The sequence below is a fragment of the Panthera onca genome, chromosome C1, assembly GCF_046562875.1.
Source record: "Panthera onca isolate mPanOnc1 chromosome C1, mPanOnc1 haplotype 2, whole genome shotgun sequence".
Taxonomy (NCBI): domain Eukaryota; kingdom Metazoa; phylum Chordata; class Mammalia; order Carnivora; family Felidae; genus Panthera; species Panthera onca.
The window spans coordinates 21,028,419-21,142,828 of record NC_138346.1 but is presented as its reverse complement, the minus strand read 5'-3'; the positions used below and the strand labels follow the sequence as shown (position 1 = coordinate 21,142,828).

At 45.3% G+C, this 114,410-nt stretch overlaps 2 protein-coding genes and 1 long non-coding RNA gene across 7 annotated transcripts; 2 read left to right on the top strand and 1 right to left on the bottom strand.

Annotated features, from left to right (window-relative positions):
* The first annotated feature begins 20,765 nt into the window (after positions 1 to 20,765).
* SMARCAL1 (SNF2 related chromatin remodeling annealing helicase 1) lies at positions 20,766 to 74,313 on the top strand. Of its 5 annotated transcripts, none has more exons than XM_060623505.3 (18): positions 20,766 to 20,874; positions 22,134 to 22,170; positions 22,605 to 23,480; positions 24,244 to 24,294; positions 28,286 to 28,519; positions 30,654 to 30,704; positions 35,561 to 35,747; positions 39,070 to 39,220; positions 40,813 to 40,971; positions 44,081 to 44,146; positions 51,500 to 51,640; positions 55,772 to 55,990; positions 61,996 to 62,066; positions 65,379 to 65,481; positions 68,518 to 68,700; positions 69,790 to 69,890; positions 71,063 to 71,159; positions 74,032 to 74,313. In XM_060623505.3, the coding sequence occupies exons 3-18, from the start codon at positions 22,664 to 22,666 to the stop codon at positions 74,248 to 74,250; spliced, it is 2,850 nt and encodes a 949-aa protein (XP_060479488.2). In that variant the 5' UTR covers positions 20,766 to 20,874; positions 22,134 to 22,170; positions 22,605 to 22,663; the 3' UTR covers positions 74,251 to 74,313. The 5 variants fall into 5 exon arrangements, with proteins under 5 accessions (XP_060479488.2, XP_060479489.2, XP_060479487.2 ...); XM_060623506.3 differs by having other exon boundaries at positions 20,804 to 20,927; XM_060623504.3 differs by having other exon boundaries at positions 20,804 to 21,009.
* An 8,504-nt stretch (positions 74,314 to 82,817) lies between these two features.
* On the bottom strand, positions 82,818 to 83,930 carry LOC132671975 (uncharacterized). Its single transcript, XR_009607326.2, has 2 exons — positions 83,820 to 83,930; positions 82,818 to 83,005 (listed from the first exon to the last, which is right to left on the bottom strand). It is a non-coding gene; the product is annotated as an uncharacterized LOC132671975 (long non-coding RNA).
* Positions 83,931 to 83,991: 61 nt separating this feature from the next.
* RPL37A (ribosomal protein L37a) lies at positions 83,992 to 86,922 on the top strand. Its single transcript, XM_060623509.2, has 4 exons — positions 83,992 to 84,095; positions 84,473 to 84,601; positions 85,134 to 85,216; positions 86,799 to 86,922. The coding sequence occupies exons 1-4, from the start codon at positions 84,093 to 84,095 to the stop codon at positions 86,860 to 86,862; spliced, it is 279 nt and encodes a 92-aa protein (XP_060479492.1). The 5' UTR covers positions 83,992 to 84,092; the 3' UTR covers positions 86,863 to 86,922.
* Positions 86,923 to 114,410: the final 27,488 nt, after the last annotated feature.

The window sequence follows — 114,410 nt, the reverse complement described above, 5'->3', positions numbered from 1 at the left end:
TCCCCACTTGCAAAGAAGGATGGGAAATATAGTTTCCCATGTATCCAGGAAAGGGAAGATAATCAGAAATATTGGTGACCACGGGTATTAATGACCATATTTACCAGCTGTTTTCTCCTGTTGCTTAACTGTCAGAGCCTCAGTTCTCTCAGCTATAAAACAGGAAAAATAATAGCACCTAACCCAAAAGTTTGGCAAATTAAATTAGGTAAAGCATATAAATTGTTTGGCAAAGTGTCTGGCACCTTATAAGTGTTCAAGAAATAGTATGTAGCATTTTCAAATATAGCATTATTAGCCCACTTTATACTTGCTTAGACAATAGGGTATAAATGTTCCAGGGACTAGAAGTGGAGAGGGATAATAACTCTCAAATCCATAATTTTAACTATTAGGCTTCCCAAGAAGGCTAGGTCCTAAAGAATATGTGTGAGTTCATATGTGGAATTTAAGAAAAAAAAAAACAGAATAGGGGCACCTGGGTGGCTCAGTCATTTAAACATCTGACTCTTGATTCTGGCTCAGGTCATGATCTCATGATTCATAAGATAGCACAGAGCCTGCTTGGGATTCTCTCTATCTCTCTTTCTCCCTCTGCCCCTTCCCTGCTCTCTCCCAATCAATCTCTCTCTCTCTCAAAATAAATAAACATTAAAAAAAAAAGAAAGAAACAAAACAGATGAACATAGATGAAAGAGAGAGAGAGGTAATCCAGGAAACAGAGTCTTAACTACACAGAACAGACTGAGGGTTACTGGAGGGGAGGTGGGTAGGGGTGTGGGTTAAATAGGTGATGGGTATTAAGGAGGGCACTTGTTGTGATGAGCACTGGGTATTGTATGTAAGTGATGAATCACTAAATTCTACACCTGAAACTAATATTAAACTGTATGTTAACTATCTAGAATTTAAATAAAAATTTGGAGATGGGGCACCTGGGTGGGTCAGTTGGTTGAGCATCTGACTTCGGCTCAGGTCATGATCTCACTGTTTGTGAGTTTGAGCCCCATGTCGGGCTCTGTGCTGACAGCTCAGAGCCTGGAGCCTGCTTCAGCTTCTGTGTCTCCCTCTCTCTCTCTGCCCCTCCCCCCCCTTTCAAAAATAAATAAACATTAAAAAAATTTTTTTAATTGGAGAAAGAGAAAAAAAAGAACAGGTTATGGGGGGACTTTTCTTTAGACTTCTAGAATATTAGCTGTGATCAAGGAATTTGATAGCTGGTATGACAGTGTGGCTGAGTGGATCCTGTACCTGTCAAATGCCTGTTATATCAGTTAGGATTCTTAGAGGAACCAGACAACATACTCAGAGACTTTCCATTGAAAGTATTATATACAGATGTGTAGGTAAGAATAAAGGAACCAATAGGAAGTATTGAGTCACTCAAGAAGGTAACCTCAGGGAGTTAAGGCCATCTTTAGACCTGAAGGAGCAAAGGGAGGAAGTGGTATTATGGAGTCTAAATGAAAGAAGCATCATGAAAAGAGTACAACTCGACAGAAGGTGGTAATGGAATGTGGCCACTGTGAGAGCAATGACAGCAGGGAAGAATCAGGAGTAATAAATATCCAAATCTCCTCTCCCTCCCTTTCATCTCCTGGTGATGCCAACCATTGACCAAACCCAACCATAAGGCAGAAGACAAATGGTCCTGGGTGATGCAGTCCCATAGTGTTCAGTTCCAGGGCAGAGAAGTCATTTGAGATTAGGGACACAGCACACCTGTGCCCCAGCTCTCACTTTCTCTGAACACTTCTTAGCTGCCACCTCCTCCACTCCCTCCCCCTTCTCTGCCTCTCCTGCTCTCACTTTTCCAGGCTGACTGAGCATCTCCTTAGGTGAAAAGTGCTGCCTTCATGGAGGTAATTAAAGCCCCAGGACATCTACCTACCGAGTGCAATGAAAAATTCACTGGCGCCAGCCCAGAGTCTTCCTAGACAGTCCCATTGACCTCCCACTGCTGTTGCTGCTATTTTGAGTCCAAATACAAACATAGTTCTTGCCTCTGTAGTCTCTTGATGAGAGGAGTGTGGGTGGTGGGCATCTGTTGTTTTTGCTGCCCAGCATCTATTCACCTCATCTTGATTACCATCCCCAGCTCTCTCTGGGGTATCACGCTTTCTCCCCTTACTCTCAGCTTCAGGTAGGGTTGTCTCATCCCTGCTCAGACACGGAACATGTGACGTAGGGTTAAACCAGTCATAGCTCCTCATTCTGCTGTACATAGTAATTGGTTCAGGGATGGATGTTATAGTTATATTTGCTAGAAATGCTGGGACAAAGACTGTTGTTTTACAGATAGAACATGTAGAAGTCATTATGATTGACTCTACACTAACCATTTCATTCTAGGTAATTGTCTAAACCAAGTTTTTTCAGTTTCAGCACTACTGACATATTGAACCATAGTTCTTTGTTGTGAGGGCTGTCCTGTGCAGTGTAGGATGCTTAGCGTCATCCCTGTTCTTTACCCACTAGATTTCTACTACATTTATGACAATCAAAAGTGTTTTTGGATATTGTCAAATGGCCCCTGTGGAACATCTTCCTTGGTTGAAAACCATTGGTCTAATCTAACATGATAATTGTATCCCACTTGTCCATGGTTGGTTGATAAATGAGCAAGGGGGCAATTCTACCCCATAAGACATGAGAAGTCCTCTAGGACATTCTGGGGACCATTTATTTTTCCTGAAGAAAAAGCTGGAGGAAGAGGTAGTTATCCTTCTTTTCCTGTGCATTGTAATGTCTGGGTACGACACTTGGAATTCCAACAGCCATTTATGTGACCACAAGGGGAGCCATTCTGAGAGAAAAAATTGATACTGAAAATAAAGGAGGAGAAAAACTTGGCTCCTTGATGACATTGTTGAGGCACTTAATTAACCCATCTGGATCTCACAACATCTTTGGATTTCTTGTTGTGTAAGGTGAAAATTTTCCTTATTGATTAAGCTAATTTGAGCCAGGTTTTCTGTGGTTCGTAGTTCAAATTCTCCCAGTCAACAAAAACTTTAATATGGATGTACACGACCCTGGAGATTTCTAAATGTTCTCTTGTGATCACAAAGAGATCCTACATACAACTTGAGAAAATACAGAGGATGTAGAGCTGAGAGGAGAAAAGAAACGTATTTTACTGAGAATGGTTCAGACATGAGACAATACATTTTCCTTGCTTGGTTTAGTCCATTAGAGTTGGGTTTTCTGTCCCTTACAGTAAAACATGGTCTAACTGATGCAGATGCAAGTAGAGCCTCCAGCATCAGAAAGTCACCTCAGAGAAATAAAGAGATGTGAGTACTTAGGATATCAGTCCACCCAAATTAATCTGGATCTTTTGGCTGTGTGTATACAAGCAAGTTAAGTAGAATAAGGTACTTCCCAACCTCCCCAGCCCAATTTCCTGAAGTATAACAAAATACTCCTACGTAAAATATTAATAAAACTAAGGAAAGTTTGGCCCCAGATGTGCACAACTTCTCACAATTTCAAATTCCACTGACTTACTGTAGATTTTGCCTGGATGCTCCATGTAGATATTTGATCAAAGTGAATGATATTGGATCCATAGAAGGAAAAAGTTGACAGTAAACTTAGATACATCCTATCTGACTTTTTCATTTTTGTTCAGGAGGAAACTGAGGCTCTGAGAGGGGAAATGATTACCAAGGTCACACTGTGCCTGAGCAGCAGAGCCAGGACCAGAAGCCATGTCTCTTGACCCCTCCATCCCTATGCATTCTCCCTCACTTCACCTACCAGATACTGGGTCTCATTTTCTGAAACGCTCCCTGCAGAGCCTCAGAGCTTGGCTGGGCTTTCCTGAGTGCTAGAAACCATTCTCCCAACATCCAAATATTCTGTCGGTGGAACCCCTGAGAACACACGCTTTAGTATCTTTTTCCTGGAGCAGCTGTGTCAGCAGCCCTGGGAAGCCCTAGGACCAGCGGGGCCCTCACCCTCAGCTAGGACAGAAGGCCCGTCTGGTGAAGCTGGTCCAACTGCCTGCTCTCCTTCAGGCTGAATCGGAGCCAGCTGGATGCTAGAGGGTTGGATAACTGGAGACAGCAGAGTGGGAGAATGGGCCCTCCCTGTGGCAGGAGGCACAGAATCTTTTGTGCCACCAAAAATTCAATCCAAGTTTAAAGCTGACACAGGTGGAGTGGGCGGGCCTCTGTGATTTGATGGGTTCTCTGAGGTTCTGGCTGCCTAAAAATATCTCCTCTACCCACCTGCCTATGACACCCTCCCTTCTTATCGGGCCTGCAATTCCTGCCATTAGAGTCTCCAAGGTTTAGATGACAAAGGATGGAGGATGTTTCCCAGCAGGTCACCGTTAAAGCAGGTTTCCTGGGAGTGGAAGGGAGGCCCTCGTGTCTGCTCCTTTTAGCACAAAGAGCTAACATTGCCAGGAGCTCAGAGAAGACGAGACTGGCCTACTTTACAATTTTGGCTCCTACTGAGACACCAGTCACTCAATTCATTCACGCCCATATGACCAGGGCTTTGAAGAAATTAGGAAGCAGGCTTTAATAAAAATAAGGTGAAGAAACTGACAAGCAAAGTATCATATTCTGCCTCTCCTTTGGGTTCCTACTTAGGTTTTTTCCTCTGTGGGAATCTGGGTCCAAGTTGGAGAACTTTTCCATGTGCCTGTGGCAGCCAGATATCAGAATGCTTCCAGAGTTATGCAGGGCTCTCCAATTACTGCTGTTCTTGTTTTCCCCTAAATCCTTTCCCATTTCCTCTTGTCATCACTTCCTTTTGGCCAATCCCAGAAGGAAATTTAAAATCCTGGCATGCTCCTGAGAAGCAGAGGGATGAAATGGTGGAGGGCAGGGAGGGGCAGTGGAGGAGATTCATAATCCTGCTGATTGATTTTGCCCACCCCATTTCGACAGGTGTGAGCTTCCACTCTGCTCTGTCAGAAGCTGAGGGGAGGGAGAAAGATCGACAGGAAGGATCAGAGGGAATGGTTGCTGACAGAAAGGGCCTGGCAGGTAGCAAAGTGATTAATGGTCTTGGGCTTGGGGAATAGACAGTGGCCACAGGAGGGGAGGACAGTGTTGACGGGGTTGGGGGTTATGCTAAGAATTTATAAGCTCTGGTGTGAAGGGGAAACTCTCTGAATACTTAAGAAGATGCTTGGTATAGGGCTGATTGGTGGGGCTCAAGGTGGGTACCTTGATTTGGATCAGATAATTCGTGCATTCATTTATAAGGTGCACGTGGGTAAGACTGGAGAACCCAATTGAAGGAATGGCTTAATGCCAGACAATTTTTCTGTCTTATCTGGGCTGGACACACTCTGGTGGCAGGGTGGGGGAGGTGGGGGATGGCTTGCCCTTGAAGCAGATGGATACTCCCATTGTCGATCATCCTGGCAAGAACTTAATCAGTTGTTACCTATAAGAATATAAGGGGGAAGGACCTACGTTGGGAAGAAAAATAGCGTATTTGTTCTCCCCAAAGTAAGATATCTCTTCAACTGCTGCCTCAAGGCCAAGAACAGCCCCAGGATATTTCTGGTGTGAGTACATTTTGGGGCAGGTTGTCAATGGAGGCCAACCAGGAGCCAAGCAAGGAAACTGATTTAAAGGATGAGCCTGATATGGGAGCCAGAGTTTTTGATAATTCTCAGTTTTCATAATTTCCTTTCATTAACCCTGGACTTGAAGAAAATCTCCTTAAGATATATTACCTGGTCTCAGTGATGCTGTCATAGCTGAAGGGAGCAGCTGACACCTGCTTAGGACCCAGCAGCAGAGCAGTGAGCAGCATCCCCTTCCTTGAGGCCAGAGAAGTAGCAACAGTGGCAGTCACGGGCAGTTGTACCCAATAGGAATGTCATGAAAGTCACTGGCTGAGGCAGTGGCTTGCAGATAAGGCAGAATGAAAGAATATTATGGACTTGTTCCTGAACAATGGGTAAGGCAGCACTCTGGGAAGTCCTCAGAATGGTCTGATAGGACTAGGTCTCAGCTCAGGACACTGTAATTTTCTGCACTTTCTTTTATAGTATCAAACATTTCCTGAGGGGTCTGGCATTGTATCAGGCTCTAGGGATACAGGGATGAAATGGACATGATCCCTCCCTGAGGGCCCTTCCTGACTAAGTGACTTTACTGCATCCCTGCAGGTATCTGGAAACAGAGGGCCTTGGATAGAAAAGGCACTCTAAATCCTGGGCTCAGAGGGACCACACCACTTGTTTTCCTTTGCCTTGTCCATGTTTCCAGGCCGGTGGCTTAATTTAGGAACCACAGGTTTGTAAGATCTGGAAAAAAGGTTGGAGGATATCTGGCTCATCTCTCTGATTTTACAGACTTAGGAACATCTATATGGTAGGATATAGGGGGTAGAGAATCTGATAGGATCTGATGTCCAGAACTGTCCCTTCGCAAAGCGTCTCTCTCTGCAAGTTGATATCAGAGCATCACCCTGGAAATGATGTCAGCCCTGTGGCCAAGCGTCCTGACTTAGACACAAGGATTTAAATCCTAGTTCCAGCTCTGTGACCATAGGTATATTACTGAACCTCTAGAAGCCTCATTTCCTTGTCTATAAAATGGGGACAATAACTGGCCGCTACTCACAGGGAGTCCATTGAGGATTAAATGAAAAAAAAAATCTGTGTCAAGAACTTAGCGCTGTGTATAGTACATTAAAAATGTTCCACAGATTTTAATTATTTAAGGAAAGATTTTTCTCAAAATATGCTCAAGTTGGGATTGATTTGCCTTTTTTTCTGCCTCAAAGTACATGGCATCTGTAAACCTTGCTACTTTTAAGATCATCAGTCATTACCAATTGATGAAAATAACCCTTGTTGAAGCTCTTGACTCTCATTTCCCTGCAGCTCTTTCCCTAATGCTTCTTCTTACATATCACACATTTTGTAATAATACTCTAGGTAAGAGGTAATGTTCCAGCTATCTACTTTTGCATAACAAACTGCCCTACAACATACTGGGTTAAAAAACAACTGTATATGTTATATCTCATGAGTTTATAGGTCAAGAACGTGGGCAGGGCTTGGCTGGGTGGTTCCTTTGCTCCATTTAGTGTTGAAAGAGGTTATTCGGTGATATTGAGTTTGCCCTGGTGCAAATGGCTAGAATTCTGGGCTCAGCTGGGATGGTCAAGTGCTTACACATCACGTCTCCAGCAAGGTGGCTTTTAAGGTAGTCAGACTTCTTACTCGGAGACTCGGGATTTTATGAGCCTGTGCAGCAAGGAGATAACCTTGCTTCCAAAATCCCAGGACATCAGTTCTACCATATTCTGTGGTCAATCAAGTCACTAAAGCCTGATTCAAGAGGAAAAGAATTAGACTCCAATTCCTAGAGGTAAGAGCAAAGGATATGCAGCCATATTCAGTCTACCAGAAGTACTGAGAGCATACAGATCAACTTTACTTATTTATTTATTTATTTATTTATTTATTTATTTATTTATTTATTTTAGAGAGAGAGAGCAGGGGAGAGGAATAGAGGGAAAGAGAGAGAATCTCGAGCAGGCTCTACATTCAGTGCAGAGCCTGACATGGGGCTCAATCCCATGACCCTAGGATCATGACCTGAGCTGAATTCAAGAGTCAGATGTTCAACCAACTTAGCCACCCTGGTGTCCCAGATCAACATTTTTAATGTAAACATAGAAACCATTGGGGGAACAAAATAAAAGGAAATATACATGATTGTTTGTCCCCTCTATGGATAGGAAAACCCTAAGCATAAGAGGATAAGAAACCAGAGACACAAATTTTGATAGAGTTCAAACTTTTGTATTTCAGAAGCACTTTAAACAAAACAGAAAATAAAACTCAAGCTGTAAAACAATAGCTACAACATAAAATAGGTTAACGTTTCTAAGGTAGAAAACTAATACAAATAAATAAGAACAAATAAATCTAATAGAAAATTAGGTAAAGTAAATTCATAGACAATTCCCCAAAACAGGAAATGCATATGACCAATAAACATGTGGAAACACTTCAATCTCAGTCAAAAAATAGAAATTAAACCAATTATAAGATATTTTATAATCTCGTTGACTTTGGCTGACCAAAAATATTTGACTGGATACTGGTAAAGATGGTGGGGCAACAGAAATTCTTAACAGACTTCCTGAAAATCAACTTGATAAAATATATCAAAAGCTTTTAACATGTCATATTCTTTGAACCACTAATTCTGCTTCCAGGAATTTACCCTAAGGAAATAATTATCAGTGTGCACAAAGATTTAGCAATAAAGATATTCATTGCAGTATTGTACAAAATAACAAAAAAATTGGAAGAAATCTAACAATAAGAGATCACTTAAATAAATTATGATATGTTTGCACAGTGTAATTCTATGCCACCATTGAAAACAAGGTAAAATATGCTATTGACATGAGAACATTTTCACAATATATTGTTGAAGGGAAAATGTGCAGTATGATTCCACTTTTGCAATAAAAAAATATATTTACATAGAAAACAACATTGGCACCAGACAAATGTTATTGCTTCCACCACAGCCATTTGAAGATGCAAATATACGTTCTCAATATGACTATCATGGGTTGAATTGTGTTTTCTCCAAAGATATTGAAGTCCTAAGCTCCAGTATCTGTGAATATGACCTTATTTGGAAATAGAATCTTTGGAGATGACCAAATTCAGATGAGGTCATTAAGGTGGACCCTAATCCAACAGGACTGTGTTCTCATGGAAGGGGAAATTTGGATACAAACATAAACCCACAAGGAGAGTGCTGTGAGAAAATGAAGGCTGAGATGGGGGTGATACAGCAGAAGTCAAGGAATGCCAAAGATCCCAGCAAACCATGAGAAGTTAGGGAAGAGGCATGGTACAAATCATCCATCAAAGCCCTCAGAAGGAACCAACTTTACTAATATCTTGACCTTGGACTTCTGGCCTGCAGAACCATGAGACAAGGAATTTCTGTTGGTTAGGCCACCCAGTGTATGGTACTTTGTTATGGCAGCCCTAGGAAACTAATAGAGATTTGCGACCCTGTCTACCAGATGAAGCTTCCTGACCTAAGCTGGGAGAGTTTTCTTGGCACATGGAATTGGGACAATGAAAGATTGAGCCAGTGAGATGGAAAAATCATAGAAGCCCCAGAACAGACAGAGGACCACATGTGAACTAATGAGTGGGTGAAGGAGAGTGGTCTTTGGAGACAGAAGATTGAAGCAGGGGGACAGATGAAGCAGAGATGCCCTGGGAAGGAGGTCATAAGGCCCCTTGGAGCCAGAGAGAGCAGCTTTGGTGTCTGTTGGAGTTTAGTTCCCTTGAGGTCCAGAGATACTTTGTGCTCTGTGGGTTTCTCTGGAGTCCACTGCAGACTTTGATAAATACTCCTGTGTTTGGGCCAACCAGAGTGGATTTAACTGCTTACAGCTTAGAAGGCATTGAAGAGAACAATCAGGATGGATCCACAGTGAATGCCAGCACTAGGTATTTCCAGATGGTAGTCCTTATTCATTCTTAAGGCTTATCATAGTTTCTAATTTTTCTACAAGGAACCCATATAATGTGTTTCATTTTAAATTAACTAGATTAAACCATTTATTCGTTCACTTAACACATAGTTATTGAAAACTCCTTGTGGGCTAGGCACTGCTCTAGACCCTAAGGATGCAAGCACACAAGAATCCTTATCCTTGTGGAGCTAAAGATAAGGAAGATGGATCAATAAAACATAAGTGGTGATGAGGGTTATGGAAAAAAATAAAGGGGAGGGAGAAGGTATTGCCAGAGGGAAAGAGTTTTAATTTTAAATACAGTGTCCGGGCTAGGTTTCACTGAGAAGGTAAGTTTTGAACCAAGACTTGAAGGAGGTGGGAGAGCAAGTCACTGAGTGGAAGAAAAGTGACTCCAGCAGAGAAACCCACAAATGCAAAGTGTCTGAGGCTGCAGCCGGCCTGGGGACTGCTCAGCATAGGCACATCTTCATGTGGGGCTGCCTGGGTGTCCTCATGACACAGACACTGGTCATCCCTCCCCACAACCCCAGGGAGTGAGCCCATACAGAGCAGGTGACAGCCGCAAGGTCTTCTATGACCTGGCCTTGGGAGGTACATTCCATACCCAATATTTTGCAACATTTTACTGGTTACAAAGACCAGACCCATTCAATATGAGAATGTGAATACCAAGCAGCTTTTTCGGAGGCTGGCTACCACAGCTATTCTATTTAAATGATCATTTCTAAGGGGCACCTGGGTGGCTCAATTGGTTAAGCCTCTGACTTCGGCTCATGTCTGATCTCAGGGTTTGTGAGTTTCAGCCCTGCATGGGGCTCTTCACCCTCAGTGCAGAGCCTGCCTCGGATCCTCTGTCTCCCTCTCTCTCTGCCCCTTCCCTGCTTGTGTGCGTGCTCTCTCTCTCTCTTTCTCTGTCAAATATAAATAAACATTTAAAATATAAATAAATAAATTGTAATTTCCAATATTTGCAATATTTGTCAAGTTCCACCTAACACCCTCTGTTGGGTTTATCTAATAAAACTAAGTTGTATAACTTGGTAACTGTCTGGTTCTGACTTCCAAGGGACCCGATCTATGGAAGCAGATCTTCAATCTGTTAATCTCCTGATATGTCATTTGTCCCCAGAAAGAAAGAATCTTTAACAGACATCAACTTAAAAAATTTTTTTAATGTTTATTTATTTTTGAGAGAGAGAGAGAGACAGAGACAGAGTGCAAGCAGGGGAGGTGCAGACACACACACACACACACACACACACACACACACACACAGAATCTGAGTTCTCATCACAGAGCCTGATGTGGGGCTCAAACTCGTGAACCGGGAAATCATGACCTGAACTGAAGTTGGACACTTAACCGACTGAGCCACCCAGGTGCCCCTAGAGCAGGAAACTGATCTTTAAAATGCAATGTTGTTTTCCATGTAAACAAAAGGACTTTTTAAAATGGTTTTTCATGTATGCTAAGTATACACTAAGAATGGAACTGGCAGGAAAAGCACAGGAAGATGACACTTTATTTTGCTCAGCGCTTCACCAGGAATTGTCCACTGTTTTTGGAAAGTCTCATCACCGGTGGCAATGCTGTCTGTGGGAACTGAGTCTCCAACATACCTACCTGTACCAGCCTCCATTCGGATCTGTTCCATTTGTCTGTTTCATTGTCTTCTGGGGCTGGGCTCTCTGTAAGTGTTTGTCAGCCCCTTCTGTTATGCCCAAACCAGACACAGTCTCCAGCTGCATTTCCCTGAGGGTGATGTCCTGACATCCAGGGTGGAGGGGGTTGGGACAAGAGTTGAGCAGGGATCTCCTGAGCTTCCTGACATTCAGGGGCCAAGGAGTGCCCCTGTGGATCACAACAGGAGGAGAGCCAGCTGGAGCTCACTGAGGAAGAAACATTTTGTTGCCTCACTCCTGTCCCCATTGCCACCACCACAGCTGCCCCCATCATTACCACCCACCTACCTTTATAACGAAACCCCAAGGCACAGGCTCTAGAGTCAACTTCTACTTCCCAGGTGCCTCCACTGTGCCTCCATTGTGCCAGGCATCTCTTAAGCATTGGCACAGGCATTATTGTCCTCAGTTTTACAGGTGGGGAAACTGAGACCCAGTTTCCACAGTATGGCAAAGACCCTGAGAAGTTCTCCTAGAACCCTCACTGCTTTCAGGAAGGGCTGAGCAGTCGTTTCCAAGTTCAGGCAGAGACAGGCCTTCTCTCTCTCATCATTCTCTCTCTCTCTCTCTCTCTCTCTCTCTCTCTCTCTCTCTGTCTCTCTTTTTAAATGTTTATTTATTTTTGAGAAAGAGAGAGAAGGAGGGTGAGTGAGGGAGGGGCAGAGAGAGGGGGAGACACGGAATCCGAAGCAGGCTCCAGGCTCTGAGCTGTCAGCATAGAGCCCCAGGCGGGGCTTGAACACCTGGACTGTGAGATCATGACCTGAGCCTAAGTTGGATGCTTAATGGACTGAGCCACCCAGGTGCCTGTCTGTTCTTTCTCTTTATCCCTTTTCATTCCTGTGCAGGCTTAGAGGAAAAGAGGGGCCGGGAGTTCTGGCCAGATGGCAGGGTAATAAATGACTCTGATTTAATAATCTGTTGCTCTCCTCTTAATTAAGAGGCTTTTCCCTAAATGACCTGCTGATCACACTAGAGGGCACACTGCTTGGGTGAGGTTTGGGGGGCCAAGGGAAAGCTAGATGTGGAGGAGAAGAAGCTGGATAAAGAGGTGCCAGATGGACAAGAGAAACCCACCGTAAACATGCTGGTGGGCCAGCTTCAAGGGATCCTCTTTAGGTCTCAAATATAGTTGATCTAATCACAGGGCAGTGAGGAACTGCTTCGTCTTTGCTGTGTTGGGCTGGAAGCTGAGGTAGCCACAGGGCTTTTGAACTTCTGGAATAGAGTGTTTTATCTAACACATACTTTGGCACTCAAGTCCCCAAAGCCCTATCGGGCCTTGGGGAGTGGTTAGATGGCCTATGGACCATTCTGCATATGTAGTGTTACTTATACCCTTGATACACAGGGGCAGTGGTGGGAGGAGGGCTAAGGGTGCCCATTGTTCTGGGCATTGTCAAGATCGGTAGTTGCAATCAGATGATACTATTTAATAAACCCCCTATTTCATCCATGCAGTGACACTGTGTAAGTCCTTGTGACTAAAAAAATCATGGCAATTAGCATGCAGCAGCATATTTTCAAAGCCTCGTCTGTAATTAGCATGGTATTGATAAAGTGTTAGCTAAAGATTCAGACTTTGAGTTTGTTCGTGAGGGACTGGTGTAGTTAATATTGGTACTACCCCCCTCCCCTCATCACCACTTAAATTGTAGTTGGGAGTTAGATTGAGATGTCAAATGCAATCAAAGCCTACATTAACACCCCCACTGAGGGACTCCTGTCCCTCCCTTATTGGCTCAGACTTGTTCAAAGGACCCCAAAGGTCATGTCATTCCAGAAAACAACCTGTCACTCAGTAACTCTCTCTTTTAAACATATTTCATTTAATCAACCAAACTTTGCTCAGCCTTTGTGATTTTGTAGGATTGGGTCATCCTTGTAACTACTATTTTTTCCCTTATTTCTGGATGTCAAATCCCTACTACTTCTTCAAAGACCAGTTGAGACAACACTGCTTCCTTAGCCTTCTTGGCTCTGCACTAGGAGCCCACCAGGTAAATGATCTCCTCACTGGTCCCTGCAGCAGTTTGTTCTTTTTGTATTGCATTTTTTGACACCCAGCTTCTCCCTTCCTCTAGACTTTAAGCTCCTTGGGACAAACTTTCCTTTCAGTGCTTGTTTTCCACCCACAGACAACAGGCATCTTGCACACAAATAATAGGAAGTCACAGATCATCTGCCTGTTACTATGTTATCAGTACCACACTGTTTCCATTATTGTAGCTTTATAGTGTATTTTAAATAGTAACAATAGATTCATAACTTGCTCCCATTGACCATTTACTGTGTCCCAGGAAATGGGCTAAGTGCTTTACATTCTCATTTAATCCTGGCTGGAAGTCTCTGGGATGGCTACAATTATTTCCATTTTATAGAGGAGGAAACCAAAATACAAAGAAATTAACTGACTTCAAAACAAATGCAATAAGCAAAGTGTAGAACAGTGTATATAGCATGTTACCATGTATATGAAAGGAAGGGGGGATAAATATGTTTTTAACTTAAATGTGCATAAAGTATAACCAGAAAAATATGCAAGAAACTGCTGATGCCATTAGGAAGGGAATGAGATGGCTAAGAGACAGGAAGGGGGGCAAGTTTTGGAGGCACTGAAGCTCATACACTTTGGGGGACAGGGAAACCTTTAAAGAAAAAATAATACAGGATCATGAATACAGAATTAGCTACAGGACCTTAGAAGAGGCCTATGCAGATGAGGGTCCCTGAAGCTGAAGCTTACATAGTTTCACATTAAATCTGCCTCCCGCCAGAAGAAAAACATTTCTCCGTGGGTACTCTTGCATGTGTATTGAGTTTGAATCATGCAATTGTATTGGATATTCAAAAAGTATATAGTTATTTTGATTAATATTTTAAAATGCCATCTCTCCAACTGGCAGCGTGAAACAGGCCTTTTAATTTTTTTGAAGAGCAAATAACTAAGTTTCATTTATTTACAAGCAGAGAAGGATGTGCTCGTAACAAGCTGGAGGGGGCACAGAGAAGGAATTCTGGAGCTGCCTGTAGAATGGAAGGGGGGTTTACTTTCATCATTTAGAAGCAGAGGTTTGTGCCCAAGGTCTAAAAGTTTTGAGCGTGGAATGCATACTAGACGACACATCATTTGCTATACAAGGAGGGTTAAGAAGAGAGTCCCTGATCTTTCAGAAGCTTACAAGAGAGAAAAAAAAAAAAAAAAAAACAAAAAAAAACCTAGAATAATATTGAACTGATTGCCAAGAGAGAGCTGATTTCCTGGAAACAAGTGCTGGAGGACCAAGGAGGTGAGTGGACTGGATGCTAATGCTCTTTCCCAAATGGATCTGATGGCCAGTGGTTTTCTCTTATTGCATCCAGAAGTAGGAGGTCCTTACTGTAAACTACCTAGAAAGCATTCATTCTCTTAACCACTCAATTAGGGTAATTCACCCCTATGATGAATGGGACTGTTCCTTCTCTTGGATTTGGTCTGTGCGGTGGGGGGAAGGGGGGTCATTGATGCAGATGTAGATGGTTCTGTTTGCAGCAGATGGCCAACCCCTCCCCCACCCCCACCCCCCACACCGCCCCTTCCCCCCCACCCTGTCCTCACTACCCTGATGCCTGAACTTGCAGCTTGCAGCTTGGAAGGGAATGGTCACAAGCCCCTCAGGCCCAAACAGAACATAAGATAGCTAGCAGCTCCCTCCATTTGTCTTTCTCCTGCCAACAGAACAAATCTGAACTTGCGGAGAATTTGGAGAGGATGCTTGAGAGAATCTTCTGACTGTAAAAACTGAAATACTGGATTAAGGGAAGGAAGCCTTCTTGGTTACAATGGATACAGGATGCAGCCCCCAAGGCCACTTAAATTTTCCCCTACTCTTGAACTTCCTTAACAGTTGAATGACCTTTTATTTGTGTGAAGTTTTATTTGGGTCATGATGTGTCCCCTCCTTTTTCCATTGAAGGAGAGGAGGCAATTGATGACCACAAAAGTAAAACTGAAACAAATGAGAGTGGAGGAAGGCTAGGGGAGAGAAGTAGAAAGTGCTTCACTTACATCTTTGAGAGCTGAAAGCCAGGAAGCAATCCAACACATACAACAAATAAAAATAAGCTTTTGTTCCGTGATGTGGGCAGTCTGGATAAGGGGTCAGAGAAGCAGAAATAAAAAAGAGAAGAATTAAAAGTAAATAAATATAATATAAAACGAAAAGGAAAGACATAAGAAGACACATATAAACACGGAGAACTAAGAGGTATAAAGAGGGACCCAGACAGAGGGGACAGGTCATAGTGACATGGCCGGCCAGCTTTCAGACACTATTATTCGCCCCCCTGTGGCCCTCATGGATATTGCACCAAGCCAATGACAATCCGTTGTGAAATTTGCACATCTGTAGAAACAAATGGGGCGTCACCACGTGAGCAATTTCCCACGGGAGAGATGACATTATATCAAGAGTAGAATATTGAACAAAGTCAGGTGGCTGTGCTCTCATTGTAGGGTCCATGGAGGAGCATAGTAAAGGGGGAGTAAGAAGTAGGACATCTGAGATGGAGCTTGGGCTCCCGTGTTACTTCCATCCTTGAGGAAACTACTTAGCTCCTCTTTGCCCCCATTTTCCACGAACAATCATGAAAAAATGTAATTGTTCCAGTTCATACTTCAGCAGGAAGCTGCAGAAAAAAATAACAGTCCATTAGAGAGTTCCACATAGAACCCTGACTTTCTACGCCAATTTCACATCTATTACCGCCAATGGAAGATGAGCCATGGAGCTAGGAGGGTGGGTGTGTGCGGGCCTCAGACATTCAGGCTCCGTGAGAAGGAGCAATGGTGCTGGAGTCTCCCTCCAGGCAGCTTTCCAAAATGAGCATCCAGCCAGGCCTGCATCATCTCTTCTCTGGCCCCCTGCCATGGCTTGCAAAAAGCCCTTCTCGCTGGCTCTCTTGCCTTCCTCCAGGGCACGCTCCACTCTCCTGCAGGGAGCAAGCTTCTTAAGACACACGTCAGATCACACCATTCCAGAGTGAATCCTTCAGTGGCTTCCTACCGGTATCAGAACAAAATCGAAACTCCTCCTCGTGGCCTGCAAGACCCTGAGGCTCTCTCTCCCACTTGCCTCTCCGGCCCTCTACTCCTCTAACACTGCCCTGCAGCCACACAGGCATTCATGCAGCTCTGCAAACACACCCAGCCCTTCCTCCTCTGCCTGCAGTGGCGCTGGCCTTTTCCTCTGCTTCAGAACCCTCCTTGCTCTGACGTCTCAGAGCTGCTCCCCTCCACCTTCAGGTCTCAAGGTTAATGCCTGCCCCCCAACCCTCGGGAGGCCTTCCCTGATCACTCTGAAATAGCTGCTTCTTCAGTCTCTACGTGAACCTTCTGCGTGGGTCCTTCAGGCACTCATTTTATTTTTTTGTTTCCTTTTCTTTTTTTTTCCCCGCTGCCCCAAATAGACCGTAAGCTTTATGGAAAAAGGGTAACATTTTCCGGTTCTTATTCGCTATTGCAATCCCAGTCCCTTTGCACTGTATGTGGCCCACAGGAGGTCCTCGAATGGTTGTTATATGAATATATGAATGGATGGATGGATAAATAAAGTGAAATTTGTGATTTTAGAGGAACACAAAAAGTGAAATTTTACAGGTCTAAAAAAACTGGATGAGGGTGTTGGGGGGGATGCTTTTGGCAAAGGATACACAAAGCTATGCTGGGCAGAGTATGTGCCAGATTTGAGAGAGAAGCTTGTGAAGTAATCACAGGCACTAAGACCAAACAGAGAAATGAAGATGCTTGGAGAATACTCACCAAAGTATGGAACGCACCGTGTGAAAAAAATCCTGGAGTTTCTCTGTCTTTATAATACATTTAGAGTTTGGGGGGAGAGGAGAGCTAGGGAAAGGCAGACCCAGGAGGGAGAAAAACTGAACTGTCAGACTCAGAGCAATTAAGTCCATCAGAACGGAACAACCGCTAAGGAAGGTGAATTTCTTGGCTTATAAACCTTCACACAGCTCCTCCGTGCTTTGGATATGTAAATGCCTTTGCCGACTGTCAGCACCGGAGGAGGGAACAGCCTCCTTTTCCATCCAAAGTTTTTTGCATCTGCTCCAGAATCTTATCACAGCGCTCTAGGTGTAATTAACTTGAGCAATGACATGCCCTTGAGGAGGCTGTCAAAAGCTCTCTCCCCAAAGAACTGTCAAGCCCTCTCTGGGGGATCAGAAACAGAGAGAAGTGGGAAGCCCACCACCTACATCACTAGCATGTAAGCTCCAGGGGGAGGGATCTTAATCTGTTGTAGTTTTCCAGACATACTATCAGGCAAGGGCAAGCATGCAACAACCATTTAATTAGTGTCTAGAAAGAGCCCCACACTGGGACTGAGATTCCCTGTTCCAGCCTGGTCTCTGCCTGGTCTCTGCCTGGTCTGTGACATCAGGCAAGCTGACTTCCCTGGGTGCATTTTTACAACACACCCAGGCTGATCTGGCCTCTATTTCCTCACCTAGGAAACTATATAGGCTCTGAAGTCCCTTCTAGCTTTAAAATCCAACATATCAATATATCTGTAAATCTCGTATATATCACTGTATTTTTGCTTGCAGCTCAGCTAAGCCTAACTAATAACATGAGTGAACTGTCGTTATGGTTGTCTGATAAAGTATAAGACACCCAGTTACATTTGAATTTCGGATAAACCACAAATGCTTTTTTTAGTATAAGTAGTCCTAAGCAACATTTGAGACAAATATTTAGGGCCTTTGACAAATCTGATCATTTTAACTATTTGTTTTCTATCCTCCAGATACAGTAAACTTTTGCAGAGACAGTATAGATCTTACACATCTTTGGCATCCCTTACTGTTGTGTCTGCCAGATTTTTGGATTTCACAGACTAAACATTATTGGATTTTCTTGGAGTGGAAAACAATTTATTTATTCTGGTAAATAAAGGTATTTATAACCATCATTGCTGTACTAAAGAAAACCAGTTAAACATGAAAAACTCTGACACCGGGGCGCCTGGGTGGCTCAGTCGATTAAGCATCCAACTTCCGCTCAGGTCATGGTCTCATGGTTCATGAGATCGAGCCTGGGCCAGGCTGTGTGTGATAGCTCAGAGCCTGGAGCTTGCTTCGGATTCTGTGGCTCCCTCTCTCTCTGCCCTCCCTGGCTCTCACTCTGTCTCTTGCTCTCTCAAAAATAAATAAACATTAAAAAAAAAATTTTTTTTTTAAACTGACATAAACTCTCTTTTTATATAACTAGATTTATAATTTACATTTTATATACATATCCATATATATTTATAATTATACCTATAATTATATGTAATTCTATTAATCATTTAAAAATGTTAACTTTACAGAATACTCACTACACTGTCCTTTCGGTTGCGGGTTTCTAAGGCAACCGGGTGACGCTTCAGATCACTTTGGCAGTGGCTAGTTGTCCTGTGTTTGCAAGCTTCAGCTGTGTGGTCCTGGCACCGCCCCCCCCCTTTTTTTTTTTTTTTTGCTTTAGCTGCCAGAAAGGTCCGAGTTCAACTGGAGCTCAACTGCTGTAAGTATCTTCTCTCCTCCCTCCATTTCTTGGCTTATGTGCTCTCCTTCAGGTCTTTAAACCCTTTAATGAATGAACTTTCACTATAAGATGCCTCAGGAACTTCAGAAGTATGGGGGGGGGGGCGGGGCAGGGGGAAGCCTTGCATATAGCGAAGCCTCAACAAATGATGCTATTGGCAAAACAGATGTGAATATTAAGTGGCATCTGATTATATTACTTGCTGAAGACGATTTTTTTTTTTTTTAGGGAATTCTCATTTTTAATATGGCATTCTTAGAATTTTAGTGAGTGAGAGCTAAAAAGGTAATTGCAAATTCGAATCCAATTCCAGACCCACCAGGTTGGGACTTTTGGGGATAAGATCCACAAATGTACAGGAAATGTAGGATCCAAACTGCACTGGTCCACATGCCCTCTTAGTACATGTCAAAGGGCACTATGTGGTTTTACAGGTTTTATGTGAGCACAACAGAGTAAACTCGCTGTTATATAAATAGGGGGCAGACACGGTGAAAAGCACAGCACCCAACTTTCTTAGCAAATTAACAGACTCTGTTGGAGGACAGGGAGGGCAGGTAAAGGTGTTCACTAATTTCTGTTCATCTGTATAGTAGAAAGTTCTTGCTGGGTGAAGAGAAATGAAAGACCAAGAAGATTTACCTCAAATAATAGCAATATCCATCTGGCATCTGTTCTGGGATTTCACAGTTCACTAAGCACTTCTCTTGTCTTGGTTTGATCCTCACCACAACAAGGAGATTTAGCAAGGTGATATTGTTTTCGATACCAGATGAGAAAATGGAGACACAGTTGCTGTGCTTGTGTGGCCATAAAAGAGGTAGAGTGAGATCTGCACGCTTTCTGGTACTAAATGTCTCTGAAGTTGGCTAAGACAGGCCAATATCTTTGTCAGTTAAAAAAAAAAATGATTTACATGTTTCAAAATTGATTCTGTGCTTCAAAAGTCACACAAGTTCTATAGTATTATTATAAGAAAATCCAAATAATTCAGAAAAATATATAGATTAAAAAGAAAAGTGTGTTCCATCCTATTCTGGTCCTGAGCAGTTTGGTGAGTTTTGGGGTTTCCTTTCTAAACCTTTTTAAATGAGTTTACATGCATTTAGAGGTAAGGCTTTTTCTTTCCCTCTTCTTCCTTTTTTAACGGATCAATCTATACACACTGCTGTGCTTTGTTTTTCTTAACATTATATCTTGGCCATTTTTCCAAATCCTTAAGTAGAGATCTACCTCTTTGTTTTTAAGTGAGCCATGTTTGAAAACAGAATAGAAACCTTTGTGTATACTGAGAGAAATATTACCATCAATATGTAATAACTGAGTTGATCGTGTAAGGAGAGGGGTACTGATGCTCAGAAATGGAGCAAACTGACTCTGAGAGTGTCAGATAGTTTAGAGATTTTCCCTGAAGAACGGGGACTTCGGATTCAGAATCACAAGTAGTCTAACAAAGCCTTGAAAAGCTAATAGCTGTCTCAGTTTTCCCATCTATAGAGTAGAGATACGAATAACACATGTTCCATTAGGTCATCGTGGAGGTTAAATAAGATAATTCACATTAAATGCCCAGCACAACAACCGATGAAGACAATGATGATGACCACGATGCCAATTCTCTTTAGTCTCTGAAGGTCAGGTAGGAGTTGGAACAAAGGGCGGGGGTTAAATTCCGAGGTTATCGACACCTAGAATGGATGCTCCAGGGGATACTTTTTATTAAGAGCTACCAAATCAATCCGCTGTCTGGGATTCCCCTGGAGACAAGCTGAGACCGCGAGACTCTAGTTTTGGGAACTTCTAGTTTCGGAAAGTTCTCGTTTTGGAAACTTTAAGACCTGGTGTTTGGCTAAACCTTTGTGGGAACGGAGGACTACAATTCCCAGGCTGCATCGCTCCAGTCCCGCCCCGCCCACGTCGGTGCGTGTCCTCTAATTCCCGCCAGGCTCGTGGCCCAAACTACAGGTCCCGGAAGACCTTGCGGCACCGGTCCCCATCACCCACTTCATCACTCCCACTTTATGAAGCGTAACTGCGGCCGCGTTGCCTGCTGGGAAGCGAAGTTCTGCGGTGACCCCCTCACCCTCCAGGCCCAAGCGCGGCAGTAAGGTGGGCGAACTGGCGGCGCTGGAATACCCGCTCTTAGCCGCCCACCGGGAAGGGTAATCTAGCTCGAGAGGGATCTGGAGAAACCCCTGGGTTCGGGGAGGCCTCAAACGTGGCTCGTGTCCAGTGCCTCTACGGGTGAGAAGGCGGACGAGACCAAATGCCAGCCTGGAAGAAGGGGTCGGCCACGGGGAAGGGTAGATCCAAGTGGAGATAATAGGGGTGGGAGTGGGGCGTGGCGCTCTGTTATTGCCCGGAGGCGGGAGGCGCGCCCACAGAATGGGGTGGAGCAGGGGGCCCCAGCTGAGGGGCGGCGGGGTGTGAGTGTGGGAGGGTGGGGATGGCTTCAGGACTTGGGGGCTGTTTAGTGGGGTTTCTTCGTCCCCTGGCCTCGCCTCCCGTGGCTAGTGAAGGCAGTCAGCGCACCCGGCTTGGGCCTGGAGATCTTGGGGGTGCAGGAGAGCCCTGGTTGGAAAGTTAGGAGCGTGTTACCCAGGGAGCCTGAGGGCTTCAGCTCTGACCTGGGAACAAAGCCTTTGCCATATCCTTCCTAACTGCTGGTGGTAAGAGGAAGTGAAAGGTCTTGGGGGGTACCATGGAAACTCCATGTGATGCAGAGCTGTGCCCGGGAGAGTCTTAGCAGCAAGGAAAGCTTTAAACCCCTTCAGAGGCGGAACAGCGCTGCTGGATTCCATCCTCAGGTCGTCATTGTAAACACTCGTGGATGGAGGTCTGGTCTGAACCAAGCCAGAGAAATTGGTGTCCAGCTCCTTGGTTCTAGAATACTGTAAAAAATTGTATTGTTCATAGAAAAATGTCCAAGTAAATAAATTGAAAAAGAAAACCAGGACACGAAACAGTGTATGTAATGATCCTTTTCTGTAATACATAAATGTTTCTCCTGAATATGTGGCATGCATCTACGGATAGGAATAGAAAAAAATCACTCTAAGCTACTCTAAACCACTAACAGTGCTTATTGATGGGTGGTGAGATTACAGACTAATTTTACTCTTTTCTGTACATCTTTTTGTAGCATCTGAGTTTGTACAAGGAGCCTGCATTACTTTTTTTTTTTTTTTTTTTTTGCTGATTTTTCCAAGCGTCATGGTTGCTCTAACGAGGGCCAGCTACTTGTGGCTTTCACCTGGCCACCTGCAGATTGGTTTGCCAGGAGGGATGACAGGATTGAATTCAAGGGGGTGAGTTTAGTGTGCAGTCTATATGAGGCTAATCCTGCCTTCCTTCTTTATTTCTTCCAGATTGGCCAGAGTCTGTGTTCACAAGTGACACACCATGGTATGTGGCTGTTTTGGTCTATGTCAGTCTAATCCATGATCACTTCTGGTTTGAAATGTCACCCTTTTCATTATCTGAAAGATCTAGGTTGCACTGCATAACTTCCTTGGGATCTGATAACTCACATTGGCTGGGGGAGATGAGAGGGAGAAAAATATTGCAGCAGAATTACTATTTTAGCTTTGGATTCGATCTTACCTTGCTTTTTGCTTTTTTGTCAGGATCTTTGTTTTAGTGTATGCTACCCACTCTCCCTGTGTGTGTGTGTGTGTGTGTGTGTGTGTGTGTGTGTGTGTTTAATTATAAAAGAAACTTTAACGTATCCCTTGATTGTACTCCTTGTGCATTTCCTGGGACAAAAGCTTGTGAAAATAAAGGTAGGAGCGTGGCCAATATGTTTGATGTTTATTTCAATATTGTTTTTCCTTCCTCAGCTTTTGCCAAGTTTCTGATTGAAGAGTGACAATCCTTGCATAAGCATTTCCCTGTTAAAATGTCCTTGCCTCTCACAGAGGAGCAGAGGAAAAAAATTGAAGAGAATCGACAGAAGGCTCTGGCCCGTAGAGCTGAGAAATTATTAGCAGAACAGCATCAGCGCGCAGGCTCCGGCTCCTCCATTGCCGCCAACTCTTCCCAGTCCAAGCAGGGTCTGCCCCCCAATCTCCCCAGGGAGCCTCCTAAGCCGGTGAGCCATGGTGTCCTTTTCAAACAACAGGATCTCAGCAGTTCATCCACTGGTGACCAAAGACCTCCTAATCCCCACCATTTTCATCTAAGCACTCCACAGCAGGCAAAGGGGAGCGGGAAGATACACGAAGATGTGCCCACAGCCTGCCTGAGCCACAGCCCACCGAGTCAAATGACTGCCACCAGCGTCTCTCCTCCCTTGGCAAAAAGTCCTCCAGGGGCTCCCACTCAACAGCTGTTGTGTAATCAGTCAGGTCAGGCTTCACACGAGACCAAATCCACACCCTTTGCTAACACAGCTCGTGAGCCTTTGGCCAAAGCAAAGAGTTTCCAGAAGACACCGGCTTCTTCCTTTGGACAGCCACACAGGGACCCTGGATTAGACGCCAAGGCAGAGAGGCCCTCCACCTCGGGGCAGAACATTTCTGACAGCCGCTGTGGTTCAGGGAGTGTGACAGCCAGGTCAGAAGGAAGGCTCTCACAGAAATCGGGGGCCTCGTTCCACAAAGCAGTAAGCTCGCAGCAGGGAGCATGCATAAGGAGTGGGGATCGTTTCCAGGTGAAGATTGGGTATAATGCACACCTCATTGCAGTCTTTAAGAGTCTGCCCAGCAGAAGTTACGGTAATGAGCCTTCGGTCTTGTTCTTCTGATGTTTTTTCCTATTTTTAGAGTCTCTTTTAATCTGACAGGTTCTCATAAATACGAAGAGAGCGCATTGGCACATTCTGTCCATCCAGTTGTTAAAAATTTTTGTTTTTGTTCATGTTTCCTTTTGTAATAGACATCCCTCCAAACAGCTGTCAAACTTGGGGGCTGCCACAGGGCCGTATGGAGAATGGATGAATATTCACTGAGAGGCCAGGTCCCCTGCCGGGTACTTTATTTGTGCTGTAGCACTTAAGCATAACAACCATTTTTTGCGATAGATGAATGTTATTTCCATTTTAAAGGCCATAGAACTGGCTCAGTAAGGGGAAGTAACATGCTGGCATTGGTTCTTCTGGAAGGGCAGAGCCGGGATGTGGTTGGTGCTGCAGCAGCCCAGAGAGCATGCTCCTTCTCACTGTGCTCTGCCTGACTCTACTGGGTCTCGGAGAACTTGGCTTCTAGTTCCACCTCTGTCCTTCTCCCTCTTAGGTGAGGCCATAACGTGCCAGGGCCTGACTTGAGTTCCTCTATAGAGAGTAGAAACACTGTCCGCGCTTGTGTTTGCTTTTGGTGCTCTGCAGGGATTTTGTACATCGGTCGGGGCTCTCACTCAACTGTTTTGAACTCAGTACTCATTCATTCGTTAAGCAAACTTTTACTGAATGTCTAAGTACAACTTATAACGACAGTCATCAACGTCCTTGTGAGCAAACCAAGTACTTCTGTTTCCTTTCAGATCCTGCCACCAAGATGTGGAACTTCAGCATGACCGACTACAGTGCCCTAAGTAAGTGGGCGTGTCATTGCCTGGCATGCAGGGAGAGACTGGCACTAAACAGCTCCCAGAACAGCAGATGTGGTCCACCTCATGGTCCAGATGGCATTTAGGACACTCCCGCAGTGTTCTTCTGCCTTCTCACTAACGGCCAGCCTCGGGTGAAGGTCCCCATATGAACAAAAGCTAGCATTTAAAGGAGCTGCTACACAGCAGGTTTTTCTAAGCTTCCTATACAGGCATACCTCAGAGATTTTGCAGGTTTGGTTCCAGACCTCCGCAGTAAAGCAAATGTCACAATAAAGTGACTGAGGCGAAGGTTTTGGTTTCCCAGTGCATATAAAAGTTATGTTTACACCATACTGCAGTCTGTTAAGTATGTAGTGGCATGTCTAAAAACAACAATGTACAAACCTTAATTAAAAAATACTTTATTGCCAGGCACCTGGGTGGCTCAGTCACTTTAGTATCTATCAGACCCTTGATTTTGGCTCAGGTCATGATCTCACAGTTAGGGAGATCGAGCCCCATGTTGGGCTGTATGCTGGCTGCTTGGAGTCTGCTTGGGATTCTCTCGTTCCCTCCCTCTCTTCCCCGGCTTGTGCGCGTGCTCTCCCTCTCTCTCTCAAAATAAATGAGTCAGCGTAAAAAAATACTTTGTTGCTAAAAAATGGTAATTATCATCTGAGCTTTCAGCAAGTTGTAATCACTGGTCACAAATCCCTATAACAAATATAATAATAATGAAAAAGTTTGAAATATTGCAAGAATTCCCAAAACGTGACAAAGAGGGAGTGAGACAAATTACTGTTGGAACGATGGCGCTGACACCTTTGCTCGATGCGGGGTCGCCACAACGCTTCAACTTCTAAAAACGATATTTGCGAAGTACAGTAAAGCAAAGAGCAATAAAACGAGGTATGCCTGTATACGCCGCGTCTTCTGTTTCTCATAACAACCGTTTTACAGATATCTGGGAAAACTGAGACCCAGAGAGGATAAGTAACTAAAATAGGATCACGCAGCCGGTGAGTTGCACAACTGGGATTCAGACCCACACAGTCTGACTTCAGAGTGCACGTTCCCACTGGAGTGCTGGCTCCAGCTTCGACAGGAAGCTGGCTGCCCCGAGAGTAACGGCTCGGCACACAGCACCCATCCTCACAACGCTACGTGGCTCGTTAACCTGAGCGCTCAGGCTCCAGCGGACTCCGTTGACCCAGCCTGGCCCGTTGTCAGAGTCCCCGGATGCCCCACTCTGTCTTCTCACATTTTATTGCCTCTTACACCAAGGTTTTCATCACCTCGGTGCCCGGAGCCTACACCTCTGCCAATGCGTCAGCCCTGGAGGTTCTGGTCTCCCATTTTCATCCTCTCTTTTCTCAGCCATTTCTATGCTCCCTCTTTCCCCACCCGGCTCAAATAGGGAAAAGGTGAGGCCTGTCGAGGTCACTTCTCTGCGGGTTTGGGGCATGAGGTAGAATTGTCTGGAGCCACCAGTCGTTTCTGGGCATGAGGGGTGATGGGACGGCCCCCTGCAGAACTTCCTGTGTCTCTCTTTGGAGTCCCACCTCTTTAAATGTATGGCGTCAGGTGATACCCCTTTCTTTGGTAGCTGCTGGTGATGTTTTTTGGGGGAAGGGCTCACTTCTACTGTTATTTTAATTCATTTGTTAGGTCTTGGGAGGGAGAGAGCCAGTACTCTGGGTTAAGATTGCAGGTTTCAACACCTGGTTTTCTCATTTTTGCTCAGTTTAGATCAGTGAGTTCCACTGTCATGGGTTTGTTTTACTGTCTTTTTACTCCTTTCTCACAACGCATGGTGACTTGGATGACTTCTGCTTTTGCAAATTCATTTCGGTTTTCTGTGTGATATGGTTGCTTTTTGTAACGCCCCACATCTTTTTTAAAAACTGGTTATTGGGTGGCACCTGGGTGGCTCAGTTGATTGAGAATCCCACTTAGGCTCAGGTCATGATCCCGCAGTTCGTGGGATTGAGCCCTGCATCGGGCTCTGTGCTGACAGCTGAGCCTGGAGCCTGTTTGGGATTCTCTCTCTCCCCCTCTCTCGGCCCCTGTCCCGCGCACTGTCTCTCTCAAAATAAATAAATAAGCTTAAAAAAGAAACGGATTATTGGGCACAAAATTCTCCCTATTGCTTTTAGATGACTTTTACTGTTTATGAATAACTTCGCTCCTCTCTACATCCTTACCAGTGTTTTGCCCAATTGACCCGCTGTCTGCTGAGATAGCCCTTGAACACTCGCGCAGTGACCGTGGACTTGTGTGTTCATCCTTGCTCTTTTTCCTGTTGAAGTACAGTTGACACACAGCGTTACGTCAGTTTCAGGTATACAGCATGGTGACTCAGCAGCTCTGTGTTACGTGGTGCTCAGCACGAGGACAGCCACCATCTGCCCTTGGTCTTTATTTTTCGGATAGGTTTATGATGTGTCTTCACAGTGGTTTATGCTTTTTATCAGTGTCGTGTGTAAAGACTGTCGGTCTTGCTGCCGACTTGCTCTAGGCCTACCTGTGGATTTTGTCTTTTTAACCCTACCACATCTGCGTCGTAGAATGCGTAGAAAGTATATTATCGTGCAAGGAACAACTATTCCCCCATAGTCTCCCCACTCAGTTAACCACTATTAACATTTTGGTCCTGTGCCTTCCAGCCTTTTTTCTAGGCGTTAAAATATACACACTTTATTTTTGTATTAACGGTGAATGTTAACCACTAACTCTGAACTATGAAGAGGCAGGTGTCCATTACCGGACCACTCTGACCTCTAAAAAAATGATTTCATTCGGTTAAACTTAATATTGGCTTTTTGTATGTCTGTCTTTTCCAAAATTTCTTACTAAAAACAATTAATGGCCATATAACATTCCGTGGTATAAACGTGTCACCAGTTGTTTAAATCATTTCGTTTTTATTTCATTTATATCCGCTCTGGGTTTTTCCAGTGTTAAAGCTGTAAGGAATACCTGTATCTGTTAATCTCTGTATTTTCAGTTGTCAGGTTGGATAGATTCCTGGAAGTGGAATCATTATCAGTGTTTAGGACTCTTCCTAGATAATACCAAATTGTTTTCCAAAAGGTTTTATTCCCAACTAGCAATGCAGATATCTGTTTGTGTGTTTTTTTAAGTTTATTTATTTTGAGAGAGAGCACGAGAGCCGGGGAGGGGCAGAGAGAGAGAGAGAGAGAGAGAGAATCCCGAACAGTGTGGAGCCGGATGCAGGGCTTAAACCCACAAATTGCAAGATCATGACCTGAGCTGAAATCAAGAGTCAGATGCTCAACCTTCTGAGCCACCCAGGCGCTTTTTTTTTTTTTTTAAATCTTGCAAATTTGATGAGTAAAAATGGCTCTTTATTTCTCTGATTATATGTGACGTCGAACACTTCCCCAGATGTTAGTCATTTCTCCCCTCTTTTGAGTTCGTTAGTAAGCTCTACTCACATTTCTTGCAAAAATCTTTATTTGGTAGTTTTGCCTTTCAATTCCATTTGGTTTTTTCGACAGTTTAGTTTTATATAGTCAAATCTGTTAATCTATAAGATGCATCTGTAACAGATAAAATAAGGTTTGAAACTGTGTTTTTGAACTGATGGTTCTGTGTCTCTTTCCCTGGTTCTCCAAGCGGTAGCAGAGCAGTGACCTGGGGGTCGGGTGAAGGGCGTGATTTCTGGGTGTTGACCTCAGTGGCTTCTGTGACACAGCAACAGAAGTTCTCTAATAAGGTCACACATCTTGGTGAGATCCCTCCTCCCCCTGTTCATTTGTGTGTTTTTTAATTTGAACACTTAAGGAGCAGAGGTTCCATTCAGTAACCCTGCAGTTCCCAACGCCCCAGTGAAAGCACGCTCACAAGCCTTCCTAATCTAACCAAGCTGTTTCTCGAGTCCCGCCCCTGCCCTTCTCCTTTGCCCGTCCGAGCACCCCCAGGGTGCTGTGAAAGTCATGCAGCTTGTCACATATGTCCTTTTCTTCCGCAGTGAAAGCAGCCCAGAGCCTCCCCTCCGTCACCCTGCAGCCTTTGGAAGGGGCCGAGGACAGCAGGGAGTTGCCCTCTGCTGATGGTGTAGCCCAGGCCCGCCTGCCTTCAGCTCCCTCCCTTGCCTTTGTCAAAGGGCGATGCGTGCTCATCTCCCGGGCCCGCTTTGAGGCAGACATCGGCTACTCTGAACATCTGACTGCAGCGTTTAAGCAGATGGATTCCAGAAATTACGGCAAGTACTTGGCTTCCGCCTGATTCCCAGGATGCATGGTGGTCTGTGTTCTCACACAAGTTGTTTTTCTCTGTTTGAATATTCAGAAGTGATTTTTGTCCCTAGGAGAGCTCGAAAAACAGGCATATGCCATAAAAATAAATGCCCTGGGGTAGACGGAGTCAGTGGTCGTCCAACTTGAGCGTGCATCCAAACCACCTGGGGGGCTTGGTGACACAGATTGCCAGGCCCCGCTCCCAGAATAAACACTGATGCCTGGTTCCCAGCTGCAGATACTGATTTAACTGTTGCGAGCTGGGGCCTGGGCATTGGTATTCGTAGAAGTCTAATAATCAGCCGGAATTGAACACTGCTGGCCAAAGCAGAGCATTTGTGCTTCGGTTTTTCTGAAGCTCTTCAAAAGGTGCCCCATGAGAACACGGGGCAGAAGTTAGTTTTAAGAATTCTGCACTACCGGGTTTCATTCTCAGCTTGGGCTTTTATGTGGCTGTTATGGATCAATATTTCCCATCCTTGATATGGTTTTAGTCTTTTCCGTAGGTGAGTAAGAAAGCAAACCTTTGAAACCTCATGCCTTTAAGACATCATGTTTAGGCAATCTTATGGAAGAAGCCTCTATAGAATTACTTGCTCAGTGAGCTTTCATCAGGGTTTGGGGCTCCTTCCGGAGAAGGGTGATGCCAGCTATTACTGTTTTATTCCTTGGGTGGATCGAGTTTTAACTCGCAAGGGCAGCCTGCTGAGTGGGATTTGGGTGAGATGTGCCGGGGCCTGTCCTGAGGCCAGATGAGCCACTGACACGAGGTCCAGGGTTCTTTGCCTTCCAGGCTCCCTTGGATTTTTGACTTCAGTTTGGAGTAGGCTGCCCTTAAAAGGCCAGTACAGAAGGCCTGTGTGTATTCCACAAAGAGTGACCTTTGAAATCACACCAAATAGATACGGTCTGCTCTTTTGGAAATGTGAACAGCTAAAATATTGGCACCCAGTCCTGCCCACGCTCAGACATCTAGAAACCGTGAGTGGATTTTTTTTTTTTTTTTTTTTTTTTTTTTTTGCCGTCACTGCTATTCACAGACTTCCCTGTTTGCTGCTCTGCCAGTGTCCGGGTCAAGCTGTTGTCACGAAGAGTGTCCTGTTCTATTCCCACGGCGGGAGTAGCCTGTCTGCCTTTGGTCTGTCAGATTATACCGGGGCCACCTTGCTTTTTGTTCAGAAACTGACTCCCTATGTTTATGCAGCTTGTTCCCTAACCACCTTGCTTTCTCAGGTTGGTCATATGGAGAGAAGAGTTCATGTCTGCCGTCCAGAAGGCATTTATCTGCAACTATGTAGCTTTCATGATTTTCTCAGAAGGTAGCTCGGTAGGGGAGCCTCTCTAAGAACTTAGCTATGGTTGGGTAGTGAGACACTCCCCTTCTTGGTTAGTACTGTGTGTGGTGTGTACTATGCCAATCAGTGGATGGCATCATACTAATAACAACAATAATAATTTATAGTTACTAGCTTTCTTTTGAGTGCTTATTGTTTGCCAGGCACAGTTTCATAAGCATTTAGTACTTAAATCTCATGTAATCCTCCTGAAAATCCTGTGAGGCAAGAGCTGTAGTGTCCTCACTTTTCAGGTGCGGAAACTGAGGCACAGAGGTGTTACATAATTTTCCCAAGGTCACACAGCTAGGAAGCGGCAGAACTGGGATTTGAACTGGTGTTTGACCGCTCTGACCCCGGTACCCAGCTTATAGGGTAGTGAGGAGCATGTGAACCTCTTGATACTATGCCTGGCTTAAAGTAAGCACCGGATAAGTGTAAGCTACTGTAATTATCCCCATCTTGGAAATTCAGGGCCTTTCTGACCTGTCAGGCCATGCCCGGTCACGTATCACCGTAGGACCCTTTATCACCCCCTTAACAACGCAGTATTATTGCCACATCGGTTTGTCTTTCCTCCCTGAATTCTGTGAAAGCCATGAGGGCAGGTGCTCCTTGCCTCTGTGTCCCCACTGGCGGGCACAGGACCAGCCACCTCATCCTGGCTTCCTGGAGATTTATGAAACCAGGGAATGAACGAATAAGTGCAGTGACGTCGCAGAAGGGCAGGCTGTCACGTTGGCTTGTGTGTTTCTTGTCATTGCAGATGCCAAGACCAGGAGGTGGAGCTTTCTCTTGGAAGAGCACAATAAATTAAGTGAGATGCCTGCCTTGCTTGTTTCATATCATGCTGTTGTTAAGCTTTAATTATCTGCCTTAAATTTAACATATTTTTAAAGAGCACCACCCCCCCCCCCCCCATCCCCTGCCTGTGGTAAGTTCACCTGCTTGTGCCCAGGACATGTGAAGGTGAAGATGGTCCCAGGCAGCCACACCCCGTCTGCTGAGATGGTGGCTTTGGGGCAGCTCGGGCAAACACAGGACCTCTTCTTCCATCTGAGTGTGGCCATGCTAGTCAAGTTCCTGAGGCCCGTGCAACTTCCTACTCATCACAGAAGTGTTAGATGTGGACTTTGGGAATCAGCTGAGCTGGGTTTGCTTTGTGTAGATGGAAGCCACTGTAGATTCCCTCTAAGAAAGGCTCTCGGTTTGCTATGAGAACCAGATGATCAATGAAGGTTGCAGGGTCTAGGTGGCTGTGGGCTTTGTAGCACGCGTAGCATTTAATAAGCCCTTGGAAACTGACTGAGGGAAGGGATGTGTGTACAGGTATCAGTATAAGAAGGAGAAGCCAGTTTGGGCTTACCATTTTTCCTCTCTGTGCTCTGCATGGGTCGGGCAGTAAATTCTAGTGTGCCTGAGAAAGGGGGGACATGGGCATAGCTCAGCCTGTCCTGGAGCGCCCATCTGTCACCCAGCTTCCAAGCTGCACACTCCTGCAGTGGGTCTGTGGCTGGCGCCACTTAGGTTCCTCCTGCTTGGCCCCCTGAGGACTTGGCTGGGCCTCCGAGCCAGTGCTGGTCCCAGTCAGGCCAGGAGAGACATGATCCAGGGGGCAGCTCTGAGTCATTGGCCATCTTGCCCACCAGCCCAGGACTTTCAAGAAGAGGGAGAAGCTGGGTTTCTTCTCTCTGTCTCCTCCTCAAGCGACTGACTAGGTGACATCAGGTAGAGAATTCAACATTCTGGGTCTCCTCTGTCCTTTCAGTGAAAAAAAGGGGTCTTTACTCTGTTTCTATCCTACTGACAGAAGTTAAATAGAAGAGAAGTGTTTCTGATTCCTTGTGGAAGGACTTGCAGCAAACCCAAGGTTAAGTGTGACTGTGATGGGGTCCTTATTTAGCACCAGCAAACACTGGCTGACATGGCGAGGGTGACCGATGTCGAGCTGAGGCCCTGTGGCTGCGGCTTTCTGGAACTTGTGGTTCAGAGTGAACTATTTGGCCAAAGCTAAATTTTTGATAAGCAGTGGGAGTGAGTGTTTCCCTCTTGACCGTTTGTTTTTCAACCGCAGGAAGGCATATAATTATGTTAGCTATAAAGGCTTTGATTTTTACGGACCAACACGAAGCAGGAAATGTACGGCCTTAGCGGAGGAATGTAATGGAAAACCATATCTCGTGACTCCTGTAACATTATGTAATGGTTCCAAATCTTGTGTGTGCTGTAGACTCTTTGAAATACCTGAGGAACACGATGGATTCTTCACCCAGAAAAATGCACATCCTGGCCACACGTGAAATTTTGCATTTCACGTTAATAATTCCGCAGATCTTAAGAATTCTAGTGCTAGGGCTCAGATTGCTGTGTTACATGCTATCTTGTCATTACAGCGACTGGTGGAAGAGAAGACTGATTCTACACATTTCATAGATTGCAAAAATCTTGGACCCAGAGAAAGGAGGAAACAGTTGTCTTCCTCATTGGGAGCGTTGTAGGCTTACAATCAAGCCAGTGACAGAAGTCAGACCAGGCTGGTGATCTCGAGGTTGTAGCATGACCCGTTTGGAAATGTAGATACCAGCACCGTGAATAAGAGGCTGAGGAGACAAGGCTCTTCAGAATACCCCAGTTTAGCTCCCATTTTGTTGACAGACTGCAGACCTGGGGCCTCTCCTCCACCCCTAGCCCTCGTTCCTCCTGTGTGAAGTTAGGTTCCTGGCCCTGAGCTACCGAGCGTGTGCATTTGAAACTCATTAAGAAATGACAGTAAGACCTCCTGAGTGCATGAATGCTTATTGATGACATGGTGACAGTTATTTTCTCCAGATAACGGTGAATCTAAGAGCTTTCCTTCTCCCTCTTTTCTAAGTGACTTGAGGCCTTTCGCCCACGGTGAAATTGGCATAAGGCCTTTTGTTTTCGCCCGGCTGTCACAGTCCAGAAGGGCTCTGCATCCCCCTCACTGATCTTGTCTTGTCAGCTGCTATTTGAAAACACTAACATCTCTCTGCTCTGTGGCTCAGTAGCATTCTGCCGAAGAGCAATTTTACAGAAACGATTTCTAGATGACTCATGAAGCCAGACAGCACATTCCTGTCATCTTCCAGCACCTGGAAAGGACATTAGTGACTTGGGGGGCTGTCTCAGAAACTTACCCACTTGGCTGAACCAGCAGCGTAGGACCATGGAGGCAGTAGCTGGTGGGAGACCGAGTGGAGGTTGCTTTTTCCTCTTGAACGGCTGGGAGAACATAATGCTTACAAAGCACCACATTTCACACCGGCCGGGTCGTCATCCTTTTCTTAGCTTCCATCAGGTATTTGAGCACCGGCGGTCACCAGGATTAAAATAAAAATGGTTTCTGAAAGCACACGGAGTGCTCAGTCTCCTGAAGTGTGCACAAATCAGCATGTGCAGATTTAATTTGGAGGCATAAAATGTATTTCTCTGTCAGTAGGGGAAGTCTCTTTTATATTAAAGCCATCAACCTTACCTAATTTCTTATCATGGTGATTCTGTTCACGCAAACGGTTTCCAGAAATAACTGGTACGTACATTTAGTGAGAGATGGAAATGGATTTAAATATATTGAGACTACAGAGCAATTTAAGGTAGCAGTCGGATGGCTCAGCCCTCCATCTTGAGATCAATACTTACAATGGTAGCCACTTGATGATGTGGCAGAACACTTGGAATACCTCATAAGGATGTTAAGAAAAGACGTGACCACGTGGCACACAGAACCAACAACCTTAGAATTTCCAGTACTACTGGGTAGAAATGAAATACACCCAGTTTCTTATTTGGTTCCCTTTACCAGGTTCCTGAAGACAGTTAGCCCCTTGGTGGGTTACTGTGACTCCCAAGGTGCCCGTGAGAAGGGAAAGGACGAAGAGCAACAGAAGATCCGCAGACAGGAGTTACTCTTCTAATTAGATTTTTCAAAGGACAATGATAAGAGGGAAGGCCATCTCGAAAGCCTCAACCCATAGGACAGCAGGCTGTGATGAGTAGATTGCTGATAATTCCTCCACCAGTGACGTCTAGGTCTATCGTCTTTGGTGTTTAACTTGTCTCTCTCCCACCCCCAGAATTATCTGTTTTGTTTGTACCCCTGGTTTATTCTTTTTCTGTTTCTCTCTTAAATAAAGGAGCTTTTTTTTTCTTCCATCTTAATTTTAAAATTGGGTGAGGCTAAATTCTCTCAAAAAGCAAAACCATTGAAATTAATTTCCTTTCGTTTCTTGTAGGTCCCAAGTAATTTTTCCCACTTGGGGTAATGGCTCTGACTGGAAGGAGAGATTTCCCTGTCCGTTATATAGGGGTCTGGAACCAGCACACTTGGAAGGAAAGTAAAGACCCCTAAATACAAGCTTTAATTGAAAGAGTCAGAGTAATAGTCACTCTTAGGAACGGTTTAGACTCTGAACTTGGCAGAGGTTGATAAACTTTTTTTGTAAAGGGCCAGATAGTAAATATTTTAGGCTTTGTGGGCTATATGGTCTCCCATCTACTTGATTTTGTCATTGTGGCAAGCAGGCAGACAGTTGTCATGTCTATGTTCCAGTAACACTTTATCTACAAAAGCAGACAGGCTGGTTTGGCCCGCAGGTCTAAGCTTGCCAACCTACTTTAGAGGTGCTCTCAGGTCACCTCCAAACCAAGGAACTTGGTTGTCTGCTTCACCATTGACATCACTGCTGTAAAGCTCACCTCTCTCAAGGGGAGATCGGTATTCTGTCTTATGGAAAGGGTCTCAAGTGTGCAGGGCCATTTGTATTTTTATAAGTTGGTGGACTCAGCGTGACTCTGCCCTTTGTCATTGCTATTGTTGTTGTTTATAAATAGCCCTACTGTCCTCCTGATCTTTCTTGGAAACACCTAACAGCTTCTCTGCACAGAGCACAGTGCTTCCTTGCCTATCAACAGCAGATAACTTAGAGTTCTCAATTTCTCAAACATCAAAACCCAAATAAAACAAGAAGAGGGGTGCCTGGGTGGCTCAGTCAGTTAAGCATCCGACTCTTGATTTCGACTTAGGTCATGATCTCACAGTTCATGAGTTTGAGCCTTGCGTCAGGCTCTGCCCTAACAGAGCGGAGCCTACTTGGAATTCTCTCTGTCTCTCTGTCTCTGTCTCTGTCTCTCTGCCCATCCCCTGCTCTCGCACTTTCTCTCTCTAGATAAATAAATAAACTTAAAAAAAAAAGAAGAGAATGGAAATGACAAGATTTATTCATTCTATATCTTGCTTTTTCATGGGTCTTTCTGGGCTGATTTTTAAGAATGTGGGTCCTTATTTGAGTGGGAATACTGAGAGAATTGTTTTAAATTACTTTAGGTTAAAAAAAAAAAAAAAAAAAGGAGAGTCACAGAAACATTTGCAATTCTTCCGAGTATCTGTGTAGTGTAGAAAATCAATTTGGCATTAGTGACTGCCCTCTTATTTGCAGAAATTAAGGGATAGAGAGGGAAAACCAGTTCTCTAGCCTTATGGACTTGCTCAGGATGTGACCGTCATCCCGCGGGTTTCTCTCCGGTTATGTTTTTGAGAAAACGGCATGTGCCAGAATTCCAGCCACCGAGCTCTGTATTTTGAAGCGCCCTCCCTGTCCTTAGCTCTCATGGGCATTAGCGCTTCCATTCATACCCTTCTGTGCTCCTTTCTAGTTGCACAAGTGCGCTGCCTTCCACAAGTTCAGCTGGATCCTCTGCCCAAGACGCTCACCCTGGCTTTCGCTTCACAGCTGGAGAAGACGTCTCCATGTGTCCCAGAAACCATCCCTGAGGCAGACCTTTCTGGAGTGGACTCCAAGCTCGTGTCCAGTCTGCTGCCCTTCCAGAGAGTGGGAGTCAAGTAGGTTCTTGGTCTTCGTCTTGCTTGGACTCCATCACTTAGTACAAATGGGGTTCAGATGCTTCTTCTCTTAGAAACACTCATCTTTCATGGACATCTAGGAGCAGCTAGGCATTAACCAGCCAGGTGTGCGGTCAGCAAAGCCTGATTATAACCATTGATTGCAAATTCTGTGAGTTGATCAGGACTCTGGATCGCAGGTGTGCAGATACCCAACGAGGAGAGAGATTTCTCAGTGCGTGGAGTAGACAACCAAGGGTCTCCAAAGATCCCATCACACCTCCCTGTCTCACTCTCGGCTCGGCTCTCTCCTCAGTTTGCTTTGTTCTCAGCCAGGTGCTCCTCGGGTGTGGCCGCCAGGGCTGCCTCGCACTTCTGGCTTGCACCCGTCAGCTCAGCGACCCAGCGGAAGCACCTCTTTTCTGGTGGGCCTGACACTGAAGGGCCTGAAATCCGGTGCTGATGCCAGAACCAGTCACTGTGCCCTGGGGGCTGGGGAGTCTTGTTGGTGAGAATGGATGACAGGCCCTGGAGCCAGCTGGTAGGGCCTGCCCCACCTGAGTTACTTGGATTGAGCGGAAGGTGGTTTTCCAAAAGAAAGTCAGGGTGTTCTTATTATAGACAGAAAAAAAAGATAAGCCCACATCGTGACCTGTCCTGTGTTCTAGAGCTGCTTGGGAGGACCAAGTGGCAGGTTTGAACTTGCCTTCTAGTGAAGAGAATGGAGGTCATAGAGAGGAAAAAGGCAGTCCTCATGGCCATCCAGAAGACAGCAGGAGCTACCTCTGCCATTCGGTGGTGTGGCTGGGGATATAGCCCCGTGCAGAGGAAGAGAGGAAATCGTGGCGCTGGCAAACAGGACGGCCTGTCCACACACAGTCCACTCGTGAGGTTTTGGCAAACGCGTGGCCACTGTTTCTGATGGGATTTTGTTCTGTGATTTGGGCCCAGTCCCGCCTCCCTGCATTCCCACGGCCCCAGCTCTACTCACACCCTTTCCCTCGTTTTTCCCTCCAGTTCCATCTGTCACGGATAACACGCTCTGCACAGCTCCGTCTTGCTTGAGAGCCTGCCCACCCCCACCCCTGGGCAGCATCTGTCTTCAGTATCCCAGTTCTCCTGGGCTCCGTTAGAGATCGGGGCCTACGTGGCACCTGCCGGCCCGGCCAGTTAACCTCGTCACCGCCGAGGGGTGTGACGCGCCTGAACGGGAGCCTGGCCGGCAGCTTCCACCTTTTTCACTATGGCTCTGACACTGCTAAACCGAAAGGCTAATGAAACTGCTAAAGCTGCACTTGCAGCCTTTCTTCAGAGCTCCTCAGTTAAATCCAGATTTTAACTTGCATTCTCTAAAGAGGAGGAATTTGGTGTTGAGGGAGCAGGGCTGTCGGTTCCATGTTGTTTTGTAAGAACTACAGTGAGAGCGCCCTTAAACGTATGGAGCAAAGTCTCCTAGGTAGGTACCAGCTTCCTCTAATATCTGAATGGTCCCTTTTAACAGATGAGGGAGTTGAGACCCAGCAAGTCATGTGCCCGAGGTCACTCAGCTTCCAAGAGTGGACTCGGGGCTGACACGCATGTTTTGTGACGATGTCGTGGCATGTTTTCTGTTAGACTGCGCTCCTGTTGTGGCCGCAACACAAGGCCCTCCGTGCTTTGTTGCTCACCTGCCCCTGTCCGCCCTGGCCATCAGTTGTGTAAATCAAAAAGTAAGGGAGAAAATGAGTCTTTTCACACTTACCTCCCCACCTGGTCCGTGGGGAGAGTTGATCCTGGAAACAGGCTAGAAGATTTCTCTAAGGCCAGTGTGCCAAGGAGAGGCTGGGTCTGTTGGACAAGTGAGGCGGCAGTGTGCTGGGCTCCCTTCCTTGTCACTGAAGGCGTATGGTGGTCACGGCCCTGGGGATGAAGGGGGGGTACACACACACACACACACACACACACACACACACACACACCCCGGCTGGGCCGCTGTGGCCTCTGGGCGATGAGGACAGTGCTGTCACATGCCATGAGTAGCCTGCCCACCTCACCCCCTGTGGATGCGCTGCTTGCTTCTCTGCCTTTGCTGAGCACTGGCTTCCCCAGGGCACCAACGCTACTTTCTGGCAACTCAAAAGGCCCCTTGCCAGCCATACCCGCTGCTGACCACGGGGGCTACGCGCTGCCTTGGCTGTGAGAAGGAAAGAAAAAGAGCTAGTTGATGGGCTTATTATCAGGTTTCTGAGCAAAAAAAAAAAATGATCAGTTTTCCAGGAATTCACAGGAAAGAGGGCTGCTGTTTGGAGCAGGAGACCAGACATCTGGCACTTGGGATCCGTTTTGCTTTTCACTGATTCATCTTGTGAGCCGAGCAAGTCATTTTTCTTCTGTTCGTCTTGATTATTTTTCCCTTTTTGAGGAGTAGCAGTTACAAGAGAAACACTTCCTCAGCACTTAGGATGGATGGTGCCAGGCACTGTTTTCAGTGCTTTAGACAGTAGCTCTGTCAAAGCCCGGCAACGGCCTCTGGGGTGGGTCCTTTCATGCCCGTCTCACGGCTGAGGCGTGAGGAGATTGGGTAACTGGCGTGAGGGTACCCAGCTGCGAAGCGGTGGAACCGGGCGGCCCCCCAGGCCAGTCTGGCCCCCCGGACGCTGGAACACGCCCCGATGCACGCAGCGTTAGCAGGGGTTGTCACGCTGGAGGGCGGAGGGGCTGCGGCGGCTCCTGGTGGACAAGCTGCTGAGGCTGCTGCTCCCTGATAGACACCCCGGCTCCATCCTCCCCACGGCCTGTCCTCCTCTTCTCCAGTGTCCTGTCTCTGCCGGCTCCTTCCCTTTGCCCCTGTGCATAAACGTCCTCTCTGACCTTGAGAAAGCCTAATTTCAATGCCATCGTCTCTTCTTCCTTTCCCTTCTAGGCAGACCTTTCACGTGAGAGGCGTCCCTCCTGGCCCCTCTTTAGGGGCTGGTTCCCAGGATCCTTCTGGCCACTCCCCCAGGTCTCGCCTGCACTGGGCTGAGGGGCCGCCTGTCCTGGAAATTTTCTTCCTTGGCTTCCATGATGCGCTTATCCTCTAGAGCCCCTCCCTGCCTTTTGACCCCCATTTCACATTTTCCCTATTTTGAGTCTTCACTGTTATCATTGATTATACTGTCCCCTAATTGGCTCCCGCCTTCCCTGTCCAGGGAGCAGGTCTGTAGCGAGCAGGGCCCGTGTTCCCTCGTGCGGTGGCCCACACCGGGCGGTGCACATCCAATTACGTGGTTAGCTAACAGCCCTGACACTAACAGTGACACTAACAGTGCCACGCCACTGTCCTTCCCGCATCTGCTTTCAGTTTTGCCATAGCGAAAAGAGGCCGCCTGCTGCTTGCTGACGACATGGGCCTGGGGAAGACCATCCAAGCCATCTGTATCGCGGCCTTTTATCGGAAGGAGTGGCCGCTCCTGGTGGTGGTGCCGTCTTCGGTGCGCTTCACGTGGGAGCAGGTCAGTTCCCTTTGTGTTGTGATTCTAACACCGAAGCGTCCTCGGTGTTAAAGCAGTCGAGTGACAGTTGGGGACAGGGCCCGGGAGCTTTCAAGATCCTGTCTCAGCTGAGGGAGGAAGGGAGAGGAGATGGCCTTCTGAGGCCAGGCTTATGATTTTTCTGAATGAGAATCAGGTTGTACCTTTCCAAAGCTAGCCAAGGAGCCGTGAGCTCAGACGTGGACGCGTTGCCTCAGTCTGGCAGCAGACTCTTCCCCAGTACGTCCTGTGCCCCTGCCGGTAACACCTTTCACCTGCACCACACTTCAGCTCAAAATGGTTACCTCCTCATCCCGAGGCAGCCGTGTGCAGTGGACGCAGTAGATGTCAACCCCGTTTACGGATGACAAAACTGAATCTCAGTGAGGTGAAGCAGCGTGCTCACTGGTGATGGGAGCATTACAGGACCTTGAAGCCGCGTCTCCTGAGGTCAGAGTTCTTGCACCCTGCCGAAGGTGATGTGAGCAGGATGTCCGTGTCGACCAGGTACCATTATGGCCGAGGGAGCCGACACGAGCTCGTCTTCCATAAATCTAGGGATCCGAGTGCTTCCAGTAAAGGAATAAACACCCAGACAAGCAAACTTGGTGGAGAATGAAGAGCTCATTGACCATCAGTGGCTTTTCCCAGCTCTCTGCTACTCATGGCAGCTGTCAGCCTCGTCACACGCCGGCTTCTGACTCAGCCCCACTGTGAGCCACTTGTGGAGAAGAGGCGACTCTGCCCGTAGCGCTCAGCCCGGTGCACAGACGTGCCCTTCCAGCTGAAGAGAAAGCAAAACTTTAAAAATGTGCATCGAAACAATACCTTTTTATCCCTGTCCCTATGACCTGAATCTGCCGCTGCCTCTAGAAACTAACAATTCAGCACGTATTTATTTGGTGCGTGTTAGATTCCCACAGCACCCTCAGAAATGCTGAAAGAAAGAACCAGGTGGTCACTTGGTTGTGAGCAGAAGCGAAAGTAGACAAAGAAGCAGCACTTGCCATCACAGCAGTGTCAGCCCCGGATGCCAGGGGAGCTCCCAGACACCAGCCGCTGACACGGAGGCTGCTGGGGGCCTCCCATTGGTTGCAGGCAGTGGCTTTGGCCAGAGATGGCAAGATTTCTGGAGAGAGCAGGTGACAAGTATTTTTGTCATTATCGGTGTCTTTGGTATATACCAGCATCTGGTAAGACTTCCTTTACAAAATTCCTCATTGAAAGAGTCACATTCTTTCCCTGCAGAAACCTGCCATCTAGTTAGAGGTTGAAGGGATGGAATCCGCAGACCGCATAGTGACTGCCAATGATATTTGCATACTAAGGAAGGCAGTGTCCCGTTAGTAGAAAGTGAAGGAGCGGACGGTTAAGAGGGCAGCGGAGGTGTTTGCTGTTCATGGGCCCAAGGGTGCCAGCAAATGCAGAAGGGTGTGGAGAGAAAGGCACTGAGTTTGTTTCTCGGGAGCGTTAACATTGTCCCTTGAGGGGGTGCTGTTGATGGGTCGGCTGGGGCCTCAGCTGACGGCTGCCGGCCGGGTCTCCCAGGCTCCATTCTCCCCTCTCATCCCCAGGCCTTCCTTCGGTGGCTGCCGTCTCTGAGCCCAGACCACATCAATGTCGTGGTGACCGGCAAGGACCGCCTGACAGCTGGCTTGGTCAACATTGTCAGCTTTGACCTTCTGAGCAAGTTAGAAAAACAGCTAAAAACCCCTTTTAAAGTTGTCATCATCGTAAGTGACTTGGCAAAGTCTTTAAGTACTTTCTCTCTGGGGAAACTTTCTCTTAAAAGCTCCAAGAACTTTGATGCCTGTGTTCTACGGGAGCCTCCCTCTGTTTCTAAGAGAATAGAAATCACTGTCTTTATTTTGTGGGAAACTGACATTTTATTCATCTCAAATAGCAGTCCTCAACCCTAGCTGCATATTAGAATCTCCTGGGGCGCTTTTTGAAAAGTGTCATTTACTAGGCCTGAACTGGGGGTTTGCAGCCCATCTCTCCAACACGAAGTCATGGACAGGGGCTGCTGGTGCGGACAACAAGGGCGTGTACCTTCATGTGGCGGCCTCTTGTCCGGGTGGCTTAGGCACACGGTCCAAACAGCTAATAAGGTTTTTTCCAGCCAGTATAAAGACCCTCCCTCCCCCACCTCAAAAAGTACAGCTGACCCTTGAACCACATGGGTTTGAATGCATGGACCCACTTATGGGCACATTTTTTTTGAAAAGTTCAGTCCAGTACTGTAAACGTCTTTTTTCTTCCTTGTGATTTCCTTAATACTTTTTCTCTGGATTACTTTGTTGTAAGAATTTATCATATAATCCTGTACCATACTAAGTATGTGCTAATCGACTGTATGTTACCGGTAAGGCTTCTGGATGAGTAAAGGTTTGGGGGAGTCCAAAGTAAACACTGACTTTTGACTTTACAAGGCGGGGGGCGGGAGGGGGCGGGGGCGGTTAGTGCCCCTAATCCCTGTGTTGTTCGAGGGCCACCTATACTTTTTCCTCAGGTTTGTTGTTTTTTGAGTAGGCTTTACTCAAGTTCTGTGCACAGATGTGACAGCACATCTTTCAGTCACTGGCTTTCCTTGTTTACATGCTTCACGTACTCCGTAAGGAAAGTCTAGAGAGACCTGGTGCCGGCTACCTGTCAGAACCCCGTGTGTTCACATGGCTCACAACTAAAGATTATGAAAAGGTGTGCAGTCCCCATCCCCCATCCAGGTAGCCACTAACAGACATGCAGGGCCGAAGACCGCAGCAGATGGTTTTCAATGGAAGCTTACCCTTGTTTATCCTCTTGGTGAAAGAGGGACACCCAGTGCCTCCAGACCATATGAAAGAGTCTTCTTTATTCAAACGTGTGAATTTTAAAGCCAGTGGTATTTTCCTTCTCTTAAACATAGAATTCTCTGACAGTGGCTTCCCAAATTTTGATGCTCAAAATGTGTAGTGCATATCTCATCTAGAAGGAGAGAAAGGGATGAGTTTTTAGGAGGCCCAGAAAAGTCAGCAAATCGCAGTAGAGCCTGTGGGTTTCTCGACATGGGGCTGGCTGTCATGGGAGGCTCGTTCATCCGCGTGTCCAGCCAACAGCTGAGCACGAGCTCCATGGCCCGCACGGTGCTGTGCCCTGGGGGTGTGGAGGGAGGAGAGTCAGCCCCATTCTCTAAGATACCATAGTCCAGTAGGACAGACAGACACATACGCACACGGATCATTATAGTACATTTTAGTGCTTTCATAGATGTGTGAGCCAAGTATTGTGGGAACTCAGAGAAGAGAAGAAGAAGGCATAGTTGCTGACCTCGGGCATCTATTATCATGATTTGGGCGTGAGAACCATACTATGGCCTTAGCTCAAGCAAACTTAAATGGTTATATCTTTTTGTAAAAGTTTATTTATTTCGAGGCAGAACAAGACAGTGTGCAATCAGGGGGGGACAGAGGGGGAGAGAGAAGCTGTCAGCACAGAGCCTGACATGGGGCTCGATCTCACAAACCGTGAGATCATGACCTGAGCTGATCAAGAGTTGGATGCTTAACCCACTGAGCCACCCAAGTGCCCCAAATGTTTATATCTTCTCATAGCTGTCAGGGCAATGAGTCTTCGAGGGAGTCCTTTCTGGTTTGGCACAAATTTAGGTGTGGCTTTGAAAAAATGGTAGCATACCTGTAAAATGAAAACATGAAAAGAAGAATCCTAGGATGATGGTGACGGTTCTACAATGTGTAGGAAGAATAATGCCTTCATCTCCTGCGGGTTACCCTGTGTCAGGTACTTTATGTGTAACTGCCGATCTTCCCAGTGGCTCCTAAGGCAGATGTTCTCTCCATTTCAGCCCTAATGGAACCGACAGTGAAAGTGGTTACATGATTTGCCCACAGGCATGAAGCCAGCAAGATGGGGTGTCATTGATCAAAGCTGGACTGCATCTGGCTTTAGAATTCATGTTTTTCTGCTTCTGGCTCAACACTTAGCCTGCCATATGGTTTTTGGCAAGCCACTTACCACCAGTGTTGGTTTGTCTTCAGTTATTTAAGAGCCCTGTCTTCTGATTTCAGAGAAATGTTGTAAGAGGGAATAAAGTGTCAACTCTAAGATGTTACACTTCTTCGGAGAGTTCAGATAGAAGCCATTCCTTAGGGTTAGAGTGGTGGTACATGTTAGCCCACTGCTTAAAGGGTCTTTTCCTTCCCTGTCCTCTGTACTTTCTGCTGTTTCTCTCTATAAATCCCTTTTTCTTGGCTGTCATATGCATTCGTCATCACACCATATGAATATTACAGCCCAGCTTTCTGGGAACAGATACTGTGACATTTGTGGGTTCACCTTATACTCCCCTCCACTGTGCTTTTGAGGTCCATTTCGGTTTATCATAGCTGAAATGGAACAGGAGGTTTCTCACATCACCTCTAAGGATAGAACCAGGATCCCCCCCCGTGTCCCCATCATAGTGTGGCCAACAACCACCGAGTGCTTACTAAGTTAGCTGGCAGGACTGTTCTGTGTGTCAGCTCATTAAGACTTACAGCAACCTGATAAGTTAGGTAGTGGTATTTTACCCATTTTATTGATAGAGAAACTGTAGAGAGGTCTGTTGGTTGCTCAGGTACATAGCGAGTGATTTGAGTATGCACCAAAATAGAAACTTCCCCTCAAAATACTAAGAATGTATTAATTACAAATTTGGGTTTAGAAAATATGACAGGGACTCATGATCGGTTATGGTTGAACAAGAAACCGCTAGGGGAGGCATCCTCAGTGCAACGCCATGCCAGGTCAAGCTTAACGCAAGCCCTGTCTCCATCCGCTCAGGATTTGGCTGTTTCTTTTCAGGATGAATCTCACTTCCTCAAGAACATTAAGACAGCCCGCTGTCGCGCAGCTATGCCCATCCTCAAGGTGAGTCCTGCTGAGAATAGACTTGAGGCTGGAGCCCACCCAGCGCAGAGGTCCTGCTGTATCTTGCTCAGGCTTGCAGGGGGGTCCAAGGAGAGCAGGGGCTGTAAGTCCAGGGCCAGGGGCTCTGGGCCGTGGACGTGACTTACGTTGACCGGAGCTATCACCGTGTAGGGCTTCAGTGCCAGACTTGGTGTTCTTCCTGACGTCCTGCTAAGGAACTGGCGCCTGGCGCAGTCACCTCTGTCTCTCAGAGATGAAGTCCTGTTGAAGGTCACAGGCTGGATGGGGACTGCATTTTGGGTGCTCCTCGGGCTCCCGGACGAGGCAGAGGGGAGCTGCCAGCATCGTGTCCTCTGAACAGCTCAGGAGAAGCTTCCTGTCTTCTAAGCCACTTGTGGGGGCCTGGCTCTCATGGTGCTAGGAACCAAGGGAGAGGAGTCATACAGACTTGGAACCGGGCCATCAGGGATCAGCAGGAAGCATTGGCAAACCCGAGTCATGCCCAGAAGCTGGTGCTCTTTCCTGGGGTCACCCTAAGCCTTTTTTGTTAGCGAGACGGGCAGCCATGCACACCCCTTTCTGTGGCCTACACGGGGGCGTGAGTGCTTTGGCTGGTTGAGCCTTGGCTTCAGAGCAGGTGGGGGTGTGGATTTAGTGGAGCTTCGGGTCTTTACCTGGATGTGTTCTATTCTGACATGAATTCAACCTGTGCCACGTTTCACCTGGCACACACTTCCATGTCTGTGGTTTGTGTCCAGACTCTCCTGACCCCAGACGGTGGCAAGGCCCCCAAATTTCCTTCCTTCTTTTTGTGGGGAGCTTTTTCTTAATATTGGGGGACAATACCACAATTAGGAAGGTAGCTTTTTCCTCTCCTAAGGTAGAAATCTCTCACAGATGACTTTGGGAGAATCTACTTTGGTTTATGTAGACTGAGCAGACAAAAGTACATGTTTATCTTGTGCTTTATTAAAGCAGCCTTGGTGTTGTGCCAGCACTTTAAACCTGCAGCTTTCATTGCTTAAAAGAAGCTTTAAGTTGTACCTAAACTAGGGAAAACAAATATGCTAAGTGTTGCTGGGGCTTATTAACATTTGAAAATTCACTTAATTTTTTCAACTCCCCCTGAAGCACAGCCGTCTACTCATTTCAAGTTTTATTTTGCTTTCTTTTGTTTTAGGAATAACAAGTAATATGATACATCTTCCAAAGCAGGATTATGTCATATGCTCCAAACTTAAAATAAAAGTCCTTTAATTAAAAACCTTGATCCTCTGCTCATGTAACCTGTAAATATTTATGGACACACTTAAATGAAACTTTTTTCCCAGAGTGGTGACCCTTCTTTTAGGAGGCTTTAATATGTTCTCTTTTGCAAAATGTTACCAGATCTTCGTACTGTGGTTCCAGTATTATAGTCATACCTAAAAGTAAATGTGTACCCTTGATTGTTTAGGCCAAAGAAATGGCACAGTAGATCGGGTATATCATTAAAGGTATAGTTGGGGAGCTTCTGAGCAGCCATCTTGTTAATGCAGTCATTGCCCGGCCGGGAAAGCTGGACTGCATCCTTGTTTCCGAAATATATGCTTCTGAGCCAGACCTTTTAAAGCAGCATTTATATCTTTAATATCGTGGGTATATTTCAATTGATATATTTGAGACAAATGTTTTAGCAGTTAACTAGCATAGATTACTCTGCACTTGCTGTACAACTTGGATGTGTTAACACTTTAAGACAGGACCCACGAACATAGCCTGCTGTTTATGAAGGTGTCCTGAATCCACTCTCGTACATAACATTGAGTTCACAGGGTTCCGGACCTGTGAGTGGAGGTGGGGCTGAGGCATTCTGCCTCAAACCTTTCATCTCTCCGCTGTGTTTTCGTCTAGATCAGAGTTTCTCAGCCTTGGCACCATTGACACTGCGGGCTGGATCGTTCTTTGTTGTGCAGGGCTGTCCTGTGTGCTGTAGGAAGTGTAGCACCATCCCCGGCCTCCACCCACTAAGTGTCAGTAGTACCCCCCAGTGGTGACAACCAAAATTGTCTCCAGATATTGCCAAATGTGCTCTGGGGGGCAAATCACTCCTCCCCATCTCTGTTGAGAACCACTGATCTAGGTACTCCAAGGAGATGAATCTAAGTACTTTTGGAACAAGAGGAGAGTTGGGAGAAGTAAAATATGCCCTTGAAAAGCCATGTCAGGGGCTAATCTGGTACCACTTGGTTGTTCCTCCAACTTGTGCACCTCCTAGAACTATATTCTGATGATTTCAAGACATGTTCAGCAAATGTGCATGGTGGGGTGATTAGGTTATGCCATCCAGTGTGTGAGATGGCCAGGCCAGATCACATCCTGGAAATGCAGGTTTCATAAATGGTGACGGCAGACACAGGGCACGTGTGGTTGAGGTTGTAGGAAACTGGTGTCGTCCCCTGGGAAGTGTGACGTCTTTCTTCTCCTACAGCACTATTTGTTTGGGCTACTAAAGAAAGGTATTCTGTTTTTATGTATACATGCATGAAAGTAGGCAAGACAGAAAGCTATGAAGAACAAAATTCAGATCCCCTTTATTCCTTCCAATGGAGAAAACCACCAGTAACAGCTTGGTTATTTTTCCAACATGGCAGTTGGAGAGCAGGGTCATCATTTTTAATGGCTCTAGAGCATCATGTTGTGTGGACGCGTCCCGTAATTTAACCCTTAGTGTTGGATGTTGTTTTGCTCTTATGAATAATTTTGCAAGCGAGCACCATCCGCGTCTTTCCAGCTTGCACACCTCGACCCCATTAGGACAGATGTCTACACGCAGAATTGCTGGGTCAGAATTTCACCTTTTGATAGATGCCTCTGATGTCCCATGTGGCCAAGCATGACTGTCTCTACTCCCACTCAGCCTGAACCGCACAGTCTTTCCCACAAGACTCTGGCCCTCATGGTTGTCAGTCTCTTTCTTTTGTGCAACGAGGTACGTGTTTGAGTCTTCCTTAGTGGTGTTTGGTTTATAGTGCTTCTTACTGTCAAACCAGTGTTAGGTGATTTCAGTAGAGAGAAAAAGCCCTCAGAATCCCCACCGTCCTTTCCTAATAAATACCTGTGTTTCTTTTTGTGTGAATAGAGCCTCTTTTACAAATCACTGTTGATTGGTTAGATGAAATGAGAGTAGTGGTCTAAAATGGATGAGCCTTTTCTTTTTCCATCCTCATTAAGTGTGTGTAAATAGATGATATATTCAGAAGGATGTAAAGTGAAAAACGACTCTGTCCCCCCTCTGGGCCCCTGACCCCTTGATCTGTGTCTGCAAAGGCAGCCCAGGTTACCAGATTCTCACGTTTACTTCTAAAATGTAGTCTATGCCCGGTGAGTATGTGCATCCGGGTTTTCTTCATTCCTTCTTAGAGTGTTCTACAACCACTCCTTTGCCCCTGCCTTTTTTCTCTTAATAGTGTACCTCAGAAACTGTCCCGCCTCATTTCAGATGACACAAGCTCATTGTTACAAATACTGTTTTTGGTTGTACGACTCTTCCATAATACATGTCATCTGTTCCGTTTTGATGGGGTTGTAGCCAGGCTTTGGCCATCTTTTCATACGATATACAAGCAGGTGGTAGAAAACCCAGTCCCGCCACATCGACAAGAGACAGCTCTTCGCCCCTCTCAGCCCGAAGGGAGAGTGGTGTCCGTTGGAAGGTGTGCTGTCCCAGTTGACGAGGCTGCAGGAGGAGTCCCTTGTGGTCCTGCTGTTCTGGTATGAATTCTCTCAATTGCAGCACAGAATCAGAAATGAAATTATTGGAATCTAGTACTTAAGGTAAAATAGACTTTTTTCCGGAGGAAAAAAACATGCTTAGTATTTAATTTGAGCATGTGTGTTATATTAGTGATACCTATACCCAGGCATGCCTTGAAGGTCAAAACCACAGAACTTTAATTAGCTATAATTATAACGTTTAATGTTTTCTTGTACATTTTGGTGTTTTTGAACTGCTGTAGTCATGTTCTTCCTTGTTTCTGTTCTTACCTCAGAATGAGTTGCCTTTTACATGGCATCAGAATTTTATTAATATCGAAGCAGTGATGCCCGCCTGCCTTGAAGGCTCTGTGGTTGTCATGCAGATCAGTTTAGTGTTGGTGGTGGTGTTCAGACTTGTGACTGGAGCTGTGTCTCTTTTGGGGAAGAGGCTAAAACCTAGAAGGGAACCATTTTATATGAAATATGCTGACCCGACCAGAGACTGAGGCCATTTACGAGGCATCACTAAGTGGTAGGGATCACTGCTGGTCCCTGGGGTGGCCCTTGGTCAACAGGGGCGTAATTATGCTCTTTGTCTTGGTTTGGCCTTGCATGTCATGGAGAGCAGGGGGACGAACAGAACCTCGATCTGCTCGGATTCCAGTCACTGGATTTCTCCTGAAGATTGGGGTTTCCCTCTTGTTCTCAGGATTTAGATTTAACTACAGATGTTGACTCTTTGGTTGTTTCTTGGGTAGTGACAATGATCCTGCATTTGTTCTTGATCTGTGTACTTTTAGTCACATGTCTCCAAACTGTGTTTGCCTCTCTCCTTATTTTTGAAGATTCTATAATGACTTCTACACTCTTGACAGCATAGCTCCAGTGTCCGTGCCACATAGAGCTTGTGTGTAACAGGACACTTGGGTAGCGTGGGCTTGACCTGCTTTTGGATGTCACCAGCCTTCTCACGTTGTACTTCTAAATCTCAGGGGACTCCACCTATGGCCTGAACTTTATTTAGAGTACCATCAGGAATAACACTTGGCAAGAACTTTGGGCTTTGGGAAGCATGACTTTCTCCCCAGTCTGGAGCCTTGGTGAAGTGTGTTTTAACTGGTCAGAATAATTCAGTAAAGCAAGTTATTAGCTCAGTTGGAAAAAAAAAAAAAAAAAAAAGAGGTAATGATGGAAAGCGAGGAAGAATTCCCAGGCTGCGTCTTGTACGAACTTACAATTTTGGTTCTTATCTTTGCAACATAACATTCTCTTAGCTCATATTTAAAAATCTATGTGAAAAAAGAAACCTGTGTGTAGGTTATGCACTGTGAGTCAGATTGGGTTCTCCTTGGCAAATTACATATATTAACTTGTCCTGCCAGCAACCTGTTCCACAGGGCTGACCTGATGACCTTGACCCATGAGGAAACTAAACCTGCCTTTGAAGGTCATCTGCCTCCCCCCTACCCCCAAGCATCTGTTCCTGTGAATCACATGATCTCTAGCAGATACCACATAGAAATTATCTTTTTACACTGCTCCCTTGCGGATTTCTTGGGTACTGCTTTCTGTGCTTAGCCACAGGGGTTAACTGTAAAGTATTCAGCTTAGTGTTGATGGATGTAATTTTATACATTTATATTTTCTTAAGTTGGAAGTTCTCCGCAGTGGACGGTGACCTACAAATCATGCACAGCTGGGCAGGATGACAGGCTGCACGGGTGACAGTCATGATGGCACCACCGTGTTGGGGCTGAGCAGGGAGCAGGCTAAATCATTCCAGAAAAGATAAGACGCTGTTCTGGCTTCTTTTCAGAGCTGGTCTTTTTCTTTTCCTTTTTCCATAATGCTGCCTCTGCTTTTTAAACACCCACAAACGTCCATTTTCAGCGGTTTCATCAGCCCTAGTCAAGGCAGCGTATGGGATAACGGTCTCCAGATTAACACTGTCCTGGAGTGATTTTCCATCACCTGGTTTGTGAGCTGCCCCTCCCCAGGCACCAACAGCAACGTGGGGAATAGGTTTAGGATGATAGGCTGATTTTCTCTTCTTGATAAGGCTTCTCATTTTCCCCGTTTCATTGAAATGGTCTTGAGCCAAGGCAAGCAGTGCTACAGACGTCATTCAAGAAGCTCATTGTTATTTTAATGAGTCTGCATTAAACCGCGCAGGAAATTAGAAGGCTGGGTAATTGAACTGTGGAAAATTATAGCTGGAGAAATTCATAGCTCTCCTGTCATAATGGAATTAGGTATTGGCGGTCGCTGAGAGGGCAGAAGTGCATCTTGAGAGTTGTATATATTGTATATTTATAAAGAAACATTTTTCTTCCCTCTGTTGCACCTTTATTTATTTATTTTTATGAGGCAGCATATCCATTTGAAAACCTAATTTCCTCTCCTAGGTGATTTACTGCGTGCGATTGCCTTACACTCCTGTTGTTAACTCAAGGTTACAGTGGTTAACAAGGTGTTTCTAGACAACTGAGCTCCGTGGTAGGCTTCCTTCCCAGAGCTGAAATGGATTTTACCTCCAGTAATTTTTGGCCATTCCCTCCCCTAATATAGCAGCGAGTGTCTCCTTTTCTATTCTCCCCTCTTTCCCATCTTAATACGACGTGGTACATTTCGGTTTGATCACCTTCGGGTCAGGTTGGTGTCAGGATGGTGGGGAACTTGGAGCTCATCGTTGGTGTAGACCATTTATTTCTGTCCTACCCACTGCCAAGCAGGCTGCTGCAGACCTGGGCTGGGTTTAGGGTCAATGGACCCAGGTCCCACTTTTTAAAGTCCTTTTTAACTGAAAAATAAGCTAAATCAGGGCTCTCTGGGCTCAAGGCATTGTGTCACTGGGTTAGCGACAGCCTTTTTTTCCTCCAAAGAAAACCAGTTAGAGGCTTACACACAGGCCACCCCTGACTCTTCCTCCTGTCCTCAGTGTCATTATCTGATCAGAAGTTCAACTTGGATGTCAAAGATCAGAGATCCCCTCTGGAGAAAGGTCAGACCTGGTGGTCTCTCCCCAGCTTCCACTTCCAATACTGAGTTCTTTGAGTTTCTTCTGTCTTCCCTTGGTTACTGGTTAGCTGAATATTTCTCAGCATGCATCGAGTATTTATAGATCACTTGCTTTGTGCCAGGTAACTGTGCAACAGAAGATAAAGGTGGACACAGCCCTGATCTTAAGATGCTTGCAATCTAGTGAGGGAGACAGAAGAGGTAGAATTCAGGATAATGTGCTAGGTCCTGATACAGGGGGACAGGGCTGTCCCAAAGGCAGCCCAGGAAGTGGCATCCAGCTGCTTCCGTGGGTCACACCGTGAGGCTTGTGGAACTTGTGTGTTCTTCTTCTCTGGCCACGGTACCTTTGCTTAGAGTTCCCAGGTGTAGGCCAGCCTGCAGTGTCTTCAGAATCCAGATCTCCTTGGGTTCTGAGAGCAGTAAACTGGATAACTGCCGCAGTCAGAGTGCCCAGGAAGTGAGAAATGCTCCCGCTACATTCCAGGGGATTTTGCTGTCTCTGGGGCATCCGGCTCCTATCCCAGTGGGGCATTTGGGATATACCCTATGTGCTCCTCTGTGCACTCTCAATCCCGCTGGCTGTTTGTTTTCTAGGTTGCCAAGAGGGTGATCCTGCTGTCCGGCACACCAGCCATGTCCCGGCCCGCAGAGCTCTACACCCAGATCATTGGGGTCAGGCCCACTTTCTTCCCTCAGTTTCATGCATTTGGACTTCGCTACTGTGATGCCAAGCAGGTATTTATTCTCCCCTCCCCTCTCCCCCACCCATTCCTTACCCTGATTTTGAGACCTCCTTTGTGTTCCTTCTCTTTGGCCATGGTTACGATCAGAGGCACACTGGCCAGGGAGCCGGACCCAGATTTTAGTCCTGCTTTGCCCCTAACTCTGACCTTCGAGTGTCCTCAAGGATAAGATAAGAACAGTCCCTCCTAGTTGTAATGCTTGTGATTCCAGGGTGGTGTTTCCCAATAAAGGGACCGGTGGCTGATGCGTAGGTGCACGAACTCTGAGAAGGGCACCTAGGCGAGCTAGGGGTGAGGCTGGGGCCCATATGCTCTGTGCAAAAAAGACCACAGAGACATCGAAACGGGTGGAGTGGAGAGTGTGATCTGGTGCTGCCTTGGTGGGCTCTCGGTCAAAATGTTGACTCATGACAGTGAATTGTGCCTGCTCGGGAGGCTAGAAGCCTCTGAGCTACAGATTCTCTATGAACACAGTGCCAGTGGAGCAGGTTCCTCTGGAGCTACAATCTGCACAGCTTCAGTCTCCAAACGTGTCAGAGAGAGCCTTGTGAACACAAATGCCATTGCAATCAAAGTCTTGATTTTTTGTTTTAGGTTTATTTATTTTGAGAGAGAAAGAGCTCATGCACACACCTGTGTGCGCGGGGGAGGGGCAGAGAGTGAGGGAGAGAGAGAATCCCAAGGAGGTAGTGCACTGTCACCTCGGAGCCTGATGTGGGACTTGAACTCACGAACCGTGAGATCATGACCTAAGCCAAAACCAAGAGTCAGACACTCAACCGACTGAGTCACCGAGGCGCCCCAAAATCTTGATTTCTAAAACCTCGATTTTTTTTTTTTAACTGGAAAAAAAAATGTCTATTTAATGACATGGGGAAATACAAGAGTGGGGAAAAAAGTAGGATGCAAAATTTTCCCCATAATTCATTCATTCATTCATTTGTTCTCTCTCCCTCCCTCTCTTTATCCCTGTCTCTCCCCTCCCCTCTCCCCTGCACCTCTCTTTCCTATATGATTGGAAGATGACGTACACGAAATAATGTACAAGAAATGGATTACTTTTGTAAACGAGAAAATTGGCATTTTTTAAATGTTTACATGATTTACCAATCCTGCATTCCTCCTGATGGGCCGTTGAATCCCTCAGTGTGCATCAGTCTGATCAAGCCAGCTGAGCACAGGACACTGTCCTCCTCAGCAGAGGAGGCTCCTAACTGAGCCTTGTTTCTCTCCTTGTCTACAGCTGTGCCTCCCTCTACGGTGGGCTCAGCATGTTTCCTGAGCTGGGGGGGGCCTCTCAGTGTCAGGCAGCCATAACCAGCTTGGCCAAAGCCTGGGCACGTTTCCCATATTCTTCCCCAAAAATAACCCAAGAAGGGATGACCCAGAAAATCAGCCTCTCGTTTGCTTAGGTGTTCATTTTTTTCCTTATGCACTGAGCTGTCTTCTTCTGGGTTTGGGCTCCTCCTTCTTGGCTCTGGTACCTTCTTCACCCTCTCCAGACCCCCCCATGGGAATGCAGCTCCTCTGTTAGCTCGCGTGCCGTGGCCTTGGTTGGCCGTGGGGGATGGAAGCGGAAGTCCGGCCGGCGACCTGTCTGGCGGTTGGGATGGGAGTGGGGCTGGCTGGCGTCTTCTTCCTGCGCCCCTAGTAGCTCCCTCTGATTCAGGCTCCGGAACTTCCACAATCTGAAAACCAGAGGGAAGATTCATCAATTTTTCCTTCTAATCTCTGTTTTTGAAGCTGTGGCCAGGGCAATGAATTTATCCTTCAGCGGCAATCCTTCATCTGGCAAAGTCAGACTCCTCAACTCCTCACCTCTGTTCCCACGAGGGTCCACACGGCCCTGAATGAGAATGGCAGACTCAGGTCCCCTCTCTCAACTGTAGGTCACTTCTCCTTTCCCCCAGCTGTTCTGCTGTAACTTTGTAACTTCGTAACTTCGTGAACCTTGACGCCACATCCTGAGCCTCCCCTGACTTCTTTCTTGGGGGTGGGGCCCCTGCTGCAAAGGCTCCAACTGGTCTCTAGGACCTCATTGTTTCAGACCTTAAGGATTCCTGTTTTGTGATCAAATGACAACTATACTGAGCCACTATTTGCATCGAAGATGCTGACACATTGGAGAAATGGCTGCAGCTTACTCCTTCTGCGTGCATGCCTCATGCCGTCTTGAGAAAAAGCCTTGCTATGCAAGTTTGTGATGTAAATAAGACTGTCTGCCTTATTTTTTAAATGCTCTTTCAAAAAACTTTTCAAGTACTTTAAAAATACCCACTTACGTTCAAACACAGTGCTTATAATGTAAATTGTAGTGCTTTGCAAAGTTAATTGCAAACCATTTTTAGCTGCTTATTGAGGCAGGAAATTTCTGTTATTGAATGTATTTAAAGCGATACACTTCTTTAACGCAATCTGTAATGCACTTCCCCCAGGATCAATCCAGATTAGATTCCAGACAGTTGTCGTGGTCCCACAAAACTCTTCACGAGTGATTTGTACTTCTGTCCTATTTGTACATGACCCACTTTCTGAGAAGGACCTTCGCTTCCTCGGCCATCTGGGCCCATAGTGGAATGTTTACCTAGTGATGATAGGGGCTGAAGACAGAATCCATTGCCTTTGCCCCCAAACCGCCCCTTCCTGTGTCCCCAGTCTCTGTCCACCATCTCCCCAGTCTTCATGCCATCCTCATTCATCCTTTCTCTCTTCATTGCACCACCCCCCCACCACCACCAGTCAAGAAAACAAACATAGACAGTGCCTTTCCTTCCTTCCACCTAGCCCAGTGCCTGCTACATGGTAACTTTTCAATAAAAGCTTGTTGGATTGTGAATATTCTAAATTTTAAACCTTTAGTATTATTGGGTTTTAACCTATAAGATTAAAAGCTGACATAGCACTTAGGAGCATGATATCCAGATTAATTATGGTATCCACTTGTGTCAACATGATGTTTATTTAATGCAGCCAGTAGGCCAGAGCTGTTTTGTTGTTGTTGTGGCCAGCTTCTTACATTGAGAGAAGCCACTGAAGAGAATGCCCCATGCTGAGCTCATTTTTGACCCTATGCATAGCATGAAGGCATTTGCTGAAACTTCCAGTTGATTTCAGGATATTTTTAAAAAGAAGACGCAGTTTTTGATCATTTTACTTTGCCTTTGACCATCTCTTCCTATTCTCTATGTAGCATAGGTTTATAGGACACCTGCCATATCCCCACGATGAGAGAATAGGTCCACTGGCCCTCAAGAATGAACAAGCCTAGCTTCTACTCGAGGTGGTTCATGGCCCTGGGGAGGCTGAGACAGGAGAAGAGATAAGCAGCTGGAAACATAAGGCAGCAAACACCCTGGTTCCCTGATCTTCTACAGGACTATAGACATCAGTTCTTATTTCGAGTAAGATTGTTAGTGAAGAATAAGGTTTTCATTTTAGCATCTTACCTAGCTATGTGACAGGGAATAGATATTCTTGCTCATTGCCTCTCATGAGCTGCTAAGTGAAGAAACTGATTTTATGAAGGACTGCCGGTGAACCCTAAAACCCACCTCTGGTTTCAGCCACACTGGTACAATCCTGTGCTCTGGGTTCCTTCCTTCAATTCCCACCAGCAGCAGCAACACCCTGCGTTCATGTCACTGCACTTGGTTGTGTTGGTGTAGCCCATACTAAGGAACAACAGCTTCTTAAATCCCAGTGCATCCCATCAAATAAAGGTATTACTGATAATATGATTTGTTATGTTGTGCAGTGAACTCTAGGAGAAGCCCTAGGGAAGATGATTTGTTTATTTAGAATATGGGAATACTTTGACAAGCTGGGTGTCTTATTTGTCTTTTAATGTAATAGATACCAGACCTCTTGGCATCTTGCATTTGCTGCTAGAAAGTTTAGCATGTAGAACACCAGGATATATGTTTTTAGTTCACTTCATTCCTTACTGTTTCTCTTTTCATTCCTAGTTCCCATTTGTATTATATTAGGTTTTATTCATCTTTTAGAGCCACTTGAAGTTCTCTGAACAAAGCCATAGGAAGAGAAAGCTGTGAGAATGTTGAGGTCACAGCCTGGTTAACTTGGCCCTGGGAGAACCTAACTGGATGTATGTTTCTCTCCACAGCATCCCTGGGGATGGGATTATTCAGGTTCCTCCAACCTCGGAGAGCTAAAGCTCTTGTTGGAAGAGGCGGTCATGCTGCGACGCCTCAAGAGTGATGTCCTTGCCCAGCTCCCAGCCAAGCAGCGCAAGATGGTAGTCATTGCCCCAGGCCGGATCAGCACCAAGGCCAGAGCTGCCCTGGATGCCGTGGCCAAGGAAATGACCACCAAGGAGAAAACTGTGAGTCTGGGGCTGCAGACGGATTCAGGGGTTGATGTGTCCACAGCTGTTCCGTCCTTGGAGGGGCTCTACGGGGGGTACCCAGAGTTCTCTGGGCTTGCCTTTCCATGATCTCTTCCCACCTCTCTGGACAAGGACAGTGAGCCCATGTCATTTCTCAGCCTACCTAGTCTGCTTCTAAAACCTCTTACTGATTTGCTGTTTTATGCATGTGTAGATCACTGTTGACAGATGGTCATAAAAATAAACCCCATGGTAACTGCAGAATGGTGATATATATTCTGAATCCCTCAAAGAAAGTTGGAATTTATGTTTAGTGTATTTTGAGAATGCCTTAGTCTAGTAACTGTTACTCAGTCTAGTAACAGTTAAGAAATTAGTCCTAAGCGTATCTGATACATATGTGTTAACACTCTGACAATACATGTTATTTTAGTCAAAATAACAAATTGACATTTATATAACAAAGTGGAGTTTTCAAATCCTCTTAACCCTTAATCCTTATTACAGTCATTCATGGTTGGCAAGAAGTTGGCATCCCCATTTTACAGGAAGGGAAACGAAGGCTCACAGAAATTGTAATTTGGCCAAAGTCTTATGGCTGCTCCGTGGCAGAGCTGAGGCTATAACCAAGCCTGTTACCCCTATATTTTAAGGTCTTTCCACTATGGTGGTTTCATCTTTTCAAAACACTTTCATATCTGTCTTTAGTGTCATACTGTGCTAAGTGCTATAAAGTAATTTACACCAGCTCCATCTCTGTCCTTTTGAGATAAAACCTTGCAGTTTTCATTGCCAAGAAAATAACAGTTATTGACATTTTTTGACATTATCATAAAGCATTATCTGGGCTTGTTATTACCTTGTATAAAGAAACTTAGATCCAGATGAGATCCCAGCCTTCTGGGAGAGCACAAAATAAATAAGAATGACGAGAGACAGAATGCATGGGTTTTTTTTTTATGTTATTTTACCATGTTATGAGCAAGACCAGCAGGTAACTTTTAAGAAGCAGAGTCTAGGGTGGAAGAGGCACTGTAAGCTATCAAGCTGTATTTAATTTATGCTGTAGTGCATCTAATAATCTGGGTGGTCTGGAGGAAGTGAGCGGGCATAACGCCTTGCTGTGGGGTTTTCCAGCAAAGTTCCCCTATACCAATGTGGACACACAGACCAGCCATTCTCAAATTGTATTTCAGTGGAGCCATGAGCAGAAGCAGGTGTTCTGTTGCTAAAATCAGCGTTGGTGGTCTTTTTCTGATGTCTAGAGATAAAAATTCGATGAATGGAAATTCTTTTTCTCAGTTTAAGCTTTTTCTTATAATTTTCTTAAATCTTTAATGTTTACTAACGGTTGCCCACTAGTGAACTCCGTCAAGAAAGCCAATGCTCAAGTACAACAAATATAGTATTAATGGGAAAAATTCAGATGTATGATAGTTTTAGATGCAAAGATCCGAATGTGTATAAACATTCTTTTATTTTAGTTCCTTGTGTGTACAGAAGTAAGCCTATCGGTTTTTCATGGAATTCCCTAGAAAACCCCCTCGCCTGTACCTGGCCCCCTCCCAAACCGGGCAGAGAACAGCAGTCAGTGGGCATTTGAATTGAGGAGGAACATCACATTGAGTGTGGCCAAGTGGCAACTGTAAATTGTGCAATATCGCTAAAAAGGAAAAGAAATAAATAGAAGTATGGGAATTTTTAACTTTTAGTGCAGCAAGATTTGAAAGCATTTTTAAAATTTTTCACCAGTTTATGTAGTTCTTTACATTAGGCGAGGGGGCTCTTTCCAAAGATGATTTCAGATGTAACCTGAAAGTTTGAGCTCTGAGTTTACAGGGCTAATGTAAAATTGACTAGGCTAAACCATGGAAATCAGGAATGTTGGGTATTTTTATAACTTCCGGTGGCCATATAAGTCCCCTAAATTCTGGCATATTTTGATATTTTCTTACCTAAAAAGGGGAGCCAGTACTGGTCTCCTAGACCTCATGCAGGAAAAGTGCCTAAGGACAGTGTCAGTGGCTCTGAGTCCCTCCTGTTGTGTGATTGTCGTCTCCCTGCCCTTCTTCCCAGGGTCTTAAACACTGGTTTTGCAGATTATGAAAGCCTAAATTGCAGCGTAATTCAAAAATCCAGCAGAGGAGGAGCCCAGCACTCTTCTCAGTCCAGTGCTTAGAGTTGCCATGTTTCCTTGGCATCTCAGAAAAATTAAGTTTGTCCCTAAAAGAGAGAAATTGAGTTGGTACAGATTACCTTCAGCATTATGCTGAAGCCGGTTACTAGATTCTTTCCGATAACAAGACAAATCCCTGAAAAATCGCTTCCCTTTTGTGTTTTTTAATGTCAATTCATTTTTATAATGGAAAATCCAAGTAGAACATGAATTCATGAGCTTTGCCCTTTGGACCACCAGAACTTGTCTTACTCCAAAGCCACGGATGTGGTGTATCTGTCCACTGTGGATCTGATCAGAGGCTGCACCCTCACTTAATTCAGGAAGGGGAGCCAGGAGTGGGACCAGATGGCTTTTGACCTGCCTTCCAAACCCTGGCTGGCTGTGAAAGCTTGAGTTGAACAAAATAAAATGTTTGGGGATCGTGGTTTTATGGTTTTAGTCAAGTGAGGAAGCCCTGTGAATCTGCAGAAAGGTGCCCTCCCATTTTGATAGTTACCTTGTAGCCCCAAGTTTCCCTGCAGTGTTGTGCGTTCCACTGCTAACCCATCAAGAAGTGATTCTTTGTTCCCTCACACCTTCCCATCTGGAGGAAGTGGCCCATTTATGAAATATAATGCACGATGAAAGCTTTGTCTTATTTTCAGCTGAAATAATAGATATCTTTTCACAGGCTAAGAAAAGCTGACTCTAATTCTGATCAGCTTTTGTCTATAGTAATTTTTTTGATCAGCAGGACTAGGCAGAAAAATGGAACAAGTCCGTGCAGACTTCCTGGTGACAGTGTTACTTCACCCTTCTGCTGTTTGACGATGCATTCAAATTCCAACCTAAAAAAATAATTCAAAACCCCAGTGGACCTAATTTAGTACAAGTCAAGGACACAAGAACAGAGAATACAGGTTATTTAAAATTTCCTGGTCCACAGCTGGCAAACGAAGTGAGATCATTAATGGACCAGTATTATGTCTACTTAGTTTGGGGAAAGTTTGTTTTTGTTTTTTTTTTTTTAAGATAAAACTATTGGTTTCTCCTACATTAAAAATACAGTAGCTATCTATTGCCTAGAATCTGAAAAATAAAAGTACTTATAAGAAACACTTATTGTTTCTTATACTATAAAAAAGAGTCACCCATCTTTTAAAAATATCATATAATGTTGGCATATATCATTTGGGTAGTTTTTTATCAAACGTGTATATTTTGCTTTAAAATATGTATTATATAGAGATATGGGTAACATATTTTATATATAGTTTTTTAAGTTTATTTTTATTTATTTATTTATTTAGAGGGTTGGGGAGAGGGGCAGAGAGAGAGAGAAAGAGACAGAATTCCAAGCAGGCTCCAGGCTCTGAGCCATCAGCACAGAGCCCGACGCGGGGCTTGAATTCATGAACCATGAGATCATGACCTGAGCCGAAGTCAAACGCTTAACCATCTTAACCACCCAGGTGCCCCAAATGAATAACATATTTTAAAAGCAGAATGGATACCCTGTAACCATCCATCAGCCAGCGAAGAATACAGGTTACAAAACTACATTGTGAACACTTTCCTATGTTGTTAAATGTTCCTTTAAAACTTCCCCCATGCCCATGTTATAATTTTGCTAATAACTTTGAGTCAGACATTTGAGTTATTTCAGCTCACTTTTCTAAGTAATAGCAGCTTACATAGGAATTGGTGAATGTGGACTATATGGTGAGTGTAGATTTGAAGGAGAAAGTCACCGCCACTCAGGGACGTGTGTACTTTGAAGGCTTTGGTGCACATCACAGGTGCCCAGTGAACCTGGGTGTTTGTTCCACCGCACCTCATCAGCTCTCGGCAAACCTCACATGGGCAAGGTCTCTCAGAGTGCTTCCCGCCACTTGTCCATCATTTCCTCTCCCTGTCTTGTTAGCCAGTGCGGAGTGAGTGAGCGTGGGTGGGAGGGAAGGACCTGACGAGAGCGGTGGTGGTGTCCAAAGGGCGTGGGAGTGAATGTCAGGACCAAGGACGACCGGAGTGCCGTCTGCTTGTGGCCCGCCCGCTGCAGGTGCGGTCAGTACCTGGAAGCCTGGCTCTGTCCCCTTGGTGTATCCTGTGAGGGACCATGTTATGTGAGAGGGCCTGGCCTGCTGCAAGGACCCTGTGAGGGGACATGAATGGACTTCAGGACGTCTGTGAGCTCACTGGCCAGAAGTGAGCTAGCTCCATCCGAGTCTAAACAGGGCCTGTGGCTGAGAAAGAGTTTAAGACACTGTCACGGGGTCGCGTTTCCAATAAGAGTTCCTGGGAAGTTTGAATTGTTCAGTTGGGCCTCGGTCACAACATAGGAGGGATGGTGGTTCCGCTGCACTGTCAGTGGCCCCCTGGCTTCCTGTGGTTCCGGGTTATCTTTCTTCCTTCTCATCGAGTCCTAGAGGAAAGATGCTGTTAAGAGCCGGGGAGCTGTTTTGGCCAGGCAGCTCCTCCTCCGTTGTGGTGCCCATTGTTTAAGGTATCATTTGGTAGTGTTTCTATAAAACGTGTGTGTATTTTGCTTTAAAACATGTATTATATACATGTACACTTATATAGAGATATACATAATGTATGTAATGAGTAACATTTTACTTATTTTTGTAAGTTCATTTATTTTTATTTATTTAGAGAAATAGAGAGCAAGCGGGGGAGGGGCAGAGAGCGAGGGAGACACAGTCCCAAGCAGGCTCCACAGCCTGGCTGTGGCTGCTTTCCTGAGTTATCCACGAGTTCAGGGCCATATGTGTTATTACTGTGGGGTCACTTCTTTGTTCCGTGAAGACGCTATTGTGTCTGTGACCGGCCTCACAGGGCCCAGGCACAGAAAAACTGAGGGCATCTGTAATCCCACCCTTGCTAGTGGAAGGAGAGGGCCACCCTAGCGAAGATGGTAAGAGTGTCCTCCCTGGGGGCCCAGAGTGATAGAAAATGTTATCTTGTGACACTGTGAAACTATGTGTGCATCTCCTGCGTTAGCATTCTCAATTAGTATTTATTTAGATGCAAACTATAAAGAAAATATGGTTTCTTCTCCTAGGAGGTCAATCACCTTATGTGGGAGCCAGGCCAAAACACGTGAATGAGGGTTTTGAGATGATACTAGAATAAGCTAATTGGTGCCAGTTGGAATCAATTGAGTAAGTCTTGGATAGAATTAAACTTAGTTAGGGGCGCCTGGGTGGCTCAGTCAGTTAAACATCCGACTTTGGCTCAGGTCATGTTCTCATGGCTCATGAGTTCGAGCCCCGTGTTGGGCTCTGTGCTGACAGCTCGGAGCCTGGAGTCCACTGCGGATTCTGTGTCTCCCTCTCTCTCTGCCCCTCCCCTGCTTATGCTTGGTCTCTCTCTCTCTCAAAAATAAAAATAAACATTAAAAAAAATTAAAAGAAAAGCCTTTAAAAAAAAAAAAGAAGTAAACTGAGGTATGGACACGATGTGGCAGAAGAGAAAGGGGGAGGCAAGAACAGCACGGGCCACTGGCGCATGGAAGTCGCTGGCTGTAGTAAATGGCTTAAATAGCTGAGCAAGACTGCATTTCAGCCGCTCATGTGAGCTCGGCACAGACGGCGGGTGAAGCCCCATTCCAGGGGCTTTCGTACTCACAACAGTTCTTGGGAGATGACCGGGTCCCTGTAATGTCACGTTTCCAATGACACGGTAGAGTCTATACAGTTCCTATGGCTTGGCTAAAGTCAGGGCCTCCTGGCTCTGATAACTGGCATTCGAGTCTGTAAAGCTCAGAGCGGTGATGATTATGTCAGCTTCTCCCAGGGTTCCCGGAGTGGGAGACTTTAAACCTAGTCTTCTGTTTCCACAGAACCGGCAGCAAAAAGAAGCCCTCCTCCTCTTCTTCAGTAGAACAGCTGAAGCGAAAATCCCGTGTGTCATGTGAGTGGCCCCCACATGCTGACTTCTCTCTCCCACCCTCTGTCTCTCCCTCGTCTTTCGAAAGATAACACCTATTACCTTAGTCCGCCAGAATGGTTTTATTGCTCTGTATGAAATGATCAGGCATTAGAATTATTGCTGCTTCCGTACAAGGCTTAGGGCAGCACGGCTCATCACCACAGGGCAGAAGCGGGCCTGTCCCGGGAGCAGTGCCAGTATGAGTTTGGGGTCCTTGAGAGATCCTGTCTTGACCACTCATCAGTGGAGCTGCTGCACTTACAAGGAGGGTAGGGGTTGACCAAACACTAAGGGGAGCTTTTTCCCTTATTAGGAAAACTATGGTCACTTGCCTGTAGAAAAACATTAGGGGTTTAATGGAAGACCGAGAAGGTTCCCTCATATGGGGATTCTCTGGGGTTCTCCAAAGACAGAAGTTTCAGCTGTTCTTTACCTACATAGAAAGGCTGTCGTACAAACTGTCCAAGCTTGCTCAAAAGATACAGGCAAGTGGCCACTGTCACACTGAGTTTTCTTTCTGCCTTATAAACTAAGGCTGAAGTCATAATTCCTATTCTTAAATGTATTCACTGACTTGAAAAATTGTCTGCTTTTCTTAAAGGAAGGAAAAACCCACTCATGTTCAAATATTCACTGTGGTAGAAACTTGAGGCAATTCTCATGACGTGCGTTTGCCTAATTTTTTATTGTTTAACATTCATGTGAGGCTCTGGCAGGATAATGGTCCAAGTGATTTAATTACAATGAAAATGAACTTAGTGTGGGCTGAGCGGTGCCAGCTTGGCTGTGGGGACCAAGATCTGTGTATAAATTGAGACACAGACAGCCTACCTCACCCTCTCACTCAGCCTCCAGATACCCCAGCCTCTCCAGCCTCTCCCTCTGCACCCCTAAATGCGGTAAGGGAGTGAGTTCACTGCATTATTCAAATCTAAGTTTCTGCACAAAAAGACTGCTGAATGTTGGCCGGCTCTCCTTCAGCCTCTGGGCACTGCCCTTTTCATTTATGATCCTGTTAGGAAACTGATGAACTCCAGATGTGGTTTTACAACCTGGAAACTTATCTCTCAGAAACTAATCTGAATTGCCCCCACCACCCCATCTCTCACGAGCTGCTGAATAACAGATGGCAAGGGTGTGATCCTTTCCCTCAGTCTCTCAGCTCGGGACCTACAAAATCCAGGGTCTCTTGAGTGCTAGCCACAGAACCAGCCATTTTTCTTAGAAAGTTTAAATCTAGCCATTCAGCCACCTCATAAATAAACTTTGGTAATATCTGGTCTTCGTCCGTTTAGGCTGCCATAACAAAAATGCCATAGATTGGGTGGCTTGAACAACAGAGATGTATTTCTCGCATTTCTAGAGGCTGAGAAGTCCAAGATCAAGGCACCGGCACATGAGGTGCCTGGTAAGGGCCATCTTCCTGGCTCCCAGACAGCTGTCTTCTTGCTGTGTCCTCACGTGACAGAAGGAGTGAGGATGCTCTCTGGGGTCTCTTCGATAAGATCATTAATTTCATTCATGAGGGCTCTATCCTTATGACCTTATCACTTCCCAAAGGTCTCATCTCACAGTAACATCACCTTGGGGGTTATCATTCACCATGATTTGGTGAGGGAGGGGCACAGACATCCAGTCTATTACCTGCCTTGTACATACTTTCTCAAAATTCCACGGTAACTTGGGTAGTGCTTTATTGTTTCCAGCCAGTTTTGACATCTGTTAACTCCTTTCACACTTGGAGCCTCTTTGTGAGATCAGTCAAATAAGTGAAACTGGCCCCATTTTCAAAATGCAGAAACTAAGTAAATTTCATGTATATCTCGGAGCCTCAGAGTCATACAACTAGTAAGTGGAAATGAGATTATAAATCTTAAAACCCCAATTTCCTCTGCTAATGTTTTTTCTTCCCTTTTTTGCTGTTGTTTGTCTGTTTTCATTTTAATGGGCATCTTTTGATACAAAAGCCAATGGTATTGTGGTAGGCAGATATTTCCAGCCTGGCAATTTAGGGACTTGGGAAGGGTAGAAATACAAAGCCGTGTCTGAGATGCAGAGGAGAGAGAGGAATTAGGAAAACTGACACCTATAGTTGTTAATGAGCTGTCCAGCTTGATTGTATGGCTTTGTGACTTTTTGATGCTGTAGCAATAAACTTTCTTGCTTATATCATGGCAAATTTTATGTCTCTCAAACTAATTAAAGTAGATTCTATTAGTACCAACTATTCACAGATTAAACTCAAATCCATTCCCTGGTTGGCCAGTGTTGCTTGAAAATAATTCTTAGATGCTTAGAGGAAGCCTTTGAGATTTGTCCTTCTCCATGGAGGGCAATGTCTCTTCTGTGCCCAGACACACCCACGTGTGAGGAAGGCCTCAGGCAGAGTGAGTCCTGTTTGTGTCCGAGGAGGCTCACCTTCCAGTTGCCCTTGTGGGAACAGTGACCTGTCCTGTGATTGTGAACCCTCCGCAGGGCATTAATCCCAGGGAAGCCATAAGAGTTTGTTGACTGGGTGATACACCACCCCCACCCTACAGCTCCCCAGGGTAGCTGCCTTCCTTCGGGGCCATGGCTAAAGATGGTCGTGGGAAGTCAAGAAAAAACACAGTTGTGGAAGAGAGAAGTAAATCAAGGGGAGAATAAAGAGCATGCAAATATGGTTCTTCACTCCATCTTCCTTTGCCTCAGAAAAAAAATTCCCATACCACTGACTTAACTGTTGGCTTTGCAGTTTGCCGTCTAATGTGCAAGGGAACTAGGGAGCTTTTCCCGACCGTCTCTTCAGTACTAATACTTACTTTTCAATATTGCACTTCCAGAAATTTGATTACTGTCAGGAATCCCTTAATCCCCCGCTTAGGCATTTTCAGATCTTAGACGACATTGCAATTTGTATTGAAAACACATTACAACAAGAGTAGAGCAGAAAAAGTGAAACTGTTAATTGTCTTCTGTGATCCCAGATAGTAAGAAAGTTTCAGCAACATCATCAGAGACACATAAAACATAACAGTATTTTGATTTATTAGCGTGCGGGAGATGACGTAAAAGTAAGGAATAACTCTTTCAGCACACGGCAGAAGGTGGCTTCCCTGCAGCTCCTAATTTTGCTTCTTCTGTTCAGGTGACCTGGTGTGAGCAGTAGAGCTGAGAGGTCAGCTCCCAGAGAAAGGGAGGGAAAGGGTTGGGGAGAGAGCAGGTGCCTCAAAGGTGTCTGCTAAAAATGCAGTGAAGTCATTTCAGCTGGATAAGTATATGTTTACTTCATTGTGCTGTCATTGTCAAATGCAGTGAATACGTCCTGGACTTACTGGAAAGTGGAAGAGAGAAGTTTCTAGTGTTTGCACACCATAAGGTGGTTCTGGATGCACTTACTAAAGAGCTTGAGAGAAAGGTGAGCCCCCTTCGAAATTCAACACAGGATGTGCTTAAGAAATCGTTTCCTTTTTAAGGTCATAAATTTTTTCTCCTGCAATTATTTTTTTTCTGTGGTTCATTAATCCATCTGGCTTTGAATTTTGTATATGATGTGATGCAGGAAGCCAGGCAGTAGAATTAAAAGCCATAATCCTTGGAAAGGAAAAATCAGAGCTGTCAGTATATTCAGGAGACTCAAGCCAACTAATTGGAAAATTATTAGAATGCACAAGAGTTTAGGAGAGTGCCTAGATTCCAAATAAATACACTAAATAAATTGATTTTTTTGTGTACCAGCTATAACTAATTAGTAAATATTCAAGTTCACAGCACAAAAAAGCATAAAGTACCTAAAAGTAATCTCACCAAGAAGAGTGTAGAAACCAATGAAGAGTTGGAAAGATTTGGGCCATGCTCCATTGAAAAAGCACAAGGCTGTAAAAATACTGGTCCTTCCCAAATGAATTTGTAGGTTTAACTCAATCCTAATAAAAATTCCAGTTGGGTATTTTAAGGGAACTTTATATTATTGTGCTAAAGGAGTCTCAAAAAATAAGCAGGAGAGATAGCTAAGACAATGTTGACAAAGAACAATGTTAATAGACTTGTGTCTCCAAATATTAAAATCTGTTATAAAACTCATGCTTATCCCAGAACTGGTGTTCAGATGGGTGGAATAGAATGGAGAGCCCTCTTTAGTGTTAAGAACTCTTTAGTTAAGTAGCCCTTTAGTATTTAAAAAAAAAAAAAAAAATAGTGTACTATCAAGGAGTCATCAAAAATTTGGCTTAATTTATTCAACAGATCAAGTTTGGATAATTGGCTAAGTAATTGGATGGAACACTTAAATGAAACTCAACTTCACTGTTTATTAAATTTCAGACAAATCAAAGCTCATTAAAGCCAGGAAGCATTAGAAGAAGCTATAGATGAATGTATAGCTAATCATTGGATGCAGGATGACCTTCTAAATGTAAAAACAATGAAAGAAATCACAAAGGAAAGAATTGATTTAAATTACCTAAAAATATGGATCTGTTCGGTCACACATATACACTGTGGTTAAACCAAGGGCTTTTTTTTTTTTTTTTTTTTTTTTTTTTTTTTTTGTACATTTGGTACCTTTTGGCGGGACAATTTGGCAATAACTTAATGCACACTCGAATTTTTCCCAGCTTCTCTTCTAGGAATTTATCCTAAGGAAATAATCAAGCTGGTCAGATTTATGTATGAGATTTCAAAGATTTATGCATAAGATTTGTGATATTATTTATAATATCAAATAGAGACCTAAATGTTCATCAATAGGCATACTGCTAAATGATAGTCCATTCAACTATAAAAAATAATAGTGTAGATCTGTGCTTCTTAACTTTGTGGAGATCAGAGGACCGTTTAAAAAGAACCTGAGATATGAAAAAATTCAACTCCACTCATAATCAAAGAAATGAAAACCAATCACATCAGCAGAGGTTTTAAAAACGTGCAGTGCTCAGGGTGCCTGAGTGGCTCAGTCGGTTAAGCGTCCGACTACGGCTCAGGTCATGATCTCACAGCTCGTGAGTTCCAGCCCCGCGTCGGGTTCTGGGCTGACAGCTCAAGAGCCTGGAGCCCGCTTCATTTTCTGTTTCTCCCTCTGTCTGCCCCTCCGCTGCTTGCACTCTGTCTCTCGCATTGTCTCAAAAATAAATAAGCATTTAAAAAAAAATTTTTTTTTAAACATGCAGCGCTCACTTTTGATAGCGGTGCAGTGAGCTGGACATCCTCATTCGTTACTTACTGGAAAGCGATTCTGCGATAATATCAGGATCCTTAAACTAAATCTCTCCCTTTTGCCCAAGTACTTTGATTTTCAGTAGTACAGTCTAAAGAAATAACCAAATATGGGCAAAGAACCATGAACAGATTTATTTTAACCCATCCTTTAAAAATGTTTTAGAGATTTTTATTAGAAATTCTTTCTATTAGAAAATTTTATATTAGAAATAGCCTTATAGAGCTATAACTGATGTGGAATAAACTACATGTAAAGTGTGCAGCTTGTTAAGAATCAAGATAGTCAATGTGTCTGTTGGCCCCAGGAATTTCCTTGTGCCCTTGGTCATCTCTCCTGTCTCTCCCTGCCCTCCTGTCTCCAGGCCACCACAGGGCTGCTCTCTGTCACTGTAAATTAATTTGCATTTTTAGGGCATGATATAAATGTGGAATAATTCAGTGTGCACTCTTTCTTTTAATTTGATTTCTCTCAACATATTTTGAGATTCCTATCTGGTATTACGGGTATGAGCAGGTCATTGCTTCTTATTGCTGAGTAATATTGCATCATATGCATATACCATGGTTATTATCCATTCACCTGTTGTCGGTGGGCATTCACCGACCCATCCTTTTTTTAGTAAAAATTAAGAATCCGCCAAATGTGAAGGAACACACGAACAGATAAATTATACTGTTGCCACGTAACAAAATATGGACATTATAAGTTGCGTTTTAGAAAACTTTAATAGTTTAGTTTATTTACAATATGTTTATTAGAAAAAAGCAGGATCTAAAACGTTGTGTTTAAAAGGTTATCATACACGTTGAGAAAAGAATGACTGGAAAAAATAGGTCGGTAATAGGACTGATATCTGAATTTTTTTGTAATGTTTATCGTTAGAAAAAAATAAATGCCCCTTAAAAGCCAATAAAGCTAAACTGGACAAGCAAGGACCGTGTGGCCCAGCGGTTGGCCCCTGGGCACTTAACCTCAGAGGAGCGAAAGCGCGTGTGTTCACGGAAACACGTGTGCAGGTGTTCGCGGCACACGAACACACAGATGTAGTAGTCCCACACTGGAGCCGACCCAGGTTCCCTCCAGAGGTGAATGGCAAAACTGTGGCACGTCCACACTACGGAGTAGGACTCAGTAATAAAACAGGAAAGAGCTACCACCACCTGCAACACGCTGGATGATCTTAGGGGTGATGCCAGTGAAAAGAGCCCGCCCTGCTCCCCGCCCCTGTCCCTGCAGCACGTGCAGCACGTCCGCATCGACGGCTCCACCTCCTCAGCAGACCGGGACGACCTGTGCCGGCAGTTCCAGCTGTTCGAGAGTCACGCCGTGGCCGTGCTGTCCATCACTGCCGCCAGCATGGGCCTCACCTTCTCCTCGGCTGACCTGGTGGTGTTCGCCGAGCTGTTCTGGAATCCAGGGGTAAGGGACGCGCGCGACCCGAGCTCCCCGGGCGCGCTCGTGGCCGTGGGGCAGCAGGAGCGAGCGTCAGTCTGGGCAGACAAGGTTCCCTGTAGCTGTCAGCTGTCCCTAGCGCCAGTTACTCTTCCGTCTGTCCCTGTGGGGCCTCGTAGACACATTGCTACTTCCCACACATCCATCGTAAAAGGAACGAAGACTCGCACATCGACTGGCTCATTAGGTCTTCACGACAGCCTCGTAAGGACTAGGATTATCTACTCCGTCTTGCCAATGGGAATATGGAAGTTTTAGAAGGCTAGAAGGAACTTTAGCATCCATCCCTCTGTGAGGAAATTGGGGCACAGGTAGCTCAGGTGCATAGCTCTACCCGAACGGGGTCCTGTGGCGGCAGCAGCCGCAGCCCAGGCCTCTGGCTTTCCAGCCTGGGTCCCTTCTATTAACCATCACTGTGAGCTGCTTAGCCAATGGGGCCACGGCAGGCGACCGGTGTGAGTGTTCCCTGAACATGGTCCTTGTGCCCACTGGCCTTATCTGATCAGCTGAGAGCTGTGACAGCAGATATGGGTCACTGGCCACACGGAGGGCCCTGCTTCATGATGGATGGGCTTCGAGGCTAAGGCCTTGTATAATAGAAACAATGCTCTTGGGTTTTGTTATTTATTGTAGTGCTTACCACCATATTAAAAAAATCGCCCTACCCCTAATCATATATGGCCTCTCCCTTGGTTGCGATGTGTTCGTTTATTTAGAAGGTAATGGTTTCTTTCACTGCGAGAAGAATGGAAGTGTGCCAGGCTTCCTTCATGTGCCCTTCAGTGTGGCCTCGTGCTCACTGCTCGTTCCCTCGTGGCACCTAGTGCTGTGCCCGGTACCAGAGGTCCATTCGCAGCTGTCCGGCCACAGATTCTAGTTCTCCCAGCCAGCATTTTTGTTTGGTTTTCTCTTTAGTTGGATGACAGCTTGTTTGAAGGTAGAGGCTCTCTGGCCTGCTGCCTTGGGTCACGGAGTGAAGTCCTTTGAGGAGGAAGGGTGTGGTGGGCTCGGGGGCAGGGGGCCGCCCGCTTCTGTCCTCATCCCCGGGTCTCACAGGTGCTGCTCCAAGCTGAGGACCGGGTGCACCGAATCGGACAGTCCAGCTCCGTGAGCATCCATTACCTCGTGGCGAAAGGCACAGCTGACGACTACCTCTGGTATGGCCAGCCCCTGGGGTTGAGTGGGGCTGATAGCAATGATGTATTTTCCTTCCTAACTGCCCCTGCTCTTGCTGGTGTCTTCAGGGACCCGTGCAGAAAGCCCAGGAACGATGCCCTCCCGCTTCCACCATAACTATGCCGGGCCTCCTTCTCAGCCTTCACTCACGGCTTGCTGGGTGCATGAGGAATAAGGCGGTGTGGCTCCTTTCCCACTGGCCTGACCAAGGTGGGGGGGAGCCGATTGTGATGAAGTGTAGGTGCAGGTTTGCTTGTAAGACACTGTGTCCCAGCCATGAAAGCACTGCTGAGACACACAGTGATATCCCCCTGTGCCCCTTTACGCCGTGTGTTGGTACAGTAAGGCCATCTTCCAGTGGTGCTGCTGACCATCGGAGAGAGTGGCTCACTCTGGGCCAGGAGGTGCTTCCTCAGCAGAGCTGGGGTAAAATTCGCAACGCTGGGGCTCAGGTCTGTTAACCAAGCAAAAAATCCCGAAATGCTCCTTCCCAATGCCGTTTACCCCTGCCAAATGCTAACTTTTTTGATTATCTCGTTAGTTTCTACTACTCTGTTTCCAGCCTTATGACTACAGAGTCTTACCTTTGCCATACGTGTAGGCGGTCCCTGCTTCCCAAATTCTTTGGATTTGTGGATTTGTTAACTGGGCATCTCATGAGAGCACCAGGTTCAGAATTTTGTTTAAAATTTTTTTTTAATGTTTATTTCTCGAGAGAGAGAGAGACAGAGCACAAGAGAGGGAGGAGCAGAGAGAGAGGGAGACACAGAATCTGAAGCAGGCTCCAGGCTCTGAGCTGTCAGCACAGAGCCTGATGTGGGGCTCGAACTGACAAACTGCAAGATCATCACCTGAGCTGAAGTTGGACGCTTAACCAACTGAGTCACCCAGGTGCCCCCAGAATTTTGTTTTAATGAGACATATATTTCCTCTACATCTTCCAGTAGAGCTTTGAACCTCATGATATGAGCCCTAAATTGGTTCACAGCTGAGAGGAGGGAAATATTTTTGGATGGGTATTTGTGCCTTGAGAGTTGCAAAGAAGTGAAACAGCATGCTTCAGTCCTATAAAATCAAGGAGGGTGGTCTCCTTTTAATCAGTCTGCTGGTTCTGTGCAGCTTGTAGTCACTGCAGCTCATTTCTCCCCAATAGGCCCATGATTCAAGAGAAGATTAAAGTTCTGGGTGAAGCCGGACTTTCTGAGACCAATTTTTCAGAAATGGCAGAAGCCACTGATTATTTCCACAAGGTAACACCAGCACATGACTCCTTGCCACTGGGGCGGGGTGGGGGGGGTGCATTAAGTTGTCTGCTCAGCCCTTGGGTCCTGAAAGAGGAGGTGTGGATGCCTCCTGGGGATTTCCTCCAGCCTCGTGCAGATAGGCGGCCTTACGGTAGCTCAGTAGCTCATCTGGAAACCTCAGTGTCCTCTCCTTCTCATGGAACTGCCCAGAATCAGAAGGGGAGTTAAATCATCAAAATCTTTGAGTGACAGGAAGACTAGAGAGTCTGAGGATTTGATCTTTCATTTACATTCATTTAGCAACTAAAGGCTTCCTTTCAAATGTAATTATTGAGATAAATAATACTCAGATCATTTTTTACTTTTTTTTTTTTTTGAGAGAGAGAGGGTGCCAGTGAGTGAGGGGTAGAGAGAGAGGGAGAGAGAGAAAGAGAATCCCACGAGAGACAGTAAGAGCGAGAGAGAGGGAGAGAGAGAGAAGCGGGGCTCACCTGAAGCAGGGCTTGAACTCATAAACCCTGAGATCATGACCTATGCTTAAGTCAGATGCTTAACCAGACTGAGCCACCCAGGTGCCCCACAGAGATCATATTTTTAAATGTAGAGTGTAAATTATCCTTATAGATAGAAACAGTTAATAAGCTAATTTTAAAACAACCTTACTTTTGGGGTGCCTGGGTGGCTGAGTTGATTAAGCATCCGACTTTGGCTCAGGTCATAATCTCACTGTAAGTGGGTTCAAGCCCCGCATCGGGCTCTGTGCTGTCAGCTCAGAGCCAGGGGCCTGCTTCAGATTCTGTGTCTCTTTCTCTTTGTCCCTCCCCTGCTCACACTTTTTCTCTCTCAAAAATATATTAAAAATCATTAAAAAATAATAAGTTGAAAATTTCAAACACCTAATTTAAAAATAAATAAATAAGACAAACTTACTTTTGAGCTTTTTAAAGAACTCTCGAATTCAGTTGGATGGTAAATATTTTAACAGAGCCTTGGTTATCATATGCCCTTTGAAAAGAGGAGGCTTATTTTTAAAGGATTCTGAATCGGTGCGAATGAATTTATTTAGAACTCATTTATCATACTGCCCTTACCGTCACTTACTCTGAATTAGTGAAGAATTTCTGCCTATGGTACAAGTGTGAGATAATATAAATGCAGTTTATCAATATTTGTTTTGATTGATAATTATATCTATTTTTTTAATTAAAAGAGGGCTGAAAATTTCATCAACTAGTAGGAAAAGAAAACGTTGCCTCCTAGTAGGAGGTAAAAGCAAAAGAGTTTATGTCTTGCTGAGATAGCCTGCCTTCCGAGAGGGGAAGTGGAATACTAATCTGATCTTGGAACTCTCTTCCATTAATCATGCATGCTCCGAATTAGCCCACGGTCTTGCCACCATCATAATCAAATGCAGGCTAACAGTTGTTTTACTTGGAACAGGCTGCCTTGTGGGGCAGCATTTCTTTGACCTTGCAGTTCCTTCAGACAGAGGCCGGTGAGACTGTTTCTGGAGGAAGACATGTGGATCACGTGAGGCTGACCTTAATGACCTTTAATATCGCTCCTCCTGGGGAAGGCTGGGGTCCTGAAAGGCAAGGGAATGTTGGATGCAGGTTGATTGGATAATCTGGAGCTCTTTGATCAGGTTTCAAGGACTTAGCGTCACCAGTGCCGAGGGCTTTCTGGTAAGGAACAGTGAGGAAATAGAGTCCAGCTAGGTTGAGACCTGATTAGAAAAGGGCTGAAAAACCAGGGAAGCTACTTTAGCATCAGTGAGGTAGACACGGGGACCCCAGGATGTGACAAGAAGATCCTGTTCAAGGACAGCCTGGGGCAGAAGTCAGCCTGGCAGAAACCTGCCAGGGATTGAAATGGGAAGAGGCCTACAGGGGAGCCATTGCAAATCCGTGCAGGTGCCCAGTGACACGGTCTGAGTGAAGGGTGTGCCTGTGGAGCATCGCGGAGGGAACAGACAGGAGAGGCAGACTGGCTGCCAGTTTGACGTAGGACATTCACGGTCGGGACACCCTGGTGATCGCAAGCCAGGGAGACGAGAAAAATGGTGGGGAACCATGAAAACTGGGCTTTTCGGAAAGAGCTGCTGGTGGGAGGATGTAGGATTGAGAGGAGAGATGGTTTTGGTTTAAACAGTTTTAGTTTAATGGGACCGGGATGTCCGCGGAGATCCTGAAATGTCCCTCTGGATGGAAAGACGGTCAGGGTCAGGAATTCACCCTTGTGAGAGGACAGCAGAGGGGTAACAGCGAGCCCGTCGCTGTTGTCGCGAGCCTGTCGCTGTGGTTGTAACTGCCGGGCATGACCTGACACTGTATCGTTGCTGACTGCATACCCGTGGAGTTGGTGGGCGTATGAAACAAGTGTGGGAATCTGCTCATCGGTGTGTCAAGTATGTGTCTGTTTTATTAATCACTCTGAAAATTAGGGGTAAGCCGTGGCTGAGCACACTGCTTTGGCGTTGAATTACAACTTAACTATTAGCCCTTGGTGGAGAACGGCTTTGCGGGAAGTGAGAGCTTGGGAGCAATTTCAATACCGATTTGGAAAGCTAGAAGGCAGAAAACGTTTCCAACAAATATTATAGTTTGAGAGTGCGTTCTTCAGTTGCTCTCACACCGTTTCTTCCTTTTCCTTCTTTCCTTTTTTTTTTCTTTTCCTTTACCCCACGAGTAGCAGAGAAGAAAAGATGTCAGGCGGTAAGGCCACCTGGGGCTGCACCGGCCATCGTGCGGCACTGGACGACGTAAAACGTGCAGCCCCCACCTCTGTGTCTCCCTCCCAGCGGAGGAGGTGGGGGGGTGGGGGCAGTGCTGGAGCCCGCACTCTTCTGCTCATCGCTTGTTTCCTCTCTCTGATGAAGGACCCAAAGCAGCAGCAGATCTATGACTTCTTCCAGAAGTCCTTTGAGGAAGATGGAAGTGACAGGGAGCTCCTGGAGGCTGCAGAATCCTTTGACCCTGGAAGTGGTTTCCAGGACCTGGGAGGCATGCTGGACGAAAGCACGTTGACGGACAGCCCCCTGAAGAAAAGGAGATTTGAATTTTTTGATAATTTTGACAGCTTTACCTCTCCCCTATAAGGGGTGGAGGGGAGGCATTTAAAAATCATGGAATTCATTAAAATAAAGTGTTTTGTTTTTAAAGCTTGCGTTCCTCTTGACATAACAGCAGTGCTGGCGTCTGTCTTCAGCCCAGCGCGTGACCAGGCCAACGGTCAGCATTTTCTTTCTGGCCTTTCTGTGTGGATCTGCTTGGGTCTTAAGCTTGGCTTTTCTGGCTGAGAAATAGAGACAGCAGACTGTAGTTGTGATACTTCATGTTCTTTGGGTAACGAGCCGCATCCCACACAACCCCTGAAATCTGGATTTTTAAATGTATCAATTCACCAAGTGTTTATAGAGCACCTACTATGTGCCCGGCAGCGTTCTAGGTGCCAGCAATAACTCACCAAACAAAAGAGAGAAAGTTCGTGCCTTTGCAGAGGTGATATCACAGGAGGAGTAATAGTTCTACATCCTACAAAGAAAAGTAAGGAGGTAAGGGCAGAGAGCAGGAGTTGACAAGCTTTTTCTGTAAATAGATAGTGAATAGTTCTGGCTTTATGGGCCAGGTTGTCTCCATTGGAATGACTCACCTGTGCTGCTGTAGGTCAGAACAACCAGAGGTAATCCAGAAACAAGTGATTATGCCTTTCTTCCAGTAAAACTTTGTCATGGGCACTGAAATTCGAATTCATATAGTTTTCGTATATCATGAATTATTCTTTTTATTTAAGTTTACTTATTTTGAGAGAGAAAGAAAGCACAAGTGGAGGAGGGGCAGAGAGAGAGAACTCCAAGCAGACTCTTCACTGTCAGTGTGGACCCCCACTTGGGGCTCGATCCCATGAACCATGAGATCATGACCTGAGCTGAAATCGGATGCTTAACCAACTGAGCCACCCAGGCGCTCCATGAATTATTATTCTTTTGATTTATTTTTAGCCATTTAAAAACATGAAAAGATGTGCTTAGCCCACAAGCCATACGAAAGCAGGCAGTGGGCCGGACTTGGCCCTCGGAGCAGTTTGCTAACTCCTAGTCTAGAGACGCACAACCCAGTAGAAATATAACACAAGCCACAGACATGATTATAATTATCTGAAAGAGTGTTTTAAAAAATAAAGAAGGATCAAATTAGTAATATTTTCTTTAACTTGATATATTTGAAATATTGTCCGTTCACCATTTATAATCACTATTAAAAACTTACTGAGAGGGGCGCCTGGATGGCTCAGTCGGTTGAACGTCCGACTTCGGCTCAGGTCATGATCTCGCGGTCTGTGAGTTCGAACCCCGCGTCGGGCTCTGTGCTGACAGTTCAGAGCCTGGAGCCTGCTTTGGATTCTGTGTCTCCTTCTCTGTCTGCCCATCCCCCACTTGTGCTCTCTTAAAAATAAATGTAAAAAAAAAATTTTTTTTTTAAAAACCTTAACTGAGAAACTTTGTATTACCTTTTTTTCTTTTTTTTGTAATGCTCAGTCTTCAAGGCTGGGTGTGTATTTGACACCATCCCAGTCTGGATTGGCCACGTTTCAAGTGCTCATTTCCAGCGGACTTGGGGCTGGTAGCTCCTGTGTTGGGCAGCACAGGTTTAGAAAGTGGTGAGGGGTCTCACGTGGCCAGAGTAATAGGTGATGTCAGTGTAGAGACAGACAGAGGCCAGTGATGTGGAGCCCCTGTGTCGGGTAAGAAACGGGATTTAATTTTGAACGTGAAACCACTGACTGGTTTTGAGCAGGGATAGGAGGCGAACTGATTATGTTTTTAAAAGATCCCTCCAGTTTGTGGATAGAACATCGTTGAGGAAGAACGGGCAACGGAAGAGTTTGAGAGGAGGCTGGTGGACTGTGGCAGCCGATGCGGGGTGTGTCATGCAGAGCAGAGGAGTGAAGGAAGCGAGAAGTGCTTGGATCGGACACATTTTGACTGTAGAGCTGAAAGAATTTGAGCTGGATTGACGGACAGGCATTGGAGGAAGGAGGAGTCAGTACTTAGACTTAGGATTTTGCCTGTGCAAAGCTGTCATGCCACTGATGGAGATAAAGAAGGGGAAGGTGGGGGGGGCAGGGCAAAGTCAAGGGTTTGGTCATGGACTTGTTGAGTTTGAGATGGAGACGCCTTCCAGGAGGGAAGCTTGCTGCCCAGCTCCAAGGAGCACGACTAGCCTGCACCTGGCCACAGCTTCCGGTTGGTGCTGGTCCACAGAAAGCCACTTTGTCTGAGGTTACACCCTTCCTAGGGCACCCAGCATCGGTGACTGAACAAGGTGGGCATGAACACTGGGCCCCTTGGACATCTCTGGTTAGTAGTATTTGCTGCAGAACTGCCCACTGGGCACTGGGCTGTCTGAGGCTCCAGTTCACCTCCTCCTGGCCACACGGTTTCCTCCCCTTCCTTTCACAGACACTGATCTCTAATAAACACGCTGTACCCAAAACTCTGTGTGTTCCTGGAAAACGCAACTTGGGGCAAGATCCAAGTGGTGATGTTCCCGTAGGCTGTAGGATTTGAGTCTCCAGCAGGGGAAAGTCACAACAAGAGCTGTGAATTCTGCCCTCACCCAGATTTAGTGGTGTTTATTATAGTCTTGGGGCTGGATGAGACCACCAAGCAGGTAAGGTGGCTTCAGGAAAAAAGCAGATCTGACTGACCCCAGAGCACTCCAACATTTAGGGTTGGGAGGAAGATAAAGGAGACCAAGCAGCAAAGAGAGGGACAAAGAAAATGGGCGTCCAGGAAGGGATTTTAAAAAGTGTTTAAGTGGCACCTGGGGGGCTCAGTCGGTGAAGCATCTGACTTCGGCTCAGGTCATGATCTCACCGTTCGTGAGTTTGAGCCCCACCTCAGGCTCTCCACTGTCAGCACAGAGCCCTCTTCGGATCCTCTGTCCCCACCTCCCACCAGCCCCCCACCACCCCCGCTCTCTACCCTCCCCAGCTTGTGCTCTCTCTCTCTCAAATAAACAAACTTTTTTTTTTTTTTTTAAGTGTTTCAGGAGCGGCCGGGTGGTTCAGTCGGTTGAATGTCCAACCTCGGCTCAGGTTATGATCTCAGTTCGTGGGTTTGAGCCCTATGTCTGGCTTTGTGCTGATAGTGCAGAGCCTGCTTTGGATTCTCTGTCTCCATTTCTCTCTGCCCTCCCCAACCCCTGTACACGCTCTCTCTTGCTTGCTCTCTCTCTCTCAAAAAAATAAATAAATATTAAGAAAAAGTGCTTCAAAAAGGAAGGAGTTGGAGCTTTAATCAGTATTACTGAAGGACAGTGGGCCAGATTTAAGTGAGGTTTAGAGTTAGCCCAATTTTCTTAGCAGCAATGCCAGATGCCTAAGGTGTTCCAGCTCGATTGTGCGTGCATTTGTTCATTGGACTTGGATGGTTTTTGCTTCTGTGCTGTTGGCTAGGTGCCAGGCGCTGCGCCGAACATGACACATTTTGACACAGTGAACCCCATCTTGGAGGAAGGTAGTTATATTTTCATTGTGCAGATGCAGAAACCCAGCCAAGGGAGTCCCAGCTAGGGAGCGGCAGGGCAGGACCCCTGCCAGCCCACCCCCTCCAGAGCCCACCCTAGGGCAGGTGCCTGGCTCATACAGCCGGAGCCTCAGTGGTGCTCTGGCGGGTCTGTGAGCAGTTTACCGAGTGGCTCCCTTCCTGAGAGGCTCAACCCTGGCTGTGAACCTGAGCTGGCCTCTCTGTGGGTTCCCAGCTAACTCTGCTCAAACCAGAAACTGGAATGCACCACTTTCTTATGCCTTTCAACCCCTTTCCTGGGCTTCTAGACAGCTCCAATTGAGAGAGGGAGCTCTGAGAGCCGCCCAAGCCCCTTCGCTGCTGTCCAGGGTCAGTCAGGCATACTGACCTGTCAGTACCATTGGGACCGTGGGGCCATGTCCCGTGTAAGGCTCTGGCCTTGGGAAATAATGGGGAGGATACTGACTTTCTGCCTTCCTCGGTCAAACCTGGCATTTGCTGCCTGAGCCTCCTATTAATTATCGTGTTGGTCTCTGGCTGTGAGCTTCTCTGCCGGGTCAGAGCTCCTCAGGAAATCCAGCCCGAACATCTGTGTCTAAGGGGCCCGAGTTGCTTCTCCCATCTTTCTGAGGACTGTGGAGATTAGCTGCATTCCGCCGGCGTCTCCTGCCATGAGGAGCCCTGTGGTGGTGCCACATCTCCGTAGATAATTAGGCCTTTGATTTCCTCCTTACTTCCTGAAACAAGAACGACCCAGTGTTATCTAGAGAAAATCCAGAGTCAGAGGCCTGAGAGAGGATGCTTGTCCGGGCTGTCATCTAGGCCACTTGAAGTGCTCTTTTACTATCTCACTTCCAGCTCTCTGTTTTATTTTTAAGTTTTGTTAGCTGTACCAGTTCTTCTGTAATAGTGACGGTGACCTGTTGGAAGCTTACAGAGGATAAGTATTGGGTCTATCTAAACTTTACTCTAACTTTGTCCCAAATATATATAGATATAGATATAGATATAGATATAGATATAGATATAGATATAGATATAGATATAGATATATGCGTATATATACATATATATACATATATATGTATATATACGCATATAGATATATAGATATAGTTATATAGATATATGTATATATATATGCAGTGTTGTTTAGAATTCCCGAGCATTGTTAAATTAATAAATCCCTGTTTTGTTCACCTCGTGGCCTGGTGGCCCTTGAGATGCTGCAAAAGGTGTCAGAGCAGTGCCTGCTATTGGGAAGGTTTGCCCTTGGTCCTTACAACTTGGTGTGCATGTTTGAAACCACCATTTCTCCATCGTCTTAACAAATATGGCCTGTTGAGCCTCCATTAGAAGCCCCTAGTTAAATCTCCGTTTCAGCCGCTCTGCAGAAGAACTGTCTCTGAGATGCCCCTGAGGCCCTCCAAAGCAAATTCTATTGACACCATGAAGCCTGTATATTCTAAGTTATACCATCCCAAAGGTGCCTCTAAACTTTGTTGAGGACAGTTCAGCCATTACTGTGTGGTTCAGAAAAGACACTTAGACTTACTCATGGAGACTGGATGCCTTTGGGTTCAAGGAAGGATTTCCACACTAATTCCTTTTCCTCCTTTGCTTCACAGCTCAGTCCAAACACACCTGCCACCATCCACTGTGTTTTCTGGAAATGTCAGCTGTAATAAGAAAATCTGGGCCCATGTCATCCCACTTCCCGCCCCTGCCTTCGGTGGTGCCCTCAGGGCCCCCTAGGCCCCCTGGAGTAGGCTCTGCCTCCCCTCACCAGGGCCATTATTCCCTGAGTGACCCTGGTTAATTTCTGCCTCCAGGCTGGCATCAGGAAGACTAGAGGGAGTGAGGGATCCTGTGAGCCTTGATCCATTTGTATTTGAATTATTGGGTCTTTTCCTTCTTGGCTTCCCACAGGCCTTTTTCTAGGTCAGAGGGAGAGCTAAGAAACCCAGCTGGCGGCGCCTTCCCCTCACCGCTGACTCTTAGGTTTTGCCTTGTCTGTGCATTCTTGTCTATTGGAATCCTGACCCTTTCTGAAGCTCTTTTTAGGTGACATTTAAACTGTAAGAGGGAGGAGCATCTGGCTGGCTCAGTCGATTAAGCGTCCTACTCTTGATCTCGGCTCAGGTCATGATCTCACGGTTCATGAGTTCAAGCCCCACGATGGGCTCTGGGCTGACAGTGCAGAGCCCGTTTGGGGTTCTCTCCCTCTCTCTCAAAATAAAAGCAACTTTAAACTATAAAAGGGATGGAAAGAAGTCCAACCTTATTTCCTAGCCTATCCTCTCACTTCTTACCAACACAGGATTACAAAGTTAAAAACAAATGGCACGGAAGCTTAAAGAGAGTTTGTTGGAGTACTCTCTCATACCTAGGTGTTATTTTGGTTTTGTGTTTTCCTGTGAGGTCCCAGTGAAGGAAATGGATTCCTAATCACAGCAGAAAACACCGAGAAGCCTGTGAGTCACAGTATTTGGGATATTATGATGGCCAGCAGTTACTTGGTTTTACAACACCCTCTGCCCCCACATTCTCCACCCCCCCCCCCCGCCCCCCGCCACCCATTCACATGATTTATTGAGTGCCACGGACTCTTCCTCTTTGTTCTTAATCCCCCCCTTTTGGGGTGAAATATACACAAAAGAGCTCGTAAAATAAATTTACAGCTTAACAAAATATTACAAAATAAACCCTCATGTAACCATAACCCCAAGGTTGTGAATATAGTATGTTCTAGAAGCTTTATTTATTTATTTATTTTGCTCTTAATGCTTAGATCTACAATCCAATTGCAGTTTATTTTTGTACATGGAGCAAGGTAAGGTCGGGATTAATTTTTTTCCACATGAATATGCAGTTTCTCAGTGTCATATTTTGCTTCTAAGTTTATGTATTTATTTTGAGAGAGAGAGAGCCCACGAGCAGGGCAGGGGCAGAGAGAGAGGGAGAGAGACAATCCCAAGCAGGCTCTGCACTGTGAGCCCTGATGCAGAGCTCGAACTCATGAACCGTGGAGGTCATGACCCAAGCAGAAACCAAGAGTCAGACGCTTAACCAACTGAGCCAGTCAGACGCCCCTCAAAATCACTTATTGAAAAGACTGTCCCTTCATTCAGTGTCTGCACTGCCTTCTTTTCACTGTTATAAATTTGATATAAAAATTAATCTAAAAATATGTAAGTAAAAAAAATGAAAGCCCTCCATTCTCATTCCTCCTATTCCTAGCCCTACTTCCTACAGGTAGTAACCAATATAAACAATTTGGGATAGAGCCTTTGGTAATTTATTCCCTATGCATATAAATATATGAATATACATAGAATTGTTTTCACAAAAATTGTATCAAACATTTCGTACTAAAAATGGCTCATTTCACATAATATATTTGGCCATTGTTTCATACTGATTGACCTTATCTCTTTCAAAAGTCGCCAAGTAACTCCCATCCTGATGGATGCATTACCTGTGTCAACACCCCGTGAAATGTCCATTTAAAACAAAAAGCAAACAACTAGGGGTGCCGGGCTGGCTCAGTCGTGGAGCATGCAACTCTTGATCTTAAGGTTGTGAGTTTGAGCCCCATATTGAGTGTAGAGATTACTTTAAAAATAAAAAATAAAAAAAAAAAGCAAACAACTAGGATGATGTTTGTGGAAAGAAGAGAGGAGGGAATGAATCCACATGCTGAATCCATTTTGGACACCTGGTTCTTTTTAGGTGTTAAGGACTTGACCTTGGCAGGGCTCACCTTCCCCTTGCTGAATCCCCTGCCTGGTGTAGAGGTTGACCCACAGGGCTCTTGACATTGTGTGCAGACTTGTCTCTTGTCCGTGGCCACCAGGCACTTCAGTGAAGGGCAAGCGAGAGCTCTTTAGACACGAAGTGAAGGAACAGCGTGGAGCCTGGGACTCCAGGATAAACCCTTCTGGTCTCCAGCGTGAGATAAACTGGGGATGATGCTTGAACCCCAGATTTCTTTCAAGAATAAAAGGTTCCATATGCCCCAAAGAGAACTGGTTGGCTCAACAGCTAAAAGAACTCTCCTCTAGAGGCAACTTTTAACTTCCTTTTCTAAAGGCCAGAGTGAATTTTGATTGTTCCTGAGGAGCAGGGGTGACTCAGCAGAGATTTTTACTGAGACTTTTATGGGTACATATTAATCTCTACACCTGATCGTCGTCTGAGGGGAATGGAGATTTATTAGCCCACAGATAAGACAAATTGAGACTTTGTGCACAGTTCTCTGAAGCCACTTAGACCTGATTTCGCGAGAGCCTTATTTGTACACCCTCAAGCTTGCTATTTAGAGAATTGTTCAGTTTTAACAAAATTGTTCTGGGCATGAACAATTTCCTCCTACTATGGAGTGTCTCATTTTCAGCCACTCTATTGCATTCTTATTCATGCATTCTGTCTTCTCTTGCTCTCTCTCAGACCCCCTGAAGGCCAGAGTCTAGGTGGTTACACAGGGGATGGCGTGGGAAGATGGTCAGTTTGCTAAATGATGATCTGAACTAAGCTGTCGAGCCAGCCCGGGAGGGCTCACCTCAGGGTGGTCCGCTCCTGGGCAAGGCTGGCCCTGCTTATACCTCACCCAGGGCCAGCCTGCAGGCACAGACAGGAAGAGACGGACCATTGCAGTGTTTGTTTCTCAACCCTTCTTCCACCAGTCCCATTTGTTTGCACCACTAGGAATGTATTTTTGCTTTAATTTATAGTTTTCTAGAAACAGGGCATAGTTTTGGTGGAGGTTTCCAGAAATCATCCCCCAAATGCAGTGCATTTCTCTCCTGAGGGAGGAGAGACTTGCTCCCTCAGCCCCTCGAGATTCTTCCACCTAAAGGGGTAGAGGGTACATGGAGCCTGTGGTGGAACGGGGAGATTTTGAGCACATCCTATTTCCCCAGTGGGCCTCAGGTAGCAGTAGCCATGACTAGAATAGTTTCATTATGCCCAAGCTAAAAAAAAAAAAAAAAAAAAAAAAAAAAACTTAAGGAAAAAAGATGCACATATTTTTAAGGGAAAGTAGAAAGCAGATGTTGTTGACCCCTGAACAGAAAATAGGATTGAAAAAGCAGCCAAGGAAACAGCTTGAAGCTTGTGATACAGTAGACAGAACATTGATCTGGAAGTCTTTTATTGGGCAAGTCATATGACCTCTCTGGGCCTCAGTGTCCAGTTTGGAGATCATCAAGTCCAGTACCTCATTGTAGAGTTGGTCACTGCTGAGAGGCAGGGAGGTGGTTCTCCAGGCCATGTAGGGACTGTGGCTAACCAAAAGTGTCATCGCACAAGGTAGTCGCAGAGTCTGGTTTGGACCAAGTGCCAGAGACCTAATTACAAGTTAAGTACATTTTCTGTTATGAGTTTTCAGTGCACTAAATATTATGACTTGGAGTGATACATGCTAATAATTAAGAGAGCTGACTGGAGGATCAGGCAGACCTGGATTTGAGTTCTAGTTTCACTGCCTATTGCTATGTGACCTTGGACAAGTTACTTAACTTCTCTGAATCTTAGTTTCTTCACCCAGAATAATAATAGTAATAGTTACAACTGTATAGTGTTTGGTATGTTGTAGGCACTGTGGCAAACACTTTTCATGCATTTAATTCACTGGCTCTTCACAACAACTTCTAAGGTAGGTATTATAATTATCCAGATGGTACACTTGAAGAAACTGATGAAGAAAAAGCAAAATAATTTGTCAAGAGTTCCCACAAGGGTTAAGTAGCAGAGTCCTGCTTTGAACCCAGACCTATGTTTCTAACCATTACACAAGATATCCTCTCTTTATCCTACTAATGCAGAAAACGACTGTTGTGATTTCAAAAGGATCATAGGAAAAACCTCCTTCAGAGCTATCGTCAGTTTGCAATTTTATGACTGGTGAATGTGGTCCCATGACTGTCTCCTGGCTGGGCTGAAATTCTGAGAATGGAGTCTCGTTATTCCCCATTTTGCCAGCCACCTGCACGGGGCCCACGATTTTTAGAAGGTATAATGCAGAAAGCAGTAAGACTTGGAATCATAAGCTTTAAGCACTCTGTAAGCCAAATGGCAGCGAGCAAGTCACTTAAAATCGGAACCTTCCCTTGTCCGTACAATGGAGGAAATCGTACCTGCCTTGCAGGACTTTGTAACAGACGTGTAAGATAACGTGGATGTGTGAAGCGTGCTTCGTTTGTTGCCACAATCTGCGAATCAGGGCAACCCTGGCGGCGAGAAGACGTCTTGCCACACTCCCCGGGAGGCTTCCGGGGCGAGGAAACCTCCGGAGCATAGAGTTCAGTTCCTAGCTGGGCCTCCCATTCGCCACTTCCGCCCGCTTGCCTAAAACCGCGCTTGCGCAATGAGTCTCTTCCTCTCTGGGCTCGGGCCTAGTCTGCGGCGACATGGTGAGTGTTCGTGCCGCTGAGGCCTGGAGTTCTATCCGCCCGCATCTGACCTTTTCTTGGTTTCTTCGCGCTAGCTCGGCCTCTGCTTACCCGCCCTGCCCCGCATCGTCCTTGGCTTCCGTGCCTTCGCCGCCCCGCTGGGACGCCGACCGGGGCGGAGGGGCGGGGGCGACTTGGTGGCGCCTGGCCCCTCCGGGCCGGGTTAACAGAGCGCCGTGGGAGCATCGGGCCCGCTCCTGGCCCTGGTTTTGCAGGGTGGAATGAGGGGGAGCTAGGTCACAGGCAGAGGCTGGGTGATTGGAGGAAAGGGGTTTGGCGGGGGCAAGGTGTCCGACCCGGGTCCTAATATGGCTGGTTTCTCTCTCAACTCCTAATAGGCTAAACGCACCAAGAAGGTCGGGATTGTCGGTAAATACGGGACCCGTTATGGTGCCTCCCTCAGGAAAATGGTGAAGAAGATTGAAATAAGCCAGCACGCCAAGTACACTTGCTCCTTCTGTGGCAAGGTAAGGCGGTCGGTGTCTGGTGGGGGGAGGGAGGGGAAGGCTTTCTTCCGAAGTGAGCCCTCTCGTGAAGGAAGCTTGTAAGCCGTGTGCCGATTCTGAGTTGCTGAGCAGTTAGATTTGCGCATGCTGACGTTTGCTGATCAGTTACGGGACGTTAGGGTATTGTTGATACCTGTGGATTTTGCAAAATGCTTTTTGAGAACCAAAGGGTAAAACTTGACACGGAGCCCCAGCCCACGCCAGACCTGCGTTGGGGGAAATGATTGTGTCCGTTTTGTCTACTGGGGTTCCGTAAAATTTTGTGGGGTGCAGAAGTACTGTTTTGGGAGGAGATGGAGGGGATCTGTCACATCACTGGCCATAAGGCACCATGAGGAATGCAAATTTTGCATTAGAGGACTTAAGGGTGTTAGAAACACATGTAATCTACAGTGCATCAGCTTGGATTTCCTAATGTAAATCAGACACCTGGATGTGTGCGAGATAAAAGACTTTTCATTGGTTCACAGGGAAAATTGATTCTCTTTTACAGACCAAGATGAAAAGACGAGCTGTGGGGATCTGGCATTGTGGTTCCTGCATGAAAACCGTAGCGGGTGGTGCCTGGACCTATAAGTGAGTCCATTTCTTTGTGGCATTTGCAAGTGTGTGAGTCACGGCAGAATTCAGGTTTGAGGCCGAATGGGCTAGTTTTAACTCTCTAGGAGACTGAGAAAGTGAGCGTGCTTTTGTGTCTTCCACGACTCCTTGAGAGCTGTGGTTTATGTTCAGTTATTTAAGGTATAGAAACAAAACTGAAATAAAGTCTGACGTTAGAATTGTATAGGGTCCTAAGGGTACTCACTGAGCGCTATGATACTGTAAGCCCATTGGCAAGACTGGGTACATACTGAAGCTTGACTTGTGATGCAAGCTGTTTTTATAAAAGTTAGGTCACTTAGCTCGTCACTGTATCTGGAATCACGAGGCCTCCTGCACCACTACACCTTTGCCTCCTAAACAGAATAGGCTGGACCCTGACAAGTGCCCCATGATACTGCTGAGATAAATCTGTCTCTGCTGGTTATTGATTGAGTGGATTCGAGTTAATCCATTTCTGGGAATTGAAGCCGCCATCGAAGGCCTCTAATCTTGGAATGCATTGCCTTCCCTGAAGGCTGATGTGTTCTTCCTTTAGCCAGTACGTAGACGCGAGATGTCAATACACTAGCCGCCTACATATAAAATGATAAGACTGGTGTGGTTGAGGAACCGATTTTTTTTTTTAATGTTTATTTCTGAGAGAGAGAGACAGAGACAGAGAGACAGACACAGATTCCGAAGCAGGCTCCAGGCTCAGCTGTCAGCTCAGAGCCCAATGCAGGGCTTGAACCCACAAACCGCGAGATCATGACCTGAGCCGAAGTCGGACGCTCAACTGACTGAGCCACCCAGGCGCCCCAAAGAATTGAATTTTTAACTTTATGTTGATTTAAAACAATGGTGTGTGGGTACATAGGTGGCTCAGTCAGTTAAGCTTCTGACTCTTGATCTCAGGGTTGTTGACTTCAAGCCCTGCGCTGGGCGTGGAGCTTACTTAAAAAACGAAAAGCAAAAATTGCAAAATTGCAGCAGTGTAAAATACTGAAAAGTGTTGAAATGATAGTTTTTATATATGTGTCTTGTGGGGATTTTATGAGGGCAAGAAGGAGAGTGGAGACTAGGGTGCTGTCTTGGTTGTGATGATAAAGTGAACTAGCGTTCCTGTGCCCACCGTATGTGATGGTTACGGGTTTTCAAGATAAAGTTCCTGAATCTTTAGGTGTAACTTTTATAGTCATTTTAATAGCTGCCTTTCCAAAATATACTTTATTCTATTCTACCTATGTTGACATTGTTTTCTTGATATTTCTAATGTATTATAATACCATCTTAACAGTTTATTAGTTTCTTCTGGCATTCTGTCCATTCCCTTTTACTGAGTTTAGGTCAGCCTCTTGCAACCATTCATTCCTCCCTGTTCCTTTTTTATGCTGCTTGATAAATGAGATGCATGAAATTAAATTGCCTGTCTAATCCTGCAAGAGCCTGAAGACAAGACTCATTGTTCAAGGATGCCATCGTCGTTAAGATTGTACTGTTAAAAGGCAGGATTTACTCATGCCATTTCACATGTTAGTGTAGCTGTGTTGGAACCAACTTCTGTTTTTCTTTCCAGCACCACTTCTGCTGTCACAGTAAAGTCGGCCATCAGAAGACTGAAGGAGTTGAAAGACCAGTAGAAGCTTCACCATTTGAAACATTGCTAGCCTATAATAAATGGGTTAATTTATATAACAAAATTACTTTGGCGTATTGTTAAATTTATTAATTAGATGTTCCAATTAGTGTTGCATTAATTTTGCTTTCTCGGAAGACTTGGAAATTAAAAATCCTGATTTTCTTGGAAAAGGGTGCTGAGGTGGGTTATCATAATAGCGCATTTTTCTGTAGTCAGATGACATGTGACAAAAATATGAGCCTTAGAGATTAGGTATGCATCTTCGCTTTCTATGCGTGTGTCCTTGCCAGTTCAACTTCTTTGAGGTACATTAGTTCAAGTTGCGCAGACTTTTGTCTTTAGATCAGTTCTTTGTTTTGTTTTGTCTCTAAAGATAGGATGGTATGTATTGCCTCCTGACTTCTGGGTGTTTTGTCTTACCACACATTGTATCAGCATCTGCAGAAAATAACACGGAACAATTTTAGAGCAAATTTTGCAAAATTCCACACCATTCTCCATTTTCCATTGCGTAGAGGATTGACCGTATTGAAGCGCTCAAGCTGATCCAGATGGTCCGTCTCACTAATAAACAGTGAAGTTCCATAGAGAAATTCAAGAGTTGTGAATAGGTCATGATTATGATGTAACCTTTTTTCCCCTTTACTCGAGAATTATGTAGTTCTCTGCCAGTTTTGCCAGTTTGCCTTTTCTCAGCCCTAAGCTGCCATGTGTGGTAAGGATTCCTTAGCCTCCTAACAGGTATGTCTGTGTACACTTCGAAGACAGTGATTCTTTGGGAACCCAAATCTGATGTGATAAAAATACAGATTCCCTCTGTCCTTGGACAAAGTACAAATCTTTGTGGATCTTCATGGACAGCCCTTAACTCTCTTTGGCCCATTACTAAATATCTTAAGTTCTCTGTAACACCTGTGCACAGATTTTTTTTCCCTCCACTTCAGCATTGGCTCTGGCACGAATGTTCCCTCAGGGCAATAATGCACTGTGTCAAGCTCCTGTTAGACCCATAGCGGTAACTATAGGTTTGTGTTACTGTTGCCCCCAACAGTTTTGTTCATTATTGTATCCCCGGTATAATTCCTTGCACATAGCAGGCTTAAGTATGTGATGAGTAAATGTGTGGCTCTCATTTTTGTGACAATGGTGCCTATAACTGAGGTGATTTTGTATTCTGAAACGGAGTACTCTGGGCCAGTACAGATAGGACCAAGATTGATAAATCAGGATTTTTAGACCTCCTGGAAACGTTTGGCACAGGTCTTCAGAATCCCCTGATTTTGCATCGTAAGGAGTTGAACAAACATGAGGTGCCTGGGGTTAATAGGCACCATACTCAGCCAAACTGCTCGGGTAGTTATGTGATCTATGTTACTTAACCTGTGCTTCAGTTTCCTGAACAACTCCTGGTAGCAGAATGGAGTAGGTGATGGGAGCTAGGGCTGCTGATTCAGGATCTCATTTGAAGACTTTCTGTGTTGTTACTTTGGGAATTTGGATGTGATTCTGGAGGTAATAGAGAACCATTAGAATTTTGTAAGCAGTGAGGTAATGTTTAACATTTGTCAGGCTTGAGTAGTCTTAGGTACTGTGTATCATTTAATCCCACGACAACTTTAGGAAAAGTAGGTAATATCCCCATTTACACATGAGAAAGTTACATAACTTGTAAATGGTGGAGCTGGGATTTGAACACTCGCTTTGTTGGCTACAGAGTTGATAATCCTGGAACTTTATTACTTTTAACATGGTTTTTATGATAGTTGAAGAGTAGATTGGGGACATAGAGGCCAGTTAGGAGGCTGTTGAAATAGTATATATTTTGTGGATAAGGAAATAGTTTGATAAGGTTACAGTAGGTGGCAGAGGTAGGGCTGAAAATTAGGTTTCTGACTTCTTAGTCCATGTTTTTCCCACTTGATTACACTGGTTTATGAGCTCAAAAGTATGTTTCTTCTTAATCTGCCTCTTCATAGATTAAACATCTCCACCTTCATTTTACTCTTAACAGAGCAACCCTATCCCCTGGCTCTCTTTCAGAACTTTTGATCTATGGGTTTGTACCTCACATTATTGCATTGATTCACGCCACGAAATGACACCTCTGTGTACAAGTGCACGATGTCAGTGATAGTACAGCGATGCCCCATGTTCCCATCTAGCAGCTTGCTGAAACTTACAACCAGACTGACACTGCATCTGATGTATACTCCCAAGTAAACTGGTAAATGATTACCGTGAGCAGAGGCAGGACTGGACGCTTCCAGAGCTTTACTTCTTTTATCAGCAATCCTTATTTTATATATGATGAGGCCCATCACTCCCATACCTAACTACGTCTCCTGGTAAATTTGGGTATAGTAGGACGTCTTGAGTGACCCAAACATTTTTCATAAGGCTTTGAAACATCTCAGCGCAGGACCCCCAGTCCAGGCTGCCCCAATTTGCACAGTGACTCCCAGAACTGATTTCAAGTCGTTTGCCTGCATCAGGATGTAAAGGTGAATAAGGCAGGTGTTCCTCACTAAACTCACAGGCTAACTCGTAAATATTTTTGTGTGCCGTGATAAATGCACAGGTAGCCAGAAAGCCAAAATAGCACATCTAATTGAAAGTTTTGTTTTGGGCTTACAGATGAGGGATGGGAACTACTTAAGAATAGGCCTAGAGACCAAATCCTGGAGCTGAGATCTGGGGCTGAGAACAGATTTTAGGAGGGCCCAGCTACGATTGGGAATAACATCAGCAGTTTTGAAATGTAGAAACCAGAACCTAGCTGTCCATACAAAGTTAGAAGTTTTTCCATATTTACAGTCTTAGGAAAACCAAAAGCCATTTTGTAGTTGATAGCACTTAGGGCCAAAACTGAAAACAGGGCAGGGAAACTGATTTATGTGTTCTGGGATGTATCAGTCAAAACGAGTCAGGGGTCAAATGCATGTGCCATGGTCAACCCTGTAGGTCAGAGAGCCCTGAGAGCAGTGTCAGGACAGGGAGTAGTACGCCTGACACGGGGAAGACCCACAGATACTCTTGTGGTTCAGCTAATGCAGAAACTGGGAGGGAGATGGGGCAGTGGTTAGTTAGAGGGTGGAGACCATTAGATCAGCGTGTATTAACCGCTCCCTGAAATAGGGAAGAGACAGGATTGCCAGTGACCCTGCTCACTAGCAGGGGTGGAACAACGTGCCTCATTACACTTAAAACTTACTGGTGTGGAAAACCAAGAGTGTTTCAAAGTTACATGTAGTGAGTACATGTCTGTGTGCATATGTGTATGGCAATTCCAGTCAAAATGTGAATTTTTCTAAAGAGCTCTACAAAATGTTTCTAAATTTTATTTGGAAACAACTGGAAAGGATAAAAAGAAGAAAGTCCATATAGCTTAGTGGTTAAGAACATGGACTAGGGTCAGAAGTAGTTTATATTTCCTATTAGGTAGTGACCTTGGGCAAGTTTACCCCTTTTTTGAACTTGTTTCCTCATCTGTAAAATCGATCTAATGACATTTCCTTCAAACAACAAATGAGGTAATTTTTGTTCCAGATACTGTCCATATTAAGGTCCAGGAACCCAGGGTAGTTGGGGCCCCAGATCTTGGAGAGGAGTCCTGGGGACACTGGTGCTGTTTGAGTGAGGGTGTCAGGGCAGAGGCCAGAGGGAAACTGCCTGTGTTAGAAAGAAGAGTTAAGATGTGAGGTTCAGGCTGAGGAATCTTCTTTTTTTAAAAAAAAAATTTTTAGTTTATTTTTGAGAGAGAGAGGGCACGAGCAGGGGAGGGGCAGAGAGAGGGAGACACAGAATCGGAAGCAGGCTCCAGGCTCTGAGCTGTCAGCACAGAGCCTGATGCGGGGCTCGAACCCACAAACTGTGAGATCATAACCTGAGCTGAAGTCGGGCGCTCAACCAACTGAGCCACCCAGGCGCCCCTGAGGAATCTCTTCTAATGTACAGTTTTGGTTCAGGAGGAAAGAGGGGACTAAAACAAGACCTTTGAAAATAGGAAGCCAGTGTCACACTGTGTGCGTGCACGTATGCCCCCGTGATGTGTACATGGCCATGTGACATGCCAGTAATATGGAGCACTCTAATGGTTAAATTTTTGGAGGCTCTTGTGATATTCTCTGTAGGGGGAGGGTTTATTTTGCTCTGTTGTCTTCAATCCACATATGGTGTCCCTGTGAACTTGTCATGGTTTAAGTTGTAGCACATTTGTGATAAGTTTCCAGCAATATCTTTTCCAGGTGCTTTCCATGGGTATTTTAGTCTAATTGTAGATGACTTAGTCACTTGTCAGCTTACTCCAGCCTGTGGGGAAAACAAGTTCAGGAGTGACTGCATTTGCGTAAGAACCATGAAAGGATTGCCCCAACCACTGTGGGAAAAAGGGATGGACAACCGATAGAGTAAATGGAACCAGTCAACTCTCTTCAGAGAGTTTGAGTCAAATGATACAGGAGCTGAGTTAACACTAAGGCAAAGCACTAAGCTTCTAGAAAAGTTCATGGACTCCCTGCTGCCAGGATCACAGGGCTGCCCCAATTCCCACTTGTTTCAGCTAGAGTTCTTTAGATGTGTGCATCCAGGCTGACTCAGGCTAATGGAAGCAGAAGAGAGATTACTGGAGGATAATAGAGTGCGCCAGGATAGAAGAAAAAGGCCCAAGTTTGTAAGGGAAAGAAACCAGGGCATCTTTTCTTCAGTTATCAATGGGAGATGCTGAGAAACCATCCCTTTAACGAGTCCCCTATGGGCGGATCAGATCTGTGTTTTGTCTTTTTGACAGTATTTAGGAGTGAAAAACCTGAAGAAAGCATCTAATTGGCCTAATGGGGGTTATATTTCCATCCCCTAGCACCTTAGTAGACAGTCTCACCAAGACCACACAACAGCAAAACTCCAAAAGGGAATCAGATTGGCTATAATTTTAGGAGGGAAGGTGTCTTTAACATCAAACTTCAATTGTCATTTGAATTGTGTTCTTCCTAAACCATCTAATTTGAAAGTAACATTGGAATTCTGTCTTTCAAACCACCTTGCAAATCACAACTCCTGGAAGAGCACTACAACATTGGCCACGGTCAGAGAAGGAGCTTTTGGAGGTCCGATGATAGATCATGTCTTGGATTGAGTGGTCAGTGGGTAATGGAATGATGACTCCATTCTGTGGTTTTTACCCCCTTCTCAGGATGTAGTATGGGACTAGATAGACTTAGTAAACAGTGAAGTCTTTTCAACTGTCCCTTGGCCAGTGGAGGAAGGGCTATTAGGTTTGGAAATTGTCAAATTCTATAAACCTTTAGAAATTGTGCTTTCTCCCTGCCCCCAACACATAACACCAAGATCGTAAAATAAAGAATCCCCGGGGAATCACAGATTAATGGTACCACCAAACAACTGAAATTGTCACAAGCAATAGTCTCATTATCATAACCAATTTCAGTTATGATTCTGAATGCAGTTCTATATTGGAGAAAATCAACATGTCTGGCCCTGACATACTGCTGTTAACCTAGCTAATGTTTTCCCATCATGCCTATCAGCAATGTACTCAAAATTAGTTTGCCGTCATGTTACATGGATGGCAGTATACTTTTATTGTTTTACTTCAGAGTTATCAAGTCACATGTTCTCTGTCCTAATCCTGCAGGATCTTGATCATGTTGATCCATTACACTAATGACACAGTAATTGGACTGAGAGGTCAGGATGTATTGTGATCCTTATATGGCTTAGAAGACATGTATATAGTGATTTAGGTCATCTTTGGAATAGTTTCTGAAGTGATAGACAAATTTCTTCACCTTAGACATCCCCAACCGAGAGGGGCATAATGTTGGATCTCTTTGGATTTCAGAGGCAAAACACGTTTAGATGTGCTTCTCTGTCCTGTTTGTGGAGCAACCTGTAAGGCTATCGGTTCTGAGAGAGAGTGGAGAAAGAAAGGACTTTGGGGCAGGTCCAAGTCACTTTGTTACTTAGTCTATGACCTATCAAATTCGAATAGACTGGAAGTATTAGTGGAAGAGATGTTTTATGATGCTCCAAAAGAAGAACCATAGTACACTAGAGGTTTGGGATTAGTGACTTCTGTTAACATCTATTATCCATTTGAAAGGTGTCTCTTGTTTGCTAGTGGGCCCTGGTAGAATGCCTGAAAATACATCACAGATAATTCTGTGCAACTGAAACTACCCATTATAAACTTGATGTTTACATAGATACAGATACAGATAGATATAGATATAGATATAGATATAGATATAGATATAGATATAGATATAGATGGAATCAGCTGTGTGCAGTAGCGTTGTATTCTCAAATGGAATCTTTGGATTTGCTAGGTCATAGAGACTAAGTAGCAGAACAACTTGGGCCACAACTTAAACCTGTTCCAGAGTCTTTTCTTTCTCCAGGCAGTGGGCTTAGACAATGGCCAGCTAGTCAGAGAGGTGGGAAGAACAGGAATCAAAGATTGGTGACAAGGATGTTAGTTAAAGGGAAAGATATGCCGATAGAATTTTTAGAATGAATAGAGGTGATGAAGTTTTATCCCATGTAAATGCCCACCAGAAAATATCTACTATGCATATTGCTCTCACTAGCTAGATAAATAAGAACCCTTTCTGTGGTTGTCTGTCATCTGTTTTCCCCAGCCACTACCTTGGTGCTTGTTCAGTAGGCACCGGGACAAAACAATCATGATAGCAGAGATTGAGCCTGCATATGAGCTCAAAAGGATAGATTTCCCCTGGCCAACAGTGACCTGGCTGTTGCCTCTGCTGAGTGGCAAACTGCGACAAGGGAGGCCAGTGCTAAGTCCTAATATGGCCCCGTTCCTTAAGGGTACCATTTAGCAAGTGATGATGTTAGATACCTTCCAAGTCAGCCATTTGTCTCCTTAGGGAAGACGTGTATTATGGGTGAGGATTTTGTTGCCTCTTATGTTATAAAGATTTTTCTTTGTTGCCTACAGTAGGTCTGCTAGCATCACCCTTCGTGGACTTGGCAGAATGCCTTATCCATCACTGTATCCCATACAGTATGACAGAGAAGGAAGTGAAGAAATTATACCAACTGGCTCATACTTACGGAAATAATTTTTACCATACACCCCGTTATCCAGAGACAGCTTGCTTAATAGGCTTAGGTCTGCCAAAGGCTTAGCTATGGAACCAGCTGGGGGTTAACTCATTATGAAGCTAGATATACCATCCTAAAAGACACAGTATATGATGCTTCCCACCCCCATGGTCAGGATGCACGGATCAAGTGGGACTCCATTGAGAATTGTGCCAGCTGACCCATCGAAGGCATTTTTGCTTCCCTTGCTTGCGACCTTGAGTTTGGAGATTGTAGTGCCTAAGGAAGTAATCTTTCTTCCAGGGAACGTAAACTTAGTTCTATTTAAATTGAAATCTTGAATTACTTTGGGCTCTTTATGCCACTGTACCAGTAAGCTAGAAAGGAGTTTCTCCAGATACATCACCTTTACTGCCCAGCTCTGTGCTCCAGGAGATTTTCTGCCCTATGTGGGCTGTAGTAGTGGGTTCCCTTGTTCTCTGGCTTCTGGGTAGGTCCAGTAAAAGGAGACACTGGCAGAGGACTTGGCAGGTGAGAAGAAAGTAGTCACGAAATTTATTTCCCCTGCTCCTCCTTGCAGAGCTGCTTCAGGTATAGTGGCCTGAAGAGTCAGCCGTTAGGTGGCTCTTTGCCTATGTCCACAGCTTCTCTTTCTGAGATTTAGCACCACTCTTCTCCCCTCAATCCTGCAGGCCTAAAGTGGTAATGTCTCCCCATTGTTACTGGTCCTGGAGGGCTTCCTCCATTATTGATTTCTCTTAACCCTGCCCACAAGGTTGACCTTAGTCCCTTTATTCAGCTCTGCTCAATTACTCCACTTGAACATCCCATCTGTCTTGTGCCAGGACCCTGACCAAATCAGGTATTTCACAATGACCTGTTTTGACATTTCTAGAGCTGAAATCATATTCTCCTCCAGATTTGTTCCCTATCCTGTGTCCTCTATTATTCTTCCCTCTTATGTTATATATGAAGACATATTATTTTTGTTTACCAAAATCTCATTTTTTGAGCAACTTACCTCCTCCATTCTGTTGGTTATAGCGGGGTTACCAATAGCAGGATCCTTTCCCTTGGCCACAGAAGGATGTCACATGACACAAACTGGTATAACTGACCAAATTATTTCTGGGAATTTCTAAATTGTGCAGTGTCACACACACAGATGGCTAGTTGGAATTGAGTCTTTTAGTGGAAGTAAGACCATGAATTGCTGCCTCTAAGATTTCCTGAAGTTGCCCCAGTTCTTGCCTTGGTAGTAGCTCTTCCTTTAATTTGGTAAGATCGCACTGTGGAGTAGGACTCCAGCGGTTACACCCTGAGAGAAGTGAACAAGAAATAAGCCCTTACAGGGATTGAAGATGACTTCCAAATTACATAATGGTTGGATTTAGTTAATTTAGAATTACTAGTGCCTTATCTGCCTACAAGAAGCAAATGTAAATCCTCGCTGGGAAAAGAAAAGATACCCTAAGCTTCAAGGTATCTCTACACTTTTTTATATATGAAGTCTGGCACCCAAGTAGAAGTAACCAAGTATACACGGAGACAAGAGAGTTTAATTTAAAAAACCAAGAGAGGAACTTGGCTGACTCATTTGGGAGAGCATGCAGCTGTTGATTGTGGGGTCTTGAGTTTGAGCCCCATGTTGGGTGTAGAGATTACTAAAAAAATAAAAAACAAATAAGAAAACAAAAAACCAAGAGAAACAATAGACAACTGAGAAAGACCCACAGGGTATCCAAATAATAGAGTTGTTAGACACTGATTTAAAAATAACTGCTTAATATAGACAAGGAAATAAAAGGCAAGACTAAGAATTTCATTACCAAAAAAGGACTATTCTTGGGGTGCCTGGGTGGCTCAGTTGGTTGAGTGTCTGATTCTTGATTTCAGCTCAGGTCATGATCTCATGGTTCGTGAGTTCGAATCCCACATCAGGTTTGTGCTGGCAGCGTGGAGCCTGCTTGGGATTCTCTCTGTCTCTTTCTGCCCCTCCTCTGCTCATGCTCTCTCTCCAAAATGAATAAATAAACATAACAAGACTATTCTTATACTGAAAGATTTAATAACTAAAATTAGAACTCCACGGATGGACTTAACGGTGAATGAGATGCAGATTAAGAGATAATCAGTGACTAGAAGATAACTCAAAAGAAAATATCCAGAAAGGAGCACAAAAAAACAAAGGAAAGGAACAAATAAGTGTAAGAGACAAAGGAGATACAACGAAGAGTTCTAATACATGTGTAATTGGAGGCCAGAAGGAGAAAAAGAGGAGGGGTGATAATGGCTAAGAATTTTCCAAAACCAATTACAAAAATAGCAAGCTGCAGATTTAAGGATCCCTGTAAGCTTTTATGCAAAATAAATACAAAAAAAAATCACACCTAAGAATATCACAGTATTATAAATATCAAAGACAAAAGCAACATCTTAAAAGAAGCTAGGAGAGAAAAAGCACTAAGGCAGTAGACTTTTTTAAAAGAAATCTCTACGCCTAACATGGGGCTCAAATCCACAACCTCAAGATCAAGAGTTGCATGTTCCACTAGCTGAGCCAACCAGGTGCTTCTAAGGCAGGTGATTTCTTAATAATAGACTCTACAAGATAATAGATATATATCTATAAAGTTTGTCAAATTCTGTATCCAGTCACCATATCCTTAAAATATGAAGGCAAAGTACAATTTCAAACAAAGAAACCACTGAGAGCTTTTATTACTGCAGAGCCACCGATTGGACAGAGAGTAACTAATCTGAGGAGACTTGAAGATGGAGGAAAGATTGAAAGTCAACAAAAAGGAAAACTAACTAAATACAAGTGACTGTAGACTATACATAATAATAATTTGGGGGGTAATATTAAAATGTATTAAAGCAACAGCATATATTATAGGTCAAGAAAGAGGGTAAATAGTGTTAAAATGTTATAAGGCTCTTGCATTGTTCAGGAAGAGGTCAAACTACAAATCAAATACATGTTGTAATCTCTAGTAATCATTAAAAGAATAGAAAATAATGTATAACTAACAGTACAGTGGAAATAGAATTAACAAGCACTCAGAGGGGATAAGAAAGAACAAGTAGGACAAATGGTACGTGGTAAGGTGGTAGATTAACTCTCTCTCTCTCTCTCTCTCTCTCTCTATATATATATATATATATATATATACACACAAACAGACTAAATGCTTCAATCGAAAGATAGTCAAGTTAGGTTACATACACAAAGTATCAAGGTTAAGGAAAGACAGACCTAAAGAATAAGGAATTACAAATGATACAAGGATCCAGATACACAAAACCTAAAGATACAGAAGGGTTTAAAGTAAAAGAATGAAAAGAGATATAAGCTGCAAATACTAATCCATGAAATAAAAGCTACATTAATATTTGACAAAGTGGATTTTAATGCAGGAAAGGATTTCTAGAGACAAAGAGGGACCTGTATACAGTAGGGGGATACTTTCCAAGAACCGCCCCCCCCCCCAGTAGGTGCCTGAAACTGGATAATGCTGAATCCTATATAAACTATTTTTTCCTAAACATATGTACCTGTGATTCAGTTTAATTGACAAATTAGGCACAATAAGAGGTTAACAACAATGTAATAAAGTAGAACAATTATGACAATATACCGTAATAAAAATCGTGTGAATTTGGTCACTGTACTCACTCTTCTTGTGATGATGTGAGATGATAAACTGTCTACCCGATGAGATGAAGTGAGGTGAGGACGTAGACATTGTGACCTAGCGTTAGCCTACTACTGATCCTCTGACCATACACCTAGAGAAGGATCATCTGCTTCCAGACCACAGTTGACTGTGGGTAACAAACTGGGAAGCCGGACTTCAGACAAGGGGAGACTACGGTATCATAAAACATACAGAAAAAAAATGTGCACATTTTTTCCAGCATTTCTGGGCCATTGAGGAAGGTATAAAACACTACATACATCGGTGATGTAGGTGACGATGCTCTGAACTTCTTGAGGAACAGATTGAAGAATTACTTGAAGAACTTAGGGAAACACCAACTAGAGAAAATTAAGGAGAACTGACAAAGTCTACAAAGTCAATGCCAGTTGACCAAGAAGATCCAGCAAGTTGGAATCAATATAAGCTAGAAAACATAGGAATTAGTTAATTTCTAAATAATAGATATTTCTATGAAGTGAAAACTTAAAATAACAAATGTTTCAGAGCTCAAGACATAATAGATGCTAATTATTAAGAAAAAAAATCTTTCAATCTGAACTAGAGCCACCCTCATGTCTATGTTTTGTTCTCTGTTACTAAAGCCTAACACTCCATTTGTTTTCTGCTTTGGCATTAAACATGGAAGTATCCCTAAAAATGTCAACAAAGGGAAAACAATAATCATTTGGCACGTATATCACTCTATTCACTGTTTTGTGTATTGACCAGAAAACAATCTTTGTAAGGTATCACATACAGTCACTAGTTCTTTAGATATTTTTGAAGGTTTTTATAATGTACTTTGGCATTAGAACCCAATGGATTTACATATATTCTTTGGGAATCTAACCTGTAAGTCAGAACAGTACTCATCTACAGATAATATTTATTCCTTCCACAAAGCAGAGAAATTGGTCAGCATGTATTAGCTGCAGAACATCATATGTAACGCTAGGGGGTGATACAGCGTATTAGAAGAAAGTAACATACATGGACAAGTAAGTAAGGTTTGGGAGATTCATCTTGAGGGCATATATAAAATAGTGAAGAGCTTGTGCAAAATTACAGTTAAGTAAGTACCAAGTTATTTTTAAATTTCCAGAATGGCATGATGTGACCAAGCCAAAAGTAAAAAATTTAAAAAAAAAATGAGAGACCAAAAGGAGTTGTTAATGAAAGGTCTTTTGAGATAAACAACCCACTAATATAATATATAATTAAGATAGACTTGGGTATATTTTCTAGGATCTTCTAGTTTGAAGGGAAAATATTAGTATTTCCATTTTGCTAATAATATTAAAAATAGTTTTTACCAGTTGTAAAAACAAAACTTCATTGGTAATGCATCGTCAAAATACATTGAATTGAATTGAATTGAATTGAATTGAATAAGATTTTATTTATCAAGCACTTCTCAATCTGGGGTGTGCAGGGCCCTAACCACAGTTTCAGAGTCAAGATTTTTTTTTCCTTTAAAAAGATCAGTAAAGGAGGAAAGTATTAAACACACTGTCATAAAACACTGGGCTTTGTAATTGAGTAACTAGAGCACTGAGGACATGAACCAATGGGGGAAGCTAAGTGAGAGCGCGGCCCCCCAAAAAGTGGGTCAAAAGGTTACACTGATGCAGGGAGACACCCTGATGGTGCCACCACTGGGCAGAGCCAATGGGATGCTCAGTAGAAGTATGACTTGGACAGGAGCCAGTGGGAGAGAGACTTCCCTCTGGAGAGGGAGCTGTGTGTGTGTGTGCGTGTGTGTGTGTGTGTGTGTGTGTGTGTGCATATGTGCATGTGTGCATGTGCACACACTGAATGGTGTGATTTGCTAAGATGCAAAGGCTGGTATTATACAGATGACATGAGGGTCTTCTCTTTCCTGATGTTCCTTTTTTCTAAGCCTTTTAAATCTTTCCCTCCCAAGCATCTGTTTTTTAACTCATCAACTCAAGGCTGTTCTCATAAATTTCCCTGCTTTAGTTTCTAAGTCATGATTAACAGTGGGAAGGTTTTCTTAGGAATACGTAAGCATGCACCTTGCTGTGAGCCTGGCTGTGTTCTAAGGGGCTTGACCTGTATAGACACAGTCAGTCCTCACCACAGCCCTGCACTGTGCAGCTGTGGGACCATATTTTATGAGGCTCTTCATGACCTGACTCCTGATTACCTTTCCAACCTTGTCTGTGGTGACGTCCTGTTTCCTCTGTAAGCACCAGCCATGCTGAGTTTCTTCCAGTTACTTGAAGACACCATACTTTAAGATCATAGTGAGTGTTGACCGTGTTCTTTCTAGTGCCAATTCTCCTTTCCTCCCGCATTGTTTCCCCTTCTTCTCACACCAAACTCGTGGGGTTAGAATGATTGTTTCCCCTTCTTACAGATGAGGAAAAAGAAGCTTAGAGAACTTGAGTGTTGTGTCTAAGGTCACACACGTCAGAGAGGGGACACTAATGGGGAAGAAGGATGAGCTTTGGACCCAGAAGTTATGTTATCCAACTTCTCTCTGTCATTTACTGGCTTAAACTTCAGAGAATGTTTATTCTTTCTTTCTTTTTCTTTCTTTCTTTCTTTCTTTCTTTCTTTCTTTCTTTCTTTCTGTCTTTCACAGACAAAGAGACTGAGGTTCTCTGAGAGTAGCATGTTGTAAAGGATTTTGGTGACAGGAGGGCCAACCCAGGCACGAGACAAAGGCATAAAATTAGGGGAAATATGAAATATGACAGAAAGGAAAGGAAAGAATGTTTTCAAGAGATAATGTTAGCAAAGTACAAACAGGACCACACTGATGAATTCAGGGCCCCTGCATGCTCCGTGCCCCAGACTGAGGAACCCGGGCAGGTCAGGTTTCACAGAGGATGGTGAGTATGGAGAGTGGACGGCAGAGGGAGCCCTAGACGGGTTTTGCTCCAGACTGGAGTTCGGAGAATGAGAAAGTGACATGTCCCTCATGCTATCTCACCATGAGCTCTTGCTTTTCTTCGCTCAGGACCCACCTAGTGCTTCCCTAACAGAAAAACAGGCCTTGGGAAGTGCTGCCTGACTCCTCTTCTCCAGAGCAGGAAACCAAGCCTCAGAGGGATTGGGTCACAGCCCCCATTCCAGTTACACAACTAGTAAGTTGTTGAGGCAGGATTTCAGTTCTTAGGGCTCTGGGACTCTCAAGTGCAGCCTCCTCACCCACAGTCATGTTCCGCACCCCTCAACCTCTCATGGGCCTGCATTCCCTCTCTGTCAATGCAATCCTGGGTACCAGCGGAGTTCAAGGTCACTCTCAGAGTAACATGGTCTGTTCGTTTTAGCAGGGACATTTCAAAAACAATGCTTTAACTCAGAGTTAAGAATTTTTCTTAAAAAAACACCCAGCAAGGAGAGGACTGTGGGCTGGTGGCAACAACAGTACCCAGGCCATGGGTTTGGGGGCTTTAAAATCCCCCATAATTTCCATTTGCTTCCTCTCTCTCTTTCTTCTGAACAACTGACATCATCTTAATCTTCCATTCAAAGCTTTGCAAACACAGCTTCAAAACCCTACCCTGGCTGCCCCCTTCCAACCTTCCCCAAACCTCCACCGTGGCAGCTTTGACCATCAGTCCCCAAACCCTGCTCCTGGGTGTGAGGGTGGGCTGTATGCATGGGTACCCCCAAAGGGAAAGAGCTCCAGCTTCACATCTTTAGTTGCAACAAAATAAAGACTCTTGTCTTCTCCCCTTCCTCCTCTGGGACCCCACTGTGCAGGTCGGTGTGGGACCAAGTCCCAGGGTGGGGGATGCTCAGCGAAGACTCGGTGACAGGCTGATTGATGGGTTCCCGCCTCTGCTTGCCCTTCCGTCCACTCTTGCAAGGCTCTGGCCCGGGTCCACCATCCGGCTGCCTGAGGGGTCTGTTTTTCTTTGTTGACTCAGCACCAATGAGTCAGGGCCAAGATCAGATGGGGGTTCTGGGGAGCACTGCAGGGCACTGGGGAGGGAATACGAATTTAGTGGCCCAAAGGAAGGCATGGCAAGGAGCGTCTGAGCGGAGGGCACTGGGGTTGTGGTCTGAGGGGCCTGAGCAAGGAGCTGACCTGTTGATGTTATTGACCATCAGCCGTTGGTGAATCACTTTCTTGTAGAAAAACATGGGAGGTTGCTCAAATCGTAGTGCCTGTAGGGCCCTAAACATTCCCAGTCTCGTCCCTCTTGCACTCTTACTCTTTTAGAGATGCCAAAATGGAACTAAGTCCATGAACTCAGCTGGTGGAAGAGAGGAGAAAGCAGGTGAGTGCAATTCTCAGATATACCCCAACGGCGATTCAGCCATGTCTTTTTGCCAGAGCTGCTGAGGGTCAAAACAAAGTGGCTGATGACACTTGGTGGCATCCTTGCATGCTTGTCCACCCATACATAGGTCATATATGCTGGCAGCGGGGCAGGAGGAGAGTTGGGTGTGCCTAGGCAGGGGGACAGAAGCTAAGGAGACATCAGCCTTCCAATAACACTCAGGGAGGAGGGAGTGGAGGGGAAGAGGTAAACCAGTGACACTATTCTTATTCGTTCAGGTAACACAGTTATGCCAATGCCCTCAGAACCACGGACATCATGGCATCCTGGAATCGTAATGCTGGAGGTGAACTTAGAGGCTGTCTCCTCCAACCCCATCATTTTTTTTTTTTTATTTAAAAAAAAAACATTTTTTTTTAATGTTTATTTATTTTTGAGACAGAGAGAGACAGAGCATGAACAGGGGAGGGTCAGAGAGAGGGAGACACAGAAGCGGAAACAAGCTCCAGGCTCTGAGCTGCCAGCACAGGGCCCGACGCGGGGCTCGAACTCACGGACCGCGAGATCATGACCTGAGCCGAAGTCGGCCCCTTAACCAACTGAGCCACCCAGGAGCCCCTAACCCCATCATTTTCAAGAGTAGGAGATGAAGACCCAGAGAAGTGAAGTGACCTGTCACCGTCATACAGCCGGCTGACAACAGAGCCAAAAGCCTTAATCAGGGCTCTTTCCATGACGAGAACCTGGGATCAGATCCGCAACAGGCTTTGGTGGAGTTCAGCATTGTTTTGGCCACAGATTTGCAGATGAGCGATTCATTACTGCCCGGGGTCTGAGACACTCTAGAGGCCCTTGGTTCGACGTATCTGTTCCTCTGAAAGAAGTAGTCTCTATTCAGGTCAGTTGAACTCTTGAAAGTTTTTCGCTCTCAAAAGCCAGGTCATCAGGAGAAAGGGCCATGGAAAGTAAAAATGCCTTATCAAAAAAGCTTTCTGCCTAACAGAAGGGAGATGATGCAGGAGGGTCTGTTTCTCGCTAGGTCTACGTGGGCATAAGATATGGCGAGTCCGTGGATATTCTACCAGTGCCATTCTGGGAAAATAGTAGGCCTTCCATTCTCAGGAAAACTCTTATCCCTTGTGCCTTTCTCAGGGGGCTGAGACGTGCCTGTTGTGAGGGTTAGTACGATACAATGAACAAAATTCCCTGCGACAAGAGGCTGCATACCTGCGCCCAGAGCCGTGTGATGAGGCCACCCCACCCCACCCCGGCCTCCTCAAGAGAGACCCCCCCCCCCCGGCCACCGCTTCTCTGGTAAGCGATTTTCATCTATTTATAAAAATCTCCTAGCAAGAGCAGAAAGGCTTTCTGCTTTGGTGGCACATTTCTCCCACAGCAAGGCAGCGGCTTTGGAGAGGACAGTGTCCGGAATGGACGTCCCGCACCCAGGAGGACGCTCATGGTCCTCTGTGGACTGGGGCATCCACTCCATTTCCCCGGTGCTTTCCTTCAACATGCTCGGAGCACAGCGCAAACGATTTTCTTAACCCTACAAGATCCGGGCCGTGGTGAAAAACAGGTCTCGGCTTCAAAATTCAAGACCTAGGGTGGCCGTTTTTACGTGTTACCGTATGACAATGCCACAGACTCTTAGCAGGTCCAGATGGACGGGATCTTAGAGTTGACCCCACAGATGTGGCACAGAGGTGAAGAGACTGGGCTGTCATATTAGACCACTCGCATTACATCACTAATTATTCTTGGTATCTTTACTCCCTTGGGCAGTTTCCCAACCTCTCCAGGGCTCCCGATCCCTTGTCTATAAGTGAGGACAAAGACAATACCAATACCCACCTCCTAGGTTTGTTGTAAGGACAAAATGAGATGCTTTTTCTAAAGTTCTCAGCCTGACACATGATAAGCATTCAATTAATGTTGTATATTGTTATTATTACATTATTACTTTTCCCATCACTTTACAGAAACTGAGGTCCGTAGAGGTATATTTTAGGAAATATATTTTCCTCTCTTAAAGTCGCAAAAGCAGCTTAGTTGTGTGTGCACATTTTCATTGATTAAAAAAAGGAGTCATGTGGGCATCTGGCCATGAGCCAGGAAAGGCCAGGTTATGTGGCAGTCACAACTCCCTATGCCGGGTTTTACAGCAGAAATGTTCATTTCTTGTTCGTACTCTTTGTCCATCGTGGGCTGGCTTGGGGCTCTGCTCCTATCGTCATCCTTGTCCTGGGGCCTGGGCATTTGGAGCACAAACCTACTCTTACGGCCTCCATCTGGAAGGGATTCTGATCATTTCTGCCCGTTTCTGGTCAGAGCAAGTCCACATGGCCATACGGCATTTCAGCAATGTGCATAAGCATGACCCCCTTACGGGAGGCAAACAGGTGCTGGTGAAGAGTGCTGCCATCTATGGTGATCCTGCTACACAAACACATATAATCTTAGTGGGACTGACCCTCTGACGAGAACCAATTGAGACACCTGCCCTCAGATGTCAAAACTGATAGGAAAAGTGAAAAGACCCTTCACGTAGCATTAAAAGGAGCATCAATTGATGCCCACTCCTTGAAATAATTCCTCAGAACCCCCAAACCATGGCCAAGATAAAAATCTCCATTCCTTGAAAACCAACCACACACAGTGATTGTAGCTCATCCTAGAATGAGAGGGTCCTTGTACTAGGATGTCACAGAGAGTTCGCTTTGCTGTCCCACCCCAAAGCGTTTACCACCCATCCCATCCCACTGCTTACCCTTTGTGGTTCATTCATTAACCACCGCTGATTTAGTGGTGATCACCGGCCCAGATGGTGGAAACACAAAAGAGGGAGGGACACAGCCCTTGTCCTCAGGAAGAGGGGTAAACTTCCTTCGAGTGGGGGAAGACTAGAAGTAGAGTCAACAAAGAGAATGTAAGATAAGGGCTGGTATGGTCTGGGTGCCATAGACCCACAAAGGAGGGTTACTTACTCAAGCCTGGGGGTGTCAGAAAAACTCAAGTTGGGAAGGCTGATATTGTGGAAATTTTATTCTTAAGGAGGGGAGGGAACAGTGCAGTAGTGCATCGATATTGGGGACAAAGTATTCTGTTCTTTAGAAGTAACTGTTTAGGGGGCGCCTGGGTGGCTCAGTCGGTTGAACGTCCGACTTCAGCTCAGGTCATGATCTCCCACTCTGAGTTCGAGCCCCACGTCAGGCTCTGTGCTGACAGCTCAGAGCCTGAAGCCTGCTTCAGATTCTGTGTCTCTCTCTTTCTCTGCCCCTCCCCTGCTCATGCTCTGTCTCTGTCTCAAAAATAAATAAAAACATTAAAATAAAAAGTAACTGTTCAGCCTTGTAGGTATTTCTCATTCATTAGCAAGTATCTTCTGAGTGTTGGACACTGGCAATACAGCAGGCAGTTAAATGACATAAACTGTGCCCTTTGGGACTTAACTGAAGCCAGGGTGCTGAAAGAATGGGTCTGGGGTCATCCACAGTTGCAGATTTGTGGGGCCCACACCAGAGTCTCTACGTATAGAACCCAGAAACTGGCATCTTAAACAAATGCCTATGATATTTTTATCACACTCGAAATTTGGGGGTTACTGCTTAAAAGGCAGCCATAATATTGATAAACGTGGAGAGGACCCAGGGAAAATGGGGCACGTATACTGAACCAAGAAATACATTGGAGTAAAAAATATTTGTGTTACCTGTGGGTCAGGGGCCAATGCCCGGTGAAGTGCGGTGCAAAGGTTAGAGACTTTGGCATTTCTTTGTCAAGCCTGCTGTTGGCTTCAGTGCACTACCGGCTCTCCAAGCCAGCTCTCCTACGCTAATGATCTGCTTTGTTTTTAAATTTGTGTTGCCTTTTTATCTCTCCCAATAAAAAAATTTAATGGCAGAATCGGATGCTCACTTTGTGTATAACAACCAGTGAGGGGTAAAGATGATTAGTGCCTGGGGAATAATGACATCTCTCCGTTGGCTTGGAGTTTACAAAGAACTTAGAGTGCCTCCGTGGATCTTCACCCAATCAGTGGAGATATGTCTTCTACTAGCCTTATTTTGCAGTTGAAGAAACTGAACTTGGAGAGCAGACAATCTGCCCAAGGTCACGTAAGGTAGCTGGTTAGCTAGCTGTGCCTGAATTGGTGGACTTCTTTGAGACTTTAGCCTTTGGGATTATTCCTTTGACGCTAAGGATCTGGGTGAAGAGTTTGCCTCATTTGCAGCCAGGCTACCTCTGACAGAATTGGCTCCTTCAAGAAAGCCCCATGAGCCTCACCCTGATCACGTGATCCTCCTCTTGAATCCTGGCGTCCTCTAACACTGCTGGATCAACAAGATTGAGGTGGTCCAGGTGAGAGTGAGGGACAGAAAGCAGAAGAGAGAATCAAAGAAAATGTCGGAAGATGGAGGCCGCCTTCTCTCACTTCCTAAATGCAGCGTGCTGTCTACAGCATGCTGGACCAACCTTGGCAAAACATAAAGAAGTTGTATGTGGCCTGCAGTCCTCCTCCCCTCCCCTCCGCTGTCTCCCTCACTCCTGTCCACTACCTAACTTTTAGCTCAGTGGTCTCCTTTCCTTCCTAAAGAGACTGTGAACTTCCTCAAGATGAAAGAGTTAGGGGGCCGATTACGTTACTCTCCCCAGGGGCATGCTGGTGCTTTGAGCATAAGGCCATATTGGGAGCTGCAAGACCTAAAGGAACGATGATTAACAAGTGCTGGGAAGGAATGGTCGTTGTTGGCCATTATGAGGAATCCCAGAGAGCTGTTTTCCGACCTCTGGTGAGAGAAGAACAAGCCATAGAACCAAGGACCCTGGAGAGTCTCCTTCCCTTCCTTGTGATGACCCTGACATACCAGCAATAGCAGATGGCTTTGGCTTTAGAAAGCTGGGCTAGAATTCCAACTGGACCAAATGCTTGCGGTGACCTTTGACAAGTCTCTTCACCCCCGTGATGCTCAATATCCCCACGGGTTGAGTAAGGATAGAAAGGCCTGCCCCACCCTCCTCATAGGGCAGGCACGAAACTAAAAGGAGAGGATGTACACAGCTAAGTTAGTGCCAGCTGCGTGGTACCAAAGCACCACGGGGAGCAGTAGCAAGTGACAATGGAGCTGGGGAGTCCCTGAGGACAGGTGCTTTGTGAATGACCACTCTGAGTCCGGTGGAGGACTCTCCTTTCATCCTATGATGGGCATGAACACGGGTCACCGGCGAACTTGTAACGGCAATCAAAAGTCCATCAAAAGTCAAGTGGAAAGGACTGGTTCAGAGGAGGAGCTTAACCCCACTCTCTAGGTTTCTATGACTGTGGCTCTCCCAGCTGTGTGATTCTGGGGAGGTATTCAACTTCTCCAGGCCTCAGTTTCCCCATCTGTGAAATGGAGATAATAAGGATCCCTATCTCAGTGAGTGGCTCTAAGATTTCAATGAGACAAGAGTGGAGCATTCAGCAAAATGCCCAGCACCAGAGAGAAGCCACAAGCATTAGCTGTTATTATCAGTGTTATATTTGACTGGTATATATATATATGGCCTTAACTACGGCTGCTCACCAGGCGTGTGCCGGACAAGTGTGAGAGACACAGGCTAAGCATGTAACAAGTACAGGAATTCGTCGCGTACTGGCACTGGTACACAGCGCGGCTGGTGCAAATGCGAAGCGAATTGGGTGGCTCTGTGTCCCTTGTGCTCTCTGAGACGTAGGAGTAAGAGTGGCCACACAGCAGCCCTGTGCGGCCACATCCCGTACAACAGACGGCATCACGCCCTTTGTCTGGCCTCACGGTCTTCCCTTGGGTCCCTAAAGGGAAAGAGAAGCGTGACTCTCTGGGAAGCTCTTAATCCCGGCCATCTGGCCTCTTCCAGCCCTGCCTCACCTTCCTCTGCGAGTATACGGGGGCCGCCAGCCCGGAAGCCCCTCCAAAGAGCTCCCCCTTCGCCAGCCCCCCACCTCACGTGGAAATGAAGATGAGGCTGCAGGAGAGGCTCGAGCTCCTGGAGGGAAGACAAAGGCCCGGCCGGCACCAGCGTGCAGTCCCCAGCTTGCACTCTCAATTTCTTCCTACTTCTGCCTTTAAGAAGCACCCCCCTCCCCCCATTTGTTTTACTGAAAGCTGATCCCTTCTGGAAACCTTGCAGGGGAGTTTTGTGCAGTCCTGCTGATTTATGGAGTCAATGGGAGGCTGGGTGGGAGGCGCTGAAAGAGGGAAGGCCAGCCCCTTTCACAACGGGGTGTTTCAGAGGTGGTGGGGTGGGGCTGGGTGGGGGACTGGAGGCCCTGGGCTCCATCGCCTCCATAAATAAACGGCATCAGTGTGGGTGGAAGGGTCTGACAGTGCCCATGCTGGGGGGTGGGGTTGGGAGGGGAGACGGGCGGCGATTGGCGATTGGCGGAGATTGGCCATCTCAGGGCGCAGTGGTTTGGGAGGAAGTGAGTGTGGGTTCCTACCGCCCAGGCCACCAACTCACAGTGCCTTAAGAGCGTTGCAAGAGGAAGAAAAATTCTAAGTCTTGAAACAAAAAAGATAGCAAGAGGAAACTGCATGACCAAAGTGAATACATGTTTAATTAAAACTTCTCCTTGTGACACCTTCGTTAGCTAGTAAACATAACATGTACAAATTTTCTGTGAGAACAGCTCTTCGTTGAGGTTTTCATATTTTGCAGGAATCCCAGGGAACACAGCTATTAACACCCCAGAATCGTAAGCAACCATAAATTTAGTAAGTTACTAATAGTCAAACCACTCCAAAAGCAAAATTAAAAATCCGCTTTCGAGATTGCATGGACAAAATTTATTCCGTGTGGATGCACTCGGACATGCTTGATGTGATATGGAGCCTCCAGAAGCTCAAGTGTCCAGGGCCCAGGAGCTGTCAGTCTGCTAACAAGCCTTGACAAGTTGCTCTCCTTCCCTGACGCTTTCTTTTTGTTTGGTGAGGTCCCCGAGTTAGAAGCTCCCTCAGTGTCTTCTCCATCTAAAAATCTGTGAATAATTCTGTGGTTTTTTTCTTCTTCTATTACTTTATTTTTCAACCCAGAAGATCTAAAGGGTGATCAGTAATCAGTCAATCATTAGGCACCGGACTGGGGCTCTCCTGCGAGGAAGGCAGTTGAATGAGGCTGGTGATATTTTTCTACACTCTTTGCATAGAACCCTTATGACTTTCATCATATTCACATAGCACCTCACTAGTATTCAAGTTAATCATTTTCTGTAAACCATCTCACTTTGTTTTTTTCCAGTTTATTCAAAAATAAAGCAACAGGAACAGAAAAACAGAATTCTTCCACCTGCCTTACCCCCATCACCCCGCATCCGCTCTCCTCTCATTGCCAATAGATGGATTTCTAGTATAACCTTCCTAGGGCTTTTTATGCACATGTGACAAAATGCAAATCTACTTATACCCCCATGTTTTTTCTTTAAATATTTTATTTTATTTTATTATTATTTTTTTATTTATTTTGAGAGAGAGAGAGCATGCACAAGCAGGGGGGAGGAGCAGAGGGAGAGATAACACATTTTTTTAATGTTGATTTATTTTTGAGAGATAATTTTAATGTTGATTTATTTTGAGAGAGAGAGAGAGAGAGAGGAGGGGCAGAGAAAGAGGGAGACAGAATGCAAAGCAGGCTCCACGCTGTCAGCACAAAGCTCGAACTGGGACTCAAACCCATGATCCATGAGATCATGACCTGAACCAAAATCAGGCATTGGACGCTTAACCCACTGAGCCACCCAGGCCCACCTGCCAGATTTAATTTAAACCAGACATCCTATGCATGAATCTTTGGTTTTTCTTTGCTATTACAATGGTGTCATCATGGATATATCTCTATCTAAAATCTATGAGTATCTTCCTGTTTTTCCTTCTTGTATCACTTTATTTTCCAGACCTCAAGATTTAACATATATCATTTGGTTTGTACAAAAGTATTATGGACTGAATGTTTGTGTCTGCCCAGAATTCAAATGTTGTAGACAGGGCCTGTGAGGAGGTGATAAAGGTGAACTGAGACCGTGCCCTGATCCGATAGAGCAAGTGGCCTTGTAAGAGGAGGAAGGGACCTGTGAGGATGTGGCGAGAGGGCAGCCATTTTTGTCAACTTCCTTCACTGTAAAGTTACTCTTTTTCCCCATTTCTATACAGTGTGCTTTGGAAGGAAGCCGCTACGCCCAACCCACACTTGCAGAGTGGGGGGTTATGTTCCCCTCTTCTTGAGAAAGGATTATCTATACAAATCATTTGGAATTCTTCTATAAGAGAGATTTTTCTCTTCTTCGCCATTTATGTATTTATTCATATATTTATATCTGTGTGGATTCCTGACTACACTTTGGGTTAGAAATCATTGCTGCTTTACTTTGTTGCACAGATTTTTCCAGCTTTGTCCATTGAGAGCCCTTTTAGTTGGTTCCTGTGTCCCTTTGACACACTCCTATTAATGTAGGTTTAAGAAATTGCTTTTAATATTTTTTGAGCACTTCCCTACTTTTTGGCATTGTAAGATGTTCCAGGTTCATAATGCGTGTGTGTGTGTGTGTGTGTGTGTGTGCGTGAGTATTTTTTTTTCCTGCAGTCCTAGAATCAGCCACTTCTCCAAAGAACCCTGGTTCCTTGTATTGTAGAATGATATTAGAAATCAAGATCTGGATGCTGGGTGTACATGTAGCCACTTGAGTGTCAAGTCACATTTTGAATTTGCTGTAAGCATTCAGGACACCCATATTTTCTGTCTCTTCTTCTTAACCCCCGTGATGATGCCCATCTAAGTCAACTGGCAACCTCACTGTTTCCTCAAAAGGCCTTGGGATCTCCCTCCCTCTTCCTTCCTCCTTTCCTCCCTTTCTTTCTTCATTTATTAATTTTTCTAAGATTTTATTTTTAAGTAATCTCTACACCTAACGTGTGGCTCGAACTCACGACCCCAAGGTCAAGAGTCACATGCTCTACTGACTGAGGCAGCCAGGCGCCCTTCTTTCTTCATTTAAATTGTGGCCCGCACTTTGCCTAAATCCTACCCATCCTCAGGTCTCAGTCCTCCCTCTACCACCTACCCTCACACCGGCTTCCTTTTCAACATTCCTTCCTGTCTTGTTTCTTGCTGCAGGAGGCTCCAAAACCTCAAATTCAACAGAAGCCCAAGTTATTCCTGGAAAGAAAATTCCACAAAACCCAAGCAGAATGGAATTAGGAAGGGAAGACACCGCCTAACCAACATGTTTAGTCTCTGTTCTTTTATTAAAATGAGTTTTGTGGTTGAACCCATATAGCTCAACTATCTGAGTTTTATTAGGGGTTTTCTGTCTTTCTACACTCCTGATACAGGCATCAGGGTTGAGTTTTATGATTCAGAGTCAGAGCTGAACAATGCAGTAGGTGCAGCATCTGTGAAGAAGCGATGAGGGTGATTGGTACTTTGAGATCAGTCCATCCAGCTTCTCCACTGGAGTTTTATAGATGGGGAAACTGAGTCCCAGGGAGGGGGGCGTGGGGAATCTCACCCAGGGCTATTTGGCTCATTAAAATGCAGAGCTGGGTCTAGAAGAATTTTTTTTTTAAGTTTATTTACTTATTTTGAAAGAGACAGAGAGAGAGCTGAAGAGGCAGAGAGAGAGAGGCAGAGAGAGAAAAACCCAAGCAGGCTCTGCACCATCAGCACAAAGCCCGATTCGGAGCTCAAACTCATGAACCTGAGATCATGAACTGAACTGAAATCAAGAGTCAGACAGTTAACCGAGTCACCCAGGCGCCCCCTAGAAGAATTTTTGATCGCTGTCCAATGCTCTTTCTGCTACTGTGTGAAAGGGCTCAATTAAGATTTTTCTTCTCAAGAAATTTGTCTAAACATCCCCATCCTGCATCCAGCGAGGCACCCGACTACATTCTGGCTGGGGGCCGGAGTGGGCAGCCCCGTTCTTTGAAGATACACAGGTTTTGGAACCAGTGAGACCTGCACTGAAAGCCTAGCTTCACCTCTTTACAGCCATTTAATCTCAAGCAACTTCTCAGAGTCTCAGTTTCCTTACCTGAAAATGGGTTTAACGATGCTTGGGCCACAGGAGCTTTTTTTGGTTTAAGTAAAAGCCTGGATATGAAAGCACCTGGAGCGTGCCAAATATGTAACTGGCACTCGGCATTTGTCCAAGGAATCTGAATCTGCTGGGATTGTTCTGTAACTTCTCACCTGGTGCATTTGGTATCGTGAAACCAATAGAAAGCTTCTCTGTTACTTTTATTTCCTTTGTGTCTCTACAGAGCTGGACACACAGCGCTCAAAAATTCTTGCCGAAAGAAGGAATGCCATAAAGAGCAAAATCCGCTCTTTGGAACTGACCCCACAGGGGGGCCAGTGGAAGGGCAAAGGGTGTCATGGAATTTCCCGGGGCCTTTAAGCAATCTAAAGGGGGCCTGCCTTCTGCGGGTGTGCGGGAGCAGGTGAGAGAGCAGTCACGCTGCCCTCTCATTTTACAGATGAGGAGACTGAGGCTCAGGTCAGGAGGGAATTGCCTGAGGCCCCCCAGGGAGGGCTCTGCCAAGTGGGCCTCTGCCAGCTGGCCAGGGTGGAAGCCTGATAGAGCATATCCTGGGGACTGGGGCCCCTGTGCTTTCATCCAGCCCGGCCTGCCTGTCGCTGCTTGGGGCCCGGGCATGTTCATGGCTGAACAAGATGTGGCAAGAAACCATGAATCAAGGCGGGGGAGGGGGTGAAGGCATTAATGAAGTCGAGCTGACTTCTGGGTCTAAATCCCTTTCCCTCTCCTCCAAGCTTGCTCTGGCCTGTCCCTGCCTGGAGGAGTCTAGAGGCTGCCCTCAGCTCTGCCTTTCAGATCGTGCCAGGAGCCAGGTGACAGCCGAGAGAAGCCAGGGAGAAGCCAGGGCTGGCTCAGTGTGCGTAGGGAAAGTCAATCCGAGACCAAGCTTGTCGGTTGGAAGGATGGGTGCCTTTCCTTTTATGGGTGCAGACTTTTAGGAAAGGGAAGTTTCCTTTGCAGGAAGTTTATCTGTAGGAGGCGGCATGGCATTGAGCCAGAGTTGGCAAACTTTTTCTGTAAAGGCCAGATAGTAAATAGTTTAGGCTTTGAGGGCCAGACAATCTCTCCTGAAGATATTCCAGCTCTTATAGTACAAAAGCAGCCGAGCGATACATACACGAACGGATGTAGCTGTGTTCTAATAAAGCTTTACTTACACACGCTGAAATCTGAATTTTGTGTAATTTTTGCATGTCAAAATATTAGTCTCCTTTTGATTTCTTCCCCCAACTACATTTATTATTTATTTATCTTTAAAGTTTATTTATTTATTTTGAGAGAGGTAGAGAGTTCAAGTGGGGGAAGGGTAGAGAAAGAGAGGCAGAGAGAATCCCAAGCAGGCTCTGCCCTGTCAGTGTGGAGCCCGACGCAGGGCTTGAACCCATGAACCGGGAGATCATGACCTGAGCCAAAGTCACCACTTAACCAAATAAGCCACCCACGTGTCCTCCCCCAACTATTTAAAAGTCTAAAAGCCCTTCCTGCCTTGATGGCCGTACAGAAACAGGCACCGGGGCAGACGGTGAGGGCATTTTCAGAGTCCTGGCATAGACAACACAGACTTGGGAGTCAGACAAGCCTTAGGTTCAAAGCCCAGCTCTGCCGCACACTTGACATCTGACCTTTGGCAGATGACAGTCTCTCTGAGCCTCAGTTTCCCAATCTGTAAATAGGGATAAGCACGTCTACCTCATAGGGTTTTCGTAAGCATGAAGTAAGATTGTAAAGAACCTGACGTGCACTATCTGACCTCGACAGAGCTTTTATCATCCATAAGACAGCTAGTAACGGGGCGACAGAACCTCTGAGGCCTGTTTGAAAAGGCAGTCACCATGGTTACAAACGCTGTAACCCTCTGCCCTTGGCTGCACTGACATCTTGTTTGCGTCCAGTATACTTCCAATGAACGCATGGTCACCAGGTCTGTGCAGGGCTTAGGGTGTAATGGATGTGGAAAGATGAACTTGGCCTAGTTCCTACAACAAGATAGGTATCTCCTTAGGAGGGGTGATAAGACATAAACCCCAAACAACCATAAATCAAAACAGCATGCAGGCTAAGACCTCCCGGGGAGGCTCATGCCTCGCATTTACCGAGTGCCAGGTGCTGTGCGCAATTCTTAATGTACGTATGTTGATCTCATTTACGCAGCCCCCCGAGGAGAGGGTTAGGGTTATGGTTATCCTCATTTGATCAGCAGGGAAGTGGAGACAGGGAGACTGTTAAGGTACTTGTACGGAGATTCCCACCCAGGCCTGGCGGGCGTGGGAGCCGGGATTTAGCCACTGGCCCAAGGTGCCACTGGAGCCCAGAAAGTCCATTCTGACTGTGAGGGTTGGGGTTGCTTCACAGAGCGGGCAGCTCTCAGGCTGCCCCCTTGAGGCTGGGGAGGGTTTCTCCACGTGTGGAGGGGGAAGCAAGGGGCGGGGCAGGATTCAGGCAGAGGGAA

Excerpts from the sequence above, each read along its gene's own strand:
- RPL37A (XM_060623509.2), top strand. Across the intron at positions 84,602-85,133 it reads CTTGCTCCTTCTGTGGCAAG|ACCAAGATGAAAAGACGAGC; the intron begins GTAAGGCGGTCG and ends TCTCTTTTACAG. Across the intron at positions 85,217-86,798 it reads GGTGGTGCCTGGACCTATAA|CACCACTTCTGCTGTCACAG; the intron begins GTGAGTCCATTT and ends TTTTCTTTCCAG.
- SMARCAL1 (XM_060623505.3), top strand. The coding sequence starts at position 22,664 with ATGTCCTTGCCTCTCACAGAGGAGCAGAGGAAAAAAATTGAAGAGAAT. Across the intron at positions 24,295-28,285 it reads GACCGACTACAGTGCCCTAA|TGAAAGCAGCCCAGAGCCTC; the intron begins GTAAGTGGGCGT and ends TTTCTTCCGCAG. Across the intron at positions 28,520-30,653 it reads GATGGATTCCAGAAATTACG|ATGCCAAGACCAGGAGGTGG; the intron begins GCAAGTACTTGG and ends TTGTCATTGCAG.